This window comes from Panicum hallii, chromosome 3, assembly GCF_002211085.1.
Source record: "Panicum hallii strain FIL2 chromosome 3, PHallii_v3.1, whole genome shotgun sequence".
NCBI classification, from domain to species: domain Eukaryota; kingdom Viridiplantae; phylum Streptophyta; class Magnoliopsida; order Poales; family Poaceae; genus Panicum; species Panicum hallii.
This window is the reverse complement of record NC_038044.1, coordinates 18,219,089-18,357,286: the sequence shown is the minus strand read 5'-3', so window position 1 is coordinate 18,357,286 and position 138,198 is coordinate 18,219,089. Positions and strand designations below refer to the sequence as shown.

The window sequence follows — 138,198 nt, the reverse complement described above, 5'->3', positions numbered from 1 at the left end:
TATATTGAGTAACTGGATACACACTTTGCAGCATAGGCACAAAAATTTGGCCATCTCCTTGGGCTCTCTTCAGTCGTGATGCATGGAAGAAAGGATGGGCTAATGGGTTGAAGATGGAAAAGGTACTTTATAAATTACTGCACCCACTCAATCTAGAATAGTAACGGGAATAAGAAACTCCAACGAAATTTCCTGACTAGATCTTAGTAGCAATAAGGACTGCATATAAAGTAGGAAGTTTTTGAAAAGTCTTATTACCAACCTTAAAACCATCTTAGATTGATGCTATTATCTTACATTGTCATGCCTTGCTGAGCAAAATTCATTTTAAGAATCTTTCTACTTATACGACACATCGGAACTTCCTACACCGTGTTGGAATTTCCATCAACCCCGGAAAAAGCCAGCGAATGAAGATTGAAAAATCCATAACTCGATCAAATGACATCTAGTAATCATGAAACTTGAACTGTATGCTCACAATAACATGGTGAATCACTCTACCAGAGATCTCCTGAAAAACATCAAAGATTCACTACCAGATTCATGATTATTTTGGAAGGGGCGAGGAAAGGAACGAAGAACTCAAGAACAACCTGAAACTCCCAACTCGAGATTTGATCAAATAAGGTCCAAATCTCACAAATGTTAGTCATAGCTTCGCATCAATATTTTGAGTCTTTTTCCAAAAGATTTTTTTCAAAAATATAAAGAATTTCACCCTGAATTTTGTGAATTTTTTTGGGAACCTTGAGAGGGATTTTTGGGGAAATCCAACGAGCTCGTGCCAAATTATACAAGGGATAACCAAGATGTTGCGTTTCCTAGCTTCGATTAGCCCTAAAAAATGGGACCAAATATTCTTAATTTGTGAGATCAAATTTGGAAAGAAATAGCTTCGAAAATAGCTACTTTTAAATCAAATTTGCATGCAAAATACTCCTCCTGTCTCAAAATATAGCTACTTCTAGCATTCAAATTTTATCTCATAATATAGCTACTTTTAAATTTTAAAGTGATTTTTTTGTATAAGAGGTCTAAAATATCCCTTCTTGCATGCAAATTAATTATGACATGCAGATCTGCATGCAAGCTAAATAGGAAAGTAATAAGTATTCTCTTGATTAGTGCATGGTAACTAAAAAGGGTAATATACCTCCATCCTTAATCTGTGTGAAAAACTTTAGAAGTAGCTATATTATAGGACAGAGGGAGTACAATAGATTGCAAGGAGACTATTTTGGAGCATGAACTTGAAAACAACTTTCATTTGACTCACGAGGAATTCAACTTTACAAGCAATATGTATCATATAGAGGTACTCCCCACCCCCCCCCCCTCCCCCCTCCTCTCTCTCATTTCACTTAAGCAGTTGGACTCACTACTAGAAAATGGACTAATGTTCAAGAGGAGCAAGAAAACCACCTCTCCAACTGGCCATCTCCCTCTATATGGTCTCTAGAGAATGATAAAGGACCCCCACTCATGCAGGGGCATTTTAGTCTAGCTCTTCACATACACATTGGACGGACCGAACACCTTCGTAACTTTGTTTCGTCTTGACACGCGAACTTTACAACGGTGCAATATGTCCTCTGTCCGGCCATCCAACGTACCGGATATGCCTCCCTTCTCGTGATCCAAACTGGAAACCTGCCGCCTCATGGTTGAGGCCCAAACCATTAAACCGTCTATCTCCGCATAGCTTTCATGTGTCTTTCAATCACTATGTAGATGCGTGTCCGATCTCCACCAAGCTCTTGATGCATCCAAGTGTCTCACCCTCTCACACACAGGTCGCCTACTCGACCTTATTATCGTCTTCTCGTAGTACTTGGCCGACGCCATCATCATCACCACCATGCACTCTTGCTCTTCATTCATATGCATGGTGTAAATCACCCATTACTTTGCAAAGACTCCTTGATCAGGTCCCTCGAACCCAAGTCTCCTTGTCCATCCTTCATTGCTAACGGTCCCTTGGCAGGCATAAACACTCTCTGGATCTTCACCTATCGCCATTGTCCGCTACCTTGCATCCAACACCTACGCATAGCTAGCCAAGATCGAAGTATATCAAACCACTCGGGTTGTCAACCACTCATCGAAAAGAGAGCAAACTTCTATTGTTTTCTCATTCGGAAATGTTTCTGCATACATGTACCTTTCCATTTTACTTGTAGCACGCTTTGCATCACCAGACCGCCGGTATATATATATAACTCACGCCATCAGCTTGCTAGATCTACATACTAGCAGATCTTTATAGAGAGAGTAGTGCCATTGTATTAAGTTCCTTGCCTGTCTACCACAGATCTACCCAGGATCTCGGCACTGCAGTCAGCCACCAGTCATCTGCCGATCGATCGCCGGCCTGGCCCCGGAACTGTCGCCGTCGTCGTCGCGAAACACGACGCGGGCTAGAGCTATACCTAGGCAGAGGTAGCTCTGGCATTCTCGTACGAGGCTAGCTATGTACTGTGGTGCTTCCACCGGCCTGACTGCCCCGATCATTGGGTCGATCGTACGATGGTATGATGTCGTTTCCTCCTTCCTGCACACATAATCGTCATCATACTCTAGCTCGCTAGCTCTCGCTCTTGCTAGTGGAGTACGAACGAAACAAGGACGTGATCGATGAGATGAAACCAGGGCACGGAAGCGAAGAACGCCGCGCGCGAGATGGAGACGGCGTGCTCGTCGCCAGCGTCCACGCCAACACCGCCGCGCGCGGCGGAGACGCATTGGACGACCGCTCCCTGCTGCGTGCATCGGTGCATGCATGTGCCAAAGAACACGGCATTGTTTGCTCTGCAAACGACAACGCTAGCTACTGATCGGCTCGCCGGCCGGAGCACAGTGGTACAACAGTAGAGGAGACTTGCAGCAGCTAGCTGCCAAGTCTTGCTTTACTATTTTACTACTTTGTTATTATGCAGGGTAGAAAGTGTCTTTACAGGGATCGGAGCGGTCGGCACAGCTTACGTTTTCTTTTTTTTCCATCGAGTGTGATCCGTTCGGATTTTGCTGGCTTGCATTGCGCGGCAGGGATGTACGGCGCGTCGTCCGGCGGTGGATCAGGCGCGTCGTTGTCCGTACGCTTGACCATCCGTGACGGCCCATTTTCGTGCCTGGAGTGAGAGTGACCGATGAGGGCTGTCTCGCGATGAGATGCTCCCTGTCGGACTAATTAAGCGCACCAATAATTATCATGCTTGCCGTACTCTGATCCGTTCTCTGCCACTAATCCAGCCATGCCCTTGATCAAAGGTGATCTGGATCAGGTGCCGTCGAAACCGATCGATCGAGCACTACCAGCTGATCGGACCAACTCGGCCTCCAGCAAGGATTCTGACAGCCCCCATGATCAAACCGAGAGATCGAGCAGCTTCCCCGCTAGCATTCCGATCTATAGATGTCCAACAGTGCGGACCGTGCCGGCACGGCCCGTGGCGGGCCAGGCACGGCACAGATCGTGCCGGGCCAGGAACGGCACGAATCATGTATCGGGCCGTGCCGTGCCGGCCCGCGTGCCGCTGCCTGTGCCCAAGCACGGCACGACCTGGGCCAAATCGGGCCGTGCCGTGCTGGTGGCCCGGCCAGCCCTATAGTATCGTGCCGCCCGCCGGCCCAATTACAGCTAACAGCTGTACTCAGCTATGACCAATACCTTTCCAGGCTATTGATTACCCAAACTATACATTGCCATAAGGATCTGAACAACTCAAAGCCAAATCCCAAATAACACCAGAACTCCACGGTATATAAGCATAAGCATATGAATTAACTTAGACAATCAACACACGTCAATTACAAAAATCAAAGCGATAATTACAAGTCAACTAGAGGACATACATAGTTGTAACCTGCATTTTCCTAGAACTACATAGTTGTAATCAAAGCAATAATTACAGCACCTTCAAACCACCTCAAATTGCATGTCTCACAGCTTCAGTATAAGGATGCCAAAAATAACAGAATTTAACACAATTGCATGTTTCAATCAAGGATACTAAAAATAACTGAATATTATTGGAGCCGTAGTGCAATGCTGGCTCATTAAAAACCTTCCTAGGTAAAAACTCACACCTTGTGAGAAAACCCTAGAAAGGAAAAGAGTACAGCTAGCTCCTAGAAAGAAAAGATCTTCCACCCCCTCTTTCTTGCTGCTCTTTGTCCCTATTGTTGTTGACATCTTCATCCACCAGGTACATTGCTTCAAAGGTGGCTTCAAATTCCTTGGTCTCTTTCTCCACAGTGTGCTGACTTCGCATATCAGCGAGCTCCCAATCCTTTATGCAGGACAAGACTTCAACCATATCGGGAGTTAGCCGCCGCCGCCGGTCCTCAAGCACCCTGCCAGCTAAACTAAAAGTTAACTCTGATGATACAGTAAAAGCAGGCACAATTAGAACATCTTTAGCAAGTATAGAAAGCACAGGATATGTCAACTTGTGCCATTGCCACCAATTTAGAACACTGAACTCAGAGTCAAACTGCGTTACTGTATCACTATCAAGATATGAAGACAACTCAGATATAGCAGCAACAGTAGATGATACAGATACAGGAGTACCTACTGGCCTTCCACGCAAGATATCATCTTCATAGATATCATCCCATACCTCTGAAACATTACCTGCGCTTCCAGCGGATTTATGTTGATGTGCACTCAAGAGTGCAGCACCAAATTTCATTTCATATATCTGAAAAATCTTAGTAATCTTGGAACGAATAGATGTAGGATATCTTGAATAATCTGTGCCCGTTAGTCCAGATAACTTCACAAGAAGCTTATTGAACCCCCTCATTTTAGCTCTAGGATCCAATACAAAAGCAAAGCAATATAGGATGGGTATGTTCCTCCAATATTTCAAAAATTTTGTTTTCATAGGAATAACAGCAACTCTTAGCAGTCTATCATTCTCAAAAGCAGTTAGATGTCTAGCAATTTTAAGTATATGATGTAGCATTAATGTTGAAGTGGGGTAATAAATTCCAGACAATGCAACAGACGTATCATAGAACAATTTGAGGAATGATAATACCTTTTCAGCAACAACCCAATGGTCATCAGTCAATAAAAAAGAGTCATCTTTCTTAACTGGATAGTTAGTTTGGATAAAGACGGAAAAGGTGCTTCGATAAGGAACAAGATGTTTAAGCATTAAGTAAGTAGAATTCCACCTAACATCCATATCCACACCAAACTTGCGAGGGGGCACTCCTAAACTCAAACAAAAGCTTTTAAATGCAGCAATACACTGGTTCGAAGCATTTAAGAATGTAATTGCAGTTCTAAAATCATCAAGATAATGCTTCAGTCGTTTCAAACCAGATTTAACAATAAGATTAACAATGTGGCAATTACAGCGCTGATGCAAGAAAATAGCAGATAAGTCATCTTCTTTATCCTCAGGAGGAATTAAATGGCCAATGTACTTAGAAAACACAGGTTTTAGAACAGATACTGCAGTTTTATTAGCCAAGACATTGTCAAGAATAATAGAAAATATTTTATCAGCAATGCCATAATCATCTACCACCATAGCAACTCTGTTAGCAATGTTCCTGCCAGTATGTGCCACTTCAATTGGCCTTAAACCAAGCAACCTCTTTTCTAACCCCCAATCAGAATTGACAAAATGAGCAACCACACTAATGTAGTCCTCTTTAGCCTTACCACACCATATATCAGAAGTAATAGCAACAGATGAAACTGAATTTTTTAAGATTTCAGTAAGTTTCTCCATACGTTCATTAAAAAGTTTGATCAAATCTCTAGCGGTAGTTTGCCTAGATGTCTTAACAAATCTAGGATTATGAGCATTCACAATATATTCTTGAAATGCATCAGATTCAGCAAAACAAAGAGGCAGATCAGTTCTAGCAATCAAACGGCATAATTCAGTACGTGCTACTGCATCAGAGTACTCCCAACGCACAAGAGAACCATCAGGATTATATTTAAGAACAGATTGAATTCTACCGGTATGTTCCTTTTCTTTCTTAGCAGGGCAATTATGGTGGAGCAAATGTCCAGTGCCAGAAGAGGATTTAGCAAACAGGTTTGCTTGCAGTGACTGCAGATGGCAGCGATTCTTACCTTTTTCCCTTTCTCAATGGTGGTGACCTCTGTGAAGTCATCCCACACTTTGGACCTTTTCTTAGATCCTCCTCCCCCAGCCGCCGAAGCCGTGCTTGCGTCAGTCGGGCTCGAGGATCCCGTTCCTGTCCCTGTTCCCGCATCGGCGTCCACATCGATAGCAGCATGCGCGCCGCTACCAAGGATGAAGCGCCTAGCATCCTCTGCGTCGTTCTGGTCTTGAAGCATCAACTCCTCATCCTCGGTGGCCCGATCTAGTTCCATGGCCGCCACCTCCTCTGCGCCTCCAGTTCCTCAACAGCGCACGCGGCACACCCTCGATGCAAGCATCGAGCAGCACCTACGAGAGACAGATAGAGGATTAGGGTTAGGGTTACAAGCCATGACGAACATAGAAGCTCAGAGACGAAGAGCATGTTACCTGCGCAACTGCCGGAGCACCAGAGTCGCTGACGAGGGGACAATGGAGAGATCTTGACCAGAACGACGGACAGATGGAGGATTAGGGTTAGGGTTAGGCGAGAGGAGGAACGCCAGGGAGAGGATGAGAAGAGGAGAGGAAGGATTGGGAAGGTCGGAAGGAGATCCACGAGGAGTTGTGCGGCTCCGCCGTGCCGGCGAGGCGGTGCCGATTCGCCGTCGCCTCCGTGGCGACTGGGAGAGGGGCAGAGGGCGAGCGGCTGCGGCTGCGGTCGGGAGAGGGGAGAAATGAGCGCTACGGTTAGGGCGTGAGAGCGGCGGACGGACGGGTACTTATACCCTGGCGGCTAGGTGGGCTGGGCCTCATTTTTTACCGGGCCGAGGCCGTGCCTGCTGTTGGCACCGTGCCGGGCTCGTGCTAGTCCGGCGTGCCGGCCTTCGCGTCCAGGCACGGCACGCCGGTCGCGTCGGGCCGGCCCGGGCACGGTGCAGGCCGGGCCGTGCCGGGGTCGTACCGGGCTAAAACCATGCCGGGCCTCGGGCCAAAAAGGCGGCCCGCACTGTTTGGACATCTATATTCCGATCCCTCGAGAACGAATAGCCTCGCTCTACAATGACCCCAAGCCCGCTCAGCTTTTGCGTTGTCAATGACAGTAAGACCGTCGCCGCGCTGCAGTACAGCAAGTTGAACGACCCTGACTCTTTTTGTGCCGCCATGCCTGAATCAACGAACTTGGGATTAGCAGCGTCTACACCATCCCAAGTTCCCAACGATGGTAATCCGAATGCTAATCCCCTTTTGAAGCTGGCGTCATGCTCTAAGCCTCTAAGGCTACTAGGCTAGTGATCAATGGATTTTCTTAGCATAAGACGACAGTAAAAGAGAAGCACACAGGTCCCACAGAGCCAAAATTACAAGCTTCTGCTGCAGACTACTCGTTACTCGTTAGCTGTCTTAGATGCAGATGGCAAAATAGGCGTATTGGTCTCATTAGTCTTATGGTATTATGGAGCATCATATTAGTATAATGATAAATTTGATCTGAAAATAAAAGTTAAGGGACTAAATTGATTTTTTTAAAAGTTAAGAAATGAACTTGACTCTCGGAGTGAAATGAAGTCGAGGGACCATAACGGCTATTTTGCCGATGCAAATCGAGTTGCAGATATGCATTAGTACGTAGATCCATGAAGTCCTCAATCATGCGAGTTATCTGCTTGCTGGTGGGCGCAAGGAGCCTACGACCATACGTAACAGACGAATGTGCTGTCGCTATCTGGGTTGTGGATGCTTTATACATATATTATATATATATAATATATATATGTATGTATGTATATGTATGTATGTATGTATGTAATATATAATATATATATATAATATAATATATATATATATGTATGTATGTATTATAAGATGCACTAGCATATATGGGCAAGCAGTAATGTTCTCCTCTTCGTATATCTCAGCTTGTCCGGCCTGTAGACATGGCTTTATCTCAGGTGCGTACGACGTAGATCGTCCGAGATCTTGTTATCATTGCTACATCACAGATGAGATGCTACCTACTACGCGCAAAGATACAAGCACGTATGGACGACAGCCTCTTGATTCTTGGCGGTTAATACATATACGTTTGCCATGCTAAGATCTGAAAAAAGCAAAAATATGGGCCATTATGATTATATATGGTTTAGTTTTTTTAAAGCTTTGGCTATTATATGATAATGAAGATATCATATCTCTTACTGGATAGTACGAGATTGTTGACCTCGTTATAGGTAGCATAATAGATAGCGTCTCCAATAATGGTCTAGTTCTATCTAAGCCTCTTTTACGGCGCACAATATTACCACTTGGTAGTATATAGTATAGAAAAGATCCAACTGTCAATTAGAAGGGGTAAGATTGTCATTAGTAACTTAATATAAATTAAGGATAATTTTCATAATTTTTTATAATTTTATCTATCGCAACCATTTTGGCATATTGCAGCACCTTTAGGCCGTTACATCAGGGGTGAAACGTTGTAGTGAAATAATTTTTCCCAATTACCCTTATACTACCTATACTGTCTAGATATACTATCTCGTATAACTAATCAATGTTTTAGTGGTATAGAAAAATCTAGACCGTCGATGTTTACGTATGAGTTCTTTTCAGACAGTAGTATATGGTCGTATTGTGCGCCGTAAAAGTTCTCTCTATCTAACATATTTTTTAAAAAAACTAGTATGATACCAGCATGTAATGTGCTTAAATGTTACATGGGAATTCAAATGTGTTATGTATGAACTAAGAAAATAGATTTTATCTCTTCCCAATCAATTTTCCCTGCCACATGCGCAAAACTCTGCTTGATTTGGCACGTTGGCAGTCATGGAGACGCCCTAAGTTTATTTCAGGTGCATTCTATTATATGTATCCGTTACTGTCATATCACTAGGATATCATTAAGCAGATGTTTAGAGGCAGCTCCTACTACAATTAATGCATTGCATCATATATATGCATATTGTTGTTTCCTAGACAGCAAAATACAATTAACTATTTTGTGCTTGTGTCCATGAAAATGAATCCAAAATATGAGCATTGTTTTCTATTCTTGGAGAACAACATACAACTTCAGTCTAAGTTTCTAACTCGGTGTCATGTCAAAAGAAACTTAACGTGGATGACACAGTACTGGGAATAACCTAATGGTGAACCCATTAGTGCAACTGGGACACACTGCTGAGGATTGCTTGCAACCTCCGTGGCGGTGTACAGACACTCTGCAACAATGGCCATGGAAATAACTCCTGCATTGCATTGCTCGTATATATGTATTGTTTCCTAAGCAGTAAAAGACAATCAAATCATTCTATATTTGTGTTTATAAGAGTGGGCTCAAAATATGAGCATGTGCTCCAAAAACCTATATGTCTAGGAAGGTACATCTTCATTATTGTTACTTTTTAACTGTCATTTAAAAAACGCTCATTTTATATGTATATTATGATATACTGTGCTAAAAATAGTCTAATTGTCAAATCGTAAGTGCATCCGGGACACACCGGCAAGGATTCCTTGCAAGTTGCAACCACCATCACCATTTTTCAGACAATGGCAATGCATCGTTTGATGTGACGGGCTAGACTTTATTCCTAAGAACCAAACGGGGCCTTAGCAGGCGCATGTGACGTGTAAAATCTGTGTCTGATTTCGTGGATGAACCTGCCAGGGACAGGGCGACGCTGCCACAGTTCGACCCGGCGATACGAGGGCAACGGCCGGGCTATCATTCCTGGGCTTCCAATCCCGGCACAGCGCAGCTGGGTTGGAGTCATCGGAAAGGGCCCTGCACCCTTTAGTCCAAGGTGCCGTCCTATCCGACCATGTTGCAGATGCACCATGAGCCCTATGAACTGTGTCTAGGAATATCTTTTGCACTGTAGCATGGAGTATACTATACGGTGAAGGTGCCGTGTGTTGTCGCCGTCCGATCAAAGCATGTTAGATGCCTACGGGTTTTTTAGATATCGTTACAATTGTACAAATAACTGACAAGGAAGTCTCTGTTCCCAGCCTCAAAGTGTTCAGAGTTCAGTTCTGTGGAAACGGGAACAAATAAGGTCGATTAGAGGGAGGAAAAGGTGTTAGTTGGGTAGGAAAAAATGCACAAAGAGGATATATTCTATGAAAAGAAAAAATGGATGGTTCTCGCTTCCGGCGTTCTCTCTCCCTTGCGTCGCTCCTGTCGGGGCGACACAGGTGCCCAGCACCGCCGCCGCTAGCCCCTCCCTCTCCGCGTTCTTCTCCTCGCCGCCACCGGAGTAGCCCACGCGGAAGCCCGTGCGGCCACCAGGAGGGCGGCGGCAAGGCCTCTCGATGATGAAGCGCATCCTCAAATGGGAGGGACGGTCTGGCTTCAGCGTCTAGAGCAAGTGGCAGGCAAGGCCACCCGGATCTGTGGCCAACGAGGCCGGATCCGGCGAAGAGGCCCGGTGGCTGCGGCACGGGGGAGGACGAGGCCCGGAGGCGAGGGTCGCTGGTGTTGGCCACACAGTGGTAGTGGTTCGGCGCCTGATGGATGCGGACTAAGTCTCCTCCAGATCTGGCTTCCCCTACCTCGGATCTCCCCCTCTGATGGTGTGGTGGCGTGCCTTCTCCGGAGCCGTGGCCGTTGGTTTTGGTAGCTTTTGTGCCGATTTGCCGCCGTGGGCTGTAGTGCTAGTTTCGGGCATACGCTGGAGGCGTACACTCCGCCGCGGCCAACGGCCCACTCTACGATCTGGCACGGCCGCCATTTCCATCGACCCCGATAGCAGTATCACCATCAGTGGACGGTGATGCTGCTGAGCAAGTGATCCGAGCGAAAGCTCTTCCCGACAGTGCGTCGGTGTCGATAACGATGGGGTTTTTAGGCGTCGTGTCCCTCTGGGACGTTGTCATGGTGAAGCTTGCAACTATCGATGGATCTCTGAGTGAAAACTCCGGTTTGCCAGATGAGGCGGCAGCGATGTCTTCGATGTCGTTCTCTTCTTGAAGCGTTGCTTTGGAGGTTCTTAGGTCTGATTTTGTTACTTCAGTAGAATCAGGCGGTTCAGACATCAAATTTCTAAGAAGACAATAGATGTGATGGTCTTTTGTTGCATAAAGACTTTGCAAGGATAAAACTAGAGCAAAAAAGAAAATTGAAGCTTAGCCTTCTAGTTTTGTTTTTTTCTTTATTTTAGAGTGTTCTTTCTTATGTTTTAAGCTCCTCATTTGGGGTTTAGAGTCTAAGAATTCTTGTAACTATTGTCTATATATATCCACCAGATGGATATAGAGATCGGTTTATCCCTTATCTAAAAGTGTTTTTGCTAATCCCACAAGAGCAGATGCTATATATATCCACCAGATGGATATAGAGACCGGTTTATCCCTTATCTAAAAAGTGTTTTTGCTAATCCCATCTGTCGTTTCTTTTGTTATTGTTGTTCTTTGTTACTATGTAATAGTGGGCCGAGTGGTTCTTTGATCTTTTGTTATTTTCTCAGTTTGGGCCCAATTAACAGCCCTTATGCAGCTTATCCCGCGTGGCTTCTGCGACGCTGCCCGCTGGCACAAGTTTGCCAATTGCAAAACAGAAAACCTGGGAGACATCTGCTCTTGTGGTTCCCGATCCGATCTCCGGTTCTTCCAATTCCTAACTGATCCCCTTCTGTGCTAGCCTACCCCGATTCTACCTCCTGGTTCCTAACAGGCCACGAGGTTGATTTTCAGAATGAAGAACACGCAACGACAAAATTTCTTTTGTAGCGTGAGGGAGGCCGAACTGCCCCTTCTTACCAGTCCCTTTTCCCCTAACTTTCTTGTACTAGTATAACGCCCGTGCTAACGCTTACGATAACTTCGTAATGCAAATCAAACAACCTGGAGACGGTATATATTTTGGTAATGAAGCATAGATTTAAAATAGATTAAGGCCCACACATAAAAACAATATTTCAGTGATACAGGGAGTTACTCCATTAATAGAGTTATTCATAGAGATGCATTTGCTCTTGCAGCATGAAGCAAAAGGATTGCTCACTGCAGCATGAGGCGCATCATATCTAACATATTATTTGTATGATGTTGATGTGCAATTCAAAAAAAGTAAAGCACAAATCTACTTTACAGGCTACACATGACCAGCTGAAGCATTTAGCATGAGGTTTAATAGGCTTAACTTCATTGTCCCAAAGTTGACTGAGCCAGCTCCTACATGGAGAAATATAAAAACATCTCTAAAAGTTGAGTGAAACCATTTACAGCAGGTTGTCAATTTAAAAACAATTTGCAGAGATGTTGGAAATAATAAACTAAGATGGATCACCATCTGTGACACAATCAGAAAGCTATATCATTTTACCTTTTGCTCTGATATTTGCTTCTCTCACAAGTATTTGTTGGTGGAGATGGCACAGTGAGATATAAGGACGCGGTCTAAATTATTGCACTCCATTACTGTGATCAGGGGTGTTCGCAACACTGAACGCTGCTTTAGCCATGCATGTACAGTTTCACATCAAACAAGCATTGGATTCAGAAATAAAAGGAAAAGGGAGTATGTCTTATGCTGATCTCTTATTGAAATCTCTACATGGTCTCATCAAATTTACTACACATTTTGGGCAAGAAAGCTTAAGGAAAAAGTGGTTATCTAAATTGCCATGTGATTTTAAATGATAATCAAATCTATGTGACTACTAAGTTCATCCCATTCTACACAGATCCTAGCATCACTACTTGAAAAAAAGAACTTTTGTGTGCACCTTGTCAGAAAGCATCTCAGATGCATCTTCACCTCCGCAGAAGCCGTACACCAGCACATTAACCGACAAAGCACTCCACATTTCGGCCAGAGCTTCACATATAACAAACCAGTCCTTTATTGGATCCAACCCTTTTACTGGAGATACCATCAAAATGACACAAATCTAGCATAAATCATAAAATGATTTAGATACAAATGTACATGTAAAGTAAAATGGACCCACAAAAGCTTAGTTTTACAATAAAACATTACAACCAGGTAGAAATAATGATTTGTGATGGTGCATTTCTCAATTCAAATGCGGTATGCCTTCCTCTTGGCATTTGGTGCAATGCGCTTTAAATTTGAGTAGCATTCAATCTCTATATTTAGAAATAGAATAACAGAATTTGAAAAGTACACAATCTTCCAACACAGCTCTCAGTATCCCTCATAGCCTGATAATTTGAATTATTCAAAAAAAAGGCAAAAAAAAGCTGTCCACATTGCAACGAATCAGAATTGGTTTTTACTAAACATGGTCCAGCCCTACCATTGTCTTTGCTTTCTTTGTTTTCAATCGAATGGTAGCAAAATAGTCAGAGCATCAGCACAGAAAATGCAAAATTGAAGGAATTTCTCCAGTAATTGAGGCACCAGTGACACCTTGGCATTTTAGGAGCTGATCAATTGCCACCTTTCTGCTCCTACCCCTACTATCAGTAAGTGACCCTGCTGATTACAAAGACCCAAACATAAGTTAAAGGTGAATGGATAAATCTCACGCATCACATTTTATTAGCCAATTATATTCAGTTGATAGCTAAATGTGCAGGTAGTTTGATAGAAAACATAACTGAGTAAATTACTGGTATCTCAATCTAGTTTCACAAACTGGTAGCTTGGACACTCTGCAAGAATGTTAAAAGATTAACAGAGCTATAGTATCTTATACAAGGACTGAACTGTCAGACTATTAGTTAATGGATGCACTGACCCATTCTGTAACTTACTTTACTATCTTGCTGTGGGCACAAATCAAGAAAGCGAAAAGTAATAACCTGCAAACTCTTCGAAATCATCTGGTGGCGGAGTTTGCCTGTTACCACAGAAGGCCCAGCTTGAGGCAGAACATAGAAAAGGGGAAAAACTGGGTTACAGCTGCATCAACGGCATAGGTCCTTAGGGTGAGGTGTCGAGAAGGGTTCGATGTAAATCAGCCATCTCCTATAAATGCTACCTGCACTACAATCTGCACAAATCCGCACACAACATACGGCAACGCTTGCATCAGAAACTCAAGGCCAAGCTAAGGGCGTGTCCAAATCAAGGTTGCAATGGAAGGAAAAATTACTCACCAGTTCTTGGCCTTGCGCTTCTTATCCTTGCGGCATGGCGGCAGTTGGGCTCGCGCCACTTCGTCTTCTCTGACAGATCTGAAGGAGAAAACAAAATACAACATTGGAATAGAAGAATGAAAGTCTGTGCGGGATGTGCAATGTACAATCGTGAGCAGTGAATAGAAGAATACAATCGTGGGTTTGCGGCGTGCAGATGTGCATGACGGCGGCGGTGACGTCCACGTCGCAAGCATGCTTGACGTGGACGTTGCCGGCAGCCACGGCATTAGACTTGGACAGCGTAGGAGCCGTGGTGGTGGAGGTGGCCACGCCTCCAGTAGGGATGGTCGTGGGCACCGGCGGCCAGCTGTGCTACGTGATCTCCAGGGATGAGCAGATGAGCAGATTACCAGACCAAGCACTGATAAACGGGGAAGATGAAGAGGCAAGGGAGATGAAGACCTGGTTCCATACTTGAGAAGTTGAGACTTCATGAGGGTTTTGGAAATTGCAACGGAGATGGGGGAGCCAGCCATCGAGTGGGTATGCATGATCCGGTAAACGTGGACCCTTGGATATGACTGAGTAAGGAGAGAGAAGTGATGAGAAGAGATATGGACTATTGAATCTTATTGAGTTGGATTCATGGGTGCACTGATGGGTGTGGATGTAGAAGAACACCTCTGCTGGGGACAAAAGTTGGAGTGAACGTAGGAAAGAAAAGTTAGGTGAATTTATAGGTGTAGAGATAGAGATAGGTGTAGAGATAGAGATGTAGAAGAACACATCTCTGCTGGGGACAAAAGTTGGAGTAAACATAGGAAAGAAAAGTTAGGTGAATTTATAGGGGTAGAGATAGAGACTTTGTGTGGATATTTTATCCTTTTAAGGCTAGTTTGGGAGCCAGTGCCAAGTTATTCCGTGGAATAGAAGCCCCGGCGGGAATTTCACCAGCCAGTTGATCCCTGGGCAGCCCTCCCCCACCCGTCGCTGTTTGGAAGACAGAGGACGGCAAGGGGCAGGCCCAGCGGGTAATAAATTGACTGCTGTTATCCGCTATGCTGCTAGTAAATTGGCAGCTGCTAAAATTTACATGTTGTACACGAGTAAATTAATAGCTGAGAATTCTAGTACTTCTTTGGTAGCTACCAAATTTCATCATGTGCTCTAAATATTTAAACAAGCAATGCACACCATCAACCGCAAGAAATACACAAGAAATAATTTCATGATCTGTAGCAACATTTTTGTAATAAATAACAAAAAGATCTACATAAATATTCAAATTACAGTCCACAATTATGAGATAAATAGATGTAATTCCATCACAGAGGTAGGATAGCCTTCCAAGAGCACCATGTCAATCCGGAGATAAACTAAAAATCGAATGTTGATTTGTATCCATCTCAAGCCATATAAGGCAAATTCATCTTCTAATGAAAATCAATAGATCATATAGCTGTTTCAGTGTCAAAAGATTTCTCCTGTGTTACAGCCACAAGCTACCTAATTTGTGTGGGCCAAGTATGCTCTAGTGATGTTCACTGAAGGGCAAAGCAAACAGGGGAAGTGTTATCCTTTTGACCATGGTTAGGTGACAATAGGGGTGGTAACGGATTATGGCCCTAGTGGTCTTTTCACAATCCAACTTGGCCCTTATATATTTTTAGCTTAAAATTGTATAAGATTAGAGCCCGGCCCTTAAATTATCTAGGCTAAATTTTAAGGCCCTCTACCACCCCTAGGTGGCAAAGCAATATGTAGTTAGCAGTAGCATCCAATCATAATTGGTGGCAACTGGACTATACATGTGAGATAATTAATGCATCTCAGAAAAGCAATATGTAATTACCTGAGAAATCTTTTTCTCCAATACATAATTTTCCTGCAATTATTCTGAGATTATGCTGCAAGTACCAGCTGCAAGCCACTATTCTGATTTAATTAGATGGTCCCTGCAATTCCTGTTCCAAAAGGCATATATCAACAATAAATTAAACACTAACTCCCAGATTATGCTGATGCTGATCACTCGATCTAAATAAAATGGTAAAGGGATATGGCCATACTGGCCAGTACTATCTGCTAACTGCATACTCTACAAGAGGCAATCTCTAATTAGCAGCAGCTTTGAAAAAAGGCTGCTAAGTAAAATTGGTGCTAACTGAACTATACTTGTTAGATCACTAATACGTCTGAGGAAAGCTTTACAGGGAGCCAACACTATACTTATAACTGAGCAGTAGATGCGTGAACTGCAAAGGAGCAATTAAAATTTGACCAAAGCACCCAAGAACAGGGCATACTTTTTCCCAACCAGTTAACTCAAATCTGACAGTAACATCAGCGGCATTAGTTCGCTCACAGTTTTCTGAAATCAAGATTTTTAGAATAAGTTCGCTCCTTAAATACCACAAGAAAACTAGGCATCCAAATGGACAGAGCAAAGGTATACTCTTCATAACGCAATTCTGATAAGAAAACATGTAACATCAGCGGCATTAGTTTTAACCGGTACATGGAACTGAATATTAACTAGGGCATGGAATTAACTATTAATAACCAGCAAAAAAAAACATGAAACTGACTGTTAACCAATGGATAACTATTAACCAGCAAAAAGCATGGAACTATGTGGTACTGTGTAAATTCAACAAAAAAAAGCCTTGTTACTGTGTTTAATCAGCATTTCATCATACAGCTTTGTAAACTATCTTGAACGAGGTTTCTTACCTGCTACCTGGGATTTTTTTTTTACAATGCAAATGAATGTTTCATCTGTGTCCTACATCAAAGTTATAAGGGTCAGCAATCATGTCTACACCAAAGCTATGTAAACTGCTAGCTTTTGAAAGATAGAGGCATAGGCAGTATGGGCATAAGGCATATAGGCCTTGAAAGAACCTTCCATCAACAGGTAAGGTAACCATCCGGATTTCCGATGCTCCCTTCTCCCACAGATTTAGTCATGAGCTGCTCATGTGCCCCTCTGTTAAATACTGAAACATGAGATCAAGCTAACTGAAAACTGAATAACAACAATACAAACTGAAGGTTGAACTGAATTATGGTTGTAGTTAGTGAAACATGAGATCCAATAACGTGAATTTTCTAGGCAAAATCATCTTAGTTTGGAACGACTAGCTGTGCATCCTATTTTTAGGCCTGAACTCAACTCGTATCTTATTTTTGGGCATGCTGGTACTATACTTTCAGTAATAGATGACCCATGTAGGTGGCATTGATACACAAATGGTGGAGACAGAGCATTGAAAAATGAATAAGACTGAAACTAAATCAATGCTAGCTAACTGAAAGTAGTACTAAAACTAAACCATAACATCGTTCTGTAATTGGCTACAAGTGGCTAAGCAGATTATTCTGTTGGGCCTTCAACTCTACTTGCCAGGGTTGATGGATTTCAGGTGCTCATCGATTTCAGCCACTATCAGTAGCCTGAAAATTGTACCATCCTTTTGACTACCCCCACCAGGAACAATCGTTATTAGTTATACTTGTATTTTCAGAGCATGATGATGTGCATATATGACAGCATATCTGCAGAAGTTTTTAAAAAATAATTACCTAAATCTCTGTGGCCTTGAGGTCCTCCTTTAGGACGAACTGCAATGCCGATATTGCCATCTGGAAACAAGAGGGGAAAAAAGTACAATGGGGTTGAACCTCCACGTAATGAAATGATCACTAGTCTGGTATACGAATGGTCCGACATGCTATCACGAATTCATATGCATAAAAGGTCCCATGGAAAAATTGTTTTGTTCATTGTTCTATGCGGCAGGCAGGCATGATGCATTTCAAAATTAATTAACCCCTAAGAATTAATAGACTTCTCAAAAGAAACATAGAAATAAAGAGATAACAGAAAACTTACATAAAACAACATTGAATATATAAACGAAAATTAAGTGCTTAAAAAAATGAGAAAATCACTTAATATAAAAGCATATACTTGCATATATTAGCACTAAACTAGATCTACCAAGTTTTGGAAAAAATCAACACACGTGACTGATGAATCGACCAAGAACAAGCACCAATACGCCTCCATCACCAAGCATTTCAGGCCCACGAGAGCATTTTGGCTACATACCTTTGGTCAAACAAAAGAAAGAAGCATGCTAGCCTTCCCCTTTGCCCCCAGAAATCTTCTGTTCCTTGAATCGCCATCCTCAAGAACCTATGCGCCCTCCAGAGATTTTGTGCCTCACCTGAGCTTCCTCTCTGCTGTCAAACTCCTGTTTCAAGAACCTATGAAACGGAGGAGAGGGGGCAGCGTCTGCCTGCGTGAGAAGAGGGATCATGGGGAGGCGAAGGAGGCGGAGGCGGGGGCTTGCGAGCAAGGAGGCGGAGGCGGCGTCGAAAGCGACGAGGCGGAGGTGGCATCGCGAGTGAGCTAGGAGGGGGAGCGCTGCTCGGGCTGATGGGTCGTGGATTTCTTTCCCGTGGAAAATGAAGGGAATCGGGCCGCAAAACCCCATCACGCAGGCTTCCAAATGCTGGGAAAATCTGCACGAGGGAGCATTGCCCGTGGGCTTCCCGCCCCGGGGAAAAGGCCAGGAACCCGGCAGGGTTTAGAGTTTCCAAAGGAAGCCTTAAGAGAGAAATGGTCGCCAGCATTTATAACCCCGGAAATGGTTTTGACAAAGCTCATCTTTGAAAAGATAGGCCCAGACCAGAAAGGATGAGACAGCAGTGAAAGAAGCCCAAAATATTTTTTTTCCAAATTAAAACATCAGCTTCTTTTACTTGCCATATAAAACATTGCTTTAAGTAAAATATATATATGCACAGATTGACAGATATACCAAAACATTATAATATTTGCTGCGGGCTGAACTAGGCCAACCTTACTGGCCTGAAATCTAGGTCCGATCCATCGAGCTTCAGGGTAGGTTTACCATGCTACAGAATTGAGCTTTAACGATTATCACATTAATTTTGACAATAAAAGGTATATTATTGTATTACTATTGACATTCAACAGCATTCTTCTAGCTGATGGCTTCTCATCAAGTAGAACTGCTAATTCTAAATTACATTTTGTGTGATATGGGACCAACGAACCAGACATTGTGCTTATTCTACTCCAGAAGATTTGAAGAAAATATGCATCTTCATTGATATCTACCCCTTCTTACAACAACCTATCTTAACTGTTGTTTCTTTCCAATTGACACACTGTTGTACCGTCAAAAGGAGGGTTTCTTCTGTTTCCATCAATCCTTTATCTCACGTTTACTGTACATCAAGCTATTCACAGTATAGACACGCAGGTGGACCAGCGGAGTAAGAAATTATTGCGCCTTGTAGTAAACCTGGTGGAATATGAAAGCATACCATTTAGAGGTTTAAAGTGCAACGACACTTCTTTGACAAAAAGAAAAAAGGAATGCCCGATTAGTGGATTCATTCTTGCATCACCACAAAGCAGATAAATCACAGCAACAAACAGGTCTAGGATTACTGACAAGTCAAAACATGAATTTTGAGCGAACAGAAATCTTAAGATTATCACTGAGCATACATTTCAACAAACCAAACTCTGTGGATGAGGACCATTAAAGATTATTATGTCCCCATAGAACCAGAGAACAAAGTTCCTAAGTAGCCAGACGCAAAAGCTAATCATGGCAAAGTTCATGATTTATACAAAGTAATGAAAGTAATTATATAAATAGGATCAGAGGTTAGAAAAGCATGAAATGTGCACAGCTGCCTACAAGCTTTGCAGTGAAAAATGCTAAAATGAACAGATAGCTGATCAAAGAAGAATAAGAGTTTTACCTTGATATCCCTGTTGAATTGTCCAACTATCAGCCTTTCATCCCAGGACAGTATCGAAGTTATAATTGTGTCACAAGTAATGGAAGCAACGTCTCGGAGTTCTACCTCTGACTCATCTTCCAATAACTCCTATGAAGTAGTTAATAAAAGGGAGAATACAAAGTGACAAATACATTTCAGCAGACCATTTTCCTGGAAGACTAATATATATCAATAAAGCAAGCAAACATACCTGAATTTTTATGATTTTATCCCATCCACCACTATAGAACCATTTGCCACTTAATTTAACGGCATAAATAGCACCATTTTGAAGCTTTTCTGATTTGACGAGGACATCATTCTTCCAGATCTGATTTCAAAAAGGAGGAAAAAGTAAACACTCAAGATTTAGAAAAAAGAACACTGTCAGGAGTAGAGGAAAGGGTATGCCAAAATTTGTGGTACGGAATGTGGCTAGAAAGTAAGATTCATGATTCAGATTTCAGTGAACCTTAAAGTAGCCATTCTCATACGATGAAACAACAAAATTGGCTTCTGTTGAAATTGACAACACAGGGGCTATGCTTCCTGCTATATCATCTTCCAGTACAGACAATGGAGTATGATCAGTGAGCCACCATGACCGAATTGTACCATCCCAACTTCCACTGTAAAGAATACCACTGGCCACCGCAAGGCAAGATACAGTTGATTTATGACCTGTCATGGTGCAGCGAAGTGAATAATCCTGCCAATGGAGAGTACTGAATTAAATTCATATAACATACTTGAATTATATATAATTGACGACACATTCATTTTTTTTATCGAACATGCACGTGATCTGCATGTCATTGTATTACAGATAGCAAAAGAAAAGCCAGTCCTCTTACAAACCCTGAGACAGAGTCAACAAAAAGGCAAACAAAAGAAGAGAGAGAAGAAAGAAACAACAAAGAACGGGAAATAAAAATAAAGAACAGAGACCCCTAGCTCAGACAATCCATGCTCAGGACTGACTCAAGCTTCTAATCATACCGAAGGCCCCTTAACTTTTTTTTCCTTTTGGAAAAAATAAATAAGAAATATATGAAAGACAGAAAATCTGCAGACTTGATCCAACAGAAGATGATGAAGTTATTTTCAAGTCACATTCCAGTACTAGAAGAAAAGCTTAGTACCTCCAGCGACCAGGCTTTGATAGATTTGTCTCTGCTACCACTGTAAAGATAACCAGTTCCAGAGACAGCCAAGCAGATAACCCCTCGATAGAGCCAATCATTATGTTCATACCATTTATTCAAAGGTTCTTCCTTGAGAGTGGAATCTATACGCCAGACGAAAATTCCGCTACCGCTGTCTCCACTTATACAAAGAGAATGATTCTCGTTGTCAACAACAACAATTGTGGTGATTTTGTGTTCATGACCCTTCAAACACTGTACATGAGAGAAGTCCTACGGAACAAATTCAAGAACCAATACGATCAAGATGAGCCATACTAAAACTAGGAAATGAATTGCAAAGGAATACAATGTGGTTTCTCATGGGAGAAGCATGCCTACTTCAATAATGCTAACCATTAAAAAAATATCAAGACAGAATAGTGATAGGTTCATACCTGCAGTGACCACACATTGATAGTTTTGTCATAAGAAGAGCTAAACAAGAATCCGCCTGTAGTGAAAGCATTATTAACAGGCAGTTGTTGAGCCAGCATTACAGAACACCATGAACAAAAGAAACCCACCAAATAAAATAGCATATGATTTAAATTATAGTCCATTAGCAGTGTTAGATTTTTACCTCCAATGGCTAATCCAGTTACACAATCACGGTGGGCAATCAGCGTAGCTGATTTAAACATTCCGGCAGACTCTGGATCATCAATTCCTGACAAATCAAGTGCCCTATCGTTTCTGCACCCACCATTACTTACATCATCCTGATTTGAACTGCTGTCCTCAGCTCCTCGAGACAGTTGTGCCTTACCATCTGACTCAACAGCACTAGATTCAGCAAACATCGAGGATAACTCCCCAAGGAGTAAACATCTAAAACTCTTCTGAACTGCAAAGTCATCATCAGGAGCTAAAGTAACATCACCGGATTTCATCAACAAGCCTCTAACACATTTCCAGACGTCAGCAATCTCTGGACGGCCTTTTGGATCATAGCTCAAGCATGACACTATAATTGCAGCCAATGGTTCAAGTTGCGTACCAAGCAATGAGGCATTAAGCCTTGTACCCACTTTCTTCTCCCAATCATCATATGATCCTTCAGAGTTCCATCCTGCCACAAGCCGCTCATCCCTAGTAAGAAGTGACACCAATAGACAACCCAATGACCAGATATCTGAACTACATCCAAAGAAGCCATCAAAATCATGATTCTTCATTCGCAATGTGTCACCTAGCACTGCCACCACCTCAGGAGCAATTAAAGCCCCAATACTGTATGAACTAACCCCTGCTCGGACTCCCCGGCACAAGGCCAACACCCGACTGAAATCAAGCAGGCAGTGCCCAAAGCTGTCAAGGCAGAAGCAATCGAGCCCAAGGCATCCCAGCGCCAGCCCCTCACCATGCAACCTCATGATCACTTCACATGCTTCCATGACAACAAATCCGATCTGAGCCACCATCTCCTCTTCCAACAACTGGGAAAAACTACGCGGGTGCCGTTCAGAGACCATCCATAATGGCGGCGCGTCAGGGTCCATCCAGACCCCGTAGACCCTGCACACCCGCCGTGCCAACCGCGCGGAAGATGCGATCAGACCGGCCAGCTCCTCCATCGCCGCGTCGCTGAGCGCGCCGATCGCGGCGAGGACCCGCGCCGCGTGGCTGGGCCGGTAGAATTCGGCTTCCTGCTCCGCCGGCGGGCGTCCTTCGCCGGGGCGGGTCTCGATCGGGAGGAGGCTGACGGGACTGCCCCGCGCGCAGAACCAGGGCGCGCCGAGGTCGGAGTCGAGGGATCCGGACGCGAGGCAGGCGGGGGTGGGCGCGGAGCGGAGCGGGGAGGCGGACTCGGGGAGGACGGCATGGCGGAAACGGGAAAGGAGGCGGGAGTGGGAGGCGTGGAGCGGGAGAGGGAGGGGAGCCGGCGCGGTGGCGGTGATAGTGTGGGACGGGGAGGGGGGTGAAGAGGGGAGAAGCGCGAGTAGGGCGAGGTTTTTGGGGAGGGAGGAGGGGCCGAGCGCGCGGGAGAAGGGGACGCACTGGCAGCAGAGAGGACAACGGAGGGAGGAGCCTGCAGCGGCGGCGGAGGCGGGCGGGAGGGCGCCGATGCAGGGCCCGCAGAGAGAGTGGCCGCACGGGAGGACGCGCGGCACAGCGGAGGTGGCGTCGAATGGGGAGAGGCACACCGGGCATTCGGGGGGGTCTGCGTCTGCCGGTGGCGCTGTGGTTGCCATGATCGTCTCCTCCTCGAATCAGCGAGGCTGGGGCCGGGAGGCGGCCGGCAGGGAGGGGTGCACTGCCCACCGCGGCGGCGGAGGCGGGCGGGTTGGACTTCTCGGAGGCGACGGCAGGTCCGGAATACAGTAGCTGTTGGTCGTTGTGAAATGGGAATAGGCACTGGAAATGGTTTTTTTTTTCTGTCGGTTTAAGAAAGCCTACGCAGGTAGGAAGAAAAAATAAAAAAAATAGCAGTCATCCGAATTATTTTATATTCTTGTTTAGATGAAAAAAATGGATAACAGGGATGTATCTTAACTCATTTTTCATCACATTTTGGTATCCAAATTCGTAATTCCTAATTGATAACAGGGATAATGGATGGATACTTTCCATTTTAGAATAAAATACATCTTGACACAATACAAGCCTATCAAAATCCGAGGGATGCTTCTTATAACTAAGGGTATCAGATTCTAAACCGAAGATATTACCTATACTCATCATGTTGTCTGTTTGTTTAAATTTGTACAAGGTACTAACAGCATTTTTGCAAGTTGTGAGTTATATGATAAGGTGGCATCCCCTTATTGATCTAGTGGAGTTTTGTAACTGAATGTTTGGTTCCCTCTATGAATCATCGACATCCATTTGGAAGTTAGCAAGCCTGGTTGTTTCTCATTAGCTTATAATCACAGAAAATGATATATAGCATATACCACACATCGAACAAGAAATCTTGGCCTTTTAGTAGTTTATTGATGATTGAAGCTTTGGCTAGTTTTATCTATTCCCAACCCCACCTTTGTTTACCATAATTTTTTATTTTTACCGGTGGCTTTCTTGTTTTTCTCCGTGGTGAATGTTTTTTCACTCAGAGAGCCAATCAATCCATCATCTTCAGATTTCCCCTTTTTCCTTTCTTTTTGGTAGAGAGCCATTTTTTTTCATCCAATCAAGCTATGTCATGCCATAGAGGTCATTTTTGTGCGACGAGAAATTTTGGGCGAAAACATTCTCTTTGGTAGAAAAAGGACTAGTATAATGAGGAAAACCGAAAAAATGACCAAAATGATAACAAGAGCAAGCCTTTTTTGGAAAAACCGGAAATATTAGAAGTTACTCACGTGACACAGATTGTTAGAACAATTATTCCAGCTCAAAAAAATTATTCCGCGTTAAAAAAATATTCCACAAAAAATTCATCCAAGTGTAATTTTATTTTGAAGATTTTGTCGCAAGGAACATAGGGATGCAGTCGGATTTTGAAATGATTCTAGAAAATATGACTGTGTGACACCTTTAACTGCCAGTCACACGTATAACTCCTAGTATCCTAATAGCCCTTGAAAAAAGCGCGAGAAAACCCACGAGCCTCACACTCACACCATTGTTCATATGGATCCCGAGTAGAAAATCCGTCAAGCAGAAACATACAACTCGAGGAAAAGCTCCGGTAATACAACTGGCCCAAAAACAGCCAGTTTTCTACTACGATCGAGCCACTAACAGATAGAGTCGCTTAGTGTTACTAGCAAATGGCGCACATGCCAGCTAATGTGTTAACTCGAGAAGAGCTGCTTGAAAGTTGGAAGAGGTAGGTGCTCGAGGCTTCGAGCGGACAAGACAAGCGGTCGAACCGGTGGTTATCTGGCAAGTTCCCCATGCGCGGCGCGCGCTGCGGTCCAGTGGTGTGAAGCACGCTGAGGCTGAGGTCCAGTGGTTTATCGCGCGGCTCGGATTCGAATTTTGAAGCCCATTCTGACAATTGCGTGGGCCCTTTGCGCTGAGCCCACCCACCATACACGGCATGTGATAAATTGATGGCCCACGTGAGCCCACGAGAACCCTCCCTCCCTGTTTCCCTCCCTCTCAAGCAAACCTGGTCAGCACAGGTCACATGCGAAAGTATAACCAAAAAAATGCCACGCGAGCAGTTTCCATTTCCGGCCCTGCAATCCTGCACCGGCGCGAAAGCCCCCCTGACCTCCCTTCCCTCCATGGCGGCCTCTCCTTTACTCCTCAGTCCGTCCACTAGTCGCATTCACCTCCCGCATAAAGATCCGCACCAATTCAGCAGAGAGCTTCAAGGGGAGGGGGAGAGGAAGGCAGTGGTGCCGGGTGCCGTGTCGGTTCTTGGTGGAGCTGAGCTCCTGCTGCGTGCGGATCCCTTCGGGAGCGGAGGAGGGCGAAGGGGCCGAGGAGGATGGGGCGCGGCAAGATCGAGATCAAGAGGATCGAGAACTCCACCAACCGCCAGGTGACCTTCTCCAAGCGCCGGGCCGGGCTCGTCAAGAAGGCCCGCGAGATCGGCGTGCTCTGCGACGCCGAGGTCGGCGTCGTCATCTTCTCCAGCGGCGGCAAGCTCTACGACTACTGCTCGCCCAGGACCTCGTATGTCCGTTGCCCTCTTTACCTTCTTGGGCTACTTTATCGTTCTTCTTCTACTAGTACTATTTTTTTTCTTTTTACTTGTGTGCTTGGGAGGAACTGATCGTTATGACACAAACTTTGGTTTTGGGTGGTAGGCTCTCGAGGATCTTGGAGAAGTACCAGACCAACTCCGGGAAGATTCTGTGGGATGAGAAGCACAAGGTGCGTGTTCTTCAGTTTTCCCCCTTTCTTTGACCATTTGTTTCAGCACCAGAGCAGATTGGTGGTTCGCAATGCTGAAGTTCCGAAATGTTTCAGAGCCTGAGTGCGGAGATCGACAGGGTCAAGAAGGAGAACGACAACATGCAGATTGAGCTCAGGTCAGTGTTTCTGTTCCACAGATTTGCTTCCAATTTCCAGCTGCATGTGCCCTTGATTAGTTCGCTGCTCGTGTGTATGTTCAAGTTCTGATTTGGGTAACCTGTGCCTTGTGATGACGCAGGCATCTGAAAGGCGAGGATCTGAACTCCCTGCAGCCCACGGAGCTGATCGCCATCGAGGAGGCGCTCCAGAACGGGCAGACCAACCAGCGCGACAAGCTGGCAATACTTCTTCATCCATTTGCTCCATAGCTTCATAGTTGCTTGCAGCTCACAAGTACAGAAGTACAGCAAAGAACCTTAGGGGCTTCTTTCTGATGTTGGTTTTATTGAATTGTTTGTTGCAGATGGACCACTGGAGGATGCACAAGAGGAACGTACGAGCTCCAAACTCGAATCACGTCCTTTGCTCCTAACTTTGTAGATCATGGAGTGTCTTTTTTCCCCTTTTTCTTTTGAAGGAAGTTGTCAAGTATTTCCTACAGTGAATATATTTTACAACTCCTGATTAAGAAAAGTTGTACAGCTTCTGATCATTAATAGCCTTTTGTGATTGGTTGCAGGGGAAGATGCTGGAGGACGAGCACAAGCTGCTGTCTTTTAGGATGGTAATTTTATCCCCTTCTGAATAACAGTTGAATATTTGCTTGACCATTCCTTGTTTTCTCCTTTTCACTCCAAATCAGTATGCAAAGTTCTGAACAAATTCAATGTGCTGAGCTAACTGAAGAAAACATGCACTACCAAACTCAGCAATTCTTCCCAAGGCTTGGAAATTTTTGGTTTGGATTTCTAGTCCTAGCACCGAACGGTATTCAGGGTGACCAATCAACCTTACCCTGTTACACACCCAAGAGGCCAAGACCCAACTAACCAGATAAATTGAACGAATAAGTTTCCTGAGTGCATTTTCCCATTACTACCATTTTTGTGTTCTGAATCAGTGAATCTTATGTTCTGCATCCCAAAAAATGCCCATATGTACAGATTTCAGTGAGTGTAACCTCATTCTGCACTCACTGAACTGGAAGAAACATGAAATTTGAGAGCATAATGAAGTTTTTCCCCCTCTTGTTTCCACCACGGTGCTAAACCTTGTTAAACCGTGGATGAACAGGCCTACCAGCACCAACAGGATGTCGAGCTCAGCGGAGGCATGAGGGAGCTGGAGATCGGGTACCACCAGGTCCAGCACGACAGGGATTTCACCTCCCAGATGCCGTTCACCTTCCGGGTGCAGCCCAGCCACCCCAACCTGCAGGAAGACGAGTAGCTAGGCTGCTGAATCTTACTATGCCGCTCTGAACTGAAGCTCTGCACCTGCATCTTCTAGCTTGCATTCATCGTTCAGTGTCGGCTCTGTATCTTTCTTTTCATCTCAATCTGGATGAACAATGCTGTCTGTCAGTTACTTCGATGTGGTCGTCTGCGTCTCGTTTAACTTTGGTAAGCTAATGCCAGTCCATGTCATAATGATGCCAGGATTAGGACTGAAAATTGTAACGTTCTATTAACTTGGTAGCTTAATCTTGTTTAATCTGATCTTTGTTCTGGCTGCTGACTGATGATCATTGGAAAACAGAAGCAGCAGAATGTGATGCGAATATCGTTCCTTTGCCAATTGAATACATTTACAAATGAATTTCAATCAAGAAACAGCAGCACTTACAATCACTACCTACATCCCTCTAATTCTTAGCTAGATTTTGCGATCAATCAACAAAAATTTGCCTGGTTCATCACCTGAGCATGTCCCCATTGTCCATGAACGGGGCCAATGGGCCACTGAATGCCGGAGAAGCACTGAAGTTGCTTCCGGCTTCGCTGAACATGACGCTGTGCCCGTACGGCAGCGGCCGGTCGGGCAGCTCCGGCACGTCCATGTCCCCCTCCAGCATCCTCACCGCCTCGCCGATGGTCGGCCGGAGAGCCACCATCACGTGCGCGCACAGGATCCCCACGAGCACGAACTTCTCCATGACCCCGCTCCGCGGGCTCTCGGAGGTGGACAGCGCCTCGTCGAGCACCTCCCTCGCCTGGCCGGCCTTGACGAGCGTCCACGCCCAGTCGGTGATCAGCACGGGCCCTGCCGGGGATGTCATGTCGAGCACGCGCCGCGCGCTCATGATCTCGAGCAGCAGCACGCCGAAGCTGTACACGTCGCTTTTCTCCGTGAGCTGCCCGTAGAGCGCGTACTCCGGGGCCAGGTAGCCGTGCGTCCCGGCGACGCGCGTCGTGAGGTGCGACTGCCCGTCGCGGCTCCGCCGGGCGAGTCCGAAGTCCGCCACGCGCGCGCGCATCTCGCTGTCGAGCAGGATGTTGGTCGCCTTGATGTCCCGGTGGTAGATCGCCGGCTTGACGCCGTAATGCAGGTACTCGAGGCCCCTCGCCACGTCCAGGATGATGCTCCGCCGCTGCGCCCAAGTCAACGGCGGCCGCTTGGCCGCCGGTTCCTTGTCCCTGAAGATGAAGTCCTCGAGCGCACCGTTGGGCATGAAGTCGTAGACTAGGAACCTCTGCTTCCCTTCCTCGACATCGTCGTCGGCGATGCAGCAGCCGCGGAGGGGCACCAGGTTCCGGTGCCGGAGGTGGCTGATGATCTCCACCTCGTTAGTGAACTCTTCGTCCCCGCCCTCCATGTCCGGGTCGAGCATCTTCTTGACGGCGACCACGGACCCATCGGGGAGCACGCCTCGGTAGACGGCGCCGAACCCGCCGCGGCCGACGAGGTTGCGCTCGGCGAAGCCATTAGTGGCCTTGGCGAGCTCGGCGATATCGAACAGAATCGACCCGGTGTTGGGCCGCAGGTGCGACCGCCGCTCTCCCGACCCCTCTTCACAGATCTTGGGGTTCTTCTTCTTCTTGCTATTGGCATGCCTCCGCTTCCTCCAAAGGAAGAACGCGAGGAGCGATGCTAGGAGGACGAAGGCGATTGGGATGGTGGCGGCGTAGATGGCCGCGTCGTTCGACTTGGACGGCGTGGAGGGAGGGGTGGAGAGGCCGAGGCCAAACGTGCAGGCAGCGGTGGGTGGGTAGGTGGGCCCGGCGGCGTTGGACACGCCGGCGGCGTAGAGGACGGAGAGGTAGAAGCAGGAGCCCGACTTGCTATTGTTGGCCGCGGCGGTGGTGAGGTGCGCTGTGGCGGCGACACCGGCTGCGTAACATTGCGCGCAGGTAGCCGGCGAGGCGAGGTCGGGGCCGCAGGAGGAGTTCAGCGCCCGGACGGAGTCGTTCCCGACGGCGGCCTCGAATTCCGCTGCGGTGGAGACGCCGGCGCAGTAGGACGGGGTGATGGCGAACTGGTTCGGCTCCGGGAAGCACTCCGGCACCAGGGAGGAGCCCGGGATGCCCGCCGGCGCGCCGGAGATCAGCTCCGAGAAGCCGTCGAGGCAGGCCGCCGAGGCCGCCGCGGACGGGAGGCGGAAGCGGCCCGTGGCGCGGAGGCGCTCGGCGAGGCCGATGCCGAGCAGGGAGAGCAGCGTCTGGCAGCAGGCCGTCATGTTGGGCGCGCCGCCAGCGCACGGCGTCGGGTCCCACGGGAACGTCCGCACGTAGCCCAGGTCGAGCGGGCACGGCTCCGACGTCGCGTTCCCGCCGCCGCCGCCCGCCCCCGCGGCGCCCGCCGGCGAGCTGGCAAGCAAGAAGAGGGCGACGACGAGCGGGAGAGGCCCTAGCATCTTCGGGGCCGGCATTTCCGGCAGCGGTTGGCGGGCGAGTGGCAGAGGAGGAGGTCGCTCGGCCCCGGGTGACGTCGCGGCGGGGAGTGGGACAAGAGGAGTGGTAAAATGGGGCGGCGAAGCGCCGAAGCTGTTGCGTGCACGAGTTCTTTATCCGCCTTTAGATATAGCGCGCGGATTTTTGTGCTGTTTGCGGAGTATGACTGGTGGGGCCGGGATGGGTGGTCGTGTGCGTCGGATTGACGGGGACGCGGCTGGGAAGGCGTGCGCCGGCTCGCCGGAAGGCCGCAGGAAATGAGTGGCGGAACAAGGTGGTCGACGAGACGCAATCACAGCTAGATAGCGGTTCGACTGACGTGGCGCGGATTGGGGGGCTTCATGGTGAAGAGTCAACATGGAAACTGGCTGTTTCTGGGCGGCTAGCCGGCTAGTGAAAGGGAAATGTGGGAGCGTTCCAAAATTAAGAAAGGTAAACCACGCTCGTATGTTGGAGCCCATTCAAAAAAAAACCTGTCAAATAAATTACGGTGTTAGGAACATTTTTATGAAAAGTACTTTCTAATAATTGTATTACTCTAGGTTGTTGCAATGGTAGTTACAACAATATTATATAATTTGGAATAATAAACTATTTTGTCACTAAATGGCAAGTACTTTTACTGTTCGCCTACACGGCCGTTTAGTCCATTTAAACGCCGTGTAAATGCTACACGGTGGCTAGCCGTGTCCGTTTAATTAGTCATTTATTCCGTTTAATGACAGTTTAACCCGTTTAAATAGCCGTTTAGTTCGAATAACGAGCTAAACACTAAGTGACCGACTGTTTAGCGTTTACCGTTTAGGCTAACACTGCTTTTTTTTTTGACAAAAGCATGCTAGAGATAAGAAAAAGAACATCTAGCATGTCTGATCAAAATCTTGTGTAAAATATAGCAGCTACAAAGTGAAAATAGATATCAAAGTAGAGGTAACTAGACTTCACTAAAGCACCCAACCCACAAATAGAGTACCTCGTTTGTATTATTGTTAGTTTCTTAGTACATTGCAACTAATAAGGGGCCCATGCCCCATTCCCCTTCCCCTGCATGCTAGGAAGTTATTTGTGTAAAAGGTTTGAGGATTTACAAGGTTTGAGAGATCAACAACTGCTCTGTATTAAAAAATCAGCTACATCTTTCAATTGAGATTTCTAAATGACCACATATTGTAGACTTGTTGCAGCATGTGTATATCATTTTCAAGGGTTTTCAATTGTATTTACAATGTTCGGCAATATATAGTTTTCGCAACACTCGAATGATTATCACATTTCAATACTTAATGGCATCAGTAGCGTATGACGTTGTTGGGCTAGATCTTAGAATCTGATCATATGGTTAGATCTGATATTTTCTTATGTCTAAGGTCTATAATGGGCTTTAAGGTAGACCCACGTTAAAATAAAATAAAAAACTATCATTCCCCTCCCCTTCTTATCCCTGTTCCTTTTTAAAACTACGAGCCATCCATTCCTCCACGATAGCATCCGGCGATCAAGCTTACCCTCACTACTCTCCATCCTTCCTCACCCATCGTTATCCTCAAAAACTGGTAGATCCGGAGAGAGCAAACATAGATTTGATATCCCAGTGCATCCTTCCTGACTACGGCTATCTAGTCGAATCCAGTGCTCCCACTCGCCACTATTATCGGGCATCACACTTGATGTCGCTCGAGCTTCCCTACTCACGGGCCCTACTTGGTCGTCCGTCAACGTGAAATTTAGTTGAAGCTCGCGCTGCTGCTTCTCCCCAGCAACCGCCACCACGCCGGCCTGCTTCTTCCCCGACGATTGGGATGGGGAGCCGACCCCATCGTCAACCTCCTCGAGGATGCCCTCCATCATCCTACGATTGTAGATTGTGTTTCTTACCACATTGATAATGGACGAACGTTCCTTGGAAGATTGGTTATGTATAAAAACGCCCCTAAAAACGTCAGTATGACCTTAGGAAGTCGTGCATTTAGTGCATAAATTTATATGCAAACTTTGGTAAGAAACTTCGGTCAAAACGTATTTTGACCGGAAAGATTCAAATTTCGCAAACTTTGATCAGCAATTAGTTAATTTTTATGTGCATTTAGTGCATAAATTTATATTTGTATTCAAAGTGATTTTAAGATTATAATAAGTTTTTAGCTATTGATATCATATTGTGAGAGAATCGCGTGTCAAAATCTAATATGGAAGATCTTTTATGGTTAAACATGTCAAATATTTCTGGATGGAGGGAGTAACTCTTAGCATGCCCTTGCCCCCCTTTGAACACATGGAACCATAACCCCTGTAGGCTGTAGCTACCACAGAGCCTCGTCGAAGGTTGCCTCGCCGTCGCCGAGAAGACCTTCCAGCTATCAGACCACCATCCTGTCTGTGGTCCCAGAACACTACAAAATGGCTTGAAAATTCTGACCACTATCCTGTCTGTGGTCCCAGAACACTACAAATGGCTTGAAAATTCTGCCTACTGCAATCTTGGTTTGTTTAATTTACTGGCTGTTGCGGGGGAGAGAGAGAGAGAGCCATGTATTCGCATCTACGGAATTAGAGAACGGGTTCCAACCTAATCTGCCAAAGAATACAGAAAGTTATTAGAGGCGTGTTGGAACCACTCCGCTCTCGGGCTGCAGAGAATTATACGTCTCCTATATGCAGTCTATCAACTGGGCGACAGATATGGCATCAGGGCCAGACCAACTTGCACCTTGCCATTTCTTTAAGCACGCAATGGTAGATCAGCTCGTCTGCGATGGTGCCATGGCTTCCAGAAAGAAAGGAAGCATGGGAGGGAGGGGGGGGGGGGGGGGGCGGGGGCGGGGCGGGTTGGGGAAGAGAGCTGCTGGTGGGATGAAAACCGGAAACCGGACATGTACGCCGCTCGTCGGCTGCTGATTCAGATCTGCTCGCCTGACAAAACTGTACAGTGCAAACAGATGGCCCCAGAGCAAAATATACAAACGCATAACACTGGTGCGGCGGATGCAGACCCAACGACAGGTCGACAGCAATACAAAACTGCCAGGATTTTTTTTTTTAAAAAAAGCATGGCGTCGACCTCTCTACCCATCGGAGGAGCATTGACTGGTGCTCCGACCTCATAAGATGGCGGGTTAGGAGAGGCAGAGCTACAGTCGAAGGCAAGGTCAAGGTGGATGTACATACATGGATGCGAATCTGTGTCCTAATCTCTGGTCATATTTTTGCGCTGGTCTCCCCACATGATCTTTGACCACGGCACAGGCTCGTGGGCTCTGCACGGAAGCACACCAAGCAGCAGTAACATTCGACGGAGCAAGTCAAGTAGCCGTTGGATTGGCTCGACCGCGAGTCATGCCACCGTTTTCTTTCGACTGGTGGCGTTGCGCTCGCAGCGACGTCCGGAGCCCACGACGCTGTCAGCCTGGCACGGGCTAGCTCGGGAAATTCTGGCCGGTGACGCTGATGGAGCAGCGTGCGCGCGCGGGTTGGGAGAGAACTTTTCAGCGGGGGAATGGTCTTGCATCTTTGTGCATCTGAGCTGCATCATCTCCTCCTTTGTTGGGTCATGCCTGTCCTCGCCGAGAGAAGAACACGCTAGGAAGCTTCGGTGCTTCACTCTTCACAGCATGTGTGCGTCTCTGACCCTTTTACAGGCCGTGTCTGGGTCTCTTCGTCCATTATGGCGGTGGTTGGTTGATGCATCATTTGGAGCACGTGCGTTGATAAACTAGCACGCAACCAAGGATCTGCGCGGCAGAATCTTCGCCTGCCACAGTGGCTGCGCGCAGCTACTACTCCCGGCCCCTTCACGTGGCGTGGCGGTGGTGTTGAAAACCGTCGTCCAAGGTCTCTCGGCAGTCAGCTCTCAGCTGGCCGCCGCACTGAATGACAATGCCGCAGTTTGGTCATGAAACTTTGCCAAGACTGCCATGCTGGTCTCTGAATCTTTAAAATGCATATTTAAATTCTCAAACTTCCTAATTATTACATATAAAATACAAATCACTATAGTTTCCATTAAACGTGTCTAACTGACAGACTGATTGAGTGATGATGTGAACCTGACATGTGGGTCCTACATATCAGCCCCACCTCTCTTCTCCTCTCCATGCTCTCTCTCACATTTCCTTCACCAGCGGTGGCTCGCGGGGTGGAGCGGCCAAAGACCGCAGGGGTGGAACGGCCGGCGGACGGAGCTCGCTCGTGGCGGCTCCCGCTCGTCCGCTGCGTCTCCTGCTCGCTCGTTAGGGGCAAAGCAGCGGTTGAGCACCCTCGCGGCGGCTCCAGCTCGCCTGTGGGCGGGAGCGGCCGCGGAGCTAGCCCGTCGAGGGCGGAGCAGCGGCGGAGCACGCCTACGGTGGCTCCCGCTCGCCTGTCGGGGGCAGAGCGGAGGCGGAGCATGCTCGCGACGTCTTCGGCTCACCCGTTGGAGCCCGAGCATGCCCGCGGCGGCTCTTGCTCACCCATGAGGGCGGAGTAGGCGGCGGAGCTCACCCACTGCAGCTCTTGCTCGCCCGCCGAGGGTAGAGCGGTGGCGTAGCATGCCCACGGCGACGGAACGACCGTCGGCCTCGGTGAGGAAGAGGAGGAGAGTCGGCCTCGTGAGGAAGAGGAGGAGAGAGGAGACGGAGGTGAGGAGAGAGAAGATAAAGATAATATAGGTGGATCTGACATGATATGTCAAATCTATCTCAATACCCAGTCAGCAGTCATGTAATTTGATTTAAGATAAATAACTGTGATTTTGACCTCGTTTTACCCCCGTTTTCCTTTTCCTTTTTTGGGCCCTGTGAAATGGTCTGGAACGTGATGCGAAATCACTGATCGTGGGCCGATGATGAACAGGCCGGAGAAATCCATTCGTGTGGCCTGTACCGAGAGAGAGATGCAAAACTGATTTGTAAAGCTTCAATCGCGGCGGAAACGCTAATAAAAACCCGTGGTTTGGAGTTTTGGGCTTGTTTGTAGTAGAGTAGGGTTAAGGGATACTAACTGAGACGTGGCCCATCCGCTCCCTTCTTCAGCAATGCACTAGCAGCAACCCAACCAACAACCGTGGAAGGCCTTCCGAAACTTTTGACCTAGGCAGAGCCGCCGGAAGCGCTGGCCGTGCACCAGCCTAGACAGGAACCGGCGGCACGTCGCACGACTATACCCTACAGGACACCCGAGTCCGGTGCAGGCAGGTGCAGCGCACGCTTTGCCCCGGCAACGCAGCTCAGCGGTCAGCGCTCAGGGGATCGACGTATCCGAAGGTACAGTGACATGCACGATGCACGAAGCGACCGATCAAATCCAAGGGCCGGCCAGAGCGCCGGGCGCAAGATATAATGGCGGCCGCGTGCTGTCATGCGTCGCGCCCTCGTCTCGTCTCGATCGTCAGCCCTCAGGTCAGGAGCTGGCCGTCGGGTCAGGTTTCCTTCAGGCTCACAGCAGAATGCGGCCGGGTTTGACTTGCCGGCCTCCGCGTCGCGGGCGGCGCTTCAACGCCCGCGCGCGGCTACCACGGAATCCCCGGCGAATCATCAGGCGCGGCAGGGCGCAGGCAGACCTAATTTCGCCATGCCCGACGCTTATCACCTTATCGAGATCCCGCAAAGCGCAGGCCGACCGCGACGGCTCGATCAGCGGCGCAGAGATAAGCCACTGCTGCTATACACGATACTGTACTGCACCTGATGAGTGCGTGGCTGGCTGGCGATCGCAAGCCTGGTGGTCTAGAGGCTGTAGCTAGCTAGGGTTTGTTGAGCCGTGCCGGCGTACGGCTAGTGCCGAGCTATGCTACTGCAGCTCTGCTGGTAGTAGCTGGTAGCACGATGCTAGATAGCTAGGAGCACCGGCGACGCGCGAGGACAAAAAGACCGCCAGGGAGGGCCCGGCAGGCAGCTGAGGAGTGGAGCCGCTGGAATTCGTGGGGGCCGAAAAGCCGCCGTACGTCCGCCGCGGGGCCGAGCCAAAAGCAGGCAGGCCACCATGATCGGCGCATGGCGATCGTGCGGAGCAGGCAGGAGATCGACTGGTAGAAAGCGCCGGAGCAGGAGCCGCGATCGATCGAGCGCCGCAGCTAGCGGCAGATGGGAGAAAAACAGAACGGTTATTACTAGCAGGTGTGGCCACAAAGATCCCCTCAGGATCCGATTCAAAAAGAAAGGAAAAAAAAAGATCCACTCAGGATCGACCACGGGGTTACGTTCTTGCATGGCAGAGTAGTGGCACAGCCGGTCGCCGCCGCACTCGAGTCGAGCCATACCAGCTGCTTGCTTGCTCGCTCGCTCGCTCGCTCTCTCACGTACAGATCGAAACCTTGGCTTCCACATCTGTCATCCTCGCAGGGGGCCGGGCGAGCTGCTGCATGATCAGACGGTCGTCGTAAACACACGCGTGCCGCGGCGAGCGTCGAGGCCGGCCACCCGTTAGATGCGTGGTGATGGCGAGATCACCAGATTTGCCCCAGCTGCCTGCATTCTGCTTCTTCTCTGCAGTGCATTGCTGTTCAGATAGTGGGGAATTTAGGTACAGTACCAGTGAACAGCAGGTGCTGCGCCTTAATTTCGTGGCACCTTTTCGCTTCGGATCGTGGTGCGCACGTGCACGCGGGCCCGTCCGGCATTTCCAACCGAAATGGGCCCGTGCGCAGGACTAGCTAGCGACGATGTCGGCCTGGAATGCACTCTGCTTAATACTAATTCTTTTCCCCCAAAAAAAAAGCACTCTGCATAATTAGCCATCAGCACGCCACCGCTGACTCCCAAACTCCACTCACAAGTCACAACCTTAATTTGATCTCTGGTTTCTTAGTAAGCTACTAGGATCGTAGGATGGCGTCAGCCGACAGCATCGAATGTCCCGTGCTCGTCCACGTCGGCTCTTACTACTCAAGTACTCTCCTACGGAATCTAATACCGTGCTCAACTGGAAAGAACATGCTGGTTGTTGTTAATGATATCTCGGGTAACCGCGGCCACCGGTGTACAGAAAATTAGGCGTTCAAACCTAGCCCTGTAAGAAAAGTGGCCATCATCCTCTGGCCAGGAAGGAATGCTGGCTCCTTGCCGTTGCTTTTCTTCTCCCTTTTCCAAAGGGTCTGGGCAGGTCAAAGAGAAAGAGAGAAGGATTACCTTACTTAATCGGACGGAACCTGCGTGACAGCCCCCCAAAAGTAACCCGATAGATTAGCCTCAAAAGTTGATAAAGGAGGGAATGCTGTCGTTCCTGTGTAAAAAAAGAAAAAAGAGGGACGGAATGTTGTTTGGTACTACGTGTACTATGATTAGTGCTGTGCGTGGGCAATGATGATGTAGCCATTGCACAGAATAAAGGGTGTTTTGCGTCGCTTAATTTGTCCTTACTTTTCTGCAAATAGTATCGCCAGGCATATTGTTGTTTTTAAGCCCGCTTTTGATGGGTTTGAAGGTAATGTTGATGCATGCTGACATCAATTTTAACTTTTGAAAGTTTGCTAAACTTTTTTTTTTTTGCAGAAAATATGTTGCACGTCTGAAATTTCAAAATTGCATCAGATGCAATGAATGCTCTGTTGTCATGAATAAGAAACATCACATATTCTCATGAAGCCATGGTGCTCAACGGCAAAGAACAGCACATAGATCAAACATCTTGAAAGAGGTCATAATAGAATGAAATCTTTGTTTGTTTCTATTGACATTAAGTTCATCGAGATGATGACTACGTGGCACTCGCCAATGCCCGCTGGTACTAAATGCTCGCCGGTTTTCATGCTCTTCGGCGCCCACCAGAACCATGCTCTAGCCCAATCAATCAAATCAAATCCAGTTCAATCAGAGCTGCTCTTGTCAAAACTAAAAGGATGTTTGATCCAGGGATTAATTTTTAGTTCAGATCACATCAAACATTTGATGTTAATTAAAAAGATTAAATATGAATTAACTGTAAAACTAATTGCATAAATATAGACTAATTCACGAGATGAATTTATTAAAAGCCTAATTAATCTATTATTAGAATATATTTATTGTAGCACAATATTATCAAATCATGGACTAATTTAGCTTAATGGATTCATCTCGCGAATTAGTCTCCATTTATGCAATGTGTTCTGTAATTAGTCTATATTTAATATTTCTAATAAGTATCCAAACATCCGATGCAAGGGAAGTTTAGTTCTGAGAAACCAAACAGACTTTAATATCTCTCCATCGAAGGACAATGAAAGAGATAAAGGATGTGAGGATATAGAGCTAGATCAACCTCAGATATTGTTGTAAGACTCGCACACAATTAACGCATTGCAGTCTTTATCTTTCATCGGATGCTGATCCATGAAGAGAAAGGATGTGAGGATGGTAGTCTAGAGAGCTGAAACCTCACTTAGGTTGAGTCCAGTGGTGGGGGGAGATATCTCCCTGCCACGTCAGCTCTCACCCCACTCTCACCCCATCCCTCTAATGCACAGGTTACAGTGCCATCTCTCACTTCTCTCTCCTCCACGTCAGCTTTTCTTTTCCAGATTTAATTATTTCACTCTCTTTTGTTCGTATACGCAAAATAATTCAATAAACTAATTTTATTCAACTAAAAAATTACCGATTACATCATAATTAAAAAAGGAAATTATATCGCAATTAAAAATAGCAAAAATACATAATAATTAAAAGAAAATTCTAATCCTCCTCCGAATCCTCGTCTAGTCCAAGCTCTTTTTCCACCATCTTGACAGCCCTGAAATGAGTATGTTTTTCTGCTTCGTCCATATCCGCGGTTGATCGGGACTTCATTATGTTCCATTGCTTGAATAGTTTAGTCTTCACTAAGCCACCCCACATGTTCTTCATTGCAAATGCTTTACTTGCTACCGCACTGCTTGATGAGGATTCCTTCCCCTTCTCCTTCCCCTTAGCCTTCTCCTTCCGCTTAGCCGCCTTGGCCCTATCACGGCCTATTGGACGAGTCTCATTGTCCTCCTCGGTGTCTTCTGTTCCGCCAGAGCTGTACTCACCCGAAACTCCGAGGCAGGTTCTCTTGCTACTCACATCGGATCCACTGCCAAGACAATGTTTCGCTGCCCACTTGGGTTCGTGGCGAACAGCTCTCCACCAATGATGGCGCTTGAATGCTGTCGTCACTTTCGGGTCGTTCTCGTACCTCGCCATTGCCCCCTCCATTACCATTGCATCGTCTGCTCCACTCTGACGTACTCTTTCTTCTTGGATGTAGTATCCATTAAACAGGGTCACCTCGCGGTTGTACATGTTCCAATGATCCTTCAGTTGCTTCGCAGTGCGACGACGGGACGGCTCCGCGGTAGAGTTGAAGGTCTCCGCTATTTGGCCCCAAAAACTCAAACCGGTCTGGTTGTTGCCGGTGATAGAGTCATTCTAGTGATAAACCCAAGCATGTACCTAGCCCGAACATATTGTTAGTTATTTGAAAAAAAACACGATATTTAAATAGATGAACAGTAATTAAATTACCAGTTTTTCCTCCTCTGCAATCGTCCAGTCAAGTCTCTTTGGACGTTTTGGTTCGGTCGCTCCCGCTCCTTCATTTTGAGACTCAATGGAGACGGGCTTGGAACCGTGGGTGCCGTGTGCGGAGGTGGTGGGTATGGACCATATGGAGGTGGAGCGTATGGAGGTGGAGCGTACGAAGGTGGTGGGTACGGACCTTCAGTCCCGCTCCTTGTGCCTGGAGGTGGAGCATATGGAGGTGGTGGGTATGAGTACGGACCGTACGGATAATGATATGGCGGTGGAGCTGCCCCTGGAGCCGGAGGTGCAGCAGGGGGGAATAATGCCCGGGGTTGCGGCGAAGAATTGACATCGGAGTGGCGATGCATCGGAGAAGACTCATCTTGGGAAGATGCTTGTAACCCATCGGACTGCAAGAGATCGGTGAAAGTATGGAAATCTGGAGACCAACCGGTCATGGTGGAAGAGATTTCGGATTGTAGAGGAGAGAAATGAGCTCAAATGGGGTGTGGAAGGAGTGAAAACCAGGTGGGATATTTATAGGGGGTTTGGGATGAAATTTGGAATTTTTTGCAATTTTTTTCAAATTTTTTGGAGTTCAAACGGTCAAATAACGGCTAGTTCAACAGATAGTCCGCGTGGACCAGTCGAAACGCGCCACGTCACTCCCGCCCCACCCCTCTCGCCCGTGCACGCCGATGCCAGCGCGCCGCCTCGCTCCCGCCCGCCTCCCGCCCCCGCGCGCCTGCCAACGCGGGCAGGAGCGGGCCCGGTGGGATCATCCCGCCCTCTCTCTCTCTCTCCCACTCGCCCGCCTCCCGCCTGCGCCGCGCCGATAGGGGGACGGTACCGCCCCCCATTGGCACCAGCCTTAGGCTGAGTCCAGTGGTGGGGGGAGATATCTCCCCGCCACGTCAGCTCTCACCCCCACTCTCACTCCACTCTCACCCCACCTCTCCAATGCACAGGCTATAATACCAGCTCTCACTTCTCTCTCCTCCACGTCAGCTTTTCTTTTCTAGATTTAATTATTTCAACCTCTTTTGTTCGAATACGCAAAAGAATTCAAGAAATAAATTTTATTCAACTTAAAAAGTTACCGATTACATAATAAATAAAAAAATTACATAATAAATAAAAAATTACATAATAAAAAAATTACATAAATCTAAAGATGACTATGTGCCCACACATGCTCAACCAAATCCTGCTGCAGCTGTGCATACATCAGTGAATCCCTCATCTCGGTGTCCATCTGAATTCTGACAGCTAGGCATGGTGGTGCATTGTTGTGGATCGCCAGATCGACATTGGACGCATCTGTCTTATAGATCTTGTCCAAATCGGTATCACGCTCGTCATCGATGATCATGTTGTGTAGGATGACACATGCACGCATGATCAACCCAAGAGTACGCTGTGAGTAAGAGCGTCTGGGAACCGCTATAATGTTGAACCTAGACTTGAGCATTCCAAACAAACACTCGACATCTTTGCGCCAAGCTTCTTGAGCATTTGTGAATACCTGATGCTTCTCACACTGCGGAAGAGTAATACCCTTCATAAACTCCGGCCAAGAGGGGTAGATGCCATCGGCAAGGTAGTAACCCCTATTGTACTCATATCCATTAACCGTAAAGTTCACTACGGGTGCTTCTCCTCTAAGCACACCAGTGAATAACGGCGACTAATTGAGTACATTGATGTCGTTGTTGGACCCGGCCACTCCAAAAAAGGCATGCCAGATCCAACGATCATACGATGCAACAGCTTCTAAGATAATGGTGGGATGTTTTATGTCCCCCCTTGTGAATTGCCCCGCATGTGCCCCCGGACAGTTTCTCCACTGCCAATGCATGCAATCGATGCTCCCTAGCATGCCCGGAAAGCCACGCTCCTCGGCTTTCGCTAGTAGATGCTGAGTATCCACGATATTTGGTCGACGGCAAAACTCATCCCCATAACAGTGAATGATGCCTTCACAGAATTTCTCTAGATAATCTAATGCAGTTGATCTAGCTAGCTTTAGGTACTCATCTATCGAATCCGCAGCGCCTCCATAAGCTAACAAGCGTAAGGCCGCGGTACACTTTTGTAGCAGAGAGAGACCACGACGGTTGCAAGCATCTTCTCTTTGGGTGAAATATACCTAATCTACGCATAATACGTAGAAAAAGTTGACGCCTCATTCGGTACCTTCGCCGAAAGTAATTCGGAGGATAAACGCAGTTGTCAGCGAAGTAGTCTTGGAACAGCCGATCATGGGCACCCTCACGATCACGCCTGATGTAGCGTTGACGACGTCGCCTTCTGCTTGAATCCTCTTCAAGATTGAGCATCGCCTCCTCATACTCCGCTTGGAACGCATCGATCATTTCAGCCTCCATTCATTCACTCGAATTCGTGGTAGATGAAGACATGGCGTCGAGAAGAGTGAAATTGAAGTGTGGATGGGAGAAATGAGCTCAAATGGGATGGGGAAGGAGTGAAACCCAGGTGGGGTATTTATAGGGGGGTTAGGGATGAAATTTGGGATTTTTTGTATTTTTTTCGAATTTTTTGGATTCAAACGGTCAAATAACGGCTAGTTCAATGGATAGTCTGCGTGTACCAATAGAAACGCACCACGTCACTCCCGCCCCACCCCTCTCACCCGCGGACGCTGACGCCAGCGCGCCGCCTCGCTCCCGCCCGCCTCCCGCCAGCCTCCCGCCCCCGCGCGCCTGCCAACGCGGGGGAGAGCGGGGCGATAGCGCCCGCTCCCGCTCGGCGGGATCCATCCCGCCCTCGTTCTCCCACTCGACCGCCTCCCGCTTGCGCCGCGCTGATAGGGGGGCGGTACCGCCCCCCATTGGCACCAACCTTACTGCTGTGAAATCTATGTACAATTAATGCACTGGAATCTTTATAACTTCATTATGCGGTGGCTAGATAAGGATGGGAAGGATGGGACGGTATAAAGAGACGAAACCTTTATTTACTTTTTTGCCCGTCGGGTCAAATCGCATGCTAGACACAACCATGAGCTAACGATTACGCGTTTTGCCCTTTCGGATAACAACTGTCCTCCAGCCAAATCCACATCTTGATAACATCCCCCCGCTAATCATCTTCACCATTCATTTGACTTTGCGGCTGTGATTATGCGCAACGTCTATTCATCGTGCCCGTAAGTTCAACTCGCGATGTCGTAGAAGATAACTGTTCATCTTCCTCCTCGAGCCGCAGCAGCCAGACTTCGAAAACGGGGTTGTGCGGTCTTAGAAGAGGGGGGAGGGGGGAGGAATGACCAGCGGTGGAGGCGGGTTGTAAGAGCGGTGCGGCGGAGGCGACGGGACACCGGCAGCCGCCGGTGCTCGGAGGATAACCGGTGGGGCTAGAACTAGGACATGGGAGCTCGATGTCGGAGCTGAGGTGGGCAGCAAAGGTAGACCGGGGGTGGTGGCGACACCGGAACGATGGCCGGGGGGTGGGGCGGGGGCGCTCAGCTATTGTGATTGGATGAATTCCAATCGCAGACGCGATGAATAGATGATTATGTGCATCTGTGTTTATTTGGGAATTTCCACACTCATAATTCGTGCCATCTTAATTGTGCGTGCTTGGAATTTTTTAAAGAGATGGACGGATCTACACTACGGAGCGATTTTGAGCAAATCAACCTTAATAAAAGCCTTTTTAATGAATTTCTATACACAGTCACACGGATCGTGGAACATTGCCACGTTCCCGGTTCCCGGAATTATCGTTCCGGAACGCGGAACGGGAACGCAGCGGTACGATCGCAGGATCGTGGATGGGACACGATTGGGGACGTCGTACCAAATTGAACCGGATCAATAGAAGGAGAGAAAGGAGATGGCGTACCAGCAGAGGACGGCGGCGGCAGCGCGACCTCCCTACATCGGATGGCAGCAGCAAGTCCTGTCCGCGCGCACGGGGAAGGCGGATGGCCGGCGAGCTCACCCGTGGCTTGGATGGGCTGAGAGCGACGGCGGAGAGGTGGCTCGACAAGGAGTGGCGGCGCCGGAAGATGGAGCTCACCGGGGGCCCTGCACAACGAAGGAGAGGGCCAGGCGAGTGCCCAAATCGGTTGAGGGAAGGGAGAATGAGGTGATGGCGCAAGGAATTGGAAAATAGCTCACTGGAGAGGACGAATCGATGGCGGCCGGCGGTGAAGAAGGAGATGGTGGCGGCAGTAATGGAGGAAGGGAAAGGGGATTAGGGTTCGGGGAGGCCGGCCGCGGCATTTAAAGGGAGGAGGAGGCGAGCGGCCGGTGCGGCGCCTCACCTGCCCGCAGCCCACGGCCGATACAGCGCCTCGCCTACCTACGCCAGGCCGCCGGCGTGGCGCCACTGCCCGATTGGGCCAACGGGGCGCGAGGAGGTGCGTGGGAGGTGGGGGTAGAGGCTGACGTGCGGGCCTGAGGAGAAGGGGAAAAAGGTGAAAATCCGGTTGAGATTCAAAATTAAAAAAAATCAAGGTTTCCTAGCTCAAAAAATTAGAGAAAAATGACAATTAACTAGGGATCATGATCATCGTTCCATAGCTACATTCCGGGTACGTCGTCCTAATTAACTAGGGATCATGATCCTAATCTCGAAGCAAACGTCCCGAAAAGGTATACTCCCTGAGAACCGGGAACTTAAAATTATCGATCCATGTTCCACGTACCACGTTTCTCGTACCTTTGTACCGGGAACTTTTGTGACTGTGTTTCTATATGCGACTTTTGCCTCGACAATCTATCTCTCTGTTCTATGAAACAATTTAGGACTGCCTAACAAAACAATACGACACTCCAAATCACAAACATTTTAATTCTCACAAACACTGAACACCTTCAATATTTCCTTGCCCCTAAGAGCTACTAGGAGCCACATTTGGATCGACGGGCCAGAAATGAGCAAAACCAATGCGGCAAAGTCTTTCCGTTTCCTGCGATGCAAGGGGAATGATCACCACTTGGAGCAAGCAAAGATCATGATACGATCCCTGCTGCTAGTGGGCCCTCAGCTTAATCAATCTCGCGGCCGAGGAGACCAGCACGCACCGAACCTTATTCCGAGGGGGAGCAAAAGGGTGGTCGAGAGCCCGTGGGGCGCAAACGCCCCAGCGCCCTCCGTCCTCCCTGCTCTGATCCTACACCACAATGCAGAGAATGCAGAGACACAACCCCTGTTACTAAGCCTTGATTACTGGCAGGCTTTGCCACCGCACCCCTATAAAAACCTGGCCAGCCTGCATAGATGACACACCACACCAAGCTTGACCAGCCCTATCTATCACTTTGCAGCTCTTCTCTTCACCTCCAAGCTCCTCTTGCAAGAGCAAGGAGCGAGCAGGGGAGAAGGGGAGCTGCCGGAGGAGACTACTTCTGCAAAGGTAAGAAAATGCACGGCATTGAATGTGCTTGCAGTACGCTGTTGAGATCTTATCTTATCTCTGGGGTCTGGTGGTGTTAGTGTGATGCATCTTCTTTCAAGGTTTTGATGGTCTTTACTTGCTCTGTTGTTAGTCAGTGGACATTGTACGTCCGATCCCCAGTGAGATAGATCTCTGATCAGGATCTTGTGTGCTGGGGGCACGCAGGCAGGTCAACCAGTAGGGTCCTGTGCTCTCTGTACTATTTTTTAGGTAGCCGTGCTCTTTTCATTGCGAAATAGCAGTAGCATCATAGTGGTGGGATCGAGGAAGGGCCGGGAGGACGACCTTGGGGTCGGCCAACCCTTGCATTTCAACCACGTTTTGGTTTTGGGCGCCACTGAAATCCTCGCTGCGTGGTGTGAGGTCCACTCTTTTCAGAAAACCTTGTGCCAAGTTGCATGAGAATGCACTACTACTCCAGTAAGTTGTGTGGAGCATTCGTTTTGTTCCTCACCACCGCTCAAGTCTTCCACTTGGAAAAAAAGAACCGGCGCCTTCCAGGCACCCCCAACCCCGCTATAAATTGCCGCGGCCGCCCTCCCTTCCTCCTCGGTCCTCACAGGCACTCCACCAGCCAACCACGAGCCGGTGGAGTGGCAGGCAGGCTAGCTCAGTGGTGAGTGCCCGAGTCGTAGCCGCCTTTGAATTCCACGCGGAGTCGTCGTCGCGCTCCCCGGCTAGTCCCGTGTGTCGCTTACCACCTGAGTAGCAGCAGTTCGTCTTGTCGACCGCCGGCGGCTATATAAATTGCTGCGTAAGTCACGGTGCTGAGCACTCCAGCTAGAGCACGAACCGGTACGGTGTCGGGCTGTCTTCTACAGTTCTATGTTATTGAGCTCTGCTAGTCTGCTGTGCTCTACTAGCTGCAAGTCTCACTGTTCGGGTGGTGTGCAACTGGTCTGCAGAGATGGGGGAGAACGGTGTGCCCAGGCACTGCTACCCGGCCGCCGCGGCGGCGGCGGCCATGGAGGTGACCTCCATGGAGCTCGGCCACACGGCAGGCTCGAAGTGCTACGACGACGACGGCCGCCTCAAGCGCACCGGTAAGGATCGGAGCTACTAGCTCGCTAGCTCCGCGGAGCGGCCTGGCCAGTACTCGATCGATCGCCGGAATTGAAACTGATGGCGTGCCCCGTTTGTGCTGTCATGTTCGTGCAGGGACGATGTGGACAGCGAGCGCGCACATTATCACGGCGGTGATCGGGTCTGGGGTGCTGTCGCTGGCGTGGGCCATCGCGCAGCTCGGCTGGGTGGCCGGCCCCGCCGTCATGCTGCTCTTCTCCTTCGTCACCTACTACACCTCCGCGCTGCTCGCCGACTGCTACCGCTCCGGCGACGAGTGCACGGGCAAGCGCAACTACACCTACATGGACGCCGTCAACGCCAACCTCAGTACGTGCAGTGCGCCCGCCTTCATTCTCGTGGCTGTTTGCCGCTGCGTGCAGAGCGAGAGGCCACCAACCAAGAGCTGACTCCGTTTCTCCTCTCTCCATCCGTGTGGTTTCATCGAGCAGGTGGCATCAAGGTCCAGATCTGCGGCTTCCTGCAGTACGCCAACATCATCGGCGTCGCCATCGGCTACACCATCGCCGCCTCCATTAGCATGCTGTGAGTCGAACGACTGTGTCTTGCATTGGCACGTGTGTTATTATCCAGCTGATGAGCTCACCTTGGGGTGGGTTCGTTTCCGGGGATCTAAAGTTTAGAGGGATCACATCATCGAGAATTTCTTCATTTAGAAGTATTAAATAAAGTCTAATTACAAAACTAATTGCAGAACTCCAGTGCTAATTCGCGAGACGAATCTAACGAGGTATATTAGTCCATGATTAGCGGATGATTACTGTAGCATCACTGTAGCAAATTATGGATTAATTAGGCTCATTAAATTTATCTCGCGAATTAGCACTCAACTGTGCAAAAAGTTTTATAAACAGATTTTATTTAATACTTCTAAATAGTAAGATTCTTTTTGACGTGATGGTTCTAAATTTTAGAGAGTAGGAAACGAGAAGTCCTTAACTCGATTACTCAATGGCGGGTGACCTGCAGGGCGATCAAGAAGGCCAACTGCTTCCACGTGGAGGGCCACGGCGACCCGTGCAGCATCTCGAGCACGCCGTACATGATCATCTTCGGCGTGGCGGAGATCTTCTTCTCGCAGATCCCGGACTTCGACCAAATATCGTGGCTCTCCATCCTGGCCGCCGTCATGTCCTTCACCTACTCCACCATCGGGCTGGGCCTCGGCATCGTCCAGGTGGTCGCCAACAAGGGCGTCCAGGGCAGCCTCACGGGCATCAGCGTCGGCGTGGTCACCCCCATCGACAAGGTGTGGCGCAGCCTGCAAGCATTCGGCGACATCGCCTTCGCCTACTCCTACTCCCTCATCCTCATCGAGATCCAGGACACCATCCGTGCGCCGCCGCCGTCCGAGTCCAAGGTCATGCGCCGCGCCACCATCGTCAGCGTCGCCGTCACCACGCTCTTCTACATGCTCTGCGGCTGCATGGGCTACGCCGCGTTCGGCGACGCCGCCCCCGGGAACCTCCTCACGGGCTTCGGCTTCTACGAGCCCTTCTGGCTCCTCGACGTCGCCAACGCCGCCATCGTCGTGCACCTCGTCGGCGCCTACCAGGTCTACTGCCAGCCGCTGTTCGCCTTTGTCGAGAAGTGGGCGCAGCAGAGGTGGCCCAAGTCCAAGTACATCACCGGGGAGGTCGACGTCCCGCTCTCCCTCTCCGGCTCCGCCGGCCGGTGCTACAAGATGAACCTGTTCCGCCTGACGTGGCGGACGGCGTTCGTGGTGGCGACGACGGTGGTCTCCATGCTCCTGCCATTCTTCAACGACGTGGTCGGGCTCCTCGGCGCGCTGGGGTTCTGGCCGCTCACCGTCTACTTCCCCGTGGAGATGTACATCGTGCAGAAGAAGGTGCCCCGGTGGAGCACGCGGTGGGTGTGCCTGCAGCTGCTCAGCCTCGCCTGCCTCATCATCACCGTGGCCTCCGCCGCCGGCTCCGTCGCCGGGATCATCTCCGACCTCAAGGTGTACAAGCCGTTCGTCACCACCTACTGATCGACCGGTCGTCGCACTGAACATATGCACAGATTGATGGACAGACAGATGATTATTGGCGCATAGTATGTGCAGTCTTTAATTAAATTAGCCATTAATTAATTACCACACGGTAAAAGAAAAAGGAAAAGAAGAAAATTGGTGTCCTTGTGATGCATAGCTTGCATCACCGATGTACCGTGTCCTTGCTAATTTCCATTGTTTGCGATCTGGTTAACTGAAAAAGGTAGTGAATTAAGAGGAATCCAATAGTGTGTTTCCAAGTCAAATGCTTTGTGTAGAAAATCTGTTCAGCAGAGCAATATTGAAATTACCCGTACATAATAATTCCTGCAAAATGCCTGTGTTCTGAACTTCTAATCAAGAATTGTGTTCGTAAGAAATATACATGTCCCTACGAGACTCTTAAGACAACTTCTTCCATGGCAAGTTTGCTGAATTTGAGCAGTTTTTTTCTCTCATTGTAGGAATCTAATTTGCACGAATCTTATGCAAATCATGCAAGAGCACATATCTTAAGGGCAGAACTTCTGCATCCATGATCCTGATGCTAGAGGTTGTAAAAAGAAACCTTAGGGAAGTGTTCAATTAGAAGAGGGTTATTTCACATTTACTTGAAATTTAAAATAGACATGCTTGCATATAAGACTGTTCAGCCCTTTCTTCTGACTAGAGGCACCGAACTTTTGTTGGACATCCATCATTCTTGCAACTTGCAAAGTAGATGGAGCATCTGCACTGGCACTGCAGTGAGTGAAGGAAAAGGGCTGGCTCACAGAGTGACACTAGCATGTAGTATGCATGTATATGTATGCCGACTTGCAGAGTCAGTCAACCGAATACAAAATGACTCGAGGCATCGTACACCGTACCCCTTTCCAAATTAAAGCTAAAGGGCACGAAAGCAGTTGAATTTTCACTCCCCGTATTCGGCAAGGCAATGCACAGCCATAAGCTCACGCGCGAGAAGAAGAATGGGACACAAGTTTCGCAAGGCAAGGCACTGCACTGAGTGAAGGAAAAGGGTGCGCTCATCCTTTACAGAATGCATGCGTTACGCTATTCACCTCTTTCGCGGATGGCCACTCGCATCAGGCGAGTAGCTGGGTGGCATTAGCATGAGCGCCGAGATGGCGAATGGTGTGGGAGATGACTGCCCGGCTGACAAAAAGGGCGGCAGATGACACGGGGAGTGGCTTCGCAGGTGGCTGTTGCGTTAAGACAGAGTGAGTTGTGTCTTGTGATAGGTTGCTTCTCTATGGTCAGGGGAAGCTTATCCATGGAGATCAGAAAGGATAGGTGAGAATTGCATGACTAACAGATAAGTTCTGTAGTGCTGGTGGTTAATGGAATAGTTGACCGTTCGATTCATATTTTTGCAACCAAATAGAAAAATAGAACCATTCCAACCATTCAACCCCGCGTAGAGATGAAACCATTACATCCCTAGATTAACGATAAATCTCGTTGCCATCGTACCTCGCTTTGTGACCAATTTACCAAATGCACCCTAAGCTTCTCCGTTCCACGGCTGGTGATCGAAACGTGAGTGACGAATAATGTGTGTGAACCAAACGAGATAAGACCGATCAGCATGTATACAACCTTACCCGGACCCGGATCCAGGTCAGGGCGGCGCGATCGCGAGACGGCGACACGACGGAGGCACCGGTGCGGCGACGCAACCGCACGCGCTGCTCGCGGAGAGGTCAAAACTCAAAACACACGCCCATGGATCAGCGATGAGGCAGCCACCTGCGTACCTGACGGCTGACGCCCCTTCCGTTCAATCAGGTCTGCGAGCACGTTCCAAGGAGGCTGGTGAGACCCTGCCGGAGACGGTCACGATTCCAGGAAGGTGAGCAGAAGGGCCGTGGGATCAGTGGAGATCCGCCATGTCGGCGTCGGAGGGATCTCCTGGGAGGGACGCGACGTGGCCTCAACAACCAACCGCACTCCAGGTCCGTGGGATTTTAGTAAAGTGTGTGTGTGAGAGACACAGAGATAGAGCGCCTCGCTCTCCAGCCCCGGCGCCACCACGGCCGGTCAGACCAGCTGATCGGGCGGCCTCCGCCGCTGCTTTTTCGGTGGTACTAGGGCCAAGCTTTTCCTGTTCCGCGGCTGCTAATGGCGACGGTGGCGCCAAAAGGAAGGATCCCGGAAGAATCTCCGACCATGATGATAACTTCAATCAAGACAAGACGCTCCAAAGATCCCGCTCGGCTCCACCACCGATAACAATAATCCCCTCCCTCTGTGGCGAGGTTCCGATCCACGCACTGCCCGTACAGGAGCGAGCTTTTTCGTCAGTGCGGTGGCGCACCACCGTGGCCCCCGGCCCGCTCCGCTCCTCTGCCGTCGCCGTCGCGGTAACCGGGGCGAGGGAGGGAGCAGCCGGAATACCCTCGCCGTCGTCTCCAGCCTGTCCGCTCCCCGGAAAGAGCGGCCGTGGAGCGCGGCCGCCGTGCGCTCCGTCGGGGAATGTTGGCGGCGCGCGCGCGCGGCTCGCTGTCGCGAGAGGCCCTGCTTGGCGGGCGCTGGTTCATCATCAAGTTGGTCGATCCGATCGCTGGAAAGGCGCGCACATATTCCGCGGGGGGAGGAGGAGGACGAGACCGCGAGCCGCAGCGATCGCGTTCGCATCTCGCAGCAGTGCAGGGATGAGGAGATCTCTGAATTCCGGCCCAGGTACTGCAACAATCGACCGAGGCCGCGTCGGCACACAAGTGGCCGTCGCAAGCAGCGACGACGAGCCTGCCATGGGGCATCGGCATCGCCACCGCGCGGGGCGATCGCGCGAGGACGCGACACGTTCGCACGGCGAACGCGAGCAAGAACAGGCAGATTTGTCAGCTGCTGGCCTGGCGATCAGTAGATTGCAGGGGTGGATTGGCCGGGCCGGCATCATTTTTGGCCGGGAAAGCGAGAGCCGAGCCAGCCGCCAGCCCATGTGGGGGTCAGCATAGTACAGATGCATCGATCCGTTGCGGTAACAATCAACCGGATGGTGGGAATCCGGAGGGGTTGGGGTTAATCGGGGACGGACGTATCGATCGATCAGCTAGCTGCATAATGCATGGTTCCCTCCTTATCCCATGAGTACAGGATGCCGCGGGCACCCGGCGTTGCCTGTCAGCTTGCTGCTTGCTTTTGATGGACGCCTTGACGGGTGGTGTTCATACGCTACCGGGCACTGTTTTCTACTGTGAGATGCGATGAGATGAGGATCGCAGCATGTATTATTGGCTGCACTAGTAGAGTACTAGATAGAGCAGCTGAAAGAGATCAGGAGAACATTGCATTGCAGATTTTTCTTTTGTTCTTCTCAAAAGAATCTGTAAAGCAGATTTGGTTTGTTGCAGTGGCCAAAATCTGTATTGGTTTGCTGCAGCGGCCAAAACTCTTATCCCAACAATTTAAATGCACTATGCTTTTTTTTTTCCTATTTGCACGCACTCAGCAACGCAACCATTCGTTCAGTTATTTGAGATAGGAAACATTTCACCCATTCAAAAGATGATTAATACTTCATAGTGTGTTTATCATTTTTTTGAAATTTTAATTCTGTCCATTTTTATAATTTCGTTGCATTGCAATATTAGTTTTTGGATCCGCACAGTGGGCAATTTGCTTGTGGGCTTGCGGCCCATTTGTACAGGGATGCAGCATGCCTTGCTTCCTTTTAGTGATGTCCAAACACAACAGCTGTGGCTGCTGGCTGGGCCGCCGATGCCAACGCCGAAGGAGGATGAGGTGGATTGTAACATTCCATGTTAACCCCTAGAGGGTTTGTTTAACAAAAATCATGAATTTCAAAAACTTTTGTGTATGGTCTTGTTTGGAGGGGTTGATGTTTTAATTTGAATTGGATTTTCGAACTTTGTTTGATTCAATTGTGTGGGATTTGAATTTGAAAGGGCTATTCAAATTCAAATCCAAAATCCCTTCCCTATTTCCCTCTTGGACCGCCAGCCCACGCAGCCCCGGCCCAGCCCACCTTCTCCCCTTCTTCCTTTCTTTTCCCGCACGCGCGCCAGCCCGCGCGAGCCGGCCCAGCACCGCGGCCCAACCCATCATCGCGAAGCGTCGCGACCTCTTCCTTCCTTCCGCCCGGGGCAGCTGATGGGCGGGCCCCACCCGTCAGCTTTCCCCTTCCTCCCGACGCCCGCAAGCCTGGTCTTCTCCCACTCGCTCGCCTCCGCCGCCCCGCCGCTCCGCGACAGAACCCACAACCGCCTGCCTCTCTTTTCCCCTTTTCCTTCCCCCGCCGAGGCCCCGCTCCCTCGCGTCACCTACCAGCCGCGCGCGCCCTTCCCCGCACCCCGACAGCCCGCGCCGTGAACCCTAACCCTAGCCGCGCCGCGATGCCGCCACGCGTCCCGGCGCGGACGCCAAAAAGCCCCAGCCGCGACCACACACGAGCCCCGGCGCCGCGTATAAGGACCCCCACGGCCGCCGCCCTAACCCTAGCCACCAGCACCCCTGTTTCCCTTCCGCCGCCGCCACACCCGAGAGAGGGAGAGGAGGAGGAGCAGTGCAAGGAAGAGAGGGGGAAGGAGTAGGAGCTGCGCGAGGAGGAGAAGGATGACGCCACCACCGGAGCTCCACCAGGCCGGCGACCCGTACGACGACATCAACGCCGCGGTTCTTCCTGCACGGCCCCGACCCACCGGCCTCGCCTCACCGCTGCCCCGAGCACCCTCTGCTCCAGCCCCGCCGGTGAGCCACGGCGCCGCCGTTGCCCTCCCTTTCCCCTCTGCTGCCGGCGACGCCGACGAGCCATCCGTAGCCCGGCCGTAGGACCCCCATCCCTCTCCGGCCGCCGTGCCGTCTTTTCTTGCAGGAGCCCGACGCGCCGCCATTTCCCCGCTACCGCCGTCGCCTCACCGCCGCTGCGTCGTGCCGCGGGCCCGGGATGCCGGCGCCCCGCGCACGGCACGGCCATGCCGCGGCCCTGGGAAACCAGGACTCGCGCGCATGCGTGCACCGAGCCCAGACCGCACCCAGCCTTGCCTCGCCACGCCTGCGCCACGGCCTCGCCGTGCGCGTCCACCCCCGCGACGCTACCGCGACGTCGCGTTCGCGTCGCGGCCATGCCGTTGAGGCATTTCCCCGAGCACCCTTCGGGCGCCCACAGCCGCGCGCGCACCACGGCGCTCACACGCACACGTACACGCCCATCTACCCCACCGGATCCAACCCGCCGCACCAGATCCCGCAGGGACCGACCAGTGGGACCGAGCCGTCAGAGAGAAGGGAGGAGGACAAAGGCGGGAGCAGCCAGCGTGGAGAAGGAGAAGAAGAAGAGGAGGCCGCCGGCCCGCGAGGAGGAGAAGGGAGAAGGCCCAGCCCGCGGAAAGAGGAGAGAAGCCGGCCTGCGAAGGAATCAAGCCGAGCCGTTCTACGCGCCCAGCTAGCCCACCTGCCCGAGCCGGCCTGCTGAGCCGCAGGCCGAGCTGAACCGCGAGCCGAGCCGAGACTTTTTGGGCCAACCGAGCCGGCCCAACCCCCTTTTTGAGCCCAATGAAAAACCGGACCCTTTTCTTTTTATTTTTACCCGGCCTGACCCGTGGGGCCCGTCTGTCAGCCTCGGGGTGAGGCTGGCCGGTGGGGCCCGTTGACCGCAGACCCCACCTTGACCGGTCAACGCTGACGTCAGCAGGGCCCACTGCTGACGTCAGCATACCCGGACTCCCCCTTGTGACGTCATGCTGACGTCAGCATGCCACGTGGCACGCCCTGGTGCTGCCACGTGTCACTGTTTGGTGATTTTCTTTTCCGAAATTATTTTATTAATTTTAGAAATAGATTTTCCCTTAGAAAATTCATAATAAATCAACCGGACCTCCGAAAATTATGAAACCAGTTCCATAATTCTTCTAAAATCATGAACCACCCGTTAGAGTAGGTTTTGTGGTGATTTGGATCTTACTTGCAGAGTTTTGTGCATATTTGCACTTTAGTCCCTACTCTTACTCGTATTTACGAATAGGACCCGACCGCGAGGAGTTGACCGACGACCAGGACTACCCGAAGGCTCAGGAGGACTTCGAAGAGACGCCAGGTTCACGCACATCTACAATTTGAATCCCTATTAGGCATTTGCTTGTAGATATGCTATCGCTGTATGTGTGTGTATATATATATATATCGAGATAAACCTGCATGGCCTCGTTTATGTACCTTGCTCCTTGTCAACCCATCTTACTTGTTGATTATATGAAATGCCTTGTAAATCCTTGAATGTGTATGTGTGGGATATGGATGGATAGTCTTGGCGTGTGTGAAGTGATTCTCTTCAGGAGTTGGTGTTTAGGGTTTAGCCGGGAGTGGGCAACCTAACTCGATCGTGGATCGAGGGCTTAGGGTGTGTATCTTGGCACACCCTACGGAGTACCTGTGGAGGGTACAGCTTTGATTACGTTTTTGAGGTGTTTGAGGTGCCCGTTAAGGGTGCAGTTGCGGACCACCGTTGTGGATACGCTTTTGACGAAGATGCCCGCTTCGGCAGATAAGGACCGGGTGAGAGTAACCATGACTTGTGGGATTTTGTTAAGCGTGCACACCACTTACCCATTATGAGGGTGGGCCCGGTCCGGGGTTAGCAAGCGCGGTACCAAGCCGGTAGGAGGATCGAGTATCGGTGCAGGGGAAGGAGGTGCTGACCTCACGTTCCCCGAGACGCATGGGAGGCTTCACAGTCCCGGGGCGACCTCTCTTGGGAGGATGCGCCCAAGACCCGGGAAAGCCGGATGGTGCCGTGGCTCCTAATTCCGTTTCTATAGACCGGTGTTTCGTATACTAGTCGGCTGATCCCCGGCTAGTGTCGATTCGAGTGGGTCCAGGTGTACAACCCCTGCAGGGTGAAAACTATACGTATAGCCGCGTCCTCGGTTATGGACATCCCTACTCCTCTGTTGCTCTTATTAGTTAGTGTTACTCATGAATTCTACCTCCCTCTAGATTATTTTCCTGCCAGGGGGCAGTTGAGATGCGAGGAGAGGGAGTCCTCGCATCGACTTGGTGGCTTTGGAAGGTGTGTGTGACCGGGACTCCGGGATGCCGGAAGGGCCCGAGTCGGAAATGAAAGGAGATGTGTATTCTTATGTATATATATATTGCATGCATAGGAAAACCCCAGCTTTACCGCTTGAACTCTGTTATATCCGTAGTGTAGACCACAAAAAGCTTGCATACAGATGGTGGCGTGAACCTATCCCATTCCTTGGGGATAGCCTGGTACGATGCAGGATCCGATCCAGAATTCGACCCCAACGACGACGGATGGTACGACTGAGGCCCGAGCTACGCTCAAGTCGCCTGTGGAGGTGGTTCCCGAAGATGGAGGACGGCCGAAGACCTACCTACCGTTTTGCGCTTTCTGCTTGTTTGATTTAGCCGAGAAACTTGTAATAAATCCCGTACTACAGATCCTTTGGATTTATGTAATAATTAAACCCGTGTTTGACCTTATATGAGTATGACTGTGATATTATGCCTGAAATGAGTTCTGTATGTGATAGCGCTTGATCCAGGGACTATCACGATGATATAGGGGATCGGATTCTTCGATTCGGGAATCCGGTTCATTTCAGTTGGTATCAGAGCCATGCTTGACCGTAGCACGAGCCTTAGACATGGTCGGTAGACCTAGGGAAATCTATACGATTCTATCCACTTACTATAATACCTTGGACTATTTTTCGTCGATACCTTGACTCAGTTTCCCTCCACTCTTGAGTTACACTCTTACCTACGCTGACTCAATTCTCACGTTCCTACGCAGGGTAGCAACCGCGATGGCAACTGCGATGGAGAGTGTGACCCACGACCTCGAGCTGTACGCGGAGTACCACCAGAAGGGTGTCTTCAAGTGGTTCGAGCGTGTGGTGGAGCACATCGGCATCGACCTGGCCTACATCAAGCTCTCCCTGAAGTCGACCACTGCTCCCCCATACTACTCCAAGATCGCCACGCTCGTCGTCTTGCCAGACCCCGCAGTGCCCGACTTCGAGGGCAAGATGGTCTACAGCTTCGGCGTACTCACCGAGTCAGCCGTCCAGTCAGCCGCTCGGAAGATGACGATGGAGCTACTCGCCCAGTTCTGGCAGACCAAGTTTGCGGACTCCTCTTTCCGCCTGCTACCTCGGGCCGTCCTGCCCAATGAGGATCCCGAGGCCGTCTACCTGGAGATGTACTCTGCCCCGGTTCAGGAAACCGGAGGGGACCAGTCCATGGTCCACACCACCGATTCTTACCTCAACGACTTGGACCACCTAGCTGTGAACCTCTCCTCGGAGAGCGAGCAGCTCCACCAGGGGTTCTACGACAGTGTGAGGCACATTCACGTTTTGCAGCATGAGATTCAGGGGTGGAACCAGATCTACACCGCAGCCCGGGTAGAGGCCCGCCGCAGCAAGGTGTGCTACATGGAGGCGAACCTGATGCGACAGACCGAGACCCAGCAGAGGATGGCCGCCGAAGCCAAGCTACTCCAGACCGAGACCGAGCTCCAGAAGCTCCGGGAGGAGAAGGTCGCGTGGGGGATCAAGGAGAAAAACTACCTCGCCACCATCAGCAAGCTCAAGGACCGGGCCACCGACAGTGAGGCCGAGTGCCGCCAGCTGCAGACTCAGGTGGACGACCAGCAGGACTTCATGACCTTGCATGGCTACTTTGAAGCCAAGGTGGAGGACCGGGTGAAGGAACTGGAGACCCGGCTGGAGAGGAACAAGAAGAACATCGCCTTGCTGACCAGCACCGCCGTGTACCTCCGCGACAAGGCCGCACACGCCTTGCAGACGTGGGAGATTTCCGACTCCATCCGCGTCGATGAGATCCACGAGCTGAGGAACCAGCTACCCGAGGAGAGTCAGCCCCTGGTGAGGAAGGAGGACTTCAAGCTTATCCCCACGGAGCTTCGCCTGCACCTGTGCCCCCACGAGGAGATGCCGCCTGCGATCGAGACCGAGGAGGTGGTGGAGGCCGTCGCAGCCATCGACACCATCTTCCCGGAGGACTACCCGGAGGAGTACAAGCGTGTGCTGTCCTACAAGAACCCACGCGTCACCTTCTACTAGGGAGTGAGTCAGTGTCTTAGGTAGGGGTAGATGTAGGGTAAGTAGCCGCCGATGGTCCATTCCGGCGAGAGTTCTCATGAGTCTTATTCTGAGCCGATGACATGTTTCCGGCTAGCGTCCTATGATGTCACGAGTCCAGGTAGACGCGATAGGAGTCACCACTCTTTTGTAAGCAGTCACGATGTATTCTTAGAGTGTGAGTTGGGGGTGTTATCTTGAAGGCTTATGTGTTGACCTCGAGATAACACCGGTGATTCCTTGTACTGACTGAATGATGTCTAAATGGATGGGTGTTATGTCTCTTTATTCTCGCATTTTTTTCGACAATTGTTTTTATTTTAAATGTTATTGCCTTTATTTCTTGCATCTTTACGGATAATTGGCATGTTTGCCTATGTGTGTATTCTTTTACTTTGGGAGGTGAGTGCCAACGTTTTCATGAGAGAATTTTTCCCCCTTCACCCTATACAGGAAATGTCGATCCGGAGATCCGACCGCTTGATGGCCCGTTTCGAGCAAGCCGCCCAGGAGGAAGCCGCAGCCGAGGCACGCGGACGAGGCCGCCCATTTGGCCGTGGGCGTGGACGTGCTGCCCCAGCACGTGCCCCGGCAGCAGGGCGTGGAAGGGGCAGAGTTCCTGCCGCGGGTGCCGCACCCCGCGCCTTTGGGGAGGCACGCCGTGGGGACGAAGCCGATGAGGAGGAGGACGATGAGGAAATCGACGCCGAGCCTGCACAGCAGCCACCGCCACCACCGCCGACGCTCGCAGAAATCATGGACAGGCAGACTCAGCTACTCCAGCGTCTGGCCGAGTCAGTTGATCAGAGGAACCACGGGGCCAACCGTCATGGCCCGCCTGAAGAGGACCTCCAGCGCAAGATCGAGAGGTTCATCCGCCTGAAGGCCCCGACTTTCAGCTACGCCGAGGACCCCTTGGTGTTATTTGACTCTGGAGCCACTTGCTCCTACATCTCTTCGAAGTGTGTTGCACAAAAATCCCTTCCGATGACCCCGAGAAGCCATCCTATCATCACTAGCTCTCCGCTGGGTGATCATAGGTGCACACTAGCATGTAAGGGAGTGAAAATCGTGATTCAGGGACTGCCATTCACAGCTGACCTGACAGTACTACCGTCAAAAGAGATAGATGTTATTTTGGGGATGGACTGGTTGACCACACACAAGGGTGTCATATCTTGCTCGCCCAGGTTGGTGACCCTGGAACACCCTAGTGGGAAGAAGATCGAAGTGGAACCGTTGAAGTCCCGAGATGTGCCTCAGGTGTACAATTTGAACAACTTGGAGAAAAGGACTCTCGAAGACGTGCCAGTGGTTTGCGAGTATCCCGATGTGTTTCCCGAGGAGCTGCCAGGTCTACCACCGGACAGGGATGTCGAGTTCGTGATTGACCTTGTGCCAGGGACGGCACCGATCGCGAAGCGACCCTACCGCATGTCCGCAGAAGAACTCACCGAGTTGAAGAATCAGCTAAAGGACCTGCTAGATAAACAGTACATCAGGCCTAGCGCATCGCCATGGGGATCACCCGTGTTGTTCGTGAGGAAGAAGGATGGAACCATGAGGTTATGCATCGACTACCGATCGTTGAACGCCGTGACCATCAAGAACAAGTACCCGTTGCCCAGAATCGATGATCTGCTTGACCAGTTGAGGAAGGCCAAATTCTTCAGCAAGATTGATCTGAGGTCCGGATACCATCAGATGAAGATCCGGGAGTGACATTCCGAAGACAGCGTTCGTGACCAGATATGGCCAGTACGAGTTCACCGTAGTATCCTTCGGGTTGACCAATGCACCCGCCTACTTCATGAACATAATGAACAAGGTATTCATGGAAGAACTGGACAAGTTCGTTGTAGTCTTCATCGACGATATCTTGATCTACTCCGAGACAGCCGAAGAACATGCTGAGCACCTGAGGATAGTGCTCAAGAGGCTGAGGCAGAACCAGCTGTACGCTAAGTTCAGTAAATGCGAGTTTTGGCTGGAGAAGGTTGCTTGCCTAGGCCACGTGTTGACTGCAGAAGGGGTTGCCGTGGACCCCGAGAAAATCGAAGCAGTGTCTGAGTAGCAGCAACCGAAGAGCGTCACTGATATCCGAAGCTTGCTGGGTTTGGCAGGCTACTACCGGCGATTTATTGAGAACTTTTCTAAGATTGCTAAGCCCATGACCGAGCTACTCAAGAACAACGTACCGTTCGTATGGTCACCCAAGTGCGAAGCCAGTTTTCAAGAGCTCAAGACCCGACTCACTACTACCCCAGTCCTCACTCTTCCGGATATCCGGAAGGACTTCGTAGTCTATTGTGACGCTTTTCGTCAAGGCCTGGGTTGTGTGCTGATGCAGGACGGCAAAGTTGTTGCGTATGCCTCCCGACAGTTGAGGAAACACGAAGAAAACTACCCTACCCACGACCTTGAACTCGCAGCTGTGGTGCACGCCTTGAAGATTTGGAGACACTACCTGATTGGCAACAAGTGCGATATCTATACCGATCACAAGAGTCTGAAGTATTTCTTCACACAGGCAGAGCTGAATATGAGACAGAGGAGATGGTTAGAGCTGATCAAGGACTACGACCTGAATATTCAGTACTACCCCGGCAAAGCTAACGTCGTAGCAGACGCCTTAAGCAGGAAGCACTATTGCAGCAACCTGATGGTTCGCGACGAGCAACCCGCACTGTGCGATGAACTCGAGAGGCTGAGGTTAGAAATAGTAGAGCAAGGGCACCTGGACACAATGACAGTCAAGTATGATCTAGAGGATCGAATCAGGCAAGCTCAGCAACGATGCCCAGAACTTCAGAAGCTCAAGCGAGCAATGCGGGACGGTAGAGCGACCGACTACAGAGTCGACGACCAAGGGACCGTATGCTGAAAGATCGCCTATGTGTTCCCCAGGATCAAGAGATCCGTGCCAAAATTCTGAATGAAGCGCATAACTCCAAGTACGCCATACACCCGGGGTGCACGAAGATGTACCAAGATCTGAAGGACCGTTTCTGGTGGAATGACACGAGAACGGACATAGCCGAATTCGTGGCTAAGTGCGACATTTGTAGGAGAATCAAGGCTGAACACCAGCGCCCTGCCGGTCTGCTGAAAACACTTGATATTCCCGTATGGAAGTGGGACGACATTTGCATGGACTTCATAACAGGATTACCCCTGACTCTGAAGGGCAATGACTCCATTTGGGTAATCGTTGATCGACTAACCAAAGTGGCACATTTCATCCCCGTCAGGACCACATACACCGTGAGTCGACTATCCGAGCTGTACATAGAGAACATTCTGAAACTTCACGGAGCACCACGAAGCATAGTATCAGATCGAGGCCCTCAATTCACCGCGAAATTCTGGCAGAGTTTGCATAAATCCCTTGGGACTCAGCTAGACTACAGCACTGCCTTTCACCTCCAAACCGATGGGCAGACCGAGAGAGTGAACCAGATACTCGAGGACTTGCTTAGAGCGTGTGTGTTAGCCTACAGAAGCGATTGGGAAAAGAGTTTGTCCTATGCTGAGTTCACGTACAACAACAACCATCAGGCCAGTTTGCAAATGTCACCCTTCGAGGCACTTTATGGCAGAAAATGCAGAACACCGCTAATGTGGTCAGAAACCGGGGAGAGATCGTATTTTGGTCCAGACTCAATCGTAGAAGCCGAAGAAAATGTCACCAAGATCAGGGAAAACCTGAAGATAGAGCAGAGCAGACAGAAGAGCTACGCAGACAAGAGAAGGAGAGACCTCTCTTTTGAAGTCGGAGACCACGTGTACCTGAAGGTGTCACCGCTCCGAGGCACCAAGAGGTTCCATGTCAATGGGAAGCTAGCTCCGAGATTCGTTGGACCGTATCCGATCATCCAAAGGATTGGAGGATTAGCGTACAAACTAAAGCTACCAGAAGAACTTGCTGGAATACATCCAGTTTTCCACGTATCTCAGCTACGCAAATGCTTGCGAGTGCCAGATGAGACAATACCCCCAGAGGCAGTGGACTTGCAAGAAACGCTTGAGTATGTCGAGTATCCCGTGAAGATACTGGCTCGGGCAGATAAGGAGACTAGGAGGACCTCCATCCCATACTGCAAGGTTCTTTGGAGTAATCACACAGAACGGGAAACCACTTGGGAAAAGGAGTCCGAACTGAAGCAGAAGTACCCACACCTTTTCGAGGACCAGGTAAACCTTTAATCTCGGGGACGAGATTCTTGTGAGGGGGGGAGTCTGTAACATTCCATGTTAACCCCTAGAGGGTTTGTTTAACAAAAATCATGAATTTCAAAAACTTTTGTGTATGGTCTTGTTTGGAGGGGTTGATGTTTTAATTTGAATTGGATTTTCGAACTTTGTTTGATTCAATTGTGTGGGATTTGAACTTGAAAGGGCTATTCAAATTCAAATCCAAAATCCCTTCCCTATTTCCCTCTTGGACCGCCAGCCCACGCAGCCCCGGCCCAGCCCACCTTCTCCCCTTCTTCCTTTCTTTTCCCGCACGCGCGCCAGCCCGCGCGAGCCGGCCCAGCACCGCGGCCCAACCCATCATCACGAAGCGTCGCGACCTCTTCCTTCCTTCCGCCCGGGGCAGCTGACGGGCGGGCCCCACCCGTCAGCTTTCCCCTTCCTCCCGACACCCGCGAGCCCGGTCTTCTCCCGCTCGCTCGCCTCCGCCGCATCGCCGCCCCGCGACAGAACCCACAACCGCCTGCCTCTCTTTTCCCCTTTTCCTTCCCCCGCCGCGGCCCCGCTCCCTCGCGTCACCTACCAGCTGCGCGCGCCTGTCTTCGCTCCGCGACAGCGCAGCGCAACCGTCGCGCGCGCCCTTCCCCGCACACCGACAGCCCGCGCCGCGAACCCTAACCCTAGCCGCGCCGTGATGCCGCCACGCGTCCCGGCCCGGACGCCAAAAAGCCCCGGCCGCGACCGCACACGAGCCCCGGCGCCGCGTATAAGGACCCCCACGGCCGCCGCCCTAACCCTAGCCACCAGCACCCCTGTTTCCCTTCCGCCGCCGCCACACCCGAGAGAGGGAGAGGAGGAGGAGCAGTGCAAGGAAGAGAGGGGGAAGGAGCAGGAGCTGCGCGAGGAGGAGAAGGACGACGCCACCACCGGAGCTCCACCAGGCCGGCGACACGTACGACAAATCAACGCCGCGGTTCTTCCTACACGGCCCCGACCCACCGGCCTCGCCTCACCGCTGCCCCGAGCACCCTCTGCTCCAGCCCCGCCGGTGAGCCACGGCGCCGCCGTTGCCCTCCGTTTCCCCTCTGCTGCCGGCGACGTCGACGAGCCATCCGTAGCCCGGCCGTAGGACCCCCATCCCTCTCCGACCGCCGTGCCGTCTTTTCTTGCAGGAGCCCGACGCGCCGCCATTTCCCCGCTACCGCCGTCGCCTCACCGCCGCCGCGTCGTGCCGCGGGCCCGGCATGCCGGCGCCCCACGCACGGCACGGCCACGCCGCGGCCCTGGGAAACCAGGACTCGCGCGCGTGCATGCACCGAGCCCAGACCGCACCCAGCCTTGCCTCGCCACGCCTGCGCCACGGCCTCGCCGTGCGCGTTCGCGTCGCGGCCATGCCGTTGAGGCATTTCCCCGAGCACCCTTCGGGCGCCCACAGCCGCGCGCGCACCACGGCGCTCACACGCACACGTACACGCCCATCTACCGCACCGGATCCAACCCGCCGCACCAGATCCCGCGGGGGCCGACCAGTGGGACCGAGCCGTCAAAGAGAAGGGAGGAGGACAAAGGCGGGAGCAGCCAGCGTGGAGAAGGAGAAGAAGAAGAGGAGGCCGCCGGCCCGCGAGGAGGAGAAGGGAGAAGGCCCAGCCCGCGGAAAGAGGAGAGAAGCCGGCCTGCGAAGGAATCAAGCCGAGCCGTTCTACGCGCCCAGCTAGCCCACCTGCCCGAGCCGGCCTGCTGAGCCGCAGGCCGAGCTGAACCGCGAGCCGAGCCGAGACTTTTTGGGCCAACCGAGCCGGCCCAACCCCCTTTTTGAGCCCAATGAAAAACCGGACCCTTTTCTTTTTATTTTTACCCGGCCTGACCCGTGGGGCCCGTCTGTCAGCCTCGGGGTGAGGCTGGCCGGTGGGGCCCGTTGACCGCAGACCCCACCTTGACCGGTCAACGCTGACGTCAGCAGGGCCCACTGCTGACGTCAGCATACCCGGACCCCCCTTGTGACGTCATGCTGACGTCAGCATGCCACGTGGCACGCCCCGGTGCTGCCACGTGTCACTGTTTGGTGATTTTCTTTTCCGAAATTATTTTATTAATTTCAGAAATAGATTTTCCCTTAGAAAATTCATAATAAATCAACCGGACCTCCGAAAATTATGAAACCAGTTCCATAATTCTTCTAAAATCATGAACCACCCGTTAGAGTAGGTTTTGTGGTGATTTGGATCTTACTTGCAGAGTTTTGTGCATATTTGCACTTTAGTCCCTACTCTTACTCGTATTTACGAATAGGACCCGACCGCGAGGAGTTGACCGACGACCAGGACTACCCGAAGGCTCAGGAGGACTTCGAAGAGACGCCAGGTTCACGCACATCTACGATTTGAATCCCTATTAGGCATTTGCTTGTAGATATGCTATCGCTGTATGTGTGTGTATATATATATATATCGAGATAAACCTGCATGGCCTCGTTTATGTACCTTGCTCCTTGTCAACCCATCTTACTTGTTGATTATATGAAATGCCTTGTAAATCCTTGAATGTGTATGTGTGGGATATGGATGGATAGTCTTGGCGTGTGTGAAGTGATTCTCTTCAGGAGTTGGTGTTTAGGGTTTAGCCGGGAGTGGGCAACCTAACTCGATCGTGGATCGAGGGCTTGGGGTGTGTATCTTGGCACACCCTACGGAGTACCTGTGGAGGGTACAGCTTTGATTACGTTTTTGAGGTGTTTGAGGTGCCCGTTAAGGGTGCAGTTGCGGACCACCGTGGTGGATACGCTTTTGACGAAGATGCCCGCTTCGGCAGATAAGGACCGGGTGAGAGTAACCATGACTTGTGGGATTTTGTTAAGCGTGCACACCACTTACCCATTATGAGGGTGGGCCCGGTCCGGGGTTAGCAAGCGCGGTACCAAGCCGGTAGGAGGATCGAGTATCGGTGCAGGGGAAGGAGGTGCTGACCTCACGTTCCCCGAGACGCATGGGAGGCTTCACAGTCCCGGGGCGACCTCTCGTGGGAGGATGCGCCCAAGACCCGGGAAAGCCGGATGGTGCCGTGGCTCCTAATTCCGTTTCTATAGACCGGTGTTTCGTATACTAGTCGGCTGATCCCCGGCTAGTGTCGATTCGAGTGGGTCCAGGTGTACAACCCCTGCAGGGTGAAAACTATACGTATAGCCGCGTCCTCGGTTATGGACATCCCTACTCCTCTGTTGCTCTTATTAGTTAGTGTTACTCATGAATTCTACCTCCCTCTAGATTATTTTCCTGCCAGGGGGCAGTTGAGATACGAGGAGAGGGAGTCCTCGCATCGACTTGGTGGCTTTGGAAGGTGTGTGTGACCGGGACTCCGGGATGCCGGAAGGGCCCGAGTCGGAAATGAAAGGAGATGTGTATTCTTATGTATATATATATTGCATGCATAGGAAAACCCCAGCTTTACCGCTTGAACTCTGTTATATCCGTAGTGTAGACCACAAAAAGCTTGCATACAGATGGTGGCGTGAACCTATCCCATTCCTTAGGGATAGCCTGGTACGATGCAGGATCCGATCCAGAATTCGACCCCAACGACGATAGATGGTACGACTGAGGCCCGAGCTACGCTCAAGTCGCCTGTGGAGGTGGTTCCCGAAGATGGAGGACGGCCGAAGACCTAGCTACCGTTTTGCGCTTTCTGCTTGTTCGATTTAGCCGAGAGGCTTGTAATAAATCCCGTACTACAGATCCTTTGGATTTATGTAATAATTAAACCCGTATTTGACCTCATAATGAGTATGACTGTGATATTATGTCTGAAATAAGTTCTGTATGTGATAGCGCTTGATCCAGGGACTATCACGATGATACAGGGGATCGGATTCCTCGATTCGGGAATCCGGTTCATTTCATGGATGGACTCGTGGAACCGAGGAGGAGCACGACGAACCAGCTTCGTCGACTCCGCCTCCATTTTTGAAGACGCTGAGGAGAAATCAGACGCGGCCTTCACCAGGTGAGTTATGCACAAGGCACGACGGCGTCAGACGGGCAACCAACCATTGTGCGCAGGGGATGGCCGTACACGTGGCCGTGACACATAACAGAAAAATCGCTGCACAACAACTGACAAACGAGACGCTACGGCCCTACGCCTGCTCCTCCGAACCGAACGGCTTGGCGACGAGCCGGAGCGGCACCCGCCTGGGCGTGGTCAGCCCGGGCGCGTCCGACATGTCGAGCTCCCCCGGCGCCGCGCCGCCGGGCACCTCCCAGTCGAACAGGCGCGCCAGGCTCGCCAGCGCGAGCTCCACGGTGGCCAGCCCGAACTGCATCCCGGGGCAGGCGCGCCGCCCGGCCCCGAAGGGGACGAGCTGGAAGTGCGCGCCCCGGAAGTCCACCTCGCGGTCCTCCGCCAGGAACCTCTCGGGCCGAAACTCGTCGGCCGCGGCGCCCCACGATGCCGGGTCGCGGCCGACGGCCCAGGCGTTGACGAACACGCGCGTGCCCCGCGCGACGTGGAACCCCAGCACTGCCGCGTCGCGCATGCACTCGCGCGGGAGGAGCAGCGGCACCGGCGGGTGGAGGCGGAGCGTCTCCTTGACCACGGCGTGCAGGTACGGCGTCGCCGTCGCGCCGGCGGCGGAGTCCGCGGGCGCGGCGCGGCGGACTTCGCGCTGGAGCTCCTGCGTGGCCGCGGGGTTCCTGACCAGCTCCGACATGGCCCACTCCAGCGCGATGAAGGACGTCTCGGTCCCGGCCGCGAACATGTCCGCCAGGAGCGACTTGATGGCATCCCTGGTCAGCTCGAACCCGTCGTCCTGCTTCTCCGCCTGCAGCGCGAGCAGCACGTCCACGAAGTCCTCCTCGCCGCCGTTGCCGTCGCCGCGGCGCCGCTCCTGGACCACCTTCTCCAGAAGCTCGTCCCACCGCCTGAAGTTCCTCCACGCCCTCGCGCCGGCGCCGGACAGAGTGTCCGCCCACGCCAGCGATGGGAAGTAGTCGCCCACGCAGAACCCGCCCAGCAGCGCCGTGTTCTACTCGATCAGCTCTCGGAATAACTCGCTCCTCCGCCCCTCCTCCTCCCGCGACAGCCTCCCGGTCCCGGACACCGCCCGGCAGATCACGCCGTTGGCGAAGCCGTACAGCGCCTTGCTCACGTCGACCACGCCTGCGTGCGAGGAGATGGCGCTCTCCCTGATGGTCCGCACCAGGGCGGCGATCTCCCGCTCCCGCATGCCGTCGTAGCCGCGGGACCGAGCGGCGCTAAGGACGTGCGCGGAGCAGAGCCGGCGGACGTGCCGCCAGTGCTCGCCGTAGGGCGCGAAGACGAGGTCCTGGAAGCCGTAGGTGAGGATCTCAGCGGTGCGGAAGTACGGGCGCGTGGCGAAGGCGTCGTCGTGCTCGCGCATGAGCGCAGCCGCGGCGGCCGGGGAGGATGCGACCAGCGTGGGGACCTGGCCGAGGCGGAGCCGCAATAGGTCGGGCGCGCCGTGCGCCGCGGCGAGCGCGCGGTGCGGGAGCGCGCCCACATGGTGTAGGTTGCCGATCAGAGGCAAGCCCGGAGGCGATGGAGGCAGGCGCCGCGTGTTCCGGCCGGCGGCGCGCGCCTTGCTGAGGTAGAAGAAACCAACGAGGAGGAGAGGGAGAAGGAGAAGCAAGGGAGAGAGCTCCATCAATGTCTGACGACCTCTTGCAAGAGCGCTTCGCTGAGCTCTCTCCGTGCACGCGGCACCAGCTGAATTCTGGTAGGCTAGTGATAGTGAGCTAAAAACAGATTCTTACTAGGAAAAAGAATCCTAGTACCGTTTTTTACCTTGCATATTCATGGAACCGCAGCATAGCTATCTTAAAGAAAACGAAAATGTTACTGGCCTGAAGTGGACGAACGAAGACTTTAGAGTATGAAAGTCAGACGTCGCTATCGTTTTGGTCAACTTTGAGCAGCATTTTTTTTTAAGAACAGTCTGAAACCTGAACGTAATAGGTGACCGGCGACGGCAGCCAAGCCGTTGTCTTTTCCTTCGTGCTCCATGAATTTGCTCAAATCAAGACGCAAACCCAACAAATATGTCACTCATTTGTTGGACGTCAGGATGGGTCACCTGACGTCAATAGTATGTCCAATTTTGCTCATCGATACGAATTTACGGGGAAGTTTAAAGATGATTTCAAGTATGTATGTGCTGAGTCACTCCATGCACATCATACATGACAAAGCAACGATGGATGAAGCAGCATTCATCGTGTTCGGATTCAGAAATGGTTACCGGCATGGTGTGCTTCTTCAATTCTTCCTGTATTCTAAGAGTCGTGTTGAAAGAATACAACAGTTCAAGAAAGTGACCTATATGGCCCACCCCGATTTACATAAAACCCAAAACTTGGATTCTTGGCCAACCTGGCTATCTTTACCCAGAGAAGTATACCTGATATAGTCCTCAAAATTCTGTACCAATGCCTCAGAAATTACTGAGGGGGAACCGAGCTGTTACCTTTTGATCTCCTACAGTCAAAACCTATCTTCTGTATCCAACGAGTGAATGAATGGAGGGGCATTCTTCCCTTCCCATGTGTAGGACCGACGGTTGCTGGGTATAATCCTTGAAGCATCATGATTTGAGTGCACTTGCAAATCTCAGCAGGACATCATGATGACCGAAATGAATCTGTGGCCCTTGGCGACCTGAGTGGGATGCCATCAGCAGCAGACCTTAGAGGAATTCCTTCAGTGCGGTAGCCATCCTCATCCGCATGTTTAGGAAGTCGGACAGGTAAATTTGGTGGGAGACCTGTGATGGGGACCAATCAGAATATATGGATAGAAGCCATTACATGTCATAAGGAGAGTAAATGTCAACATACCATCCACCATATCCTTTGTCTTGTGAAGAAGAAAAGTCCCAGAAAGAATCGTAACAAAGCCACACATCTCCGTGACAATTTGTGTCGGATTTTGACGATCCCAGTCCTGCATGCAATCAGAGTTGACATTAATAAATAGTTCCAAAGCTCACAGAAAAGGGGGATTCACTGGTACACCCGTTTTGGCAATCCAGCCTAGCTATCAGTCTTTCCTACTATGCTTTCTCCAGAACGTGTTTCATGCCATCGTGACCGAAAATTTTGTTGCCATCTGGCAGGTTTGCCAGCATTAATTTTAGATATTTATTTACTCATACTTTCAAATACATCCCCCAACTAGTCCTGTTGACAGCAGAGTGGTCCTCAGACTGGACAACTATGATTCTTTGAGCATCTTTAGTATAGTGAATACTTGGATGAAACCTTAACAAATTTCAGAAACTTTGTCCAAAGAATCAGATCCCTCAAGTTTCGAATCTCATTTAACCAGTAGAATTTGGAATATTGGATTTCAACCAGCAAGATAACTGGGGCCATCAACCAAAAAGGGGAGCAAATAAATTTAAGTTATCATCAGAAAGATGGATGGAAAGTTTACAGGTCCAAAACTGAAATTTGAATCTCTCGTAAAAAAGGACTGAGATTTGAACCTTTGTGTCACAAAAAGATCGCATACTTATACGGAGACAACATACAAATATTAATTATAAGTTAATTGGGTGTTTGTAGTTATACCATAATTCCATCAATGAACAATGTAAAAAATGCCTGCTAGTAATTTACTAATTTCAGCACCTGACTCATTCAAATTAATGTCTGCTATCCAGTGTACTTTTTGATATTTCAGGTTAAACAAGATTAGTAAATCAAGTTACTACGCCTAAATCACTGTTTAAGACATAAGTCAAAGTTTGGTTAAAATCATGCAAAAAATATATTAAGGTCAGAATCTGTTACCTTGAACATTATAACACTAGCCAAAATGGTCAAGGATGTAAACATCGTGTAATATATGGGCGAAACAACTGCAGTGTTGAATGTGTCAAGGGCCTGCAATATTTAATTTTGGCAAGTTGAAAATAATGTAGAACAGAAGACAATATCCACAAGGCAAATGTTTTTATCCACCTAAGGGTAAGACAAATTTTCAATTGATACGACTCCAAGTTACTGTACATGGCCACAGTATTGATCATACCTTGTTCAGATAGTTCATCTGTGTTACTATGCATGAGACCACAACAAATAAGAACACCCATGTTTGTGGATAGACTAGCTGGTTCATCCCTGAAAACGTCAGCTTCAATGCTATCCCAAGAGCTTTGACACTCATGACCTGCCAAACCAAGCCAAAAACAGAATGGAAAACATTTATATCCTAGCTTCTTCAGAAGAGTTACGTGTATTCACATGAAAACAACTGTTAATCAGTGAGGTGCATACCGATAAAGATCCCACAAGAGAACAGATGCCGATATAAACCATGATGTGTGTCTGACCATACTGAGGGGCAAAACGGAATATGAGCACAAAAGCTGCTGCAAGCACAATTGCTGCATAGAGTAGAAATGCTGCAGGACAAAATTTAAACCTTAGTACCTGATAAATTAGTATGTTGATATTCATGACATAACACCTAATAAAATAGTATGATCTGATTCATGAGTTAAGAAATGCAGGAAAAAAATCAGAGTACCTGGTTCAGTAGCAAGATCCCACACTTCTGCCACGGACTCGATTTGACGCTCGGGAGGGGCATGAAGCACAATAGTTGTCGAACCCACAACACAAAGAATACACCCAAGTACACCAAATATGTGAAGCTTCTCCCGCAACATAATATGGGCAAGAGCAGCACTGTATGAGACACACCAAAACTATCAGATTTACTGAAAACATAAGCAGTGGAAGAAGATGTTACTGTACCAATTGGATATCACATTGAAGCTTAGTCCTTACCTAATAATTATGCTAAGTGCACCAAGTGGAGTAACCAAGATAGCAGGAGCAAATGCATAGGCTGCAAAGTTTGCAATCTCGCCAACAATCACTGAAATAGAGTACAGTATATCATTGGTACCAAGTAACAGAACAAAGTTACAAAACAGAAATCTATTTCATCAGAAGGAAACACACACTTGTTATCATTCCTGCCCACCATAGTGGCTCAAGCAAGTATGAGTAGCCACCAACACCTGATGCAAATCAGCAAAGTAACTGTAATTAATAGGGAGACAAGAATATTGGAACTCATCTAGCAAGATAGCAGCAGAATAGGCTAGGCGGAAGTTACATAAAACCAATGGTTGATCAGTGGTCAATTGTACGTAGTTCACTGAGCATCAATGGAAGTATTAACTCTTGGGTGGCATACTGGCATAAGCTGACAAAAAGGATTCTTCCATATCTATTGCAATTGAAACATTTCAATAAGTGACCAACTGAGCATGCATTTTTGTCTCTGCGACTCTAGGAATGTTTGTAATTTGTTTCGTACCACCCATATGCACTAACTATATTTCAAATTTATCAACGGGTCATGGAGACCTAGAAGTCTGGATTGCAATGCATCAGCATTATGACCAGTGCATCACCCCGCCGCCACCATGCCAGCAATCAACTATGCTGCTAGTGATCTTCCAGAATCAACCGCAAGTATAAGCAACTCCTGCTTGAACTACATTTCAACATACCAGCTCCAAATAAAAACCCCAATTCATGCTTCGCACGACCTAACCGATCTCCAATGTGCTCAGTGCTTACCGCCCCAGGTCCTAACCACGCTCCACTACCACTAGACACCCAGACCCACCGACACTGCAGCCGAGATCCAACCAGCGCACAGCTCACAGATCTAAGCGGCAAACCAAGCACGCCGGAAGCGCAACGAAACCACGGTCGCAGCCTGCTGGACTGGTTCGGGAGGCAACCGGGTCCCAAGCAGAGGCAGAGCCAGAGGTGCCCAATCGAGCCTCACCTGCTCGGACGCCGGACGCGCCGGCCTTCTTGAGCCCCTTCTTCTTGACGATGAAGCTGGCGCCGATGAAGAGGCTGGAGGAGAGCGCGAGCAGCAGGCCCTTGATGTTGTCCGCCGACATCCCCGTGTACGACTCAACCCACCTCCCCACCAGCTGCGCTCCCCCCATCGCGCCGCGCCGCCGGCCGCGGCAACTACTCAGGGGCAGGGGCCCACCTCCCCCCTAACCCCTCCTTACCCTCCCCCGTCCCGCGCGGCGGTGGCCACCGCGCATGCGAGATCCGGAGGCGATGAGCGAGCGAGAGAGGGGGGCGGTTCGGTCGCTCGCCCCTCCCCCTCTGCTGGTGGCTCGGCTTTTCGTCCCGCCCGCAGTGGGCTCCGCGGTTGCTGGGCCGCGGGGAGCTGTGGCGGAGAAGCTAGGCCAGCTAGCTAGCTACCGTATGGAGCGGGCGCGCGGCTGCGTGGGAAAGGGAAGACGAGGGGGGAAGACGGGCGACGACGCCGTCGGCGACGGCGCCGACAAGGATGCGGGGGCGTGGGCGTGGCGAGGGGCCGCGTCCGCGAGCGCGAGGCGTGGGTGTTTCCCTTTCCGGGCTCTCGACACGCCCGCGGCGCGCGGCTCGGGCTCGTGCCGTGTGTTGGGTCGGTGTGCGGGTGGGCGTGGCCGGATGGTATGGTATGGTTGCCGTGCCGCGCCGTGTGCTTTGGGTGTTTTTGAGGCCGCCGGGGCGCGGGGTTTCGAAAGGTTTTTTCCGGCTCCTTTTTGTCCCGCGACGCGACCCGTCCACCTCGCGGCCGACGGCCGGCCAGCGGCTGCGTGACTGGAGCCGTATGCGATCTCCCTAGCTTTGCGAGTGCGCCGCGGGACGTGTATGATTTGGTGGCGCCCGAGGAGCCGCGCTTTTCTTTGCGAGGAAGGAACAGCTTCTCCTGGCCGATTTATGGTTGCCAGGCACTTGGCACAGGAGCTTTCAGGGCATGATGTGCACGAGGGTAGCTATTTCCAACAAAGTTCCATCGCCGTGCCGCAACCATAAGATTCCCGTATTTCGGCTCTGGTCGTCTGTGTCTTCGTTGGTGTTCAATACGCTGATGAACAACAGGCTTGCTAGCTCGTGGTCATCCTCGCCCCTACTTCGCAGATAAGTAGTGGACTGTCTAGCATTTCGGGTCAGGGGGCGTTCCAATTTTACATAGAATTCATCAAAAGAATATAATGGTATATTAATAATAAGGCGCTGTTGCCAACATTTTAAAATAGATAATTAAGAGAACGGGGTGGTAAACTGGTTGGTTGCACCTACGGTGGAGTGCGGGTGAACCGATCATGACTCGAACCCTGGTTCTCGCGCCAGTTCCTCGGGATGGCAGGGACTAATCTACCCTCTAGTCTCTATAAAATAAATAATTACTGAAATTTACATAGATGTAAGTTTTTAGACGAATTTCTTTTATATAGCATGGACCACCCTGCCAGTGTTGCTAACCTCTTTCATTAGATTCTCCAATCACCTACACACTCACCTGCCATCCTCTGTGGACTGTGGCACTCGTGACCGGTTGTGCTCATGCAGCCTTGCTAATTGTCTACTCCGTCATAAAATAAATGTTTATTTAGAAATTTTTAGACAGATTACTAGTAAGTAAGAAATTGACCTTACTATCGCCCAAAAATATGTGTTTATTTAGAAAATTTGAGACATATTACTAGTACTAAGAAATTGACCTCACTATTGTTCGAAAATATGTGTTTATTTAGAAAATTTCAGACATATTACTAGTAGCGAGAAATTGACCTCACTGCCCCCAATTATAGCGGTTGTGATTGAAAACCGCGTTATTTATTTGACTATCTAAATCCTCAATAAATGCAAATACATTGGAACCATATAAGCAGTATCTACTAAACATTTGATTGGCTCCATACCGTTCTCTGTATATTTCTTTTCTTGGTATTTGACATTACTTTAATTAGATGGACCTTCCTGGAAGCTAAAAAAAACATTCTTTGGGTGACAAATTTTGAATATTAAACGAACACTTATTTTAGACCGTTTCATTTTTATTAATCTAACTACCAAGGGCGCCATCCCTCTAACGTTGTCCACATAATTGTCCTTACTCCTTACCGCTAAACCTTGTTGGCGGCAGTTCAATTTGGTGTCAACTGAAAATGGAATCCAATTAAAGTTAGACTAAAATGTAGGAGGTGTTGTTAAGCGTAAAAGAGACTCCCCTAGAAGTAAATAAAGTATTGGGAAGATTCATCCAAAAATCAGCAAGATCCTAGCTAGTTGGAGCGGGGAAAAAAAAGATGAAACAAACACGCTGGAGTGTTGTGCTCGTGCTGCCCCGAATAAACTGTTTGGTTTGAAAGCCCTTTTTCTCTTTTGTCTTCTATAAGCACAGAGCGGCCCATTTCTCTGCACGTGACGCCTGATGCAGCTTTTGACGTTCTACTGGAATCCACACTGCAGCTGGAAATACTCTAATGTCAATTTGTCATCGATATACTTCACGTGGTATTCAGAGAAGCTACGTTGGATACCATGCCCGGGAACAGATCCGATCTGCCATCCTTTGAATCAATGCATACGGTGTGTACATGACTATCACCCGGTAAGCAACCGATAAAGCTAAGCTGCGCATTGATTGAGATTTGAGGACTGTTGCTTTTGTAAAGAAGGTTTGCACGTTGGATCGGACGCAGCTGCATCACATGTGAGCCGTTGCTTATGCGAGTGCCGGGATCTTCAGTTCAGAAAGAGGCCGTGATTTGCTCACTGATGGCAAGCTAGAGACCTGATTAGAACAAAAAGAAGGACGAACTGGTAAGACCTGTGGGTTAATCGGTTTGAAAGGAAGACAAGAGCTCTCCTGCTTTCCATTCAAAAAAAAAAGACAAGAGTTAATGACAGCGATATTCACCAGCTTCAGATACCGTCGCATTTAGCTCGTTAGTAACCTGTATGCTCTTCAGAAGACTAACATCATCTAACAATGGAGCATAAATACAGCTTTTACAATGTACAGATACAATTCTACATAAACAACGAGCTAGCCTGCGAATTCACTAACTTGGCTAATATGTACACAAGCTGAGAGTGGCTACAAAATTGCCTTCCCCTCCTTTGAGGGCTCTCCGACTCAATTGAGTTCTAGGCTCCTTAGCAGCTCTCTGTGAGTAGCTCCAGCTACAGACTAGTAAGAACTGAGGGAAGCTCCACCTGAATTTCCTACCTCGGAAATCAGAATCGTCTCAAAGCATCCGGGCGCAACGTCGTCAATCATGCAGGACATAACGCGCCGTCCTTTCTTGTACATTGGATGGATTCAACATTACCCCAAGTACAGTGGTGTTGTGCTTGTGCATGCCTGGAAAATTGAAGACAGTTTCTGATTGTCAATATCTCGTTGGATGAATTAACCATTACCTACTGCTCCAGCGATAATTGTGGGCTTTAGGTATCAGGAGCTGCCAACAGAAAATTTGAATCAAGCTTAACCACTTCCAACTGTAATCCTGACATTTTCATAACCTCTCAGTGTTTCCTGAGTGAAAGATTCCAGTGCTTCAAATATTGGAGCAAGGCCTGATTTCAGATCGGCTGCACTTGCCTGTCGGATTTGTTTCATAGTTTCCTCATGTCTAGCTCTTTGCTCATCCAACCTTTTATGCAATGTATCCAATGCAACCATGCGGTTATCAACTGCCCTACCATTGTCGGCAATGGGCAACACTGTCTTATCCGCTTCAAATTGTCCTTGCAAGCCATGTTCCTTCTGAAGAGATTTCAGCCGCTTTGCGAAATCTCTAGACAGATAGTCGGCTTTTAACTTCTGCTGCAGCTCTTCGTCCTGCCGTTCCCATAATACATGCACATTAACTGCAAAAGCCTCCATCGTATCTATGACGCTACCTTCTGGTATCCTTTTCATGGCTTGGCACCAATCATTAGCTGTGATGAACACAGCAGGTGCTCCAAGCCTACCAGGAGAGAATGGTGCGATGCCATCTGGGGTTTCTTCCTTTTCCTGAGGGAGCCATTTCACAAGCCAGCCATTGAGGGTTTCGATATAAGCCTTTTGGGATAGGATCCAATTCCTGAAACAGGAACACCAGTTCAAAAGCTCCATTTCTAGTTCTAATGTAACCTTGGGGGAGCTTCTTTCGGGTCCATTCTTAGGGATGAGGATATGAGATTTAGTTTCAAGTATGGTATGGAATTGCTTCCGATGGCACTCAAGAATAAACTTCCACATCCTAACAAGCCTGCACCAGAATCACAACTATATTCTGTTACAAGTCAAAAAGAAAAGAAAAAAAGGAACTACTGTACACACTACTACTAAAACTAGCTGATCTTATCAACAATGCATATGTTTAGTGATTGTTCATCAAAGAATTGCACCTTTTGTTATACATGTCTTTTACAATCGATAAAAAAATTTAACTGAAATCGCTGCATGATTTCTGAAAGAAGCAAATAAGAACAGCTAATTCAGTAATTCTATAATCACCAATTCTAAGAAATATATTCCATAAGAATAACTGATTTTGCCATTATGAAACCCATAGGTACTTTATAAGACGAATCGAAACTCTATCTAACTACCAAAATGGGTAACAAATGCAAACAGGCAAAATGACTTTAAAGAATGACTGTTTGAAGATTGAACCCTTTGAGATCAACACAAGTGAATAACAGAGTAGCTAGGACTACATTTGGCATACCCTTGGATAAGTGTGACAAGGTGTGGATGTAACTCATCATCTCGTAGTATGTGAATCCTCCTAGAAATAACTTTAGCTGATCTAATGGAAATGTTTATTCTGGTGAGCAGTGTCCTAATTGAGGCCCGTGATGTATCAATCTTATATGGCTCTGCACCAGTAGCATCTAATTCTTTCAAGCGCCTCCATTCTTTGTCATATGTAATCCTCAATCTCTCTTCCTCCTAGCATAATTTTAAAAAAAATGTTAATAATATATTCATGAAAAGAAAGTGTCACTCTAAAATTGACAAGAAAACTAATCTGAATGAGACCTTTCTTTAACCATGTCCAGTCAGTTAAAGCATTCCCAAACATAAAGTTCTGACCTCTTGAAAATTATGCAAAAGTATGGATATTATGAGGCTCGCTATCAATTATCAAATCAACATAATGGTTATGTTTCCTTTTACCAAAAATACCATAATGTAAACTGCAAAAGGAATTGAGCCTCACATTTCATATGATTGAAATAACATACCATAATTTCCTTATGAAGTCTTTTCTCCCACACGTACAACCTATCCATTGTTGCAGAAAGAGTGTTAAGTTCAACATCGCTGGAGAAGTCGAATCTTTTACTCGAATCTTGACTTCTTTTGGATGAATTCATTGCTGATTGTTCCAAGTTCTTCACTGGTGTCTCTGATAAGGAAGAAAACAGCAAGGCAAAAGTCCCCATCATCCTTGAAAATATCACTGCACCAAGAGTAAGGATCAAATTATTTAACTGAGTCACAACTATTATGGAAAACAGAAGGTAGGAGAAGAATTCCTGCCGAGAGATTGATATAACAATAAGAAACCAGGTACACACTACCTTTCAAATAGTCAGATATCATTCTTGCAATTGGTTTACTGATTTAATGATACAAACAAAGTTGATTTGAGTTTGATGCAGTCTTACGGCAACTGAACAAGCACACAATAGTCAATCAAAAAGCGATGATACTTACATCTTAAGACTTTATTCCTTGATCTATACCGCATCCTCCCCACCTCAAGGATCCTTGCGACATCCTCTCCACAGGCAGCCACTGAGTTGAACTGTTCCTTTATCTCCTGAACAACCTCAGCAACATCTCTTGTCCCAATGTTCTCCGGTGGCCGTACATCCTCACCGACTACTATGGATGAGTGATCCTCCGAGCTCACCCTCTTCACCTTCCCTTGATCATCACCAGGTGGCACCAGCCCTCCTGTTCTAGCATTGGCATGGTCACAATCACAACTGCACACACTCTCCTCCCCTGACTCAAGTACCGAAACACTATCCACACTCTCAATCTCAATCTCCTTGTGCTCCATGGACACCTTCACCTTGGCACTGACATCCACATTGTTAACCCGGTTGGACGCTGTGCTCTCTACCGCCTTCCTCGCCTTCACAGACTCCCTCATCGACTCCATCTCCGTCTCCTCCTCGAGCTCCGGGATGCCCTCCCTTGCCCTCACCTCACTCGAGTTGGGGCTGCTCGTGAACGAGCCATGGGAATCGTACCCTTTCGCCTTATACTGAGGAAGCTCCTGCTCATATGAATCGAACGGGTTAAAGAAGTCCCACGGTGACGTCTCCTGCATTGGCATTGGCGGCGGTGGCGCCGGAGGCTCCGGTTCCCTGCCACGATCCTCCACCGGCCGACCCCCTTCCGGCGGCAATGGAACGCCGTACATGGGGTTGTTGTACTCGTAGTTGTACCCCATGTAGGATGAACTTGTGGCGAAGTTGCCGTAGCCGCACGGTTCTTGGTACACCGTGTTCGCCGGCGTCGAGCTGGCCTTCATGTAGTAGTAGCCCGGAAATGTGCCATTTTGGAACGCGGTGTTTGGGAACGAAGGGTAAGAGTTGTAGGAAGCATACTCCCACGGCATCTCCGGCACGGCCGGTCCTGGCTGGTGGATTTGGCGTTCTTGGGGCTCGCCGTGGCCGTGGCCGGGCAGGGGAATGCCTGGGCGAATGACAGGCGCCGGCTGCGGGATCTCGCCGTGTCCGCCGCCGCCGCATCCCCCGGGGATGGCGCAGGGGTCCGGGGAGGCGGCGTCGGGATCGGAGTCCGAGGCGTCGTCGGAGTGGAAGTGGATGTGGGAGTGGCCGGAGCCGGTGTGCGGGGTGGCGGTGCCCGACGCGGAGGCGCTCCGCTGCTTCTTGGGCTGGTCGTCGTCGTCGCCGCCGCCGCCGCCGCCGCCGCCGTGGTCCGACGGCGGCGGCAGCGTGAGCACGGGCGACCCGGGCGGCGTGGCGGCGTGGTGGTGGCTCGCGAACCGCGCGAGCGCGTCGGCGACGCGCGGGAGCGCGCGGAAGTAGGCGGCGTGCGCGGCCGCGAGCTGCGCGCGGTGGTTCGCCGCGGCGCGCAGCAGGTCCCGGCGCTCCCGGCAGAGCGCGGCCGCCGGGGACACCTCGGCCGCGTCCAGCCGCGAGCTCCGGCACCCCATCCGTCTCCGACGCCGCCCCTACTCCGTCGCCGGCGCCGGCATTGCCATCGCCAGTCGCCACCCACGACGCCGCGAGCGGGAGCGCAGAAACCAGAGGGGGGGGGGGACTATCGGCGGGAGCAGAGCGCGCAGGGGACTGGAGCAAGGTGGCGTGGGGCGTGGTGTGGTGAGGTAAAAGAAAATGGTGGGCGAGCGCGGCGAGGCGAGGCTCGGTGGCGAGCGCCGAGGAGGAGGAGGAGCGGCGTGCGCGCGGGCGCGGGAGCGTGACCCCGGGCACGTGGAAGCGCTGCGGGAAGGGTGCGTTTACTGCTGAGCAGGCGCTGCCGATGGTTGCAGCTGGGAGCCTGGGAGGCTGGGACTGACGAAACCGTGAAGGCCCAAAGAAAGATGCAACCAACTTGCTTGGAGGGGAGCACCGGGGCAGCGGCAAAGTACGAAAACTGCCACGGGTCCACGGCCGCGTTCCCTCGCCCGTTTCAGGCTTTCAGGGCAGCACGGCACGCTGCCGAGCGGCAGGAGGGAACGGCCTTCGGTCGCACACGGCTCACAGCAACTGGAAACGGAAGACGTTTCAGTCAGAGGCGGCCTCCGGTGCAGGAGGGACCATCACCATGATGGTTGCGAGCGAGAGGCTAGAGATTGGGGCATGGGGGGTTGAGGACTGAACAGCCGGTACCTAAGAACAATTGTTACCGACGAGACGGGGGGCAGAGGCAGCAAACAGCAGGAGCACGAGATGCAAAATCATTGCATGCTTGCAGTACTGTGTCCGTCCAGGGCCTGCTGCTGACAAGACTTGACACTGCGTTAAATCTGCGCTCCGTGGCAAATCCAGCGTAATCATTGGCCCTGAATGGTAGCAGTAAATCCGCTCATTTTTACCTTTCCCCTCCTGTGCAGCTGTGCTGGATGCGCATCCCTGCGATCTCGCTGCTGCGCACGCCGCGGCGGAACCACTGTCAAACACAGTTACTGCCGCGACTGACTGTGTACAGTGCACTACTTCACATCTGTGCTTCCGGCAGCGTCGACCGTGCAAATAAAATAAAATACTGGCACGCACCTCCAGTTCTTAACAATTTTTTTAAGCCCCGACGACGAGCAGATCGAAGCACCAGCTGTGGTCTGGATGTGGGTGAGGCTCCCCCGCCACGGATCACACGGATGTGCACGATCTGAATTCCAGCGTCTCAGGGCGTGTTCGTTTCCTCCTATCTAAATTTTAGACCCATCACATCAAAGAGAATCTTGCTATTTAGAAGTACTAAATAAAATCTGTTTATAAAACTTTTTCACAGCTAGATGCTAATTCGCGAGACAAATTTAATGAGCCTAATTAATCCATAATTTACCACAGTGATGCTACAGTAATTGTTCGCTAATCATGGACTAATATACCTCATTAGATTCGTCTCGCGAATTAGCACTAGGGTTCTGCAATTAGTTTTGTAATTAGACTTTATTTAATACTTCTAAATGATAAGATTCTCTTTGATGTGACCCCTCTAAAATTTAGATACCCGGAAACGAACGCCCCCTTAATCGGGGTCAACACTGCGAGCGCCGCGCTAAACCCGTCGGGTCAAGACACCGCGCGCCTCGAATTCCAGTCCGCCATACTGTCAGTCCATCACAGCGGCAGTGGATCACATCACATGGCGAGCGAGCTGTTCTGTTTGGGCGGGCGGGCGATGGGTCGGACAGCGGCTGCGGTACATCCAGTGAAAGGGCGGTACTGTTCTAGACTCTGACGGGACGCGTACCGCCAGTACTTCCTAGAGAACAGCCCCCATGCGGCCGCAAGGCTTTTGGTTTCGACCCGCACATAGAGAACTAGATCCAGCTTCGCAGCGTCTATATATATAAAAGGTTGTAATCATAATTAAACATATATTTTCTGAACCCTAGCTACATCAAATCTGACCGCTAAAGACGCTGGAGGAGTTTGAAAGGGAGTTTGAAAGGCAAGTACCTGAGAGCAGTGCTGTTGGCGACCCGAAGGATGTCGTTACCTTACTGCTACATCTACACCAATAAGAACGTCTACTTTCTCTACGACGGCTGCGGCAGTTGCGGCCTGCAGGGCACGCGGCAGCTGGGCGGCTGCGGGGCACGAGGCCCACGCGGCAGCGGGCCGCCGAGAACGTAATATCCTACGTCCTATATTGTGGTCTGTATTGTCTTAGACGATGTAATGTTTGGAGGGGGTCACTGCCCGCCCTTATATAGTCTTGAGGGACAGGGTTACATGGAACTCCTAACCAAATACGAGCTTAGGAGTCCTACCCAAGTACTACTCGGGTAGTTTCCTTCTGTTCCGACTAGTTGTACTCCCATACAAATAGTTACAACTGGTGTAGGGTGTGGGACATGTCCTATCCCTTATCCTAGAATATATACGCCATGTGCGCAGTTCCGTGGCCCCAAATCTGACAAGCCCCCGAGCTCTTTGTAGTCGAGTACTGCAAACTTTTGAGTACTTCTGAAGGCGTTTTTGAGTTATTCCGAACTCCGTCTTGAAGGTGTCTTCCGAGTATTTCCTTGGCTGATTCAGGGCTGTGAGGTGCTCACACTACAAGTAGTTTTCAAGTCTTCTTTTATATGGGGTGTGGTGAAACTCGCACTCCATATGAAGTAGCCCTGAGCCTTAGGTAGAATCGAAGAATCAGACTGAGGGTCAAAATAGTCTTAAATCTTCTGCTCTTGTCTTCCAAAAATTCAAAACATAAGACGTCGATGATACGTTTCCCGCAGCCCCCGAGCCTTGAATCCAAATCTCAACGTTTAAAAAAAGTATCCAAAGAGTCGTGGCATGGATTGTGGAAAAAAATTAAGAATTTGATTTGATAGTTAAAATGAGCAAATTGGTTCAGAAATTCAAAAATCTTCTTTTTAAGAATGAGATCCCTGAAAAAATAGTTTAAACAAATAACTTCCACAAAGGAACCCTAAATTTTCTCTTAAAATAAATCTTATCCCGAGAAAATCTCTTCAGCTTCCGCATAGTGATACGCCGAGTTATTTCCTGCGCCCAGCCCCGAGTATGGGAGCCAGACGAGCCACCGAAAGCACGCTGAGTACCATGTTGTGCCCAGTCCCCGAGCAAGGGAGCTAGACGAGCCGCTGAAGGTACGCCAAGGGCCTTGTCGCGTCCAACCCCCGAGCATGCGAGCTAGACGAGCCACTGAAGATACGCCGAGCGCCTTGTCGCGCCCAGCCCCGAGCATGGGAGCTAGACGAGCCACCAAAGGTATGCCGAGAAGTGTAGGTTGTGCCCATAGACTCCGCCGTGGATGTCCTTCAGCAGCCGGTTACCTTGCTCGATCAGAATGCAGTGCTGTAGGATCTTGGTGTGGCTACGCTTGTAAAGCTCCCCTTCGACGATGACAAAGGACTTAGCGCAGCGTGCGAGTCGTCGAGCCTCCGTTTGGTCGGTGGGGAGCACTTCGCGGAGAAGGTAATCGAGCTAAGGCCGTCTCCAGTCGACCGAAGTGTCGCGCTCCGCCGCTAGCTCCTCGTCAAGCTCCATGACCTCGAGGTGGGGCGGGGTCGGCGGTTGACCAGCCCCCGAGCCTGAGGCGAGCGGCTCGCCCTTGGATGCCCCTGCTCCTTGTAGTGGATCGAGAGTTTATACTGGTCGCTGGCAAAGATGCCAGGCGGGATGGGCTGGCGGCTCGATGCCATTTTTGCCAGCGTGTCGGTTGCCTCGTTGAGTCATCGCTGGATGTGTTTGAGCTCGAGGCCATCGAACTTATCCTCCAATTGTCTGACTTCTGGTAGTACGCAGCCATCTTTGGGTTGAGGCAGTTCGACTCTTTCATGACTTGGTCGGCAACAAGCCGAGAGTTGCCCCGAACGTCGAGTCGTCGAATGCCTAGCTCAATGGTGATGCGCAGACCATTGATGAGTGCCTCGTACTCTGCCACATTATTTGAGGCGGGAAAACTAATGCGAATCACGTACATCATGCGCACGCCGAGAGGGGAAACAAAAACTAGGCCTAGGGCGGCTCCTTGCTTCATTGGTGATCCGTCGAAGTGCATCGTCCAGTACTCCTCGTCAACGGCTGCTGGAGATTCAGGGCTCGGGCTTCTGTCCTCGCTGCTATCGCGGCGTCCACCACGGTGAGGGTGATATCCTTGGCTTGCCACCGCTTGCTCGTCCTCGTGCACGTGCCTCCGGACATTGATGGTGTGGCGGGCGTCGCGGTCGGTGCCAAGGCATCCCCGAACAAGGGCATTCGCGGGACCTTCTCCCTTGCGTAGGGCTTGGTGGATGGACACATCCTTGATACCCTGCCTCACAGGGGGGTGCTTGCCCATATTTTGCCCGCGTCATCGAGACATCAAGCTCTCAGCCTGTTGTTGCACCGCGCGCTTGATGAGCGCGTGCAACTTTTGGTGAGCGCGGCTCCCCTCGGGTGTCGCTTGCTCTGGGAGCCCTCCCAGCAAAGCCGCCGTGGCGGCGATGTTCTGGCTTGCCCAGGCGAAGCGCGGGGAACCCTCGTTGTCTTTGAGGATCCTCTGGTTTACGTCGCGGGCGGCGGCGCGGGCGCGCCCTTCGTCCCCGCGACGTCTAATCTCTCACTCGAGTTCGGCGCTCCTGTTCTATGTGGAGGCGCGCCTCCTCGAGCTCCCTCTGCCTCTCCCACAGCTGCTCGAGCTGTGCGGGCAGTGGGGCTTGGTTCCTCTCTCTGGCCCGTCGTTAGGGCTGCTCGGAGGAGTTTTGGGCGTCTTTGACACGCCCTTCAGGGACACCCGCCATGGAACACACCCACGAGGGGTGGTGGCTTCCTCTGCTGGAACTAGAGTCGGAGATCGCCTCCGATTCCTCCACAAAGAGATCATGGAAGGATTTCGAGATGTAGCCCGTCATCCCATGAACTCGCCATTTTTGTGAGGGACGAACCAAAAGGCGCCGCGGCAAGGCGACACACGTCCTCCACCGTGCTGCATAGGCCAAAAGGAAATCTCACCGGGATGCCCCTGGTCGGGATCTCCGGGGATAGTGGTTCTCCCTTGGAGAGCTGCGCCATGACGTTGGCAAGCGAGAAGAGAACATGGTGCAAGTCCTCCTGGGTCGATCGGGGACCCAAGAAGACGCGGAGCTGACTCCCCAAACTCTCATAGTCGAAGTCGAGGGGCCCACTATCCTCGGAGACGCGATCCTCCAGGGCACGCAACCGCATCCCCTCAAAAGCCTCGACAACGGGGTTGAGGTTGGTGGTGTGGGCGGGTTGGACAGGAACACGAATCTGCTCCAGTCCCCCTCCAATGAAATCTAGGCTCCCGAAGCGCACGAGTGCACCCGGGGCCCATCCTCCGGCGTGGTTGGCCATCCGCAGCCTGAAGAGGTCGATGAGACGCGCAAAGGCTCCTACTTGGCGCGCCAACTGCCAGTGTCTCAAACCGTCGACTAGTAAATTTTGTGATTGCTCGTCTAGCTTGGATGGTGTGCAATAAAGATACGAGGGTTTATACTGGTTCGGGCAGAATATCTCTATGTCCAGTTCGAGCCGCTTGTGCTCTTGCACTAAGTTTGCAATAGGGTTACAAATGGGCAAGAGAGGAAGAGGGCTCCCAAGTCTCCTGTGGAGTGTGCGTGTGTGAATTTGAGTCTGAACGTTCCGTCCCCTTGGCGGGGGGTCTCCTTTCCCCTTTTACAAGTCAAAGGAAAGGGAGTGGATACAGAGAGAGATATTCCCGGGATCGCGCCACCTCTCCTCCCCTTCGCATGGGCCCCACTGGCCCTGTAGATGATGACGGAGGCGCTCCCATGCCGTGCTCTGGTGCAACGTGCGGCGTGCGGCCCAACGGAACGGGCGGCGCGGATCTGCTGGCCGCACGACGGGCGACGTGCGCCCCCGGCGCGTTTTACGGCTTGACCCGAGGCTTGTCGTAGTTGCCTGTCTTTTTTGGAGGTCATTTCGTTGCACGTCCTTACCTATCTTTACGCTAGAGGTTCGTCCCCTAGCGTGGTCTGGTCTGTCACTTCGTGAGGTCCCTGGAGGGCCCACGCTTCTAGGGCGGGCGTGCCCGACCCCTCATCATTGGGATCGGGCGTGGCGGACGCGTTTGATCCTTTACCCTTGGTATCGGGCGAGGCGGCCGTGTCCTTCACCAGTGCCTCGCATTGGGCTGTCGGTACCCCTTCCCCTGGTGGGCTGCTTGCAGCTATTTGACGGCCCAGCTGGCCCAAGCCGCGTACTTCGGGGGAGCTAATCCGTAATCAGCTTCCTAAGGAATATTCTTTGGAGGATCCATGATATTTGCCCCCGACATTACTGTTATACTGAGGATGAATATTAGTGTAATGCGAATATTAGCCATTAACTGTTCGATCAAATGGGAGAATATTGGAAATATATTTATGTTAAGATTGTGATCTTCACTATTAAGGTATTTAACCACCTAAAATAAGATTAACGGAAAATATAATGGGCTGTGATTAGCAGGCCCACCAAACAGAGGCCGGCCCTTAGCCTCATAGTGCCTATATATATTTGAGGTTGTGGCTATCATTAAACATATGTTTTTTAAACCCTAACCACCTCAAGTCTGATCGCTAAGGGCACTGGAGAGGTTTGGAAGGCCTAAGTACTTAAGGGCAATGCCGTTGGCGACCTGAAGGATGTCGCTATCCTGCCGCTGCATCTACACCGATAAGAACATCTACTTCCTCTACGGCTTAGGGAGCTTATGTAGCTGTTACTGCTAACTCTACTATAAGATATACTCACCAAATTCCACATTATTTGATTGATATTATATTTAGATTAAGGATCATGTTTAGTGGCTAATTACGTTCACGAGCGGAAACAACAAACGTTTTCCAATGGATCCATCGCGGCAGATTCAGACGCCCTACCAGTTCCAGGTCGCCGATCTGATCGCGCCCCCCGCCGAGCTTCTGCCGTTGCGAGTGGAGCAAGCAAGCAAAGCTGCAAGCGAGCTCCAGTCTGCAGCAGCCTTGGCCTCAGATCTGAGGAGCAGGAGGAGTACTTGGCGACAACAAGAAGCCTCGTATGGAGGACGACCGCCTAGCATCACCATTGCCACTGCTGTTACGGCAAAAGGGTTACGGGGTTAAGCGTAGATTACGGAGCCCGAGGTCGAGGCGCCGGCAGAACGGAGTGGCGAGTACACACGAGAGCTTGGAAAAGGCACGAGGGGCATGTGAGGCTGCCACCACGACGGCGCCAACCCGTCGCCGGACTCCGATAAACTAGTAGTCCGCCAGTCCGGTGACTCACTGTGCGGCTCGTCGGGGGCGCCGCCTGTTCCCGAGGCTGGAACGAAAGCTTCGGTCGGTGAAAGCGGCGAGCGGGACGGCGAGATCCCAAGGATGGGGACAGGTCAAAGCGGAGGGCATTGACGGATCGGACCGGACGGCGACAGGCGGTGGGGCCGGCTCCCCGTTGATTGTACTGCCAGTTTGCCAGTCTACCACACCTCCAGGCTCCAGTACTCCCCTCCCTCCACGTCCATCAATCCATCTGATTCCATCATGTACTGTGAGCATGTACAGCAAGCATCTCGCAGGCGGGCCGCCTCGTCGCCCACACCACGCGCGTCGCCGGCGTTGTGTGCCGTCTCGTCGCTGTCACGCTGGCTCGCTGCCTCCTCCGCTCGTGCATGTACCCGAGGCTCGTCGCGCACGGAGCACCAACGGCGACGGCGGCAGGCGAGCACAGGCACTGTGGATCGGAGCACCCGACGACGCGCGCTGGGCGTGGCTCCTTGCCTCCCCTCCCTGATCCGACGCGCAGGAGCGGCAGAGGGGGTGCTGTACTGCTGTCGCCGGGGAGACGACGCCCGGCTGTGGCCGCTGGGGGTGCCCCGTTGCCGGATGCAGCCGGGAGGAGCAAGTGGCCGCTTTCTGCTGACGGCAAGGCCGCAGGATCGCGAAGAGGGTGGCAGGGGCCAGGGGTAGGCTGGCAGGCCAGGCCACGGGGGGCGCAGCGGCTAGCTACCCGCCGGCTTCACTGATTAGTATGGCTATGCGGCAGGATGCACGGCGCGCAGAGGCTTGTGGGGTGGGTTGGGGGGGGGGGTGTCCCGTGGCGCCGTCGCCGTGGCGGTATGGGCGCCCGCTGGCCGCCGCACGGCCGCACGGCGGGGGCTGTGGCCGCTGGACGGGTCAGGACGGAGCTGTGCGTGCGCGCGTTCTTGCTCAACAGTCCCATCCGTGTGCGGAGACTTGGCAGGATGTTCCACGGGTTTCCGAAAACCAAATATCTTTTTTTCTCTAAAGTTAGCAAATTTAAAGCCTCCAAATATGTCAACGTGGCCACTGGTGAACGAGATCGGATGCAGCTTGCACAAAAGTTTCCAAGCCGGACCTTCGTTCTCCACGCACCTCCGAACCATGGATCCGTGCTCTGCAGCCTATGCGATCGGCTCCTCCAGCGTCGCATACTCGGCTCTTGTAACCTCTTCAGAGGGGATTTATACAAAGAAAATTCTTTCGCTTCATTTCGTCTCGTTTGCCTTAAAATCTCTAGAAAGAAAACCCAACCATAAACCTCACGAGGAAGACGTGCCTTTTGCCATGAAGATGGCCTCCCAGCAGTAAAGAGACTAGTCTCCAAGCATGAACAATGGTCAAAAACTTGACAGATGATCACCCAAAATCTGTCTTCATATGAATAGTAAAGCTTTTTTAAGGTTCTTCAGGTTCGGAGTGCATTGGAGTATGACCCCTTGTGTTAAACATCAAGGACAGAATAAATGGAGTACATACAGGCTGGACTAGAAAAATGCAAGGAAGACACTGTTCATGACTTACCACACCGCAGCCCATCTACCAACAGCCAACATGGCCCTAAAGCGATGTACATTGGGCCAAGTGCAGCGCATCCGGGCGCCGAGATTGACCTGGTGGGCCGCCACGCGCCAGAACTTGAATTGTTAGGTCTCCTCCAACAAGGGGCGACGTCGCCAGCTAAAGGAGTACTTTATGTTATGCATATCGGCCCGTGATTTTCGTATGCATTTGTAGTTGTTTGAAATTTTTGCAGGGATTGCCTCAGATCTGGTTTGAGAATATTTTTGTAGGGCTGCGATTTTTCTCCAGGGTAGGAAATGCTTTGGTTTGGGGGGAATTGAGTTATCGCTGTTCGGAGCAGTGGCTAGCTTTAATGGGTTTTTGTTAGTGTTTTGATATTACGAGATCCACACCATATGACAGGTGAATCCAATTATGCTAGAGGTGCTGCTTAGGCATGTGCAAGCCGATTTTGTAGTCTGGAATCAGGATCAGATGCTGCCATGTTGTGTTCAGGGTATAGGAAGGATATACAGTATATGCTAAAATGCTTATCCAGAAGTGAGTTCTATGTTGTAGATTATATAGAGCAGATGCCTTTTTTTTTCACGTGGTGTGGCTTATGAGTATTCTGTTACACAGCTTTGTTGTTGCAGATGTGCCTCTGTGTCGGATCTATGTTGGTTGTGTGTAACTCTTCTGACTGTTGTCAGGGTTGCTACCATTTTCCTCTACAGCTTTCTCCGAAATGTACATCTCTGTCCACTGCCCCTATCCCCAATACTAACCTGAAACTGAAATCCCACCCAGTTTACCTGCTCAATGCATCTGCCTTGAGCTGATTTTACTGTGAAATTGCTACTTTAAAAATGTCATTGATAAACTATAATTAAAATGGCATGCCCAAAATGTGTTTTTGAGTTAATAGATTTTTTGTGATATGGGGTTTTAATTCCTATACTGATATCTTGTATGACATTATTAATATATCTAGCCGCTGTACATGTTTGCTTTCCCCTTCTTTTTGTCTTTTAACCAGCTTTATATAATTATGTGCATATTCTTGTAATCTATACTCCATTAATCAGTTATAATAATTTTTTGTAATGGGTTTTATATCTGATTACATTCTATACAAGTATCTTCCATAATTTTTATTTCTTCTTTTTCTAAATACAAGATATATGTGGTCTATAATTAGATTTTGTTCAAATATAATCATCTAACCTGTATACAGGTTGAATTACATAACCTTCATACGCAATTTACACCATATTCTGCACTGTATATTATGTGTATAGCACTGTAACCTACTCTGTTTTCCTCAGCATATAAACATGATAAATGTTAGAGAAAAAGTAAGTATATGTTCCAGATTTTTTATTTCTTCTTTTTTGAATTATAAGATATATGTGGTCTACAATTATGATTTGTTCAAATACAATTTCTCTAAACTATATACTATCTTCTATTATGCATTATTACTACGATGATTTACTCTATTTACACCATATTGTGTGCTGTATATTGTTTGTAAATGCACTATAACCTACTTTTTTCACAATTTTGTGTACCTGATCTAGTTTTCTACCCTTTTCCTAACCCAGTTCTTTTTTCTCCAGTGAGAATGTTGTGAATATTGGAGGAACGCATTGCAGTTTCTGGTCCTCGAATTTCTAGCAAGACTTTGATCAGCATGCAAGGGTCGAGGGGATGATCCATGTGATGTAGTTTTCACAAGAATATCTATTGTGCTTCAGCTTTTTTAGTTTCTTCAATCTATCATATGTGATCAACAATCCAGTCAATAATACATGGAGTATGGACAAGTATGCTGGCAGGTATTTCTGCATTTTTTGATCTTCTATTTTTTTTGTATGCTTCAAAATATCAATGTGATCTGAATGGTTTACATATATGTTCTCATACAGTTACAGTTAGAATATCACTGTGACTTTAGTGTTAGACAGGTGTAATAGAAATCTAGTTTTACTATTTTTTGATGGCTTTTCTTCATGTGTTAGCCTAGAATGTTTTTGCGTGATATCATGCTGTTCATATGAACTACCGTGAAAAGTTGGATATTGTAATGTTTTTGTGTTCTGCAGATCAGGTTTGAATCTATTTAAATTTTTTCTTGCCAGATTTCGATTTGTAAAGTTTTGTAGACGTGTCAGTTTTCAGACATGGTCAGACATAGCACATTTGATCAGGTTGCCAGATATCTGATTGATGCTCAGAAAATCGAGTGCGGAGATGATCAGAAACACCCGATTTTTCCTACACTTGTTTTTCGGGTGTTTCAAAGCCTTCTGACACCTGGGTGCCAAGCGGGTGTTTTATTCGATCAATAGTGCAAAAAGATTCTCGCTAGCGATAAATTAGTCGTCTATCTCGTACGCCTTTCTCTCCTCTCTTACACGCAGGTTTCACGAAGCTCTGCCAGCGTCAGTACTCTCTCCGTCCTCTCTCTTCCTTATCCGCCAGCAACGTCGCCGCTCCTTTGGAGGAGGCCTTAAATCTCGTATCCGATATTCTTTCTGGAGGAGGAAAGCCGAAAGCATATACGTAGGCTAGCAAAACGCCGAGCGCGTCCGGATGATCCACCATCACTGTACACTGCTGTCTGCTTGCGCATGATCTTGTCAGGCCGTTCTTGCTACTTCGCTGTCAGACAAGATCGCCGTGCCAAATCTATCTGATCTCTGTCTCTCTCACACAGCCGGCCCTCTGATGATTATGCCATGAACAGAGCACTCGGCGCTCGTCTTAGGGTCATCCACCCATACAATGAATTTCCTATAAATCAATCAGTTATTGTACTGCAGGCCGTGCAATCACCACAAAGGAAAGAAAAAGAAAAGATGGGCCTCGGAGTGCGGCTCTTGCCTCCCCTCTGGCCTCTGCAGATGATGCTGCTGGCTGCTGCCACGGCTTCAGTGAAGTTTGCATCACAATTTGGGAAGAGCATGAAGGACAAGAGAGCAGCAATCAGGGCCTGCCTCCACCTTCCCGGGGTCATCAAGCGCAGCCTCAAAAGGCAAACTGGACCTGGCGCTGAAGATGGCAGCCAGGGCGAAGCCGTTGTCCCCGTGGCCAGAGCGCCGGTTCCGCGAGCTCAAGGACTCAGATTCCGGTCCTGGCAGGCAGCACAGCACGCAAGTACTTCTAGGCAGCTCACGCGCTTTTCAAATTAAGCTTGTGCAATATGGGCATGCCCGATTAGTTTTGCTGTAAACGCTGTGCGCGAAGTTGTTGCGTGTTTCGTTTCAGAAAAAGAAGAAGAAGAAGAAGAAGAGAGATTGAACCTGTATGTTGCCATGGTTTTGGCTGTATCCTGGCAGGCGGCAGCGATCTTCGGCTCGTGGCAGGGTGCTTTCATTTAGAACTGGGTTTTCGTTTGTATATTTGGTACGATTACTCTTGCTTGGAGATACAAGGCATACTTCGATTACCTCCATCTCGTTTGAATTATTAATGCATTGAGATACGCCTTCCGGTAATTATTTGTGGGCTTACTCTCATCACCACATTTATATTCAGAATCATCTGAAATGCAGCAAGTCAAGGCTATTGCATCTGTATGGCATTTTTCACAAAATAACTAATTATGTATAATGTTTGAGCCTTATAATAGGAATTTGACTTTGCGGGAACCATGAAGCATCCCGGGAAAAAAATTACAGAACCTGTGGTGAGCCCTCTGAGGCTCTGAAACTCTTTGCAGCGATAGATCCACAAAGTGTAGTGATACTTCCCTTCTTACATCAATGTTCTTCTTTTTCCTATACAGTGTGTTCCTTCTTTTGATTGTACATAGTTTCCAGGCGCTACAGGTACTGTCTACTCATCTCGCCCCAAAATTGATGGTTTAACTAATTAACTTGCTTGCTGTGCCCAGTTTTATAAGACTAATTACATCAGTGCGTTTAGGCGACGATCTCGCTCACGTCTCCAGAGGAGATCTCAAAGGTAGGCTCTGATCTAGGGATGGTAATGGATTGTAGACTTAAGTGCTCTCTTCACAATCAACTTAGCTCTTTATATATTTTTAGTTTAAAATTGTATAAGATAAAAGTTCGATTTATTTTAGTTCAGCTCTTAAATTATCTAGGCTAAAATTTGAGATCTTTTACCATTCCTACTCTGATCTGGACCATCTCAAGGTTAGATGATATTGGAAATTCGCAGCAGATTATGCATGGCTCTTTGTTGCTGTAATATGAAATTGAAGTATATTTATTTGTACAGTTCGAATTGGAATTGATGGAAGGTCTGCTGTTGGTGCCTGATGGATTTGCTCCAGAAGAGCAAGGGAGACGGCGAATGGTTGAGTACTCTGAAGTCTGTCTAATTCCTTGTTGCTGTAACATGTCATACGTATGATGCTTTGGATAATTTTGTCGCTGGCCGCTGATCATGCTTGCGCTTCCTTCACTGTTGCAGATATATACGAGCTCATCCGCAAGATGCGTGAGATGTGAACACTAAGATATTAGATAAGGTACGGGATGTTCTGTTTTGCCTCTGGTGACCTTTTAATTTCTAATCTAAAAAAAGACCTTTTAATTTCTTATTTGGTGCAACCATAAAACAAACTGTACCTGATGCTGCATATCTTCCTTTACCTTGTTTGGGCCTTTGAGAAAGTGAGATGCAAGGAATCACAGTGGTGATGTTTTGATATGATGAACGTATCATCATGGATCTCGCATGAATGCACTAGTAAGATTCTTTATTACCTTCTACTTTACTGTTTCTTAGTCTCCATAAATTTGGCAGTTGGTTGCTGTCAGAAGCTTGTTTTGAAAGTATATATACTATCCATGTATGAAGAAATCCATGTATATGAATAAGGTGGAAGCAACGTCCAGATTTGATTTTTACTCTTCGTTGCCAAGTAAATGCTTGTTTAGCCGTTGGATAAACAAATGCTTGCTTTTACGGGGGTACGTGCTAGTTCATGCAAGGCGCGCTCGGCTTCAGAAGCTAACGTATCACACACGCGCTAGTTTTGCTTACACTTTACAGCTTGCTAAGCTAGCGTCCAACGCGAGGAGGCTCATCAGCCCTCGGTGCCCCGGGGGTCAACTCCGCCTGAAGAGATTGCGGACCCTAAGATTTACGCAATCATCAAGCAAGAAGTATAATCGAGCCCAGCGATAGGAGTCCCACGCAAGCAACTCCACCCTTCTTAACGCGCGCCCTCCACCACGTCCCAACTCCGAACCCCCTTCGTCTCGTCTTCCCTTTCGCATTCCCTTTGCCTACCACCACCAACCTCTCGCAAGCTTCCTCCCCAGCTCGCCAGGCAAGCTACCACGCGTACGTGCATTACAGCCTTGTTGCTTTGCTTCCTTAGCTAGTTTCTCCGTTCGGTCGTCTCAACCTGTGGCTACAACTACAAGGGCAGATGCTGTAGCTAGGTCGGCCTCGACCGGCCCCATCCATGAATCCTCTCGGCCGGCAAAAGCATGCGCGGTCGCCATGAGACGACCTGACGCCGCCGCAGCCACCGTCGTCGTCCTCCTGTGGCTCGCCGTGCTCACCGTCGCGTTCCACGGCTGCGGTCGCCGTGGCTGCGGTGGCTTGCTGGCGAGGCGAACGGGCTCGGTCGTCGCCGTCGTCCCGGCAAGGAAGATGCTGCTCGCCGCGACGAGCTCCGACGACGCTGCGGCCTCCTCATCGACTGATCAAAGCCACCACCACCACCACCAGCACCACCAGCACCATCGGCATCAGCATCACCATCTCCACCGATGGAACCGGCAGGGCATTCCGCCACCGTCCGCGGTTGGCCAGGGCAGCAAGGAGATCGATCCGCGGTACGGCGTGGAGAAGAGGCTGGTGCCCACGGGCCCGAACCCCTTGCATCACTGACACTGAGAGGCTGGTACGCGCTCAGCACGTGCATGGGTCGAGGAGTTTCTCATGGCAGTCGTCCAAGCCGATTCGAATTGTTCCTTGGTGAGTGGCGCACATCATCTTGCTGTGTTGATCAATCGAGTTTTTGGAGTCCGGTATTCTTTGATTGTAGAGTGGATGGGTGCGGAAGCAAGCCAGCTTGTTGGTGCGATCATCATCGCACGCCTTCATATTCATTGGAAATCGTGTGTTTCATGTATGTAATCTTGGTTTGAAAGCTGTAAAGCAACTTAGCAAGGGAAACGAAAGAGAGAGAGAGGACAATCTCTAGCTAGCTAAATACAGTACATATAAGTTACGCTGATGAGGAGAGGATACGGTTATCCTTGGTTTCCTTTTTTCCCATCCCAATTGCATTCATTTTCTGTTCCTTGATCAAAATCTTGACATGAATAAGAATGCTGTATATATGGATCCGTATGTGTGTGTGTGTGACGGTGTGAGATGATATACATGCATTTACCTATTTTCCCCCTTCAATGTTGTTGTGGATAACATAGGTCCTGTTTGTTTCATCTTATAGCCGATTTTGAAAGTTTCGATTTTGAGAAATCTAAAAGTCAGATAACTCTCAGAATACATAATCGATTATCGATTATAGAAGTCATCTAATTTTTAAATTTTTAAAATTTAAACCTTTAAAATCGGCTAGAAACTAAAATAAACGGGATAGTAGACTGATCCGGCAGCTCACCTCGCACCACAGCAGCAAACCGTAATTTTGCGCCGGATTTCACTTCACTCCTCGGGAATTGCGCGCGCCAGGTCGTTAAGTGAGACGTACGCGCTGTGAAATGGGCGCAGTGGAGTAGCGGCGACGGCACGGCGCGCGTATCCGTCGCAGAATATCCGGGTTCATGGCACAGATCGCCACGCATGAACGGGGCATTTTCCCAGGTCTGGAAACCCATGATCGCTTTGGCACCGAGTGAGCTGTGAGCATGGAGCCAATACAATAAGCCGGGTTTGACTTGGCGCCCATCTGACTTCGATCAGGGAACGCGCATCGGCACATGGACATGGACCATGGATCATGGAGATGCAGCAAGAACACGCAGTCGGCGAGCACCAAGCACATGCACTACCAGAAAATTCGGTGAAAGCTCGTTAGCAGCTAAGTCCAGTCCGAGCTAAAAAAAAACTATGCAGTAGTGTCTATAACATATATTATGTCATATAGACACCACTAAATGCATAATTTATAATTATGGTTATAAAATAAATTCCTTTAATGATCTTTCTCATCTCTCTACCAACTCCCTTCTTTCTTATTCTTTAATTTTCTATCTTGATATCTGTAATATCCATCCCAATAGATATCATGTAGTTTCTTAGATTTTGATTTAGATTTTGATTTTTGTACAAGAAATCATTTCTCGTACAAGACCCCTTGGTCTTTCCCTCTCTCTCATTTTTAATTGTATTGTCAAATTAACAAAATATTCTGTATGAAATCATATTAAATGCTATAGAAACCATCCGGTCACTGCGGTGGGACTGCCCTAACGGACCTTTCGCTAAACTTGCTTAATCAGCCACTAACCACCTCCATTTAATTGAGCGTGCAGTACTGTACAGTCACTCCATTATTCTGACGCAGGCGGTGCCGGTTCACATGTCCCAACGCACGTAGTGTAAAGAAACGAGCATAATCAAAGGATGTTTGCTTAATCAGCTGGTAATGTGAGCGAGCGAACAAAGACCGCTAGTAGCGTGTCCGGAATGCCGGGCGTGGCGTTGACCGATCCTTCATATATTCTTTATGCCTTCCGAATAAGATTATGGTAGGCCAATACATGTTTTCTGAAGAATTTTTTTTAAAAAAGGGTTTAAAAAAAATTAAAATTCGAAAAAGGGGTGGCAGTTGAGAAAAATTTGAAAAATGGGTGCCTCCCGCCCGATGAGGCGTGGGGCCGGGGACATCCCGCCCAACCAGCGGGCGGGATCCTCAAAAAACTTTTTCCAGGCCCCCCCGAGGGCCCCTTCGCGAATAAGAAACTTTTCTTATTCGCGAACGGGTCCCTGAGGGAGCATCCCGCCCGGCCAGAGGGCGGGAGGCATCCCGCCCGGACAGTGGGCGGGATGTTTAGCGCCATTTTTTTTTTATTTTCCTTTGGAATTTATGATTTACAATCTATTATGTTCCTTTGGAATTTATGATTTACAATCTATTTGAAATTCAGACTGTTTTCAAATGCAATATTGATTCGCCATATTCTTTTGTGTACATATAAAATTTTAATTCAATTTTACGAAGAAGATTGCTCTATCTAAAATTCGTATGAAGATGGTTAAACAATAACGTTTTGCAACGTAGAATCCGAATATTATGACAGTACGATAGATCAACCGATTAAAAAGAAAATAGTATCATACAAAAACAGTTCAAATATAAAAAGTTCACCAAATCAGGAGTATCTACTCCGCATGTCCCGGACCTCGCGCTCTCTTGGGCCTCCCGCCCCTAGTCCTAGGCCGTCGGCGTATGTGGTCCTCCGAGTACGTAAATGCATCTGGAGCACGGTGAGAACGAGGCGGAGGAGGTGCAGGTGTGAAGGGGTCATCCTGGGACTGTGCACCTGGAGCGTCATATGTCTGAGATGGACCAATGATGTCAGGCTCGGCACCGCCGCCCACCAGCTCTGACCAAGTGGCGGAGCCGCCCTCCCAGTCGTCCCAGTCCGGCACACCGAATGGACCACCGTATGCAGGAGCTCCCGTCGACCATGCATGCTGAGCATAGCCATAAGAGTACGGTGCAGCTGGCCTCGAGCCTGACGGGAGAGACGTTCCTGGAGCATAGGCGCCAAACGTCTGAGGCTCCATTCTTGCAGGAGGAGGTTCCATTGCCGTCGAGTGCATGACTACAAAAAGAAATGAAATTAGTCGTGTAAATCATAGGTGATTGAAATGGCAATTATGAAGAACTTACAGCTTGAACTAGCGGCAGTACCGCTGGACGCTGCGTGCGGTGCTGTAGAGGTCGACGGGCCAGCTGTGTACACGTGGGCGGACGCATGAGATGAACTGGAGGTCCCCACGTCATCTCTGCCGCGACACGTCAGTGCACGTAACGCTCGCGTCAAGCTGTCTTGAATCTTACGGAAGCTATCCTTGTACTGTGCCTCCGGTACACGCACTCCACGTTCAATCAACGTGATCTGAGATGTAGCTTCGACCTCCGCGAAGTTGATCAGATCGATCTGCATACGTAATGGGATGCAGATTACTATTGGTATCGATTTTTTAGAAAAAATATTTAATAATTCAAGTTGCGAAACACGTACCGCGCCACGGTGGTCCTGATCACGGTACGAGGGATACGTGTCAGAAATGGTCGGCTGGTGCTGATCCTCCGCGTCATGAATACGTGAACGAGTGACGTACGGACGCGTACGAAGGAGGTACCAGCGGAGGTATGCGCTGTAAGACGCCTCTGTGTGTGGCTGCGGCTCGTCCCACACATCGTCAGGTGCGTCTAGCCACCCTTGCACGTACTCCTGCATCTTGACGACCCAGTTCACCTCGTTGGCATGATATCCCCTGCGCGAATATCTGTTGCGAACATTTGAAATTCAACATTGCTTTATGATAACGAATATATAAGTCATACAAAATGTGTTATCACAAACTTACTCGTGTACGTTGCGCGGCACGGCCTGGAACGCTCGAGGTACGAGAGGAAACTGCTGTCGTCGCCCGAACTGTCTCATCACACGCTCGACGCAGTACGGCTCGACGAGAATATCGAACACTAGGTTCGCCTTTGTCAGCCAGTACTCCTCGTCACGCGTGCAGAGGGAAGACAACCCATGCGGCGCACGTGTCTGGATAGCCGCAGCGGTGTACGGTGTCCAGATGACATCCTGTGGCCGCATCCGATCAAATATAAGTACCGTAAGACACATTCCTACGAACAATTGAAAATATTATAAACTATTTATAATAGAACTAACCTAACAAATATTTGTAAAAGCTATTCAAAATACTGAAACCTATTCAAAATATAACTACCCTAAAAAATATATCTAAAAACTACTGCAATTATAAAAACTATTCAAAATATAACTACCCTAAGAAGTATATCTAAAAACCACTGCAATTATAAAAACTATTCAAAATATAACTACCCTAAGAAATATTTCTAAAAGCTATTCAAAATACCGAAACCTATTCGAAATATAACTACCCTAAAAAATATATCTAAAAACCACTGCAATTATAAAAACTATTCAAAATATAACTACCCTAAGAAATATTTCTAAAAGCTATTCAAAATACCGAAACCTATTCGAAATATAACTACCCTAAAAAATATATCTAAAAACTACTGCAATTATAAAAACTATTCAAAATATAACTACCCTAAGAAATATTTCTAAAAGCTATTCAAAATACCGAAACCTATTCGAAATATAACTACCCTAAAAAATATATCTAAAAACTACTGCAATTATAAAAACTATTTAAAATATAACTAGCCTAAGAAATATATCTACCAACTATTAAAATACTCAAAACTATTTAAAATAGAACTATCCTAACAAATATTTCTAAAAACTATTGAAAATACTGAATTCTACGTATAACTACCCTAACAAATATTCGTAAAAATAATTAATAATTATACGATTATAATACCTCCAAACCGACGTGTGGACAGGGCTTCGCCGCTTCGTCTCCTCTCTTCCTCTCCTCTCCTCCTTTTCTTTTTTCTGATTTTTGATGAATTTTATGAGAATTAGGGGGTGGGTGGGGGCTTAAATAGTGGGGGGGGGACATCCCGCCCGTTGGGAGGGCGGGACGTGGGCCTCCCGCCCGTTGGGGGGGCGGGATGCCCCTCACCAGAACGCCAACGGGCGGGAGGCCCACGTCCCGCCCTCCCAACGGGCGGGAGGCCCCTCGGAGGACATCCCGCCCGTTGGAAGGGCGGGATGTCGCCTGACTTTTCGCAAAGAGGCCCCTGTGAAGAGGTTTTCCTCCCCCCGCCGACCCCCCGCCCGTTGGATGGGCGGGATGCGTCATCCCGCCCTTTCATTGGGCGGGAGGTACCCATTTTTCGAAATTTCCCAAACCGGCACCCTTTTTTTGAATTTAAATTTATTTTTAACCCTTTTTTTAAAAAAATTCTTTTCTGAATATGTTGCACAATATGGTAGGCCCACTGTTCAGCACCCATACCCGTCGACCAAGAGCCAACATGGGCCTAAAAGATGTACATCCGAGCTGCCAACAAGATGAACCTCTACTGGGCCGGCACGTACCAAAATTTGAAATGCCAAGGCCCGTATCCAAGATTCCGAAGGAGGAAAAGCATATAGGCTAGCAAAACGCCGACAAGCACATCCGGATCATCATCCTTTGCTAGTTGCTACAGGCACGGTCTCGACGTCCCCTTGTTCTTGGGGCACTTGTCACTTGTGGCACAAAAAGGCTGGGCCGTCCGTGCACTCATCCATCTCGTGCCCACAGCCACAGGGCCGCAAGTTGGGCATGGCCCGCGCGGTCCTTTTCAGAGGATAAGCGTCAGCGTCAGTAGCTGGCCCCGTTACTGACAGTGAAGAAGGTGGTTTCAGTCAGCGAGCTGAGCCTGACAAAGTTTCTGATGAAGAGCAGAGTACGCATACACGATAACTTTGTCTATGTTCAAAATGTGATCCAAGCACTACACAAAGCTAAACGTTCTTTTCTGTTCTTCAAATTTGGATATCTCAATAGTTAGATTTTCCACATGGAAACGATACAGGCTCTTGATTTTGGCCAGCCATGGCGTGACTGGATTGCCACCTTGCTGGCCACTTCCACTTTCAGAATTTTGCTTAATGGAGTGCCGGGAAGAAAATTCAAGCATGCCCATGGATTGCGCCATGGTGACTGACGGTGGGTGAGTACCGCAAGTAGAGATTCGTGGGAATCCCCGTTTAGAGATTCGGCTAGAGGTGTAACGTGCAATAGGATTCCGACCGTGTGACGACCGGGTGATAGGGTGGTTTAGACAAGTTCGGGCCGCTGTGAGCGTGACACCCTACGTTCTGTGTGGTGTAGATAGTTGTATTCAGTTGGATCTAAGTTAGTTGGATCTAAGTTAGGGTCGACCAGATCTGATCCTTTTGCACATTGCCCATCTATTCTACTTATAGCCTTTCCCGTGGGCCCTGGGAAGAGGCGTACCGCCTCGAGTGTGAATGCGGCGCCCTCTGAGGGGTGCTGACCAGCGAGTGGCGGCCACCAATCGGACGGGGTCCTGCGCCGTGGGCCAGGATTTTCGTCACCCAGGGTCCTCTTCAAGGGACCTCGGGATACCCTGAGGTCTCTCCCGGGGCCTGCACATCTTCCGGGGCTGCAAGTGGTGCCCGCACGCCAGATGGGGTCCTGTGTTATGGGCCACAACTGTCGGGACCCGAGATCCACCTCGAGGGACCCCGGGATGCCCTGAGGTCCTTCCCGGGCTCTATGCATTGCCCCGGGTCTTTCCCGTGCACTGCTCGGGGTCATCGGCGCTCTTCTCCACGCCTATCCAAGTGACGGGCGGCGTAAGTGGCGGGGCTCCCCCACCGTCCATTGCCAGATGATGGTGACCCAGGCAGGAAGTCCCCCTCTGTTCCGGTCGCCGCGCCATCTGAGAGCACGCTCCCCCGTAATTATGTGGTTCAGGGAAGGCGCGCCGCCCACGGGTCTCAACCGGTTGTAGCAGGGCGGGCACATTAAATGCTTTGTCAGGCAATCCCTCCCCCTTGAAGGAACCATACCATCCCGAAGAGACGCTTAGCTTCCTTCAGTCTTGGGACCCCTAGGAGACGCCTCAGTTTAGCCCATTACTGCTAACGGGTCAGGAAGGCCTTTTACCCTACTTATCCTTGATTTGTCTAGGGCTGGGGGAACCACGTTCCGGTGGCGCTGACAGCGACCCATTGTCGCTGATGTTATTCATCCTTGCAATTGATCCACTACACAAATTGATTTAGCTAGCGGCAAGTAGAGGGTTGCTGCATCAGGTCCTCCCAAAATCAGCTAAACTACGTTGCTCCCTGTATGCTGACGATGCGGGTATATTTGCCAATCCAGACCGTAGAGAGTTAAATAACATTAGCCAAGTGCTCACAATCTTTGGAAATTGCTCGGAGCTTAAAGTAAACCTGAACAAGACTAAGATCTTCCCAATTAGATATAGCGAGGAGACTGTTTCAGAGGCACCGTTGAATTTTTCTGGAAAAATGTGTAAATTCCCTGGCAAATATTTAGGCCTTCCCCTACACACGCGGAAGCTCCGGAGAGTGGATGTTCAACCTCTACTCGATAAAATTGGAGGGCGTCTCCCAGGTTGGAAGGGAAAGATGCTGACCATGGCTACCCAAGACACACTTGTCAAAAGCGTACTTACGTCGCAGCCAATTTATCACCTGATGGTCTTTTCGCCACAAAAATAGCTCATGAAGCAAATTGAAAGGATGCGAAAAAGTTTTCTTTGGAAAGGACAAGAACCGGAAAAAGTGAGTGGTGGCCACTGTCTTATAAACTGGCCAACCTTGGAGGACTTGGAGTACTTGACCTGGAGCGGCTAGCAAGAGCCTTGCGACTTTGTTGGTAACGGTACAAATGGAAAAATGATGGCAGACCGTGGGCAAATCTGGATATACCCTATGACAACACGGATAGAGACCTTTTTAGCCCCTCAATTATAGTCACGGTTGGAAGAGGAGACAAAACATTTTTTTGGCACTTGATTTGGATCAATGGGGCAGCCCCGAAAAACATAGCCCCAAGCCTTTTCTTGAAGGCTAAAAGGAAGAATGTGACCGTGTTTAAAGTGCTACAGAACAACACATGGATTCATATATATGCCCCTTCCAGACTAGCGATGAGATATATGAATATGTAACTCTCTGGGAGGAAATTAGATTGCTGTCACGAGATGAAGGAGCTGAGGACCAGATCACTTTCAGATGGACAACGGACGGAGAATACACCACAAGCAGCGCTTACTGCATCCAATTTAAGGGCTGTTTTAAAAAAATTATCAATCACCCCAATTTGGAGGGCTAACGCTGAACCAAAATGCAAAGTCTTTGCCGGAATCCTTCTCCACCGGAAGATACTCATTACAGGTAATTTAGAGAGAAGAGGATGGCCACATGACCCATTGCGCAAATTGTGCAACTCTGCACCTGAAACACCTACTCATCTTTGCAAGCACTGCCCTTATACTTGTGCGGTTTGGATACAGGTGGTCAAATGGTTTGGTCTCCAACAATTGCTGCCTAGTAATTCCACAAGCACAATTTATCAATGGTGGAAAAGGTGCCGAAAGGTTTTTAGTAAGGAACAAAAATCTACCTTTGATGGTCTAATGATGTATTTTTGGTGGAATATCTGAAAGGAGTGCAGCCGACTAATTTTTCAACAAGAATTCAAGGAAGTTGTAGACGTGGCGTACCTAATAAAAAAGATATCTATCTTTATCAAGCGGCCACAAATCTGAGAAGGAGCTCGGGATCATCGCCCTAATTTTTTCTTGTGGTTCTTTTTAGCATAGTTGCTGCTGGATTTTTTTTCTCTCTTTTGGTGTTTTTCTTGTTCTCTGTTTGTTCTCTTGTAGTCGTTTAAGCCTGCAAAGGCTTCAGTCGTGTAAGGGTTTCAAATTGTTTGTTTTTCTTTAATTTTTTTCTAATAAAAAATACAGCAAATCTCTTGCCGTTCCGAGAAAAAAAAAGAGAACAGAGTACCCGGTTGCAATACGGGGATTGAATTACCGCGCACAATGTTTCGTATACAATGCAAAAGGAAAGTGGATGCATCCCTATTACAGTATATGGAAGCTGCAGCAGCAGTGCAGCACCTTCCGAGACTTGACATGCCGTTCTTGCTACCTCGCTGTCAGACAAGATCGCCGCCGTGCCAAATCTATCTGCTACAAATATCCCTCCCTCCACGGCTCCCCTGGCTGCCGGAAAGGTGAGTCGGAGGAAGGCCTACCGATGATCCTCCCCCGACCCGGTCTCCACGTGCTTCCTGTCTGATGGCGATGACCAAGGGCAAACCAACGAGTCGCTGTGGAATGTCGGTATCCTGCCGATAGAGCCAGCTGCGTCCAAGCTCTGGAGCCAAGCGTGGGCTTCACACTTCGCCGACGATTCACGGCCGGAAAACTGACACCGTGCCAGTGCGCATCAATTCACTAATCGGACACGCAAACACGCAGCTAATCTCAGCTCGTCGGCTGCTTGCGGCTCACTCAACCGAGGCTTCCATTGAGAAAAAAGAAGTGTTTTTAGTTTATCAGATAGTATTTGTGCACAAGAATCAGCTCCACATCACGCGGCGCCCGCGCTGATCTCCGCACGCGCAAGTTGCAGCAGACTAGGACAAAAGATCCATGGGCCAACATGGACATCGTCGACTTCGATCCATTTGTCACCGGAAAGTCGGCAGGAAAGTTCAGGAAACCAGAATTAAGTATATCGACTGGACAGGATAGGCCTCGAGGATCAGGTCCTGGGGTTAAATAATATAAAGAACGAGGTCATTGCACAAGCTGGGGCCAGTGCAAGAGGGCAGGAATCGTGAGTCAGACTTTTGACAGATCCAGAGCTGCCGGCTCGTCGGTGCCGTCCGCTGCCGGACTAGAGGCGGTGGGAGTTGGGCCGTGCTATTGCTAGGCTATCTCCAGCGGATGCCTGTAAAGGGTCCTGTACTCTATATATAGAGGAAGATTCCGTTCTCTACTACTTCAGCAGCGTTCTCTAAATGGTACTCTAAAATAGAGAACGCTACAGGTTTCCTCTATATATAGAGATTCTCTCTCCTCTTCTCTATTTTTTCTTTACGTTTCAAACACTGAATTAAATAAAAATAAAATATATCCATAGCGTTTGAGGTATGATAAATACGTACATACAAAAATTTGGAACAAAATACGTTTCTAATATAGGGTTTAATGTATAGAGAACGAGATTTAGAGAACGTTGTTGGAGAGAAATGAGATATAGAGGAGAGAATCTTGTAGAGAATTCTGTAAATGAAGGATGTAGAGGATGGGATTTGGAGGATATCGCTGGAGACAGCCTAGACGGCTACGGTACAATCCTTTAGATCGTACCAACATGATATGAATATGAGATGTATAACTTGTTAGGATCTTAGCACGGCAGGTTATATGACACGGGTTCGTATTTTAGACCGTGCTCGGATCAGCACGGTACGAAAAATGATCTGGCGATCTGTGTGTAGCCCGTTGTTCTAATATCAATTAATTTGTCAGTAGAGTCATTAAAAAAGATAACTTTTTATTTTCTATGCATAAGAAATCTCTTCGTATAGCGACGAGTATTTAACTATACGAGTATCCACAGAATGATAACTATAAAATATACTGAGGACCGTGTTTAGGCTGGCACGGCACAAAGACGTACCGGCGTGCCTTGGACCGTGCTTGGCCTAGTAAAAAAGACCATCGTACCGTTGCGGCATGAGGCACAAGAGGGATGGGCCGGATCGGCCCGACCTAGCCTAAATCCCACCTGTATGCTGAATGACCGAGTCACCGCGCCATGTTTCGTTAGAGAAAAGAGATCAAGAATGTTGGTACTTGGCATAGACTTGAGAGGAAAGAAGTTTGGACAACGTATAGACCAGCCATACCGAGAGGGTGTTTGATTTCCGGTGCCAAATTTTAACCATATAATCTTATCATTTAGAAATATTAAATATAATTTAATTATAAAATTTATTGCAAAATACTTAGGTTAATTCGATATATTAATTTATAATTAGGGAATGGCTTCCGTGGCCTGGTAGTATCAAAAGAAAAACAGAAATAGCTGCGCGGGGCGGCTCGTGGCTTCTGTGGCGGTCAGGGGCGGCACGCAAAGCATTTATGCGCGCACGATCGCCGGAGAATTCTGGGGCGAGGCGTTTGAGTTTGACACAGCAGCAGCAGCAGCTGAGAAGGATGCTTTGCTCTGCTTCTGGAAGCCTTGGCACCCGCCTCGGCGCATTCCTTTCAGACGGCCGGGCACGTGCGTTTCGTTTCGTCACCGGCTCTTTCCTCTCTTTCTCCGCGCTGCACGTACGCCTCAAACCTCGCTAGGTTTCATGGGCTGCGCGCATCCGTTCAGAACAAGGACGAGAGCCGTCGATTCGGGCTTCTTTCTACGCGGTTGAGTCCGAGAAGGACTTCCATTCCTTGAAGCAAGGAACATCTGGTCCGTGCTTACGTCACGGGGCCCGTGGCCAGTGGTCGCCCCTGTTCGTCGTAATGGTTACTGAGGCTAATCAAATCTGCTGTCTTCTCGATGGATTATCGCACGCGGTGACGGAGCGCGCGCGAGCTCGTCGTCGTCCCACTCCCAGCGCGCGTCCCGGCTGCCTCAACTCAACGACGACGAGGCAGGCCGTTGCCTTGCTCCTCGAGGCCACACAGGCCACAGCGGGGCCTCGTCATCCGTAATAAAAGCACGATTTACTCTTTATTTCGTCGTCGTCGTCGTCTCCGTGACTCCGTCCTCATCCATCTCTCCCTTTCCCTCGCCGGATAGCACCCAAAGGAGCGTGTCGCTTTCGACCTCGTCTCGTCTCGTCCCGGCGGCGGCGGCGGGATGGCGGACGCCCATTCGTCTGCCCGCGCTCGGCGTCTGGCGGGCCCCAGCCGCCTCGCCACGGCACACTACGGCGCCGCGCATACCACGGCGCGCACCGGCCCCGATGGGACCGGCGGCAGCGGCCGGGCCATGTGGCGTTGCATCCGGACCCGCGCGATGCGACGGCCGCCGGAACGAGCAGGGGGCAGCGAGAGCAAAACGGACACGGGAGGGGGATGTGGTTTGCCGGCGTAACCTGACAGCGATGGGCCGGATTAGCAAAAGAGATTTGTGGTGCTTGACGAGCCGGCGTGCAGTTTTGTCGCCCCCGTTCTGGCTGCTGGCTTGGCATTTCTCGCTAGTACGTGCCGCACGGGCACACGGCGCACCGACCGGCTCAAGGTAGGATGAACTCGCCCAAACCGTGGTCCGCGAGACCCGTGGCGTTCATTCACGCCGCGGAACACCCACCACGGCGGAATCAGCAGAAGCTGGCCGCTTCCCGAACGAATCGCGGGCATGGGGAACAGAAAAAGAAAAAGAACGGAACCCCCTCCCGTGCCGGCTCTGCCGGCAGACTGCGCGGCCGGCGCGCTGCGGATAAGGCTATTCTATTCCGGCCGGGGGGCCACGCGGCCTGACGAGCCGAGGCTTCGCGAATCGCGATGAGCCCCCGCTGCCCGCCCATCCCGCCATCCTGATCCGCCCCAGCGCCCCCCGCGAGGAAAGGGCAGGGTCCCCGAGCCGAGCCCACAGCCCCCACACGCCACGGGTGATCGGCGTTCCCGTCCTGGATCAATTCTTCCCTACCTTTCCGGGTGATCGGGTCGGCGACCAGCAGCGGGCGCCCGAGCGGCGGCCACAAGCGTGGCGTCGCTGTTTAAATAGCTCCAGCAGGCCTCCCCGGCCCTTCAGTTCAGCCTCGGCTGGACATCGACTCGGGCAAAGGTGAGCTCGGCTCTCTCTCTCTCTCTCTCTCTCTCTCTCTCTCCATTTGGGGATCTTTTCCCGTTGCCAATCCCCTCGCGGTTTTAGCATTCCGGGCGACGAGGACTGAAATCTCTCGGAGGATCAGTCGTCTGCTGCGAGCACCAAGGCCCTAGTCATGGCTGGTGCTGCCCCTGCGCAAGTCATCACCGCCGGGTTGCTCCCAGGGCGTCCGCTTTCTCCTAGATCGTTTCCCCCCAAATTTCTGGCTTTTCCCGATGGCCTTGCGGGGGCCGGTTCCCCGGGCCCTCGGTTCCTGCGGATTTTCTAGTTCCGATTTGGCGTCGGAAGCGGCGCTCGCGTACTTTGTTGTTCTGGGCGTCCGGGGATACGAGGGAAATGGGGGACCCTGAGAAAGCGCCCCCATGTTTCCCTCGCTTGTGCTCTCCCCTCGCGCCTAGCGAGTTGTTTGACGCAGTTATATGGAGTTTGGAGTAGTAGTGTTTTGTGAGTCCCTCATGTGGATGTTCAGAGCCAATTTGGTCTGACAGAACGTGGGTGTTTCGAGTTAGTTCATTAGAAGGCATGTGTGCCTTAAATATCCAATCTAGTGCCCAGTGTTTTCATTCCTGCTGTTGCCTTTCCAACTGTATGTTTTTACTAGATTCTCGTTTTATTATGCGCCTTACTCTAGAAAGGCCAATTCACATAAGACTTACCAGATTTATTGGATCATTTCTAAATGGAGCTATCATTCCCTTCCATAGTTGTTGTGCTCCAAGGCTTGGTGATCCGAAATCTGCCATCTTATGCATTTTTGCTTGTGATTGCAGGAACAACTTGGTGCTCTAAATATAATCTAAAAAATGGTCAGCGGAAGGCCTGAGAACGGTGAATTGGATGCATGGTTCAAGAGCCTCATGGTTTCCTCAAGCAACCAGAGGGGGCAGGCTGAAAGTGGTGGTCCGTTGCCTACATTATCAGGATGGAAGGACCTTCCAGTGGAGCTGCTGTTGAGGATAATATCAATTGTTGGAGATGACAGGATGGTCATTGTGGCTTCTGGTGTTTGCACGGGCTGGCGTGACGCCCTGGGATGGGGAGTTACTAATCTTTCCCTCTCATGGTGAGCAAGTTTCTATCCTGGTGTTCTGAATTTCAATCAACGCCATATTTACACCTATGAGTCAGTTTTGGCAGAATGGTCTGATTATGCTTGATGATTGAAAAGATTGCACACTAGTTGTTGGATTTCAAAATGTTAAATGATTTTGTGATATTCCTACTAAATCCTTCCTACTATGTTGTCCGTTCCCTGTGGGCCATTTTGCTATCATTCAATCATGTCTTCTGTAAATGAAATCAACTAACCCCTTTGCTAAACTTATCCATCTTGAACTGATGTTCTCATCCTTCCTACAAGATGCTGCAACCAATTGGCCATGTTAGTATTATGTTTCAGGGGAAAGTGTTAAGAACTTTTGTTTGTTTTGTGTTTCATGTTTCGCTGTATGTTGCTCTGACAGTTAAACCGTAAACTTTCCACCCTATTATCCTTTATTTCTATATATTATTTTTGCTTCTGAAAGCAACCTGAACATTTTTATTTCTGTTATACAAGTCAACAATGGGCTCCTCCGATATTGCTTTAGGTGTATGTAACTTGCCAACTTGTATGCCATGTTTATCCACGTGCTTGTTCCATAAGAAACTTTGAAACGACACTACCTTTGATTGACTTTCCCTTTGGTTTCCTTGGGAGAAAACCTTCCAGTCTATGATTTGTCTGACTTGCCAAGCCACAAAGTTGCACTCTTTGATTTAAAATATGGGTGACGAGTGGAGAAAACCAAGTCAAGAAATGCCTTCCATATAATATAATAGTTCTTTTAGCTTGCACAAAAGATACAACTGCATCAAATTACTCGAACAAATTGTAGTTGTCTTTAAGCAAAATTGCTAATCCATTACTGACCTGGAGGTTCAATGCAATGAGGGTGGAACATCAAATGTACACTAACACTTCAATCATACAACAATATCTTCTGCTGCTGGATGATTTATTGTAGTTAACACTACTTTCATCCTCCTTCCACACTCTTGTTTGCATTTAAGTTCCTTTGTCAACCATCTCTCAAGATGCCATTTTTTTCCCTGCTTTCTCCAAACAGCCAAACCCTCTGTGTTTGTGTACCAAATCATAGTTGGCTGACCTGAAAATTGTATCTCCTGCAGGTGCAAGCAGAACATGAATAGTTTAATGATATCTCTTGCTCACAAGTTTACAAAGTTACAAGTTCTCACTCTTCGCCAAAACAAACCTCAGCTTGAAGACAGTGCAGTAGAGGCTGTTGCCAACTACTGTCATGATCTACGTGAGTTGGACCTCAGCAGAAGCTTCAGGCTGAGTGACCGCTCCTTGTATGCCTTGGCCCATGGATGCCCACGGCTTACAAGACTGAACATTAGCGGATGCTCCAATTTCAGTGACACTGCCTTGACTTACCTTACTTGCCGCTGTAAAAACCTGAAGTGCTTGAATTTGTGTGGATGTGTGAAGGCTGTAAGTGATAGAGCTTTGCAGGTACTATTTATTATCTCAAGATTTACTAACCATGCTTTCTAGTATGAATGTCTACTTAGTTTCTATAAATTTGATGCAGGCCATTGCTCAGAACTGTGGGCAGCTGCAATCTTTGAACCTAGGCTGGTGTGACAATATTACAGATAAGGGAGTGACCAGCTTAGCGTCAGGATGTCCTGATCTCAGAGCTGTAGACTTGTGTGGTTGTGTTCTTATAACAGGTATTTGATCTGATTCTTTGTAACTTAGTTCTCTTTCGTGGTTGACAAATATGGACAATGGATTCTGTACCTTCTTTCATAGGTGGATAAACGGTCAGTAGGCAGTAGCTAGCCCGTACTGGCAGGATGGTTTTAGTATAGAAGGCTTGCCATCAGCCATCTCTGCAAGGTGTTCTGCAACTTAGAAGCCTCGTTCACAGCACTGCCTACCTTGGTATATTAGAACACAGCAGCCGAGTTTTGAACTTGGAAGCTTATCTTAAATGCTTGTAGGAGCACAGTTTGTGGAGTAACCGTGGGAGGGCATGCACGTGCACATACACGCACTTGTTACACTTGCACTTGTGCAAATATCATAGAGCGAGCATGTATTCATGTCAGCATGCTTGCTTAGTCTCAGGGACAACTAAACATCTTAGGTTTGGACTTTGGACATGAAAGTGGTAGTGTTGTTGATATTCTTCTTCTTTTTTTTCTTGAACATGTTTTTCCTAGTGTAGTTAATTTTTTTCTTTTTTTTCTCAAAACACATTTCTAGTGCAGTTGATAACTGAATAAAAGAGTAAACTTGTTTGTTTTTAAGTAGATATCAATGTTTGCTGTCTGTTCTTATAGCTTCTTGTGAGCATTGAATATCTGAAACCTAATTTTTTTCAACTCTTCATCGCAGACGAGAGTGTGGTTGCTCTTGCTAACGGATGCCCGCACCTGCGGTCGTTAGGCCTCTACTTCTGCCAGAACATCACGGACCGTGCCATGTACTCCCTCGCGAACAGCCGAGTGAAGAGCAAGCGCGGGAGGTGGGACGCGGTGAAAGATGGGCTTGCGAACCTCAACATCAGCCAGTGCACGGCCCTGACGCCCCCAGCAGTGCAGGCGGTCTGCGACTCCTTTCCGGCGCTCCACACCTGCCCTGAGAGGCACTCCCTCATCATTAGCGGCTGCCTCAGCCTCACGTCGGTCCACTGCGCCTGCGCCCTGCACCCTCACCGCGCCGGGCGAGCCCTCTTGCCCAACCATGCGTACTGAGGATGTTTGTGGCGCATGGCGCTCGTGAACGACCGGTGTTTGCCTGATGGTGGTCCTGATGGTGATGCCGTGCTCCCGACCTAGAGGAAGCTCTCTTTGTACATAAGACTCAGAACTGGTGGTGTAATAAGACACTGCTGCTGTAGGACTTTGTGTGATAATCATGGATTGGGGAGTGTCTAGTGGGTTTGCATGTACTCCAATGCCACCCCGGACACTGACTAGAAATGTTGTGGTATCTGGTGGATTTTCTGTGATGGTTCTTGTGTATTTGTTCCATGGGTTCTGTAGAGTTGGAGGCAGAATTGCAGATTTGTTGAAGATTGACGGCAGAGGTATGGCTCTGCAGGAAAATTTTGCAGAAGGAAAATTACTTGGTGAATTGAACTGTTACCTTTGTAGTCACTCCGAAATTCTCCGCTATAGGTCATAAATACTGCAATCTTACGCTTTTCAAAGAAAAACAAATACTGGAACCTTGGTGCTAGTTGAAAATGTAGCACGCATATTGAAAAAAAAGAACAGTTTATGTCCAATCATTCTTGTCGCGTTGTCGAGTCCCCGCTATCATCTGCAATGATTCTTTTTTTTAAAAAAAAATAAATGCAGCAATAATTCTCGCCCAAAAGGTGACGTAGAACGCCGCGTAGAAAATGGTTTCGCTGGGCCTGGTGAGGTCATGCATTGCGGGTCCCACAGCGGCAGGCCCTGTGCTTGACTTGCTATCTCTGCTTCGGATGTGCATCGTCGTAGTCAACTCAGTAATCACCGGAAGTGCGATCTGAACGTGAGCACAAAATTTTGTTTTCTAGGCGTGGCATCGACATGGATCCTTCGGTGTTAATGATTCTTAAAATGAATCTCGATGCGAGGCACTTCACCGAAATCTCAGAGGACTCCTGTGATTTTGTTCGCCACAGCCCACAGTAGCCCATGGGCGTCGTTCCTAACCGAGGCGGGCCCATAGGTGTTCAGCGGCCCAAGCGCACCTGGGCCAAGCAACTGCACGGTCGCACGCAGGCGGGGCGGGACGCGGGCCTTGCGTTCGCGCGTCATGTCCACGCAATTGTCCATTTGCTTTGCACCCTCCGCGCGAACCGTGTGCGCGGCGCGGGCGGGCCGGAGCAGCTGGGATCTCCGCGCGAGTTCGGCGCCGACCGCGCTGGCCACCGTGACGACGCGCATCGACGGGCGCATGGCGGCGCGACGACGACGAGAGGTCGCCGCGCGCCCCTCTCCAGCCGCGGCGGCGCCCCACCACTGCTCGCTGTTTCGCACGCACCAACCGGGCCGACGACCCGATCACCCCCGACACCCGCGCATCATCCCGCTGCCCCCGCAGCTGCCGCTCGCTCGTTGGCCGCACGCGCTCCCGGCTTCCGCCGATGGGGCGGGGCGTTCCGGCACCGGGTCCTGGTTGGTGGCTCACCTACTGCCACGAAAAGCGACCCCTACTCTCTTCCCCCCAATCAAACAGACTCCTTTTCGCCGCGTGACCAGCCGGCGTAGTCTCCGATCGACGCCCCCACCGACTGGACATTCCGGATAAGACCAGACCGGTGCGCCCGCGCCAACCAAGTCAACAATCAGCGGCCCCCGTTCCCGGATCACGCTAGTGCCACCACTACTATTCTAGCCGCTCCAGGGTGACTGTGTGAAGTCAATGCGTGTACCGGGTCCGCGGCTGGAGTGGCAAGTGTAGGCTCTCGCCGAACCCCGGCACCCGCAACGTTGTTGGGAACCCGCGAACTGCACAGGAACCCCTACAGAAAATCGTGTCGCTTCCCGTGAAAATCTGCGCGGAATCGCCGAGTTTTCCTGCAAATCTTGGTTGGGTTAGGCCAGTAGCAGAGGCCGTGCGTGGGGCCTCGTTGTTATACCCGCTCCCCAGCTAACGCACGCGCGGCGCCCACCGTTTCCTCCCCTCCCCTCCCTCCTGCCACGCCCCCGCTTGTCTTCTCGCCCTCCCCCACCCGCCGCTCCCGCTCCGCGCTCCTGCCTCACCCGCCGCCGCGCCGGCAGTTTACCCCGTTCGCCTCGACCGGCGGAAGCTCCGACGTCCTGCACCGGCCAGTCCTTGTGGAGGTACGTGCCTCTCTCTCGCCCCCCTCTGCTTCGGCGAAATCATGCATCTTCGTCCTTCCCCCTTTCCTGGGCCCGCCCCCCCTTCGCTCGAGTGGTAGCGGCGGACCGCACGATTGCCCCGTTCTCGGTGATGCTCCGGGATGGGGCGAGGTTCCGCGGCTTCGAGGGAGGAGGAGAGGGGGATGATTAAATTAGGGAAGGGCGCTGTGTTGATCGGAGCGAGGGGAGAAACTGGCGGTCCCGCTCGTGGGGATCGGAGCATCGCAGGGCTCGATCGGAGTGAAACACCGATTGTTTCAGCTTCGCCAACTCATCTGTTGATCTTTGCTCCTGGCTCAACGAAAAAAAAAAGAATCTAGTCTCTAGCCTCAACTCGTAGCTGTAGGCTTCGTGGGAGATTTTTCTTCTTCCTCGTTCCTCATCCGATTTCTGTAGCCGTTTAGTGCTTATTTTCGTACCACCACTAGAATATTCTCGGAGAATACAAGTATGTTGGTTTTCGCTGGTCTACCTTTCACATCATTTATTTATCCAATTATAATTTAAACAGCTGTTTTTTTTGTTCCATCTGCAATATTGTCTTGGTTATGTAGTCCGGGTATATGGATAATAATTGAATACGCATATGCCCAGTAAGATGTATGCCTACCTTTGGCCTTTAGGTATACTTCCCACTCGATTTGATTTTCGTTGCAAGTGCACCAAGTTAGTCAACATTGCAGGTCTGGGGGTAAGGTTACCAAGTCTTAGAAGCAACTCTTTTTCGGTGTGGGCTACCCTTTTTCATTTTTTTTAAGAACATGATGTGGACAGCATGTTTTCATAATGGACGGTTGGATTTCATCGATCCACTTGCTTTGCCAGTACAGCTGTGACTGCAACCGTCGTGCAAAGTCAAATGAATAAGACTTCAAGATGACGATGTATTACTAATTGTCTTTCCTTGCGCTTATACATGGTCACATATAGCTATCAGAAATCATATCTTATGAGTAATAAGCCTTTGATGGTAGCGAAAGTAGCCGAAACAAAATAAAAGAATGTTGTAGCAAATCCGAAGCACCCTTTTGTATTTCTTATTTATTCTTTTCTAACTGCAGGTGTTAGGAATTATCCGTGCTGAATTAATCGGTGGAAGCTGCACATTCACTGTTTTTATCTCAGATCTCAAAAGTGATAAATTGACCTGGCTGGCTGAGAATTGTGAGATAAATAATGTCTTTCATTAGGCAAGCAGACCCATCAGCATCCTGTGCGGAAAGCCCTTACATTCACAAACTTGGCCCACCAGGCTCCGTTTTCCCTGCACAAAGATTTGCCTCTGGTAAAGAATTGCTTCATCATTTACCTCAACCATATAAAGCTGAGGGCTATAGACAGTCTGATTTCAACAGGACAGCGGCTCATGTGTTTCAGAACTCGTTTTACAATACTGATAGCCATGTGGAATCTCACTTCAATGAAGCAACTTGTTCTCCAGCAATCTCCAATGTATCTCAGCAGAACTCCCAATCTTTATCAGACAATCAGACCTCCGATCTTGAAGTAGAGTTTGATGAAGATGAGATGAGGCTAAAGCTTCAGGAGCTTGAGCATGCTTTACTCGATGATGGTGATGAGATCTTTTCTGATTTGTCAGGGATCATTGACGATGAGTGGAATGATAACATGAAGAACAATGACTGGACTAATACCATGAAGAATATCATGAGTCCGGACTCTCCAAAAGAGTCATCACCAGAATCAAGCCTCTGTTGTCCTGACAGCAATAATGGAGAAACACGGGGCCCAAAGCAGTTGCTCTTTGACTGCGCTGAAGCAATATCTGAATATAGCGTCGACGAAGCGCAATCAATCATAGCAGAACTACGACAGAAGGTTGCGATTCAGGGAGACCCTTCTCAGAGAATTGCAGCCTATCTTGTGGAGGGCCTTGCTGCCACAATACAGTCTTCAGGAAAAGGGATCTACAGGGCTCTGAGGTGCAAGGAGGCTCCTACTCTGTACCAGCTTTCAGCTATGCAGATCCTCTTCGAGATCTGCCCATGCTTCAGGCTAGGCTTCATGGCTGCTAACTATGCTATTCTTGAAGCTTGCAAAGGTGAAGAGGTTGTGCACATTATTGACTTTGGCATCAACCAGGGTAGCCAATACATAACGCTGATCCAGTTCCTACGGAATAACAGTAACAAGCCACGTCTTTTGAGAATAACTGGTGTCGATGACCCAGAGTCAGTTCACATGGCTGTTGGAGGACTAAAGGTTGTTGGGCAGCGACTCGAGAAGCTTGCAGAGGACTGTGAGGTCCCATTTGAGTTCAGGGCAGTGGCTTCTAATATTGAGGATGTGACACCTGGAATGCTGGATTGCCGTCCTGGAGAGGCCCTCATTGTTAACTTTGCATTCCTGCTGCACCACCTGCCTGATGAAAGCGTCTCAATGGTGAACGAAAGGGACCAGCTCCTCCGTATGGTAAAGGGTCTCCGACCGAAACTAGTGACGTTGGTGGAGCAGGATGCAAACACTAACACCACTCCATTCCTTGCAAGGTTGGTTCTCTCATGCAAATTTTTACCTTACACAGTACACTTTGTCAAAAGGAATTATGACTATATTTGTTGAGGGTTTGTGAAAGAAATATTGCCTTTCAACTTTAGGATTTGCATTATGGCTTAGTATCTAAGTCATTCCTCATTTAAGTTGCATTATTCGTTTGACACAGGTTCCGGGAGGTCTATGACTATTACTCAGCACTTTTTGATTCACTAGATGCAACCCTTCCAAGGGAAAGCCCAGATAGAATGAATGTGGAGAGGCAGTGTCTTGCACGAGAAATTGTCAACATCTTAGCTTGTGAAGGTTCTGACCGTGTGGAAAGGTAATTCTTAATGGATTCTTCTGGAGTCGTCTCTTCCACGTTGCAAACTCCAACTTCTAAATTCCACTTACAAAAAAACAATGCTATTATGCTGCAGGTATGAAGTGGCTGGGAAATGGAGAGCGAGGATGGCAATGGCTGGTTTTGTGCCATCCCCATTTAACAGCAATGTGATCAACGGCATAAAATCTCTATTAAAATCGTACTGTGACAGGTACAGGTTCGAGAAGGTCCATGATGGCCTCCACTTTGGCTGGGGAGACAAGACGCTCGTCGTCTCGTCGGCATGGCAATAGAAGCTCGGATCTTAGCACTGCTGCATTTTAGGCGCACCTGGTGCAAGGGCTGTAAAGAGATTTCTACCACCGTATTGTTGACCTACCATATACTCATGTCATATCTGACCTTAGCGTGCTGCTTGTAGACTTGTAAGGTCTGCCTAGTTTGTTAGATGAAATATGTTGTGCGTTGTACACAATTGTGTAGGATCACTGTGGTGTACTTGATTTTGCCCGCCCTTTGGAGGGGTAGAATCGCAATGTGCCGACATTGTTTCATGTATAAAGTACTGTATGGATGCTCTAGTAGCTGATAGATGGGATAAATAACAAGAATTCGTCATCCAGCAGGCTGTTTGGTTCTCATCCATACTGTTCCACATCTCTTGCCAAATCTTATCACCTCAAGTCTGGCTACAACACAAGTCTATGGAAGGTGGGTTCTAGAGCCAAAACACTACGCCACGTCACCAGCTATGGCACGGCCCAAACAGCTGCGACAAAAATCGTGTGGCGAAGCTCGGCGGATTGTAGTCAACTAAACACGCGCGCTCGCTCGTGCTGGGGATGATTACATAACCATCCATGAGATGAGAATCTGAATGCTTGTGCGGGTCAACATTTTGACACATGAGGTTGCGAATGCAGGGCATCGCCATCAGCCCACTCATCTCTATGTGCTACCTGCTAAAACAGGCTTTCAGCCAAGACTGGCGACGGCTTCAAATGCTCGGTTTATCCACTTGGGGGCTGCGACCTTGCAATTTTGCAAATGACAAAGGCTTCGACGAAAACACGCTGCAGCTGCAGGTCTCCGGCGGGCGGCTACTGCATATCTCTATATACGAATCATGCACCACAGAGGGCCAGCGAGCGTGACCACGTCGCGGGCCGTTCGATCAGATAGGCGGACGGTTCAGATCGCGCAAATTCTGAGAAGCTCACAATGTTTTCACAAAACCGCTCAAGCTTCACTTAAATCAAACCGCAGTTCGAGGACCCTCTCAATTTTTTTTCAAAACTCCCCTCAGATTTTGCTTAAATTAACCCTTAGTTCGTCTTTGATTATTTCACAAAAGAAACCTCGAATTTTTACGAAATGAACCCACAGACCAATCCTTCTCTTCATCAGTTTGAAAAATAAACCCTTTTGCTCACGAAATTAATCCGCAACCCGTTTTTGCTCGTGGTTTCACAAAAGGAACCTTATTTTCTCACGAACGAAAATCCATGCTCCACCTCATGATACGTTATTCTTGAAAAAAGAACTTTCATATTTTATACAACTAGCCCACCACAATCCGAGACCCTATTTTTGTAAGAAAAAAATCGTGTCATTTCTAAATAGTATCACTGCTTCCATAAAATAAAGTACCACAACAACATAAGACCATATTTTACTAAAAATATAGTATCATACCACCGTTCTTCTATGGCTTTCCGTGCTACCTCCACAACAACGTGTCGTATTTTAATATAACCCCTACTTTCTTAAAAGAAAATACCGTCACGTCTATTAGTTGCCAAATTCCGTGATCCAAAGTCCAACTCTCCTCATTTCACAACTACATTAAGCTCCAGCTAATTATGCTCCGCCCTCCTAAAAAATAATTTTACCACTTCTTTCACAACAACAAATATAGAAAAAAAATATCGTAGTTCCATTTCGATACCTAAAATAATATATTACTTAAATAATAATGTCGTGATAATAGAGTGCCCAAAATAAATATCAAGTGCAGCAACAAGTTGTAGACCATGACACCTATGCAAAAATAATGAAGCGAGGGATTTGTCTTACCTACGTTGCTTAAAAATTGTACATTTATTTATATATAATAATTACTTAATGTATGAACTAAAGTCTGTATCAAGTATAATAGTACGATACGAACTACAAGCTTTGAGCGATAAATCGGCGTGCCTTTCCAGTGTACACTGATCCCTCGTTTCAGACTTTCAGTAGAGATTTTGCTGGCTGCATCCTCTATTCACTGAGAAAGAAAGAAAGAAAGAAAGAAAGAAAGAAAGAAAGAGTCAGTCACGTGGGCCTGACCGAGGTAAAATGGACGGCCAATAAGAATTACGGCGAGCCCGAGCAATGCCGCCTGTGGGAGACATTCAGCACTGAACTTGATGGGCCGCGAGCATCCCGCAAGTTCAAACTTGAAACAGGAAACGGGTAGCACGAAGCAGCAGCACAGACGCCGCGAAAGAGGAACGCGCGAGCACATTGCACGGCCCCTGTACTTGAGGTGGTAATGGACTATGATCCTAATAATTCTCTCATAATTCAACTTGTTCTAAGTATTGTTAATTTAAAATTTTATAAAATATAAATCCAGCCTTTTTTAAGCCCGGTACTTAAATTAGCTAAACTAAATTTTAAATCCCTTTACCGCTCATACTCTCAACTAGTTGCTGCCGCTCCTTGCATTCATTGCATTGCAAAGTCATGGATACCAATGCCATTGCCATTGCCATTGCCTTCTGGTCGACGCTGGACCCAAGAACAGTGGCTGGGATCAACCGACGGAAGCCATTGACTGCTTGATTGATCATTAATTTTTCTTTCCATGTAGTAAAGACAATAACGACACGGTTACGTGACAGTACATGATACATATTGTTACACGCGCTCCCGTATCACGGGAGAGGAGAACCGTCGATTTGCACTCGCACATGAGAAAGAGAAACCGGAAAAGAAATTCTTCGAGACGGTAGCTAACACGCGTGCTTGCTGCTCTAGTATCAGCACGCAGTAAGCAGATTCCGTGGACCGCGAACTGCCTTGCTAGACCAGCCGGTCCTCCTTGCGGGCGGCGCCGTCGACGCCGTCGGCGACCTTACTGTTGCTGCCCTTCGCGTCGGAGCCGCAGGCCATCTCCACGTCGTCGTCGGCGCCGCCGGCGGCGTGCTGCTTGCCGCCCCGCCCGGCGCCGGCTTTGTTGCCGCCGCTGTTCCGGTAGATGGCGTACAGGATGAGCTGCACGGCGCCCAGGAAGCTCCCGCACCCGTTGGGGATCTGCACGCCAAAACCAGACACACATGCCGCACGTCACGCATCAGTCGTCAGTCTAGTCCAAATTACACAATTGAAGGTGGCGGCCGCACGCCGCGTGCATGTGGCTGCAGGCTGCGCGCATGGTGCTTGTTCCGGCAGGTCAAGGGCAACGGCAGAGCCCGGGACAACGAGCGAGACGTTAACCGACGCAGCAGGAACGCCTAGAAGCTACAGGCAATTTTACACGCACGCCTAGCTCATCACTATATGTCCCGTCGAAATGGAGGAGACGACGACGACACTCGTGTGGAATGCTTAATCAATTGCTTACCGCGACGAAGGGGTCGCGGCCGAGCAGGCCGTAGACGAACCAGGAAGTGCCGCACAGGAACACCGCCAGCGACAGCAGGAACGGCATGTACTCCACGCTCTTCGTCTTCACCACCAGCCTCTGCACGCACACACCCGCACGAGAGACACGAACAGTTAGCAGTAGGGTTCACCTACCGGTCATGTCACACCATGCACACCACACACCACGGCCATCAAAGAAAAGAAGAAGAAGACGCGCGCGTACCATGATGGAGAGCGGCGAGCCGTACATGCAGATGGAGCAGACGGTGGCGGCGATGCCGCAGAGGAGCTTGCGCCCCTCCCCCCGCAGCGCCAGCAGGGACACCAGCGCCACGGCAGCGAACACCGCGGCCACCGCCGACGCCAGGCCCAGCATCCGCAGCCGCGTCCGCCGGCTCGACGCGAACACCAGGAAGACCACCACGTAGACGACCTCGATCGCCGCGCCCGCGCCGTTGATCGTCGACACCAGGATGTTGTTCGGGGACACGAACGGCAGGCCGTACCTGCACACATGTACAGCAAGACAGCATATCATCAGCACGTTGCTTGGGGGGGCCGTCAGAAGCCTGATTTGTTTTTGCCAGTGACAAAGTTCGTCTCTGCAGGTGCAGGATGCCTGGGTGGTCGTCCAGGCATTCGGGTGCGACGGACCGTTGCACCGAGCAGAGCCACGTGGCCGGACAGCAGGGGTCGATCGATTCAGACGACGACAGGGACGCATCTTCAACTTGATTGTTTGGCCTCGCCCACGGCCCATCTAGGAGTAATCCTAAATCCTGTGGGAATTGGGATGGCCTGCTGGCTGCCAGATGCGCGACACGACTCATATGCTGTCCCTTCCAGACAGGCAACAAAACTGACCACTAAAATTTTCATGATATATACCAGGACTAGTAGTCTATCATAAACGTAAACTAAAGCCAATAATATTACAGTGTTAAAACTAATGAGCTTATTGCAGGTGGTTTAGGATGAGACAGGTTTTCTTAGCTTGTGAACTAAGGCTTTCATCATTAGAAACTCTGTAGGCCATGATTTACGTGAAATTGTGAAAACCCCCACTAAATTCCCAAGTTTTGCGTAGGGTTACAATAGACCTTGGGTAATTATAATGTGCTGCTATTATAGTCCTTGGGTAATTTTATGGTATCACCTAATAATGACCGTAAGAATGCTATGTTGGTTACTAGTATGGAAATTAATCGTGAGCGGCTGTTTTTACATACCAAGCTGATAGGAGGCAGTTGAGGAGCGTCATGTTGTACGGCACTCCTGAGAAGTCCTCTGTTGATCTCCTTCTGATTATCCTCCAGAAGGTAGGCCTGTGAAACAACAAAAAAAAAAGGGTTTTCACAGATCAGTTTAAAGCTTCAGGTAGTATGATGACTTGCAACTCGCATCAATGGGCCGGGGATTAGCAACGGAAGGACAGCAACGTGTTTCGAATGAGTACCAAGAAATGGACAGAAAGAGACGTCTACGTAGCTGAATGAAGATGGCAACAAAATCTACACGGTGTATTGGTTGCTGGAAGTTTCCAGCTTAAAATAATCAAATAAATGAAGCGAAATAAGATATGCATAGGCCCCACAGTCATGCATGAAGCAGCTTGTTCCTTGAGCACAAATCTTCTTTATATTTGTATATATATGTGCAAAAATAATGTTGTGCCTGCCTGTCGTGGTTTGTGTGTCTAAACTACAATCTAGAGGTAAATACTTAATTGGGCCTTTGACTACTACGATTTTTCAAAGAAACTATTACGCTGATTTTACCCTCTCATGTTAATAGCAAAAATATATAAAAAAGGGGGTGCTACTTCAGTACTTACACTGGGGATAGGAAGAGAAAGAGAGCAATGACATTTCCTGACACACACAAAAAAAAAACAGAACATTGTAAGTGGAAACCCACAAGAAAATCACTGAATATAGGCCGACTCAAGAGGAGCTGCAACAACACTCTCACCAGAAACTCCAAAGATGAACTTCACCACATCCTCCATCCCTTCAAACCCTATCTCAACAACCTCTTGGCTCTTGCGCCTGTAAAACCTTCTCCTTCTGAGCTACTAGAGCAAAACCAGGCAAGACAAACTGAGAATTGTTCTCCAGAGAGGGAGATGTGCAGTGCACAGCAGGGTGTTCAGCTGCCCAACAAGAACAGCTAAATGACAATGGTGTGTGTTTGTGTCTCTGTGTGTGGATGGATGGATACATGGTTGGCTGCATGTATATATAGCAGGAGAGTTGGAAGGAGGAGGGCATCTCTCCCTGTCTATCTCTGGTGGCAGGCCAGGGTAGGGTGCCCGCTGCCTGCGCCCATTGATTGCGTTCTTATCTTGACCACCATCTGAAAACGAGTCCCCCAAGCACAGACGTGGAGCGCCGGGACAGTGAGCAGTGCGGCTTCCAGCGCCATCAGATCCCGGTGTTCTTGTTTCCCGCCACAGAAAGTCAGAATTCGCGCATCACGATCGACCCAGCACTCGGGCCACTAGCTCATTGAACGTACTGACGAACTTCACACTTCAGTTTCTTTTCAACCCTGTGTGATTTGTCTACAATTTTTTTTGTGGTAAATGCTGTCTGCTTTTGTTTGCTTGGTGCAAATGGTGCCTTTGGAACGATCTAAGCAGGCGCTTTTGTTTCACAAGAGGGAAGAAGAATGAAGAATCCACCTGTTGTTAGCTTTACCGATCATGCTGTTCTTTTTTTTTCGTCCGAGCGAAGCCTCTGAAGCCTCCTGACGGAGCTAGCAGCAGAGTGTTCTGGGCGCAGTTGATTGGAAATTGCACCTGAATGATACCCCAAAATCTCAATCAAGATGATTTCTCATGATACTCCTGAATGATTCAGTAGTCTATGTCGAACGAGTTCCGGAAAGCATCCAGTCCCAACAGCTAATAATAACATTTAACGGGGGTCAAAGCTGTAAACTGGCACAGTACAGGTTGGAGTGATTTTTTCTTTTGAAATAAAAGTACAGGTTGGAGTAGTGTTCTACTGCTGGTGTATCACCAGTCTCCTACGGGCTACGGCCATTCAACGCACGTCGATCGATCCACGTACGTGGGCGACCAGCCAATACGGCGCCGCCATGCAACGCCAGCACGGCACCCTTCGTTCGCTTCGTTACAGAAATCTGAATGTCTCTGATGTCGCCATGCTGACAGGCATTACATTCACAGGAGGTCGATCGGTCAGGATGGGGTCAAACTCGATCGATCGACACAAACGGCGCCGGCCGGAACGACGCGTCAGGTGATTGAGGATGGATTTCAAAGAGGATATGCTTGCAGAGTTGCAGTGCATGCAGCTTAGTGAGCCATACCCATACGTGCATGCATCAGCAGCGAGCAGAGGATATACTTGCTGCAATGCCCGAGACATCAACGGCTACGGGGATCTGCGATAGGCTGCAGGGCTTGGCACAGCCGCTGGTCCATGTGGCGATGCTATCCGTTCCGGAGTGTCGATCGACTGCATCCAGTCCAGGGTTCCTGCCATTTTTGTCATTTTGTAGGCATATTTTTTTTGGTTCGTGACAAATAGGAATCCATGGGCTTTACAATTCTGTCAGAAAATGCAGCACATCTTTACGGCATTGTAGGTGCAGCTAACTTTGGATGGAACCATGTAGAAGGTGGAAGCAGTAGCAGAGCAGGGGTGTGGCATGGCAGCACAAAGGGTTTAAGCCGATGGAAGAGGGATGCAAGCGTGCTGCGTGCACCACCGACAGTGACTTCCTCGATTTCTTACCTCGGCTGTGGGCACCATCGATGAGCTGAAGGTTGGAAGTTAGATGTTCCTAGGGGTACGTAGGCATAGAACCTAAACCTGAAAAAAAAATCCTAAGCCCAAACCCAAAATACCCAAAACTCGAAAATTCGGATGCTATCTCGTACCCGAACTTTCTTTAGAAAATTTGGATTTTGGCTCTGGATACTCTAATTCCTCAAGATGCAAATAAACCTAGCTACAATTTCAATCAACTCTAGACCGCCGCATCCGCATGTCTAACCCTAGTTACCCACCTATCCAAGAAATAGCACTGATATTATCCGAGAGCTTCTATTCATTGGTTTTAGCGATTTGCTCCGCCCCGTCACAGTTAATTTCGGCCCTGCCTTCCCCTGCCTCCCCCAGCTCCGGTGCTGCCTCTGCCGCCACCACCGCTAATCACCTCCCTGAGCTCCCCTACCCGATCCCTGGCCCACCGGTTATTAAGCCGCCGCCCTGCAACCTGTCGCCGCTGCCGACGGTCTTCCCTTCCCTCTCCCCCCTCTTCTAAGGCCACCGGTGACTATAGTTGGCCATTCAGGCCGCCCAGCACGGCATGGCCCGGGCCCGACTCGGCTCGACATGATTAGGCCCGGCCTGATTGGTCCAATTAATTATTCGTGCCGGGCCAGCCCGGCCCGATATCCCATACGGGCTATGCGTGCCAGGCCGGCCTGTGAGTCCATGTAGCCATTAACCCCTTCTTTAATCCAGAATTATCTCAAAATTTTAAATTTGACAAGAAATTTATTGAAATCTTAACACATTCTCAGATTCAAACACTTTCAGTCAAATATACACATTCAAACATACATATACACATAGACTTCCGGGCTCCCGGACCTTAGCAGGTCTTCCGTGCTCGGGACAACCCACATGCTTGGTTGGGCCGAGGCTTAATCATGCTGGGCCGATCCGGCCCACGTGCCGAGGCGTCGGCCCAGGCACGGCACAAGGCCCGTGCCGGGCCGGCCCGAGCCCGATTAACTTCGTGCCGGACTGTGCCCGTGCCAGGTCAAAAAAATTGGGTCGTGGGCCGGCCCACGGGTCTTGGGTCGGATGGGAAACTATACCGGTGACCATCGAAGCCTCGGCAACCCCCTAACCCGGCGGCCATCACCGCCGGGAGCTGGAGGAGGAAGAAGAACAGTTGCGTGGACCCACCTACAGCGACCGTTCTCGCCTTCTGCGACACGTCGGCGAGCAGCAGCGTGTGCGATGTATAGACGTCGCGATATTACCTTCTCCCTCCATGACTAAGGATGTTTTTGCACCTGCATGACTGTGGCCCCACAACCTCATCGCTCTCTCCACCACCTCTACATGGTTGATGAGTTGTAGCATAATACTGAGATATTGCATTGGATGATTTTCTTAATATTTCAAAGCTTGCTGATTTGAGGTGTTGCAGAAAAATTGATCTTCTGTTGCGACTTTTGCCGTTGGGAAGCTGATCTTGTGCTACCAAAGGCACGGCATCTTGAGCGATGCATGTGGCTAGCGTATTCTCTCCTCCTTTGCATGGGCTGTGTGGGTTTGTCAGATGCAGGAGGCAGGAAACGGATGCGGTAAGAGGTGGATTGGATGAACGGTGGATGCTCTGTCCGATACTAGGCCCGAATGGACTCTATTTCTTCTTGTATCGATATCATAAGTTGCGAAGTAAGTAGACTTCCTTTTACGATAACATTTTTCCACTAATATTTTTCCACTAAACCTATTTGGCAGGGCTTATTTCGGTTTCACCTATTTTGCGTAAATCGAGGTAATGCAACGTGAAGCTATTTTGTAAGCTACTGCTAGTTAGTGAAGCTATTTTTTTTTTCACCAGCTTCAGCTCACTCATGAAATCATTTTGGAAAAAATCCTCCCAAACGGTCCCTAATAAGCGGACGCGTCACAAAACAGAGAATCGTAGAGATCTTTGCTGAGTGATTATGCTAATAATCATGCAAAAATGTGGTCCTCTGATCTCAATTGCCTGCACAATTTCTTCTCTATCGGGGCACGGATGCGCAACAAAAGAGATTCCGGCCGCGCGACGAGAGGAGGTGGATTTCGGCGCGCGTGCAGTGTACACGTGACAGGTGACCATTGCGCAGGGGAACCTTTTGAGATCGCGGCAAAAATCCTGGCGCCTACCTTGGACTGCGACGACGGCCGCCTTTTCTTCGCCGCAGGAATTCTCTGGAGGGGTCGTCATATACGAAGTATATCTCACCAAGACTGCATGGCGCTATCGATCTGCTACACTGATGTGACTGCACATCATTATCCTCGCTAATTCTTTGACTGAACTCAGCAGGTGTATGTGGATAAGTTTTTTTTTTGACAAATTGATACTTATCGATCGAGCTAATTCGATCGAGCTCCACTCGGAAGAAAAACGCATATATATACTAGCAACTACTTATCGAGCTGCAGCTGCATATCCGCTCAATCCGTTGGCCTAACACTCTGGAAAGTATGCATGCATCACTGGAAAACGAAGCTCGTTTAAGGTTCATAGGCTATTGAGCAAAGGAAAATTCCAGACCTAATGTTTGCTTCCCTGCCTATCACGGCAATGAACCCTGATTTGAAGGGCTACTAGCTGATCCAGTAGACCAGTAGTAGTGGTCAGTTGTTCAGTACAGATTGAACAGTTGAGGAGACTCCGAACTTTACTGGAGCTTGACACTGCCATGCAATCAAGGGCGCTTACTCTGCCCACGAATACGCGCCATCTACTAGACTGCTGCTAGTTCCCTAGCAGTACTGCTTCCCTGTTTGCCGCGTCACTCGAGAGAAACCTGTCGGCAGAGGATGATGCACGTGGACGAATCTGTCGCGCATGGTGTGCTGCAAATTGCCGCGGCGTTTCGGTCTCGCGACAGCGATCGATACAGATGTCTCACTCGTTTCTTGCGATCCCTTGCATTGCTCTCTTTATTTGACGATCGCGCAGGCAGTATTACCGCAGTAGCGTGCAGTTTGCAACAGAGCGATGAGTAGCTCGACTCGAAGTGGCAATGCAAGTTTTTATAGTTCAATGCTGTACTCGAAAATCTGCTGTGTGTATAGGAATAACTCAGAAGTAGCTTGCTCTCTTCTGTCGTGGATTTCGCTGATTTAATTAGTTTGGTAGAGAGAATGGAGGGAACATATTGCAAAGCATGGCGATTGAATATATAGAGGATGGAAGGAAGACGGCAGGGTTGGTAGACGCACGCCGTGTGTGTATGCTATGCAAGTCAGTGGCGGAGGCAGATTTTGGACCTAGGGGGCTCCCTCCTCCTTCCTCCATCTCCTCTCCTTTCTCTTTTCTTTTTCTTTTCCCCTCTCTCCTTCTCCTCCTTCCCCTTTGCCTCCAATGGAGTTGTTGGACAGTAGGGGGGCTCCAGCCCCCTGCACTCCCTCTAAATCCTCTAAATCCGCCCCTGATGCAAGTGCTGGATTCTGAGAGAGCTGAAAGTTGAAACCGTACCGTATGGACGAAGAGGTGCTAGAAGTTTAGATCATATTTGGATGTCTGGGATGCAGGGAGCCTGTGTGTGGGCCAATCTCGGCAGCATAAGGAGGGCAACAATAACCTATCCAGTTTACTTTAACGGCGATCAGAGCCAGAACGATAATATTTTCATTGAACTGATGGTAATATCTTGGGAAAATTCCTTGGAAGGCCCTCAAACAAATGACACTTCCTTCTATAGCTCTGGAAAACTGAGACGCCCTTATTTGACCCTGATTTCATTTTCGTTCCCTTCCATGGCCCTGCCGTTACATGTGCAGTTAAGTCCCAGTTAAGTGGCTGTGAAAAGACAATACTACCCCCGGGGGAAATCCCCTGCAAGGCCCTCAGAGAAATCACGCTTTCTTCTATGGTCCTGGAAAACTGAAACGCCATTTTGTCTGTAGGAGGAGATGGAAGAGTTTAAAAAGGTCTCTTGCCTCTGTGTCCTTACAGATCATTTGACCATGTGCAAGAGTAAGATCTGACAAAATCTTCCTGCAATAGAAAAAAAAGGATCTGACAAGATCATTTGACCTTACTGCTTTGCCATTGCTGCAATCTTACCACCAGGATCTATGCCTCTTTTAGCCATTTCATTGCCAAGATTCATTATTGGTGTCCCTTTGATGAATTCCATTACCAGAACCTCCCTAACAAAAGATATAAATAATAACATTCACTTTGACTAAGCAAACATGCATAGAAAAAATTATATCAATACTTTAACACTACACAAGGTGCGTACTGGTGTAAAATAGAAGTATTGACAAAGAATGAGAACACAATGACATATTCTCTGCAGCTTAAAGAGTAAAAATCACACAGTCAACATACTAATGAGTTCAGAGCCACATTTGTTACGTGAGTTCATATATAGTAGGTTCAGACACCTAACAATAGATACTGCATGACATGCATGTTCACATACAGCTCCACAAATCGAGTTCAACAAGTCCAGAATATGGTAAATCACAAACTGAGCTGTCTTTTGCTTCTTGTGCTCATTGCAGGGCTGCAAGAATCAACTTTTTTGCTTCTTGTGCTCATTGCAGGGCTTTCAAATGACACATCCTTCTTCTTTCCTTTGTCTTCAGTTTGCTTCTTGGCTTTGGGCTTCATGAGCTTTCCCTTATCTTTAGCCTTGTTAGTTAGCTTGTTCCCTTTTTCTTTGGCTGCAACAAGTGGATTTTCCCTAGCCATGGGAAACTCACAGCTAATGGGCTCAGGCTGGTCTGTACTACCTGCACTACCTGCTGACTTGGATCTATATATGTATAACAAATAAAATTTATCAAGTGTTGTAGATAAAATAAGACTGATTTGTATTCAAGGCTGATTGCAGCAAAATAAAATACATCAGAATTAAAAGCATATATTACCTGATTGAGTCTCCAGAATCTAATGCACCTTTTCTAATTTTCTTCTTAGTTGTAGTTGTAGGTTGCACGCTTTGGCTATTGGAAACAAAGAGAGATAATTAGATGAATATTAAGATGCACATAAAAAGATTGTGAAAGAGAGAACCTTGGTGGAAAAGTCATAGAGGATGCTGGTGCTTCACCATCAAAAAGTACTATGCTTTCCTCAGTTGATGCCTTGGTAGTCTTTCTCTTCTTCTTTGGTGGTCCTCTACAGAAGTATGGGGTAAACAAATGTGTCATTTTTGTCTAGAAATTGGTTTCATATTAGCCCAATACTAAAACAAAGTATAGTTTATTACCTCACAGCCAGCAGAGCTGCAATATCCTCTGGGTTGCTCTTCTTGCAACTTGGCCAGTGATGCCCATAACCTTTACAGATAGGACATTTGTGCTGTCCTTTCTTTGTCTTCTCCGTACAACCTTTGTATCTTTTTGTTTTTCTTCTACCAGCTGTGGCCTTTAACAAAGGTGGATGCATGAAAAACCCATGGCAAGATTGAGGCCACTGTGACTTGTCCTCCATAGCTGGGATTAGTTGACCATAAGCTAGTCTAAATTTTTCAACTGAGTAGTACATGTCCACATGGTTCTCTAGAGGCACATTAAGTGAGGTAATGAATGCAATAGCATGTTTGCAAGGAATGCCAGAAATTTGCCATTATCTACAAGAGCATGTCTTCTCATGTAAGTTCACCACAAACCTGAAGCCACTACCTCCCAATGCAGTAACTTCAGCAACATGTTCAGAGCATTCTATAACCTCCAAGTTTAGTTCTCTACTCTTCTCATTCAAATGCTTAATAATGTGGGGCAGGATCAAGCCTTCGAAATGTCTAGAGATTTTCCTCCTGTGGTTCCATTTCACCATGAGCATTTGCCTAAGCTTGTATAACAAGTCATCCAAATTCATGGCCTTGTGCTCTTTAATCCAGTTATTAAAACACTCAGCCAAGTTGTTGGTCACATAATCTACCTTGCATATGGTTGAGAATTGACTCCGTGTCCACAACTTAGTATGGCAAGTTCTTAGATATGCAGTTGCAGCAGGCTTTTCTCTATCCATAGCAGCCCAATGCTTCTCAAACAAGTACGGGTTCCATGAGTAAGCTGCTGCCCAAAGGTTCTCATCAAACACTTTGCCAGTATACCTCTTCTTAAAGTTGGTAACCAAGTGATGCATGCATTCCCTATGTTCTACTTCTTGATAAATAGTTCTTACCCCATTCATCACTGCCTGCCCTGCATCTGTGCATATGGCTAACCTCCTCGGTGATCCAATGGCTTGCCTAAGGTTTTCCATGAACCAGATCCAATTTTCATTATCTTCAGAAGCAAAAACACCGACACATACTGGATACATCCAATTATGGCAGTCAATAGCGGTGGCATTAGCAAACTGTCCCTTGTACTTGCCAGTTAAAAAGGTGCTATCAATTGCCAAGTATGGCCTGCAGCCATTTAGGAACCCCTCTATGCAAGGTTTCAAAGCAAAGAACAATCTTCTAAATCTGATCTTTCCATTGATTGTGTAATGATCAATAATTACTAAACTACCCGGACAAGACTTCTCAATTTGTGCCTTGAACCGAAACAGATTATCAAAGTTGTCATTCCAATCACCAAAGAGTTGTTGTTCCTTACCCGCATAAACTCTCTTGTAATTGATCTTCACCTTGTAGTGCTCTTTAAGCTTCTTCTGCAATGCTTTTGCTCCAATACAAGGATCCACAATGAGCCAATCCTTCACCTTCTCGCATATCCAAAATTTGGTTGCATTCTTCACTTTCGTACTCCTTTGCCTGCTTGAGCAGCTATGAGCAAATTGATTCTTTTTCACCTGCAACAATATGGCTTGGTCAAATAAATATCATTATCGAATAAAAATGAACATGCACAAAGGGGGGAAAAGCAGATTGATTCTTTCTTACCACTACAGTGCAGCTCCTGCTCCTAGTTAAAGCATGCAGCCTCCAGGGACACTTATCTTGAACTTTCCTTGAACAATATACCGTGCATCTATAAGGTGCACTCTTGACAGTATTATACTCAAATTCATGTTTGATTGCATGCTGAGATAGTGCCACCTTGAATTCATACATATTCGGATAACTGGAGCCTACTGTCATTGGAGGGTCTTCTTTATCATAGGTACTGGGTTCCCCATGAGCTGCTCCAACAAACTCCTCATCATCGTCACTAACCTCATCCTCATCCTCATGCTCATCCTCATGCTCATCCTCATCCTCGGGAATATAGTCCTGTTTTTTGTTACAAGCAACGACAGCGAGATCAAGTACAGGTTTGATCTTTAGATACAGACCCTCCTCATCAACACCAACATGTTCATTCCCAGTGATTGGGTTTTCTGTAGAGGTTTCCTCGTTTGCTTGTGTGCTGCTGCTAGGTATGGTTGGCTCAGGTTCAGAAAATTGATTGCTATTACTAGGATAACCCTCCCACTCAATGATAGGCTCATAGCATCCTGATGGATCACTGTATGCAATGAACATGTGCACGACCTTGCTATCAATATGTTTCTGAAACATTAACATCAACTCTTGGTCGGTATTAACTACTGGGAAGCTTTTCAAATCTGCATCGTAGTACTGAACATGTGCTACTTCTAGATAACCTGGTGGATACATATCTGTGATCTCATCGACCAAGTCTTTCAAATTTGTTGTACCAGTGTCAACAACCTTATCAAAGCAAAAACAACGGACATTCTTTCTGACCTTTTTTGGATTGCCAAGAAGCTTAATTTCCAACAAATAAGTTGAGTTTGGATCCATCCTGTCAATTATATTATCCTACACACATGAGCAATACAAACAAATTGTGTTACAAATTGTTCAACCAAATGCTACAAACAGACACATAACCTAAATGGCTGTTTACATTTGAAAAATGATACATAAATTAATTGTAAAACACATATCCATCTTAGAGTGATGTTAATGCTTTCAACCGAGAAAAAAAAACAGACCCAAACAGTGCAAATGAAGTGCCCTTGGTGGACCAGTCCATGTATCTTACCTATCTGATGAGGATCATAAAGATCACAGTGCTAATTGAATGCATCAAAACACTGCCCCAAATACATAATTAACACAAATTATTATCTAATTGATCTGATCAGCTTAAATTGGAAATATTAGTACTTCAAAATAGCATTATCTGGCTAATTATATGCACCAAAACTCATAACCAAACACGAATGGGCCACAACTTAACGTGAAAAAAATAACACTAAAACAGTGTTAGAGCTTGCCGTGTGTATAACTTACTCCACGGCATAACATATCTGGTTCCAATGTTTGATCTATCTAGTTGACAACCGAAGAAAATATATGCGCATCTCAATTCTCAGTCGCTGCTCACCTTTCGTCGTGCTTTGTCCCTAACTATCCCAGCAGCTGATCACGCCTCTGCAGTACTGCTCTCTGCACAGGACATGAAGGAGATGCCATCAACTCAACCAAGCAACTGAACATGTGCACCTGCGCGGCGCGGCGTAAGGGGGCGCCGAGCGCGCGAGAGTAAGGGAGCGCCGGAGGAGGGGGGCTGCGGTCCGCGCCCAGGCAGCACGGCGGTCGAGTAAGGGGGCGCCGAGCGCGCGAGAGTAAGGGGGTGCCTGGCACGCGCGAGCGGGAGGAGGGAGGCCGCAGCCCGCGGTGGAGGAGGGGGCTGCCGAGCCCGCAGCGGAGGAGGGGGCCCGCGCCCAGGCGGCGCCGCGGCGGAGTAAGGGAGCGCCGGAGAGGAGGGGGCTGCGGGTGGAGGAGGGGCCTGCCGAGCCCGCGGCGGAGGAGGGGGCCCGCGTCCAGGCGGCGTGGCGGCGGAGTGAGGGAGCGCCGGAAAGGAGGGGGCTGCGGGCGGAGGAGGGGGCTGCCGAGCCCGCGGCGGAGGAGGGGGCCCGCGCCCAGGCGGCTCGGCGGCGGAGTGAGGGAGCGCCGGAGACGAGGGGGCTGCGGCCGGAGGAGGGGGCTGCCGAGCCCGCGGCGGAGGAGGGGGCCCGCGCCCAGGCGGCGCGGCGGCGGAGTGAGGGAGCGCCGGAGAGGAGGGGGTTGCGGGCGGAGGAGGGGGCCCGCGCCCAGGCGGCGCGGCGGCGGAGTAAGGGAGCGCCGGAGAGGAGGGGAGGGCTGCGAGGGGAGGGTGGCGGGGCGGCTCGCGATGGGGTCGGGGGTGTGCGTGGGAGTGCAGGGTAGTTCAGTACATGAAAATTTTGCTTCTCACCTCAAACCTCAAACCCTAACAGATTGGGCTAACGGATCTAACGGGAGGGCCATGGAAGAGAACTAAATTAAAAAGAAGGCCACAAAAGGGTGTCTCAGTTTTCCAGGGCCATAGAAGGAAGCGTGATTTGTTTCAGGACCTTCCAAGGAATTTTCCCTAATAGCTTTGAGAGGAATGTAATTTTTATGTAATGGCACTCAATGAAGCATTCAATTTTAGTGGCACATAAGGGAACGGCTCAAAATTCAATGTCATGCAGGGAATTTGCCCAAAAAAAGTAGAAGAATGTGACCTATTCTAAGACATACAATGCATTGTATATATTTATATACAATGAAATATTGGTTCTTCTTCTCTCCCACTTCTATTTTTTTAAAAAAAATAAAGTGGTATACGCCTCACAGTCTTATGGGGGCATGGGGCTATGGAAAACTACACGATTAATCAACGACTGCGAACCCTCACGTATCGCCGAAATCGAGTGGAAGAATGGCCAAGAAATGAAAATGCTAGTATATTAGATCATGTTCGTGACTTTCTTCCGCGACTGCCGTGACGAAACACTCTGCACCAACCGGCCGCGCCGCGCCATTATGCCATAGGATGTCGAACGATCATAATCAGCGCCAAAATTCGAAAAAGATGGAATTCAGCCCAGATAAAAAGCCCACTAAAAGAAGCCCAGTTTGCAATTTATAATGAATTATTATTTATCTTGGATTTCCATTGACCAGTGCTGAGTACAAAAATTTTAAAAAAAAGGTAAGAGACGAGTCGTCAGTCAACCATTCATCCTTTGCTCAGAAAAAAGTCAACCGTTCATCCCGGCCCGCTGCCCCGCTGTGACGTGCCAAAAGGTCAACCCCTCTCTTGTCTCTACGGCTCCTCCTCCCTCGGGCGTCCTCGGTTGCCATCGTCCGCTTTCCTCGCGCGCGCACTGCCAATCTGCCACCCCCCGCGGCGCGCTCCGCCTCAAACGCCAGCACCGCACGTCCCCTCCCCTCCATTGGCCCGTACGACGACCCGACCAAGCGCGCAAGAATCCTTGGCGAGCGATCAACCGAGGCGAAGCCATGGCGCCGAGCAAGCTGCGCCAGGCGCTGGGCGCGGTGAAGGACCAGACGAGCATCGGCCTCGCCAAGGTCGGTAGCGGCGGCACCGTGGAGGCGGACCTGGACGTGGCCATCGTCAGGGCCACCAGCCACAGCGAGTCGTTCCCGGCCGACGAGCGCCACATCCGGGAGATCCTCGCGCTCACCTGCCTCTCCCGCGTGTACGTCGGCAACTGCGTCTCCACGCTGTCGCGCCGCCTCGGCCGGACCCGAAGCTGGGCGGTCGCGCTCAAGACGCTGGTCATCGTGCACCGCGTCCTCGCCGACGGGGACCCGGCGTTCGAGCAGGAGGTGTTCTACGCCACGCGGCGTGGGACGCGGATGCTCAACATGTTCGACTTCTGCGACCGCTCCCGCGCCGACGCCTGGGACTTCTCCGCCTTCGTCCGCACCTACGCCGCCTACCTCGACGACCGCCTCGAGTACCGGATGCAGGGCAGGCACGGCGGCGGCGCCCCGCGGGGGCCCAGGTCGCTCCGCGAGGAGATGTACGCGTCCCCCGGGAACCGCTACACCTGCGACCTCACCTACAGCGGGAGGCAGGACGACGCGGCGGACGCCGAGGGCGCGGACAGGGCGCTGGCGCTCGTCACCAGGGACCCGCCGGCGAGCGAGATGACGGTGGATCAGCTGCTCATCAAGGCCAACCAGCTGCACCACCTCCTTGACCGGTTCATCGCTTGCCGCCCCATAGGTGAGTGGACCGTGCCCGGCCGTGCGCACACATTATCTTTTCCAAATTTGGATTATGTCGACCGACAATGGCGCCGTCCGTGCATTGGCATTTCGCTCACCGTCGAGGGACTCGTGCAGGTGCGGCGAGGACGAACCGGGTGGTGGCGGTGTCGCTCTACCCGCTGGTGAAGGAGAGCGTGCAGCTCTACTGCGAGCTCACGGAGGTGATGGCCGCGCTCATCGAGCAGTTCGCGGAGATGGAGACCGCCGACTGCGAGCGCGTGCACGCCCTTTTCTGCAGCCTCGCCAAGCAGACGGAGGAGCTCGAGGCGTTCTACTCATGGTGCAAGGAAGCCTGCGTGTGCCGCCAGTCCGACGTCCCGGAGGTCGAGGTCGTCACGCAGAAGAAGCTGGGGCTCATGGACGAGTTCATCCGCGACAGGCACGCCGCGGCGTCGCAGCACGGGCTCCCGCCGCCGTCGCCAGAGCCGGCGGCAAGCCCAGAGCCGGTTCTCGTCGAAGAGCAGTCGATCAAGGCCCTTCCGGCGCCCGAGGAGCAGCCGACCGAGGCGCAAGAGGAGGACACGGCGCAAGCCGAGCCAGAGGCACTGCTCATCGTGGCCGACCCGGTCGACGAGGAGGCCGACTTCCTGAACCTGAAGGCGGACGCCATGCCCGCCGAGGAGCACGGGCAGCAGCTGGTGCTGGCGCTGTTCGACGGCAACCCGGCCGGCGCGGCGCCGAAAGGCGACGCGTTCGACCACTCGGCGGCGGACTGGGAGACCGCGCTGGTCCAGTCGGCGAGCGCGCTGGCGAGCCAGCGCGCCGAGCTCGGGGGCGGCCTCAGCATGCTGGTGCTGGACGGGATGTACAGCCACGCCACGGCCAACGCGGCGGTGGCCAGCGCGCAGACGTTCTCCGGCAGCGCGAGCAGCGTGGCGTTGCGGCCACCAGGGGCGCCGATGCTGGCGTTGCCGGCGCCTCCTGGAGCCATCGGCGCCGACCCTTTCGCGGCGTCGGCGCTGTTGCCGCCGCCGACGTACGTTCAGATGTCCGACATGCATACGAAGCAGCAGCTTCTGACGCAGGAGCAGATTGTGTGGCAGCAATACGGCAAGAATGGCATGCAAGGGCAGGGGCCCTTGGCAATGCTAGAGCAGCGGCCGCAACAGCAGCTGCAGCAGCAGATCCTGCCTAATGGAGACTGCAATTAACCAGGGTATCATAGGACCTGTTAAGACTATCCAGTTGTACTCACTTCCATTGTTCTCTTTACGATGTTTAAGCAATCCAGAAAATCTTTAGAATCAGACAAGGTTAAACACTGAGTTTCGGTACAGTTTAGTTGAATCAAATCGCATTGTCGCCCATCTGAGTACAGATATAATCTGCAAGAAAGCTTGCACTTGAAACAGCAGAAAAAAGGGCATGAGCAACGACAATCTAGACGATATACTCAGAATGGAGCTGAGGAACATAGCGCAGAGAGCAACCAGCAAACTAACCACCAACTACCTCAAGAGATATCAAAAGAACAATTATGGCAATAATTAACAATGGTTCGAATATTCTTGACATCCACAGTAGTTGACATTAATGGCATTTTAAAGGAGGGCAACCAAGCAGGAAGCCAATACACACAGATAACATAAAGCAAAGATTTACACGCCAAGTACTTATTCATCCTCGGCAGACAAGCCGAGCTTGGCGATCAGCTCAACCAGTTGGGAGCATGCAGTAGCCAATGCAGTCGGATCCAGCACTGTGCTTGCGAGCGACACCAGCCAAGAACTGCTTGGTTCAGAAGAGCAGCAGGCTATTTCATGAGAACGAAAAGTCTTTCTGGACATCCATGACCATGCTGGATTAAGAGTTGTACCAGCATCAGATAACTGCATGTTGCAACACCCCAAACTAGTTAAAACAGGAGCCAAGGAGACAATAACAAACAAATGACAACTACTTTTACCTTGACACTTGTGCAGACCAATCAAGGGAATGGGTACTGCATGGTTTGGTACGAGTAGTTGGTTGCCTCGTCTGCAGTGAAACCACCGTTATCAGGAGGAAAAACATTGAAATTGGTAGGCATTGTTGGTTCCATAGAACCTGACAGAGCAGCTATATCATAATGTCCATTGTACGTGGGCTGAGCTGGAGGATACTGCATAAATTGACTGTTTTGTGCAGGAAATTCACTGGGAAAGCTTGGATCAGAAGCAAGGAGATCATTCAGTTCTATAAAATCATCAGTAGAAAGTTCTCTATCAGGCGGCAGGGCCATGTAATCTGTGGCGGCCACATTGCTGGCACTAAAGTTGTTTGGCACGCCTTCTAACCCAGCAATCCCGGACAATTCATTGTAGAGGCCAAAAGTGTTAACTTCAAAAGCGTGAGCCTCGGCTTCAGACATCGGTGGAAGACCAGAGCTCTGCAAAGAAAGTGAAAGCGGATTAATTGAAAAAAAAGGAAAAATCTTTAAGAAATATTTAAGCAGAAGCATAGAAAAGATGTGTTGCTAAGGAAACGAGTAAATGATGAACAAGATTGATTTATACCTCTCCAAGAGTAGTGTCGCGAAGAGGAGAATCATTCAGAAATCTAGACAGCTCCTCCAAAAGAAATCCATCACAATCAGGAGGACCGTACATATCGTTGACCCCATTGGATGTGTTGATCCCAGAAACCACACCATCTACGGACTGCTGAGCAGGTATATCTTGGATAGCAGTGCCGGCAATAGCACAGCCAAATGTTAAATCCTCGACGGAAGTAGTTCCCGTGGCATGATCAAATGATGATTCCTCTCCAACACAAGCAACAGATGTATTCTGTAGAGGTGGTTCGCGAGCAGTACCTGCCGGGACAGCATGTTGAGCGTGTGGGCCATCCATTGGGTTCACTACCTCTGAAGATGTCATCAAAGGAAACATAGAAGTTTCTGCTTCTGCATTATCCCATTCTGCTTCGTTAAATGGTGCCCCATACTGCTCCCCAATCCTTGGACCAAGGCCACTTTTCTTGAAAATTTTGCAGAGAACAAATGCATCCTGGAAGCAGAACAAGGACAATATATTATTCAATATGGTACCATAATTGACTCATGGAATGTATTGGATAAGCTACACAATCAGTTAACAGGGATATAAACTCAGAATAGCATTTATATCAATGGTTCTTTTCTCACTGTTTGACCACTCTTCATTGCAGAATGCAGAATTATTTCAAGAGACATGGACACAACTTAAACATAACATTCACACAGGAGCAATTACATTGTGACACAATATATCAATAAGAAACATTTAACAAATTTGTTTGTTTAGCATACAGAGAACATAACAATGAATATTTTATGGCTTAACTTTTCACATAATTGATTTGACTGTATTAAACTAGAAAGCATCAAGGCACATAGCATTACCTTTGAGAAACCAGCAGAAACCAAATCCTCATCTTCCATTTTGTATTCATACATCACCCAATCAGTTCTGTCACCTTTAGGGGCCTTGCCTTCATGAAATATCAATGTTTTCTTCATCCCGACAACGCGAGAGTTAAGCATAATCGTTCTATCTTTTCCACTAGTCTTCCAGTAACCATTTGGAGTGGCACGGTTTGTCCTAGACCCATTAGGATATTTCTTGTCACGAGGGCAAAAGAAGAACCATTCAAGATCTTTGCTTCGAAGAGAGGACTTGTCTGCACACAAAAAAGAAGAAGAAAAGTACACAAAAATGAGCAAAAATTTACATCAAATTAATTCAAAAAGGTTCCACCAGTCTCATCAAATATTCTACTTATTTGGGCACCAGTTAACAATATAGAAAGTTAAAAGATAAAGCAAATGAATTACCAGGGAGGTCCCATGGAGGAAACTTGTACAGATCAACCTCTGATATAGCATCTACAATAAGTTTCTTTCCCATAATCTTCCTCTTCAAGTAGTAGGAAACAAGCTCAACATCTGTTGGGTGGAAACGAAAACCAGGAGGCAGGCTAGTTTGCGCCATCACCCTAGTGCCTGTCTTGCCTTTAGCACCAACAGGAATATAGATAGATCTCAAAACAAAAGCAGAAATGCTTCTAGGAGATCACTAGTTGACCAGGAAGAAAAAGCTTGAGTGCACAGACAAGGGAATCCAAGTGCACAAATCAGCGAAGCAGTGCAGAAGAGAGCTGCTTCCAAAAGTGAGCACGGAATGCAGCAAGGGCTTCAGAAGACTGTTCGAGCAGAGAGCAGGACAATCCAACCTCAAGACAAGCCTTCAGAAGGACGTGTCACAAGATTGACAAGACCAAAAGAGATGGTGGTCAAGTCACAGAGCGAGATGACAAGACCAAAAGAGATGGTGGTCAAGTCACAGAGCGAGATTGATGAGGAAAACTACGGTTGGCAAGACTCAAGGGAAGCAGGAGACCAAGCACTCAACCGAAGGATGTTTCTGAACTTAGATGAGAGAACTTGAGTCTTGCCAAATTCACCAGCTACAACTGATTCACATGGTAGGAAGAATTAGCACAAAACTCCTGGTGTTCCACTTGTATCAAGTGAAATCTCGGAATTTTATGCAATATATGAACCAGAAGTAGCACGAGAGGAAATAAGGGTGTCCTCCGGCGAGTTCAGCAGACATGAGTGACGAGGATCAGTATCCTGCACAAAAACATCATGATAGATAAATACATAGAAGAATCATACAAGGACAAGACTTGAAAAAGATCATCTTGTTTCATGACTAGATGCAGTGATATGATTGCCACCTTCCATTAAACATAGACAGTATAGTAGAGCACATTCAAATAGATCATGCCAATAGACAGCTGATTCAAAAGCTCAGACTACCCAGACAAGTGTCACGTAAGTAGAGAATACAATTGTCACATCAGCAGATAGATGCGTCTAATCCATCACCAAATCAAACTTTTACAAGCATATTCACCATAACATTCGGTAGGAAATAAACTAAATTCAGGTAAACCTTAGTCAACGATCAAACCAAACCCCATAATTCGTCCCCAAACTGTGATAAACCAGGATACAAGTCAACGCTACACAAACCAACGCCCAAATCAACGAAATTCTAAACTGCATCAAGACATACGAGATCCAATCCAATCAATCCCATGCACCCCAAATCAGGGGACGGAATCGATCAAACGCAACCCTAATTCGCAACCCCAGCAGCTCACCCCCAATCGATCGAAGGCGAAACTGATCCGATCCACAACCGCCAACCCAAGTGGCGAAATCGGCGTACTAATCACCGAAACCTCTGAATTCCCTACCCAGATTACCCGCGCCAAAATCAAACACCAGATCGATACCAATCCTGACCTAATCTGCCTAGGACGTCCCAAAATCGTACAGATCGGCGCAGTAGACGATGGGGAAGGGGGATCGGAGGGGCTTACGGGGAAGACGAAGGGAAGCCAGCAGGCCGATTGGGAGGACCGGGGAGGAGGAGGTGAGCGCCGCCGTCTGGTCAATGGAGGTGAGGTGCGGTTTGTGTGGGTGGGGGATCGCGTGGCTGGGGAAGGGCTCTTATAAAGGCGGGGAGCGAGGAGTTGGGCCGGGACACTGGCGAGTGGGCCCAGAGGGTTTTTCTTATTTCTTTGCTTCCAACCCCCGCCGCGTTGTGCGACTTCTTGGAAACTTCCCCAGCACGCAAGTACGCGACCGTGGTTGCCAAATTTCCACCCAGGACCCATCTCGCCGTGTCCTGGGGTTTTATGTTTCCAACCTGCACCGTGAGGGGTTTAAGAAATATGGAAATTGAGGGTTATAAATATGTTATGATCCTTG

The 138,198-nt window shown here is 49.4% G+C and overlaps 14 protein-coding genes across 19 annotated transcripts; 6 read left to right on the top strand and 8 right to left on the bottom strand.

The window, feature by feature from the left end:
* Positions 1-19,066: 19,066 nt before the first annotated feature.
* Positions 19,067-23,474, bottom strand: LOC112884585. 3 transcript variants are annotated; one of them, XM_025950009.1, is made up of 7 exons: positions 21,729-23,474; positions 21,544-21,599; positions 21,104-21,379; positions 20,434-20,670; positions 20,173-20,292; positions 19,941-20,069; positions 19,067-19,471 (listed from the first exon to the last, which is right to left on the bottom strand). In XM_025950009.1, exons 1-7 carry the CDS (start codon positions 23,338-23,340, stop codon positions 19,451-19,453), a joined length of 2,451 nt encoding a protein of 816 aa, XP_025805794.1. In that variant the 5' UTR covers positions 23,341-23,474; the 3' UTR covers positions 19,067-19,450. The 3 variants fall into 3 exon arrangements, 2 of the variants coding, with proteins under 2 accessions (XP_025805794.1, XP_025805795.1); XR_003227132.1 differs by lacking the exon at positions 19,067-19,471 and having other exon boundaries at positions 20,048-20,069; positions 20,434-20,642; XM_025950010.1 differs by lacking the exons at positions 19,067-19,471; positions 19,941-20,069; positions 20,173-20,292 and having other exon boundaries at positions 20,377-20,642.
* Positions 23,475-25,288: 1,814 nt separating this feature from the next.
* LOC112886402 (MADS-box transcription factor 4-like) lies at positions 25,289-27,616 on the top strand. The gene is made up of 7 exons (XM_025952299.1): positions 25,289-25,717; positions 25,852-25,918; positions 26,015-26,076; positions 26,199-26,298; positions 26,424-26,453; positions 26,640-26,684; positions 27,194-27,616. The coding sequence occupies exons 1-7, from the start codon at positions 25,530-25,532 to the stop codon at positions 27,347-27,349; spliced, it is 648 nt and encodes a 215-aa protein (XP_025808084.1). The 5' UTR covers positions 25,289-25,529; the 3' UTR covers positions 27,350-27,616.
* On the bottom strand, positions 26,959-29,872 carry LOC112886401 (probable receptor-like protein kinase At1g11050). Its single transcript, XM_025952298.1, has 2 exons — positions 27,820-29,872; positions 26,959-27,459 (listed from the first exon to the last, which is right to left on the bottom strand). The coding sequence occupies exons 1-2, from the start codon at positions 29,766-29,768 to the stop codon at positions 27,450-27,452; spliced, it is 1,959 nt and encodes a 652-aa protein (XP_025808083.1). The 5' UTR covers positions 29,769-29,872; the 3' UTR covers positions 26,959-27,449.
* A 14,584-nt stretch (positions 29,873-44,456) lies between these two features.
* On the top strand, positions 44,457-47,994 carry LOC112887437 (amino acid permease 3-like). Of its 3 annotated transcripts, none has more exons than XM_025953609.1 (5): positions 44,457-44,607; positions 45,555-45,692; positions 45,808-46,041; positions 46,164-46,257; positions 46,702-47,994. In XM_025953609.1, the coding sequence occupies exons 1-5, from the start codon at positions 44,472-44,474 to the stop codon at positions 47,723-47,725; spliced, it is 1,626 nt and encodes a 541-aa protein (XP_025809394.1). In that variant the 5' UTR covers positions 44,457-44,471; the 3' UTR covers positions 47,726-47,994. The 3 variants fall into 3 exon arrangements, with proteins under 3 accessions (XP_025809394.1, XP_025809396.1, XP_025809395.1); XM_025953611.1 differs by lacking the exon at positions 44,457-44,607 and adding an exon at positions 44,697-45,403; XM_025953610.1 differs by lacking the exon at positions 44,457-44,607 and adding an exon at positions 44,699-45,444.
* Positions 47,995-64,828: 16,834 nt separating this feature from the next.
* Positions 64,829-67,125, bottom strand: LOC112886214 (cytochrome P450 71C3-like). The gene has a single exon (XM_025952030.1). The coding sequence runs from the start codon at positions 66,671-66,673 to the stop codon at positions 66,035-66,037; it is 639 nt and encodes a 212-aa protein (XP_025807815.1). The 5' UTR covers positions 66,674-67,125; the 3' UTR covers positions 64,829-66,034.
* On the bottom strand, positions 65,147-65,767 carry LOC112885305 (cytochrome P450 71A1-like). Its single transcript, XM_025950954.1, has one exon. It carries the CDS (start codon positions 65,765-65,767, stop codon positions 65,147-65,149), a length of 621 nt encoding a protein of 206 aa, XP_025806739.1.
* Positions 67,126-67,280: 155 nt separating the features above from the next.
* On the bottom strand, positions 67,281-71,008 carry LOC112886213 (probable magnesium transporter NIPA4). Its single transcript, XM_025952029.1, has 9 exons — positions 70,840-71,008; positions 70,001-70,057; positions 69,822-69,912; positions 69,559-69,719; positions 69,306-69,433; positions 69,061-69,198; positions 68,820-68,912; positions 67,863-67,968; positions 67,281-67,789 (listed from the first exon to the last, which is right to left on the bottom strand). The coding sequence occupies exons 1-9, from the start codon at positions 71,006-71,008 to the stop codon at positions 67,647-67,649; spliced, it is 1,086 nt and encodes a 361-aa protein (XP_025807814.1). The 3' UTR covers positions 67,281-67,646.
* A 2,737-nt stretch (positions 71,009-73,745) lies between these two features.
* Positions 73,746-77,485, bottom strand: LOC112886212 (nitrate regulatory gene2 protein). The gene is made up of 4 exons (XM_025952028.1): positions 76,570-77,485; positions 76,095-76,312; positions 75,575-75,798; positions 73,746-75,112 (listed from the first exon to the last, which is right to left on the bottom strand). The coding sequence occupies exons 1-4, from the start codon at positions 77,483-77,485 to the stop codon at positions 74,341-74,343; spliced, it is 2,130 nt and encodes a 709-aa protein (XP_025807813.1). The 3' UTR covers positions 73,746-74,340.
* A 14,501-nt stretch (positions 77,486-91,986) lies between these two features.
* LOC112886827 (protein FON2 SPARE1-like) lies at positions 91,987-93,212 on the top strand. The gene has a single exon (XM_025952828.1). It carries the CDS (start codon positions 92,300-92,302, stop codon positions 92,690-92,692), a length of 393 nt encoding a protein of 130 aa, XP_025808613.1. The 5' UTR covers positions 91,987-92,299; the 3' UTR covers positions 92,693-93,212.
* An 11,888-nt stretch (positions 93,213-105,100) lies between these two features.
* Positions 105,101-109,456, top strand: LOC112884864 (F-box protein SKP2A-like). The gene is made up of 5 exons (XM_025950475.1): positions 105,101-105,261; positions 106,074-106,366; positions 107,476-107,824; positions 107,904-108,045; positions 108,716-109,456. Exons 2-5 carry the CDS (start codon positions 106,107-106,109, stop codon positions 109,072-109,074), a joined length of 1,110 nt encoding a protein of 369 aa, XP_025806260.1. The 5' UTR covers positions 105,101-105,261; positions 106,074-106,106; the 3' UTR covers positions 109,075-109,456.
* Positions 109,457-110,968: 1,512 nt separating this feature from the next.
* Positions 110,969-114,662, top strand: LOC112885782 (scarecrow-like protein 1). The gene is made up of 4 exons (XM_025951429.1): positions 110,969-111,159; positions 112,260-113,708; positions 113,882-114,037; positions 114,135-114,662. The coding sequence occupies exons 2-4, from the start codon at positions 112,375-112,377 to the stop codon at positions 114,331-114,333; spliced, it is 1,689 nt and encodes a 562-aa protein (XP_025807214.1). The 5' UTR covers positions 110,969-111,159; positions 112,260-112,374; the 3' UTR covers positions 114,334-114,662.
* Positions 114,663-116,850: 2,188 nt separating this feature from the next.
* On the bottom strand, positions 116,851-119,873 carry LOC112883936 (bidirectional sugar transporter SWEET1b-like). The gene is made up of 6 exons (XM_025949207.1): positions 119,645-119,873; positions 119,508-119,544; positions 118,903-118,998; positions 117,897-118,179; positions 117,651-117,770; positions 116,851-117,340 (listed from the first exon to the last, which is right to left on the bottom strand). The coding sequence occupies exons 1-6, from the start codon at positions 119,679-119,681 to the stop codon at positions 117,110-117,112; spliced, it is 804 nt and encodes a 267-aa protein (XP_025804992.1). The 5' UTR covers positions 119,682-119,873; the 3' UTR covers positions 116,851-117,109.
* An 11,506-nt stretch (positions 119,874-131,379) lies between these two features.
* On the top strand, positions 131,380-133,873 carry LOC112884758 (putative clathrin assembly protein At4g02650). The gene is made up of 3 exons (XM_025950300.1): positions 131,380-132,187; positions 132,251-132,411; positions 132,531-133,873. The coding sequence occupies exons 1-3, from the start codon at positions 131,679-131,681 to the stop codon at positions 133,604-133,606; spliced, it is 1,746 nt and encodes a 581-aa protein (XP_025806085.1). The 5' UTR covers positions 131,380-131,678; the 3' UTR covers positions 133,607-133,873.
* A 43-nt stretch (positions 133,874-133,916) lies between these two features.
* LOC112884759 (NAC domain-containing protein 82-like) lies at positions 133,917-137,954 on the bottom strand. Of its 2 annotated transcripts, XM_025950302.1 has the most exons (7): positions 137,808-137,954; positions 136,249-137,049; positions 135,817-136,094; positions 135,250-135,442; positions 134,951-135,111; positions 134,362-134,823; positions 133,917-134,284 (listed from the first exon to the last, which is right to left on the bottom strand). In XM_025950302.1, the coding sequence occupies exons 2-6, from the start codon at positions 136,403-136,405 to the stop codon at positions 134,383-134,385; spliced, it is 1,230 nt and encodes a 409-aa protein (XP_025806087.1). In that variant the 5' UTR covers positions 136,406-137,049; positions 137,808-137,954; the 3' UTR covers positions 133,917-134,284; positions 134,362-134,382. The 2 variants fall into 2 exon arrangements, with proteins under 2 accessions (XP_025806087.1, XP_025806086.1); XM_025950301.1 differs by having other exon boundaries at positions 134,951-135,442.
* Between the last annotated feature and the right edge of the window lie 244 nt (positions 137,955-138,198).

Coding starts and splice junctions, on each gene's coding strand:
- LOC112884585 (XM_025950009.1), bottom strand. CDS start 23,340: ATGGCAACCACAGCGCCACCGGCAGACGCAGACCCCCCCGAATGCCCG. Junction 20,671..21,103: donor TCAAAGCCTGGTCGCTGGAG/GTACTAAGCTTT, acceptor CTCCATTGGCAG/GATTATTCACTTCGCTGCAC. Junction 19,472..19,940: donor AATTCAACAGGGATATCAAG/GTAAAACTCTTA, acceptor ATATTCCACCAG/GTTTACTACAAGGCGCAATA.
- LOC112886402 (XM_025952299.1), top strand. CDS start 25,530: ATGGGGCGCGGCAAGATCGAGATCAAGAGGATCGAGAACTCCACCAAC. Junction 25,718..25,851: donor TACTGCTCGCCCAGGACCTC/GTATGTCCGTTG, acceptor TTTGGGTGGTAG/GCTCTCGAGGATCTTGGAGA. Junction 26,299..26,423: donor CCAACCAGCGCGACAAGCTG/GCAATACTTCTT, acceptor TGTTTGTTGCAG/ATGGACCACTGGAGGATGCA.
- LOC112886401 (XM_025952298.1), bottom strand. CDS start 29,768: ATGCCGGCCCCGAAGATGCTAGGGCCTCTCCCGCTCGTCGTCGCCCTC.
- LOC112887437 (XM_025953609.1), top strand. CDS start 44,472: ATGACACACCACACCAAGCTTGACCAGCCCTATCTATCACTTTGCAGC. Junction 45,693..45,807: donor CGGCCGCCTCAAGCGCACCG/GTAAGGATCGGA, acceptor ATGTTCGTGCAG/GGACGATGTGGACAGCGAGC. Junction 46,258..46,701: donor GCCGCCTCCATTAGCATGCT/GTGAGTCGAACG, acceptor GGTGACCTGCAG/GGCGATCAAGAAGGCCAACT.
- LOC112885305 (XM_025950954.1), bottom strand. CDS start 65,767: ATGTTCGCGGCCGGGACCGAGACGTCCTTCATCGCGCTGGAGTGGGCC.
- LOC112886214 (XM_025952030.1), bottom strand. CDS start 66,673: ATGGAGCTCTCTCCCTTGCTTCTCCTTCTCCCTCTCCTCCTCGTTGGT.
- LOC112886213 (XM_025952029.1), bottom strand. CDS start 71,008: ATGGGGGGAGCGCAGCTGGTGGGGAGGTGGGTTGAGTCGTACACGGGG. Junction 69,913..70,000: donor GTGGGCAGGAATGATAACAA/GTGTGTGTTTCC, acceptor ACTCTATTTCAG/TGATTGTTGGCGAGATTGCA. Junction 69,199..69,305: donor CTCTTGTGGGATCTTTATCG/GTATGCACCTCA, acceptor TTGGTTTGGCAG/GTCATGAGTGTCAAAGCTCT.
- LOC112886212 (XM_025952028.1), bottom strand. CDS start 77,485: ATGCCGTGGGAGTATGCTTCCTACAACTCTTACCCTTCGTTCCCAAAC. Junction 76,313..76,569: donor AAGGAATAAAGTCTTAAGAT/GTAAGTATCATC, acceptor CTCTTGGTGCAG/TGATATTTTCAAGGATGATG. Junction 75,799..76,094: donor GACTTCATAAGGAAATTATG/GTATGTTATTTC, acceptor AAATTATGCTAG/GAGGAAGAGAGATTGAGGAT.
- LOC112886827 (XM_025952828.1), top strand. CDS start 92,300: ATGAGACGACCTGACGCCGCCGCAGCCACCGTCGTCGTCCTCCTGTGG.
- LOC112884864 (XM_025950475.1), top strand. CDS start 106,107: ATGGTCAGCGGAAGGCCTGAGAACGGTGAATTGGATGCATGGTTCAAG. Junction 106,367..107,475: donor ACTAATCTTTCCCTCTCATG/GTGAGCAAGTTT, acceptor TATCTCCTGCAG/GTGCAAGCAGAACATGAATA. Junction 107,825..107,903: donor TAAGTGATAGAGCTTTGCAG/GTACTATTTATT, acceptor AATTTGATGCAG/GCCATTGCTCAGAACTGTGG.
- LOC112885782 (XM_025951429.1), top strand. CDS start 112,375: ATGTCTTTCATTAGGCAAGCAGACCCATCAGCATCCTGTGCGGAAAGC. Junction 113,709..113,881: donor ACCACTCCATTCCTTGCAAG/GTTGGTTCTCTC, acceptor CGTTTGACACAG/GTTCCGGGAGGTCTATGACT. Junction 114,038..114,134: donor GGTTCTGACCGTGTGGAAAG/GTAATTCTTAAT, acceptor ATTATGCTGCAG/GTATGAAGTGGCTGGGAAAT.
- LOC112883936 (XM_025949207.1), bottom strand. CDS start 119,681: ATGGAGGATGTGGTGAAGTTCATCTTTGGAGTTTCTG. Junction 118,999..119,507: donor TTTCTCTTCCTATCCCCAGT/GTAAGTACTGAA, acceptor GTTGTTTCACAG/GCCTACCTTCTGGAGGATAA. Junction 117,341..117,650: donor GCCGCGACCCCTTCGTCGCG/GTAAGCAATTGA, acceptor TTTGGCGTGCAG/ATCCCCAACGGGTGCGGGAG.
- LOC112884758 (XM_025950300.1), top strand. CDS start 131,679: ATGGCGCCGAGCAAGCTGCGCCAGGCGCTGGGCGCGGTGAAGGACCAG. Junction 132,188..132,250: donor GGCGCCCCGCGGGGGCCCAG/GTCGCTCCGCGA, acceptor CCTCACCTACAG/CGGGAGGCAGGACGACGCGG. Junction 132,412..132,530: donor CATCGCTTGCCGCCCCATAG/GTGAGTGGACCG, acceptor GGACTCGTGCAG/GTGCGGCGAGGACGAACCGG.
- LOC112884759 (XM_025950301.1), bottom strand. CDS start 136,405: ATGGCGCAAACTAGCCTGCCTCCTGGTTTTCGTTTCCACCCAACAGAT. Junction 136,095..136,248: donor TCCTCCATGGGACCTCCCTG/GTAATTCATTTG, acceptor TTTTGTGTGCAG/ACAAGTCCTCTCTTCGAAGC. Junction 134,824..134,950: donor GCGACACTACTCTTGGAGAG/GTATAAATCAAT, acceptor CTTTCTTTGCAG/AGCTCTGGTCTTCCACCGAT.